Genomic DNA, 143,008 nt, shown 5'->3' with positions numbered 1-143,008 from the left:
GGCAGGGGTGCACTCTTCAGGATCCATTGGATCTTCATTGGATCCAGTGAGGCTGTGGGGTCCCAACTGGTCTCCATCCCTTTGTCCAGAAAGTGATGGTTTCTGGTGCCGCCTCCTCCCAGAGACAGTTTTGGTAGCACTGAGCTTTAACACAGAGTCCCCTGCCCAGGAGAGGTATCAGCTTGGTTTATGCTAATTAGCATTTCTGGGGTTACATGAAATGGGAGAGAAGGATACAAAACATAGGCTTATCAGCTGAAATTAGTGTTTTCTGAAGAAGTCTCCGCACTTCCCCATGACTGCATCTGGAATTACAGGGGAGCTGGCTGCTGTGACAAAGCTGCTCCTGGCACGGTGCCTCAAAGAGAAGGATGGATTTACTGGGACTTGGGTGACATTAATAATAGATAGTTGTCCTGAAATAGCAGTTTTGTCTCTATCTCCAAGCTCCATACAAAGAGAGCTCTCATTTCCCAGGGCAGCATGTAACCCTGTGTGTCCATAATAGAGCTGGGAATAGCATACCCCATCCTGTGCACCAGCTCTGGGTCCTGTTCATGGTGGCTTTGCCACACACACATACTGCTGTGGGTCTCCCACTGTCTCGCCTGAACCTCCAACCACACCCCATATCCAGGGGATAATTAATAACACATGCTTTCCTTTGTCCCACTCTCATCTGCATTGTAAACTGATAACCCACAACAAGTGTCTCTTACATAGTGGAAACCCATCCTTCACCTGCTTCATTGGCCTTATCTGATACCTGCTGCCTTACCTTGGCTCAGCGGCAGGAGTTAAGAGCAGACCTCTTCAAGGAGATGGTTTCCTAGTTTTTGCTGATCTGGGTCACTCATAAATTTAAACATGAGTTAAAAGCTGTCAGCTGTTTTGCCTGATAATTACATGCACATGGGATTTGTTTCAGTTCAAGAGAAAGTAGCAATTTCTTTGACTAAAAGTTGTTTGGAAAAACTGTGGCTTATAGAAATTAGTCTTGCAACACTCCCAGCTCTGACTGCTCTGAGACCTGCTTTCTGCCTTAGTATCACATCCCTTTGTTATTCACCTAAGCACTCCATAGTTAATTGCAGAGCTCACACTTTTTCTTGGCTAGCTAGCTTCCTGCTGTTTCATGATTCATTACTTGTAAATGAGTCCCTGCGGTTCCCAGGCAAAGCTGATTCTCAGCTACACAAAAATCCTCAGATCTGTCCTTTGGCTGAGCTTTCACTGTTAACGCGTGCGCCTGCTACTGGGGAAACTGTCACTGAGTTACAGGTAGTAGCTGCGATTTGAAGAATTGTTTCATCTTCTTGAAAAAGAGACTTTTTTTTTGGAAGTCCCAAAATTTCTATTGACTTTGGGACTGTGAAGTGAGTTCCCCGCTCTGTGCAACAGCTCCAGGGCAGGGTCACAAGTCATGTCTGTATGGGGGCCATGGGAATAAGACCTATAGATAGACAGGGCAATTGCACTTCACCACGATCTCCACAGCAGCCCATTCATGTCCAGTGTAGATCCTGTCCCAGAACCGTTCCCCTTGACCAAAACACCACCAGTGCCCAGGGACATCCTGATCATGTCTCTGGGAACAGTCATTTAAGATCGCTACGTAAGCATCACCTCAGAACTAGAGCAATGATTTGTTATCACCTGAGATGGACAGAGAATAACCATCCCAGACTGGAAAAATTAATTTTGTTGCAGTTTGCAATGAAACCCCCTAATTTCAGAGTGTTTCTCCTGGAACAGATGAAGCACCTGCTCCAGGACTGTGGGTATGGGAAGCTCCTGCCACCCAGGACAGCAGAGCAGGCTGCATCAGGGCAAGCCACCAAGAATTGGCTTCTTCTGACTGGTCACCACATTCTGAGTGGGAAAAGCCTCTCCAGGATTTGTGTGACTCATCCATGGCAGGACAGGCACAGCCTATTCCATGTGCCCCAAACTCCTGTCCTGGGAGCCCATGTGGCTGTGGGCAGGTCCCAGACCATTGCTGCTCCTGGTCTCTAGGGCTCAATCCCAGGACACAGTCCTCCCACCTGACACCCCTTTCTCTGCTCCCTGGGGAGGACATTGCTATGGCAAGAGCTGCAATCAGGATGAACCCCTCCAACTGTGACAGTGGCTGGTGTCCTGTTCCCTTCAAGTACCACTGTTTAATTTTCTGGAGAGCGAGGCAGTTAGAATAAGGAGCACACACTCCCTACAGCAATTTTTAATACTGCAGAGAGATCATGCACAAGACACAAACCAGCACAAAGCAGGACTCCTTGGATCAGCTTCCCTGGGCTCTTCGCAGTCTTCACAGAGGTGAAGTTTGAGGCATAAATGCAGAGCAAATCACCTCATGGAAGGTCCTCACAAGCAAATGGATCCTACAGAAAGTGTGAGCATGGGGCATCTCCAGCACTGGCAGGGCACCACCTGCGCCAGTCAGGCACTGGGAGTGTGAAGACAGGATGGTACCTGCCCTGGGAGGGTGAGAATTGAGCCATGCAAGCATTTAGGAAACAGTCAGATCCTTCCAGAAGAGCATTTGACATTTCAGGGCAGGTGTTCAGCAAGTGTGTTGTGTGTCTACAGCCTTCACAGTCAGGACAACATTGCCCACGGTGTTAGCCCACGTGTCAACCCACAGTCAGGAGTCACTCGAGCTAATGGCTGTACATGTAGAGACTCACATGCTCCCAGGTTTGGTACCTGCATTTTTGCTAAAACTTGCCCAAATTGACTGTTTTCTGGTTCCAGACAGAGGCTCTCAGCTGCACCAATACAACGGTCATAACTGCCAACCTGCAAGACAGAATCCATCATGCCAGGATGTCAACAGTGTGCCTCATGTGTGTACCATCATGGCTGGCTGCCATGGATATGACTGTAGGGACATCAGCTGGGACCCACAGTCCCCTCTGAGGACTCCTGGAAAGAAAATGAGGAGGAATGTGTGTTTTCACTAGACAGCATTGTAAGGTAGGAGTAACCTTCTCCCAGCCATTGGGTTAGGACTAATTCACTGCCTCCCAGCAACAAGTGAAGATTAAGGATCAGTCAGCAGTTTGCAACCCAACTTGGGCAGTCATTTGGAGGATCTTCCCTCTTCTTGGGGGAACATTTTAAAACAACTTGCCTAGCAAATGGGTATGCACAGCTCTGATGGCAAACACCATGGGAATGGACCATTTAAGCAATCACTTCCCCAGGACTGACGTGGGTGACTCAGCCCTCTGCGCTCACAGCCGCTCCCTGTTTCTAGATGGATGTGGACAAACTGCTTCCCCCGCTGGAGCGGGTCCCAGGCAGCAGGCTGGCATGGCAGGAGTCTTCATCTCTGGAACAATGTCCTTCCCCTTTGTAGTCAGATAATGACAATGATTTCATTTTTGTTTCACTTTCTTCCTTGTCACCAACATTTCTTTTGTCCCTTTCTCCCTTTACAAATGTTAATTTCCGCCTTTGTCTCAGCTGTAGCTATTTCAGTGCATTGTCTTCTGCCAACTGAAATGAAATCCTCTTCGATAGACAGATCTTAGAAAATTAACATCATGCTGCAATTTGGAACAAGCACAGCTAAAGCAGCTGCTCAGCTGAAAAGAAAGAGAGACAAGAACAACAGGACCATTAGTTTGAAAAGCACCTCCAGCCCAGAAGAGCTTTGCAAACTTGGGGCCATACTTTGCCTGTATTAATCAGAATGGCATTACTTTATCATCTGAAGCCAGAAGAAATACCTAGGGACAGGCAGTTAGGCAGGGTTTTACATTCCTGTTGAATTAGTATCAGCTGGAGCAAGAAGAGGACTGGGAACTATGGGCCAGTCAGTCACATGTCAGTGCCTAGACGGGTCATGGAGCATGTCTTCTTGAGTCCTTATCCAAATCTGTGAAGCATGAGGAAGCAACCAGAAAGAGTCAGAATGGGTTTTACCAAGGGCAAATCATGCTCAGGCAAACTCATCGCCTTCTATGACAGTACAGGCTGGAAAAAACTACACTTCAGTGGTTGAAAACTGGCCAGACCAGTCATCAGCAACAGACTGACAGCTGGCTGGTGGGCAATAATGAGTGTGTGTCCCCAGGGTGATATTGGGGTTCACATCATTCAACATCTGGACAATGACAGAGAGCTCACCCTCAGCAAATGCACGATACAAAATCAGGGGGAGTGGCTGTTGTGTCAAATGAGACATCTATCCATAGGGACCTTCGAAACTGGATCTTGGGGTGGGTCAACAGAAACCTCATAAGTTCACTAACGAAAAGTGCAAAAGTCCTACAGATGGGGCAGAATAATCCCATGCATCGGTCCAGTCTGGACCCAACTGGCTGAGGGGCAGCCTGGCTGGGAAGGATCCAGGTGTTACAGTGGGCACGAGGTTCAGTGTGAGCCTGTAGAAGAGTCCTCTCATTGCAGATAAGGGAACCACTGTGCTACCCTGATGTCAAAATGGCCAACACATCAGATGGAGCCCAGTAACCATCCCCCTTCCTCAGCACTGCTGAAGCCACACCTGAAACACTGCATCTGGTGTTGGACTCCCACGTTGAGAGGGATGTGGGGAAACCAGAGAAGGGCCAGTAAAGGGACAGCAAAATGATCAGGGGTCTGGGGCACACGACCGACAAGGACAGGCCAAGGAGGCTGGGCTGCATTGGTCCAGCAGAGAGGGGAAGGGACAGTCTGATGTCAGTCTGGAGATACTCGAACTGCAACTACAAAAACAACAGAGCCAAAATCTTTTTGCTGGTGGCAGATGATGTTACAAGGGGCAACAGGAAAAACAGCAGGTGGTATCCAGCTAAAATTGCTGAGGATCCATAGCTACATGTTGGACTCTGCCTAACTCACATTGTTGTAGGAGCACCTGGTTTCTGAGACAGTGTGGCTCACTTTTGGATTCTCTAATGTCTTATATAGTACGATTGTGAAACTTTTACCATGGCTGGAGCATTCACAGTGTAAGCCTGGATTCTCTGGCATGCCACCACTTGTCTCACTTCCTTTCAGAGGAAATAATCCACTTAGTTTAACTTTTCAACTGAAGTGGTGAAAAAGTCATAGCTACCACAGAAAGCTAAATACTTTATTTAGACTTAGGACCTTCCTGAGCTATGAACTGTGGGAGGCTGGAGCATTCTGTGGTTATGTGTCTTTACACACTTTCCTGGGCATCTTCTGATCTTTGCTGTGGGAGAGAGGATCTTAAGATGAACTTTTGGTTAGACTCAGCACAACTCCATGGGTGTAACGAAGCATCTGCTCAGTCAGGGACCACAGGCAGAGAGCTCCTGTGTATCTCAGAGGCACCATAAATCCAGACTTGCTCACTGCTGGTTGGGCACATGACTGGGATCACTGGTCTCTTCCTTGGCCGTCCACTTTCTGTCACACACGGGCACCTGTGGACATTTTGTTCATCTTGTAGCTGACCATGCTCTGAGCAGGCGGTTGAACTAGAGACCTCCTGATAACATCTCCCAAGGTCATTGTTTCTGCTGACACATTCCCTTGACCCTCTTCTCTGTTCCTCTTGGAGGGGCTGTACCCCTCCCTACATGACTCAGGTAGGGACTATGTGTAATATTCCTGCCAGTAACAGCCTATGTTAATAGTAATGCACCGGGCACAGCTTTTCATCAAGGAATCCCCAAGTCTTTTACAGAGGTGCTGCTTAAAAAAACCCTATTTTGCCACTGGGAAAGACAGAGAAGGGAAATGACACAGGGTCATCTATCAAAATGGGACAGATCCAGGTGTTTTGACTTCTGGGCCAGTGGGACCCTTGTATCCAAATCTGCATGGTCAATAGCAATCTAGATCTGTGCCTCTGCTTGGAGTTGACCCTCCTAGGAATTTATTGGTACTTGGTATTTGCTGGAGAGTGGAAGGCACTTTTTGTCAACTGTGTGTGGAAAGATGGCTCTGTAAGAGTTTTCTTGCCAGCACCAGTTCTTTAATTTAAAAACACCACGTCAAGACTTGTTATTTATTTTCTAAAGATATAAGAATGGGCAAACCTTGAAAACTACACAATTTTTCTTTCTAACTGTCATTAAAATTGCTCTCAGAAAGCAGTATTTATCAACCTATCCACCAGTACATTGTGCACATATTAAATGCATTATAGATAACAAAACCAGCTCATTACAGTGTGAAATATTGAGGTGCCAGCTTCTCTGTTTCAGTAGGTTCATAGCTGCTCTTGAGCCTTAAAACCTGACAGAGCAGATCTGGTCTGTCTGGTCCCATTTGCCCCTGTCTTGGCTCTCTTGACATGAAATAACAGAAACATGGAAGAGAACAGTCCAGAAGCTGTTGTAGGTTGTTGTGATGGGACATCCTTGATAAGGATAATCTGATTGTTTATTATTTGGCAAGATAAAAGTTATGATGCCCACAATTGCTATCTTAAGTGACTGGGCTTGTCAAACAAAGTCACATACAGTTCTGTTACTTTTGCTCTGCTTCTACAATACTGTTAGTCCAGTTTTCTTGGGAGATCAGGCTTGTGAAAGAGCTGCAACAGATTGGTCTGACAAGTTTCTCCAGTTTAAGTACAGAATAGTAAGGAAATACTACTTCTGTTGGATCTGAACCTGCCATAATTCAATGGGATTTTTCTTACTTGGTGTATCACAAGGGACAATGGATGGTCATTCCCTACTCATCTTCTCCAGGTGGCTCATCAGTTTAGAGATCTCACTTATCCTCTTCAATACTTCTTTTCAAGGAGGATGGGTGCTGGTCTGCTCCGGGCTCCTCAGATGGAAGACACTTCAGACCTTTTATCATTTTTGTTGCACTTCTCTGCACCTTTTCTAGCTCTGGGGTATTTTTCCTTGTTATTATCTGGCCACCCATGAATGCACTGATAACCAGGGACCTGGTTGTGTGCCACACCTTGAAAAATTGGTGACATCTAGGCACTTGGGGAGGAAGAGCTGCACTGAGGAGTAAGAACATAGTGATGTTCACATACATTTCCATGGGGTGAAGCCAGATGAGGTAAGCTTAATGCACAGCAGAAATGATGCAGACCTGTAGGGAGGGAAGACAGCAACCAGTGAACATGAGAAGAGTTTGTGCCAGCAATGCCCCCTGCCTCGTTCAGCTCCACGAGCCCAGTCCAACAGCCCATTTTCTACCACAGCCACTCCATCACTCGGTACAAGAAGACACCTCCTATCTCCCACAGCTCTTGCAGATGTCCCTGCCCTCCAGAAGCAGAGTGCAGGAAGAACTTTACAGCTCAGCACAGAGCTTCTCTTGAGAACCCACAATCCTGGTTTCAAATCTTTGTTTCAAACCTTTGGATCACTGCAAATATATGTAAGAAGTTAGACATATTTGTTCCTTGTAAATAGATTAACTGTGTGGCCTTGTTTTATGGACTACACTTTTCATAAAGTCCAGTACTTTCCTCAGGTGGCCAGAAAACTTTTCATTTGTATTTATGGGGAAAAGCCCAAAATCTGGGTGTCAGAGCAAAGGTCCTGCGTGGCAAAGCTGGAAATTACAGAGGATAAAGCCTTAGAGCAAAGGACCCAGCAGCTTATGTGCAGGGTCTGCCCTGAAAGTATTGGGAGTGAGCTGTGGAGAGAGCAGACTCTTGGAGCAGAGGGATGTGTAGTGATGCTTTTATGTTTTCAGAGCAACAAGTACATGTTACAACACGGTTACAAATACATTGATGTTAGTTGTAAGTGAAGAAATGAAAGAAAATATTGACAGTGAGAGTTAACCTGAAATGTCTTTCTCTCATGAAATTCAGCCATGTAGAAGGCTTGGGGCACTGTCTTTCTGCAAACCTGTCATCTCACCCTGTATTTGCTGAGGATAACTTTCCTCATGTATGATTCCCTTTTGGAGAATTTCCTTCTTGAACTCCTTCAGGGACTCCATTCAGATTCACTGTCTGTCCATCAAGGCTCCATCTCTGATTTGTGTAGTTTTGATCTTTTTCCACTAAATTATGGAGTATCGCACCACACTGGAGATAGACTGCACGCCTCTTGGGTGATCCACCCTAGTATACCACTGGCATGCCCCTTGAGAAGAGAAACAGCCCATCAAGTGAGTGCCCACATTTCAGGAGGAAAGAGACATAATTCAAGACATCTCATATTTAGATTGACTTGTAAATTGGCAAACACATCTGATACAACAAGGTGACTGAGATTATAAGTGCAGCTCTATACTGAGATCAGACACAATGGTATCTCTGTGATGATGTGTCTCAGATGACTGATCTCATGCTTATATTCAGGAGGTAACTACTGCTGGAAGGCTGACACAATGACTCTGTTGATGGGCTTAGTAGCAGGCACATACTTCCCTGGTGTATGGTTTTGCCAGCCAAGAGTTGTAGAAAACCAGGGCACCCTGCCAGTGGTGAGAGAAGTAAAGTAATATGGCAACCCACAAAGCAGGATGGAGGGATACTCCAATATATGGGAGGTGAAAAGGACAAAGTATGTGGATTTGGTCTAGTCAACAGCTCAGAAAGAGCTGGGAGATAGCTGGGTTGAAATCCTTCAGAACCACATTGTTGGCTGACCATCAAACACAAATAAGCAGTCCTTATATCACAGCTAATCAAGCTTATCTTCTTGTCAAGTACAGGTGAGACTGGCACACATCTCTCTGGGCATCACATTTCCCATCCTGAGGTTGCCTTTCTGCTTATGATCCCCACTTCCTGGACACCCCACTGCAGAGAACGTGAGCCAGCACATCCCCTCCCTCACCATCAGGGAGGACAGCTGGGTGTGTGATACTGTACACTGGGACCAAACCTCAAGGACCACTGCAAGAACAGGAAAACAAGCTCCCTGCTCCCTGTCTCCCTTTGTAGACCACCTTTGGAAAGGCAGAAATAGAGCAAAAACTTTGTAGTACCAAGATGTATGTGGAACCATGGGAGTAGCCCAGTAAAGCCTATTGAAGGGGATGACTGTCAGTCCCAATTGGTCTGATGAGAAATTTCTATAGATTTTGTCAGAGATCTAGAGGTCTCAGAGATCCGAAGTTTGTGTAAATACAAAAGCCAACAGCTGGCTAGAACACAAGCATCCCATCTTGAAGACTTTGCATTCTGCTGGGCAGCAGCCAGCAGGTCAACCAACACACACGTCCTGGCCAGTCCGCTGTCACACGTGTAGCCTTTGGACAGCCACAGCACAAGCCCACTGACCTACTCGGCAGGTGAACTACGCTATGTGAGGAGTGGTCGTAGCACAGTGTGAGGGCTCAAGGGCCTAGGATGGGACATGGTGGTCCTACAGTGGTACAGGAGACGGGGCAGGGAGCTGAGGGAATTGTGTTTGGGCACCCAGAGGGACAGGAGCACTGGTGGCATGGTCTGAGTTCATGGGAAGGGCCGGCTGGTATGCAGTGCCAGCTCCACATGGTCATGGAGGAAAGGGGGTGTTATTTCAATAAAATGGAGTCAGGGCCATAGCACAGAAAACTGGAAGAATCAGGCTTTTCAGTTCCTGTAATCCTGAAAGATCCTGATTTGTCTTGAGATGGGGAGACAGAAAAAGCAGTATTGTGATTAAGCTCCAGTGATGCTTAGGGGCATCATGCAATCTCAGGTTCCCATCACTCAGGGACTGTGCCAACATGCACAACAGTGCATTTGTCTCCACAATAGTGGAGACAAAGATGCAGAGCCTCAGCTTTGAGACTTGGTGAGAAGTTTGGTCTCACTCTCGGTGGCTAAAAGCCAAGTCCTATGTCACTCTGTTAGAAATCATCAAGGCCAAAACCTGAGCTGAGGCTCACAGCAAGAGCCCACAAACATTCTTCTGAGGTTTTAATTTATCACTTTCTGGGAGACAAAATGGTTATGGATCATTCAAATTCATATAGCTGGGGATGGTGTCTGAACCCATGGCAAGAGAAGCAAGACCTTCATGCAGCTAGAAGGACAACACAGCTTTAGGTACGAAAAGCCTGTTAGCAACCTGAATAATGTACTATCTACATGGACATGGTTTTTTTTGTTAATGCTAACAAAACACCCATGGTGTCAGCTTGTAGAAATCTTCATCTTAAACAGGCAGATTACCATGGCAGAGACCTGGTAAGTTCCAAGTGCCTGCTCCTTGTTTCAGGTTCCTTGAAGTAGACTACTTGTAATTCAGGGATGAGGAAAGAAAAGGAAAACAAAGATTTTAAAATTGCTTTGAACACAATTCTGCAGTTGGCTACAAAAGTCTTATAAAGGGAAGAAAGTGCAGACTTGCTTCAGCCCCCTTGTCCCATGATTATCCCATTACCTTATTCCCATTCACACCAATTTGGTAAGACCAGAATGAGCCCCTAAAGTTTAGAGATAATTCCTTCAAGTTTTTGGTTTCAGATGTTATAGTTCAGGAACTCAAATTTAATCAAAGTGCAGTCATTACCTTGCAGCTGTATTACGTATTACAGCTACAATTTGCACAAATGTACTGAATGAAGATAGAAACCTCTGTGGGTATTGTATCATTTTGTGTACAAAAGCTAAACATCTTCCTGGGATGCTAAGACAAAAGCCAGAATCAGATCTAATAAACAGCACAATTGGCTGCGGCTGCAGCTGCAGAACTAGTACATGAAGGGAAAAAACACTTTTCAGCAGTTCTCCTTCTGAAGTGAACTTTCTCCCTTGAGCTGCAGGCAACACAACACAATTCAGCCATTAGGCAAGCACTGTGAGACTAAAAGAGCACTCAAAGGCCTGCAAAAAGGATACTGATCTCTGAAGTTTCCAGAAGCTACCACTCCAGGGATTTTGGAGGAGGTTGATGGTATTTAGTTGTTTACGGGACTGAGGCCAAACGGACTGGAAAGCTCTGACTCTGGGAAGCTGACTGATTATGTTGTGGTAACCAGCAGAATGCCTCAATTAATTCCTCAATTAAACCCTCAATTAACTTATCAGATGTAGGACAGGCTGAGCTGGACAAGGCAGTTGATGCCTCAGCAGAATCCTTTGCCAGGCTGGAAGGAATGTGGAAATCATTCAGGATTAAAATTCCTCTGGACCATCCAGATTGCCCCTCTGCAAACACAGCAGGACTGCAGCCCTGGGGTGACGGCAGGGACAAAAGCCTGCTCTCTGATCTGCTATTGTGGCACATCTCCTTCTCACTACTGGACTTTTAAGACCATGCTCAGACTTATGCTAGAGAGATCAAGAGGGAGAGATCAAATAAAAATGCCAACTGTTTCACCGTGGGATGAATATTGCTGAGTTTACACTCCCGATGCTCCCACCACCTGGTTGGGCCATTTGCAGGACCGCTTGCTGTTCCATTTCTCCTAAAACAAAGGCCATGAATAGCACTCATTTATATCTGAAAACAACCCAGGTGTGCTTGCACAGAGCTTTCCTCTGTTCCTGACCCAGTTTCTTCTACTCCTCCTGACTGAAACAAATAAATCTTGTTACCCCTACATACTCAGCCAGTATATCACAGGTTGTATAGCTCGCAGCTGTTCTCGCAGTATCCATGCCGAGGTGTGGGTAGCTCAGCATGCAGGTGTTACCTGTCTTTTCACACCTTCATTCCCTTTGAGCTCTTTATTCTTTCATGTCTTTCATAATGTTGGTCTCTTCTCAGCAAGGATTCGAGTTTATAACCTGCTCCTTCTTAACAACCTGTCTTATCTGCAGGCATGGAGTGGAGTTTGCAGGAATGTTTAACAAAATGAGCTGGAAGCATTAGCTTGACTGCAGCTCAGCAGGAAAGTGCACCAAAATCCTTTAACTGCACTTGAGGTTTTCTTCTATAATGACTCACTTTGTGCAGGGATATGTTATAAATTTAGGCAGAAATTAGTAGCACAAGTGTGTGAATATATCTTCATTGACAGTTAAGCAAAAACAGTATAAAAATTAGCTGTGAGGTGGCCTCTAAATGAAAAACCCATTATGGCTACATCAGCCTGGTAGAAATAGAGCGCAAATGGGTTTGTTTCAAGAATGCAAATGGTTTTATTTCGGGAGTTTTGATTGAATTAAATGGAAGTTCATATTATCCTGCAATTGAATTAACCGAAAGTCACTGTATTTCTCACACATTTCATAAAGATGAATAATCCAATCACATAAGATTTTAAAGAGTACTTAGAGCAGGGTTTTGCTGCCTTTAAGACTGTATGAACTATAAGTGATCTGCCCTTTTCCATGCAGTCCATTCTGAGACATCCCACACTGTTTATGTGATACACTCATTACCAACCAACAAAGCTAGCACGTATGCATTCAGAAAGCAATTGAAATCCCCCAACTTTTTTGCCTCTTCAAAATCAGACACTAAATGGCAGAGAAGGAGGAAGAGGCCACCTGCAGAGTCAGGTTCAAAGTGTAGGAGTCCAAAAAAATCAGTGTAAGAGAGTGAAAGGCATTTCAGACTGGCAGGTGTTCCTTAAATGACTGCATTGTGGAGCTGTTATCATCCTTCAGGGTGGGTACAGGGATGTCACTGAGGGTGATAAGCTTTTCATAGGAGCTTCTGCTCAGTCATAATGCATGTTGTACTATACCTGCTATTCACACAACCAAATGTTTAGCAGAGACTCAGGATTTTATTAAGAGGGTGTTAGATCTGGTGGCTCAAAGACCATCCAGCTCTTGAAACAACCACACCAGTTCTGCTGATATCCTAGTTCTGTTACCTGCTGCAGCCAGAGAGGCTGGTTGTTAGAGGCAAAGCCTTTTGATGGATTTCTTTGACTTTGGGCACTAACCAAAAATACCCCACCTGACACTGACCCCACGGATGTGCTCACGGAGCGGCCATCTCTCAGTGTGGGACAGCAGACCCGCACGTGATTTGGGCAGAACATGAACTCAGCTGCCTCTGTGAGGCTTCCTTGCCAGCTCAGCTTCACCTCTGCAGAAGTCCCTCCAAGAATCCCCCACAGGCCAGTCTTCCTTTCTCAGAGGTCATTGTCAACCTGAATTTCCTTCATTCTCTCTCTGGAGCCTTTATGCCTCTCCTCTCCTCTCCTGGCTTGCCAGGAAGACTCACAAGAGTGTCACTGTGGGACCTGGCCTTTCTCAGCCAGCCTCACTGGCCTGAAAACTCTTCTGTCTGGACATTTGCTTATCTGATTTCTCACACTCTCAGCTCATGCTGGTGTCTTCTCACACCAGTTCCTCTGTTTGCTTTGCACTTTGTCAGTGGAGCTCCTTCTGCATGTGCTTTGCTGTGCTTCGCTGTCCTCCAGCCAAGGTCAGGTCCCCACGGCTCATGCACATTGTTGTGCTAGTAGTACACTCTCCTGCTGATGATCACATATGCTCTGCTCCTAAAATGGAAGGAGGACGCTACCTTTTTTACAGGGAAAAGAACCTGAGGGAAAGTGACACCTGGGTGAGAGTCTGTGTCATCTGTTCTCTGCATGAGAGAGAGATCTTGTCAGATTTATGTTGTAAAGTGAAACATGGCGATCTGATCACACTCCTTAACTCTGCCAGAAATCTTATGTGACCTTCAGCAAAACACCGAGTGCCTTCATCCCTAGATCGCCGTCTTCAAAGACACACCTACAAACTTGCCGGAGAACCCAACTTTCTCCCAGAGCTGCCTGGCTGATGCTAGTCCCTAAAAGGTATTTCTTGCACCTCAGCACCTGTTTGCAGCTCTAAACCTTCCTCTGCACTGTTGGGAAAAAGTGGTTCCATTTTGCCTTGGATAGAGCTGAATCCTGGACTGAGGTGAGACCATTCCCAGAGGAATGGGAAGGCTCAATGTTATCCAGTTATCCAGAAATCACCTTTGCTACCAGGCAAATGTTGAGGTGAAAGCAGAGTTCAATCATTACAATGCAAATACTGTCAGTATAGGTTTAAAGACAGGTACAGAAATAATGAAGCATGTTAACAGAGCTTTAAATTAGCTCCAGATAGGTTGTTTTCTGTGGTCAGTGAGTTGTTGGGACACTTAAACAGTGATGTGGTGGAGAACCAGTGTTTAAATAAAATTCCAGTCTTTGCCACATCCACAAAAGTATCCTGAATTAGGGACAAGTTTAACTTCACATCCCCAAGCCTCCTCTGGGATTCTGGTGTTTCCTCACAGTGGTTTCCTGTTACACACAAGTCTCCTATGGACTGGTCCCACCTAATTTAATAGCAGTGATGTTAAATTAGCAGTGTGTGTGTGGCATTCTGGTCCTGACCAGATGGTGTCAGGACAGGGCTCAGCCTCTGGCCTTGACTTTGTCATACACTACTCAATATACTGTGTACAAACACACACATGGAAAAACATGATTTCTACAAGCATATCCCTGAAAATGTCCCTCTTGGATCAAGGTTTAGACATGACGGTAGCCAAAAAGCTGCTGGGGGAAAAAATGAGCCTGTTGTATATTTTAATTCAAGGAAAAATGTTACAGAGAATCACACTTATTCTTTTCTCTGACTTTTCTGTTGAGGATATGAATTGTTTGGGAGAGAGGTGACTCAGTGTGTGCCTGTGCAGTGCCTCACATCTTCCCCTGGGCCTTGGCACACCTGGCTAGCACAAACAGCAGACGTTAAAACAAACCTTTGTCACACTCTGTTTATGTATTGTACATTGCAAATAATAAGACCCAAACCTATTTTGCCTCTTGGCACCTCGCTGCTTTGCCTAGTGTTCCTGCCCTGCTCCGCAGAGGTCATGCTTCAGGTTTTCTAAATCTGACCCTTCACTGAGCAATTGCATTATCTTGTACAGCACCGAGCCCCCCTATTCTGCGGCTGGCAATGACCTTTTCATTCCCATGCAGAAGGTCCCAACACAGCAAATTCTGCCCATTTATCGAACACCTGGCCAGATGAGCTTTCCTGTACTTCATCACAATGGCAAGACATACATGACTGACAAATGCACAAGTAGCAGGGATGGCTTGTGTTTGCTTGTGGAACCTGCTAGCACACCCTGGCATCCCAGGGTGAAGTCGCCTCCACAAATGTTCCTGCAGATCTTTCACCTAGCCCTTTCACTTCTTTGTTCCAAGCCTCTTCTTCAAAACTTTTTTCATTACCATACCATATCTGATGAGCAGCTCTGTAAGATAATTTTACAATGGCTACCTGTTGCTACTAGGAGGAAAGGGAACAATTAGTCTCCTTAGTCAATAAGAACAGAAGGTGTTACCTGACAGCAGATAAAATTTAAGTCTTGAAAGTACAAAACCAACAGTCAGTGCATGAGGATTTGGATGCTGGCCTGAGAGGCACCAGAGAAATCCCCGCAATGGCCAAGCTCAAAACATTAAAGAGGCAGATGTAAATGACTCTACGGAAATATGACAGGCTAAAACCATGAAAGGCAGATGATTCAGGGCAAAAATCCAACCGGCATGTTGCCTGGGGGTAGCAAGTCTCTTTCACCTATACCATTCTTTTTCTTGAATGACTCACTACAAAGTCCTTGCACTGGCTTTCCCTGGTCACTACTAGAGGCAACTTACTGGGCTAGAGGACTAGCAGACCTGTTGCAGCACTGCAGATTATTAGGAAACCTAAATTGCATGGTTCATGTAGAAGGACCAGCCAGTTCTCCTGGGAGCAGACGTAATTAAATTTGGCTCAGTCATGCAGGTAGAGAAGAAGTTCTTGATAATCTTGCCTCTTGTCCTTGCACGCCTCCGTAACAGACTGCATGGCAGCTGGCCTTGCCTCTCTAGAATGCACGAGCTGGAAACCCAGAATGCTTGAGGAGCTGAGTAACCCTTAAGCTTTGGATGGTCTGCCTGGTTTCTCTCCTCAGAAAGGTGGTGTCCAGCAAAGCTCACACCAGCACAGCACCCCTCAGAGATGGAAACTTCATTTTTTTCAAAGGAAAATGCCTTACTCTGGGTCTGCAATTTCTCCATGGATAAAATCTGCACGCGTCTTGCTGCAAACATGAGACCCTGCAGACTCCACCCTCACCAGACTGGCCAAACAGTGACCAGCAGCTCAATCGGCATCTCTCACCCCTTGAACAGCAGCTGGCTTTGGCAGATCTCAGTTTGCTTTACATAGGAGATGCAACCCTAATGGAAATGAGGGAAACAAGACAGCACAGGTTCAGGTCCCCTGGCTGGTCAGTCTTATGAGTGGAGCTAAAGCGTCATCTCTTTGTGAATCCAGGTAGGGAGGACACAGGCTTACAAGCCACCAGCAGAGTCAGTAATGAAAACACAGAGCTCTAATGCCCTTTTCATTGTAGATATCAAAAGACTGTCCCAAAAGGGTCAGACTCCTTAGCTCCACCTTACAGAGGAGAAACTGAGGCACAGGACTGTGACATGACCTCCCAGGAGTGAGGACGGAAAGCTGGTCTCAGTCCAGCACTCTGTCCAAAGGCAGCACAGGCTTCATCATACAGAGCCGAGAGCTTTAATCCCCAGTACATGCTACCTTCTGCATTTGTAAAACTTCTTCCCACCCACCCCTCTTTCTGGTAACGTGCTGCCCTGATCTCAGCCAGCTCTGCTCGCTGCCATATTCCTATTAGGTCACAGTCCTCTGAGCAAAATGTTTCCTTCCTAGCATGGATGAGCTCCGCAGCACCTCAGTGTGTTCACTCCTTGCCTCCTAGGAAAGAGGCGCTTCTTCTTCATGGAGAAAAAGAAGTAGATAGGAAGGGGCCTGAAGGTGAAAAAACCTGCCTGAAAGAAGCAAGATCTCCCAGGAGGGATCACAATTCCTCAGTCCCGGTGGGAGAAACTACAGCTAGTTTGAGACTGACCCAGACGGGCACTGCCAGATGCCATCTAATCTGCAGGGCGCATGTGGTGCCCCAGTATTTGGTCCCAGAGCAGCTCTGAGGTCCCCACGTGTGTCACCACTGTCTGGCCGCGTCCCTTTGTTACTTCAGAAACTCTTCTTTTACTGTTCAATTCCACCATCTAGTGGACATTTATTTCTAGCGAAGACACAGGGCAGCCATCCGCTGGGCAAGAGGGGAGGACAAGAGCTAGAACAGAACTTAAAGTACACTATGCACCTTCTTCAAACAGCTGTTATTCCTGCATTATCTTGCATCTTCTGTAAGATCTGCCCAAACCTCTTTGTTACTCAGGGTAACAGATGCGTTCACTTTGCATTTTGGGGAAAACCTGATCAAGTTCAGAGCAAAAGTGTAGGCTCAGTAAAGGATTTGAACACTACACAAATCCTGTATTAATCCTGCACATGGAAACCTAAAGGAGCCATACAGAAGACCCAACGGGAACATCGTGCTATGTGAAAGTGGTGATGACCCCACTTGTAAAAGGAGATTTTTCTTCCCAAATCGAACTCTGTACAGTCTGCTTGACACTTGCCAATGACGCCACATCACCCCTGTTAAGTAAGTTTATCGCAATGAAACATCAGATGAAATCCAGTGGTCAGCACAGCCTGAATACCAAACACAGAAGAGCTTCTCCAGCATGTTCCAAGGCCTGGGTGACCACTGCAGTGGCTTTGATCCACATTTTGACAGGAATGGGTCAGGAGAAATTAAAAACCTGGGATTTCTACAGTCTTCTCTACAGAAGAAAGAGCAGTGTCATACCTCAGGTAGTACATGCCTCCATTACTAAGAGAGAACTGCCACTGCCACCACTGAAGAAGCCTTTTAGTAGATGTTTGGATCACAGTAGGAACTATATCATCACTGTTTCAGCAGCCACAGTAAGAACTGAGGGTGACTCTGGAGAACGGCAGATGACAGTCACTCTTATGTCTTGATTTTTAGCTGCCTGCAACATTCTGCATTAAAAACAGCCAACGATGGTTTCCACAGGTACTCAGAGGCAGTCCAGGGCACTTCAGCAGCATGTGAGATGATAGAATAGAATAGACTACTTCAGCTGGAAGGGACCTACAATGATCACCTAGTCCAACGACCTCACCAGTTCAGGGCTGTCCAAAAGCTAAAGCATGTTATTAAGGGCATTGTCCAAGCTGAGAGGTTTGGGGCATTGACCACCTCTCTAGGAAGCCTGTTCCAGTGTTTAACCACTCTCTCGGTAAAGAAATGTTTCCTAACGTCCATTCTAAACCTTCCCTGGTGCAGCTTTGAACCATTCCCAAGCATCCTGTCACTGGATCCCAGGGAGAAGAGATCAGCACTGCCCTCTCCACATCCCCTCCTTGGGAAGTTGTAGGGAGCAATGAGGTCACCCCTCAGCCTCCTTCTCTCCAAACTAGACAAACGCAGAGTCCTTAGCTGCTCCTCACAGGACATGCCTTCCAGCCCTCCACTAGCTTTGTTGCCCTCCTCTGGACACACTGAAGGACCTTCACATCCTTCTTAAATGGTGGGTCCCAGAACTGCACACAGTGCTCAAGGTGAGGCCGCACCAATGCTGAATACAGCAGGATAATCACCTCTTTTGACCGGCTGGTTCTACTGTCTTTGATGTACCCCAGGATGTGGTTTGCCCTCTTGGCTGCCAGGGCACACTGCTGGCTCCTATTGAGCTGACAGCAGGCTCCAGACGAGTCAGCAGTGTGCCCTGGCAGCCTGGAGATGCTCCATCTTGTCAACGGGAGGCTTTGTGAACTCCTCCCACTGAAGGGTAGCATTCGGACACATCCTCTGCACAGCATTTCAGGTTGCTTCTCACGGTTTGTAGTATATAGTGGTGTAAGTGCCACACAAACCAGCCGGATCTGCATGAATTACTGCTTTCTGCAGGTGTTTCTTCGGTGTGCCCTGCACTGCATAGAGGAGAGCAGAGGGGTGGAGTAGCTGCACCTCCCATACGTCTGCTAGTGCTGTGTAAATGTTGGTGCACGGCTGGGTGGTGCCAAAGCCTTCCTGTCTGGGAGGGTGCATCGGGGTAAATGTTTTGCAGTTTTCTGTGAAGTTCTCAAGCTGCACAGCACAGTCAAAAAAAAAAAAAAAAAGACAAATAAGAAGACTGAAAACTTTCATGAACAGCAATAAGGGCAAGCGGTAGGGTTTTAAGCAAAACAAAAGGGCATTTGATTTCACAAGGCTTGGAGGGTTTGGCTCACCGCAGATACTATATCAAGCTCTTAGGGGCAGATCAGAGCTGGCAATGGGCTCAGGCAGAGCAGGTGACAGAGCACTGGGGTGACAGCCAGCTGATTCAGCTTAAACTAGAAAGGACAGGGAGTGAGTGTCCAGCCTGCCCTTGCTGATTCCAGCCTTCTCCTGCAAAGACTTCTGCTGCCATCAAGAGATAGGTCAGGGTGGATGGGGATGGTGTCAGGGATGTCCTCACCCACACTGTTGGCATTTGGGGCATGTGGAGGGCATTTGGAGTAGGCAAAGAGTATGGAAGAGTATGAGCTGAAACCCACCCAACATGATACGACTGAGACAGGTGCTAAATGTAAATACCAGACATGTATGGTGATACGCAATACCAATAACAACAAAGACAAAATGTTTTCTCTGCAGTGCTGCCCAGTGGTGGGGTGGCAGTGAGCCCACATAGCTGCCAGACTCTCTCCACAGGGTCTCAGCCAAGCTCCTGGATATCCCATCACTGTCAGAAACACCGTAGTGCAGGGCCATCTTTAGCTGCTTCTTTCACCGGTCATAGAGCAGAAGAGTTACTGGGCTGAACTGATAACTCATTCTCAAAATCTTGTTGCAATAGGTCACATTTTCATCTTCAGGAGTGACCATGCTAAGAGGAGGCCGCAAAAGTCCTGACTGCGATAACTGTGTTCATCCTTACTAGAGAAGCAGATGCTTCTTGGATGTCAGCCATCCCTTCTCAGGGCAGCATCTCCGAGAGGTGCAAGCCTCTCCACTGTCTGTAAGAGGAGTATAAACAACTAGCTTAGGGGAACACATCTATGCTGTAGGCACTGAATACCACATCAGCCAAGTCAGGCACTTGTAATTCCATCTGTGCTTGCTTGTTCTTTTGAAACTCAGGCTTGTTTCAATACTTACAAACACAGCCCTGCTTATCACACACCACCCAGGGAACTGCTGCACGGTACCGCCTAGGCAGAGGGGGCTTCCTGCTTATCGAGTGGAACTAGAGCCAAGAAATATGGCAAAGTTCACAGTTGAAACTCTGTTTTGGCAGCAAGATCTCAGAATATGGGGCAACAGTGTGATTCAGGTTAGTGGACAACTGGCTTACACCTGAAGGCTTAAGATAATTGGTTCTGCATGGGCCTTAAATGGTGATCCTGATTAGCGAATGCAGAAATAGAGGCTACAAAGGCATAGCCCCAGTAGGAAAGCAGAACACTCCCATCACCTCCAGCACTGTGGAGACAGCCCTTTGAAATGGCAGGGAGAAAGAACATCATGAGGTGCACACATAGTGGCCTTATGGACACCACCATCTCGCATCAATCCCCTCAACACATCTGCCAAGGTACCTGTAGCACACCCCGTCTCACACCACACGAAGCTGACTTCACTGTCGATGCACCAAAGGAGGGCACACATCACCAATGTGCGACATTTTGCACTGACATGGCAAATAAAGTTCCATCACCTGCTTAAAAATGTTTGTGCACATTTCTCTTCTTCATCTGATAATTCTCCCTGGTACTCTTCGGATGGATTTATGAGGGCCTGCAGAAGCAGGTTCAGCAGGCCTCCTTTTGTTTGTAGATCAGGACTTGCATCTTGCAGATATTATAATTAGGCAAAATCAACTTTTCTGTGGACTTTTAAGGCAATCAAAGAAAAAAATACAAACCCAATGATGAACAAAGTGAACTTGTTAAGAAAAGCCCTCACTTGAAAAAAAAAAAGTTAAATGTACCTTTCAGAGAAAATACGAATCCCAATACCTATAATTGGGATTATAATACAATATAATGACAAACAATATCTTAATATATCAAAATACTAATATAATAATTTATTATTATTCTCATAATAATTAATATTATATACATATAATATGATAATAAGCATTTCCCTGCATCAATAGGCACCTAAACAATAAGGAAGTTCAAGTGAGTGTTTGAGGATTCCAGTATATTCTTTCCTTGCATAATCCCTGTAACACATTAATATTCACCAGAACTATGCCAGTCCTCTGAGCAATGCTTTGCAGTTAATTTGTTCTGCTGTGAATCAAATCCTGTTAAATAAACAGAATGGATCCATTTCATCTCGTTCACATTTCTGAAAGGAAAATATTCACAATCTGTATTCTACTGAGAGCTGAGAACAAGACATTATAAGGGCAAAACTTATTAAGGGCAAAACTAAGGGTGAAACAACACCACCACTCTTCCCCACTTCTCCAGAATTTTGCATAACTTGAGATATTTTTGATTGACTTTTCTGGGTCATTTATTCCACACCATTTAATGTTCACAATAGCTCCCACTGAGTGTAGTTATCTCTTAAGCACCACTGGATATCCGACCTCTGAGGCCTTAATTAGGCACTGAGGGAATGATTTATGTGTGTAAAAGGAGATGCTCACATTTTTGTTATGTACACCTCTGAAAGTAAGGACCTGCCTTCAGTCACAAAGCAGTTGCCACAGGCAGATATCTTACGCTCCACTCATGAAATGGGAAAACCTGGGACGCCTAGACCCAGCCCTGGAACAGCTCAGCCTCCCTGTGTCTCACTGGGATGTGCCACTGCATACTCACAGCCAGCTCACACAGACAGTGCACATACAACCCCCCACCCCCTTTCCTGCATTTGTGTCACCCCTTCATCAGACCCATCACCACTCCTTCCTTAAAAAAGGTGTTGGAAAATTATGTTCTTCTCAATTATGAGCTACTTGTGTAACAGAAGAAAGCAAGAGGAGCCCTTCATGGAGAAAAAAACCAGCACTGCCAGGCAATTTGAAAGCAAATGCTTTCTCAGAAGGCACCAGACACTGTGCACTACTCCTGTGCACAGTCACTGCACACCAGCAGCAAGGGGAAACCTCCTGCCTCTGGGGAAAGCAAGAGGCAGCTTTGCTCCTACAACTGATCAACACACAGAAGAACATGTCCACGGAGAAATATTCCGGCAGGCCAGATGAACACTGGAAGAGAAGATGACCGACAGTGACAGAATCCACCGTCACACACACATCCACAGCACAGGCAACAGACAGGTAACTGCCTGCAAGGAGGGCCTGGAACAGCATCCCCCCCACCACCCCCAATCCCCGGCACAGCCACCTGGGGACATGGCAATGTGTCTAAACCCACCTCACAGGCTGATAGGGCCTGCTCTGTGCTGGCCTCCACAAATGCCAGGTGACCTGGAATAGAATCACAGAATCATTTAGGTTGGAAAAGACCCTTAAAATCATCAAGTCCAACCTCAACCTGGGCTCACCTCGGTCCCCAGGCAGGACAATATATGCTTGCGAAATCAGTGCATGCCTCACTGTAGTGGGTTGACCCTGGCTGGACACCAGGTGCCCACCAGAGCTGCTCTATCACTCCCGCCTCAGCTGGACAGGGGAGAGAAAATATAACAAAAAGCTCGTGGGCTGAGACAAGGACAGGGAGAGATCGTTCGCCAATTACCATCACAGGCAAAACAGACTCAACTTGGGGAAATCAGTTTAATTTATTACCAATCAAATCAGAGCAGGATAATGAGAAATAATCCCAAATCTTAAAACCCCTTCCCCCTACCCCTCCCTCCTCCCTGGGTACAGCTTCACTCCCAGATTCTCTGCCTACCCCCCAGCGGCACAGGGGCACGGGGAATGGGGGTTGGGGTCAGTTCATCACACATCGTCTCTGCCGCTCCTTCCTCCTCAGGGGCAGGACTCATCACACTCTTTCCCTGCTGCAGCATGGGGTCCCTCCCATGGGAGACAGTCCTCCATGAACTTCTCCAGCGTGAGTCCTTCCCATGGACTGCAGTTCTTCATGAACTGCTCCAGCATGGGTCCCTTCCACAGGCTGCAGTCCTTCAGGCACAGACTGCTCTGGCGTGGGTCCCTTCCACAGGCTCACAAGTCCTGCCAGAAAACCTGCTCCAGCGTGGGCTCCATTCTCCATGGGGCCACAGGTCCTGCCAGGAGCCTGCTCCAGCACAGGCTCCCCACAGGGTCACAGCCTCCTTCGGGCACCCACCTGCTCCGGCGTGGGGTCCTCCATGGGCTGCAGGTGGATATCTGCTCCCCCGTGGACCTCCCTGGGCTGCAGGGGGACAGCCTGCCTCACCATGGTCTTCCCCACGGGCTGCAGGGGAATCTCTGCTCCGGCGCCTGGAGCACCTCCTCCCCCTCCTTCTGCACTGACCTGGGGGTCTCCAGGGTTTTTTCTCTTACATGTTCTCACTCCTCTCTCTGGCTGCAATTACTGCTGTGCAGGTGTTTTTTTCATCTTCTTAAATCTCTTATCCCAGAGGTACTAGAACCGTCGCTGATGGGCTCAGCCTTGGCCAGCGGTGGGTCTGTCTTGGAGCTGGCTGGCATTGCCTCTGCCAGACATAGGGGAAGCTTCTAGCATCTTTCCACAGAAGCCACCCCTGTAGCCCCCCCGCTACCAAAACCTTGCCACGTAAACCCAATATACTCACCCACACCAAATACTACTGCATCCGCTCACTCCACAGCAGAGAGGGTGCTCACACTTCCCATGCTGGACAGGAACCCCCAGGCAAAAACCTCAACTGCGGAGGGACTGGGGATCCCACACACCCCAGGGGTACTCGTGCTGTAACCTTCCCCAGGCCAGGAATGCCTAGTGTAATGAGGCATTGTGATTTGGTGGACAGGGGGGAAGTAACTTGGGCATATTAGCTGCAATCAACAGCAATGCATTTCACCCATAACCCATTCGGTGTGAATACACACAGGCTGCTTTTCCGATGTGCACACCACCCACCAAAATGTCGATAAGCTCTTCAGAGGAAAAACCCTCCAAGCATTTGGGTCAGGGAGCAGTATTTTTAATTTCTTAAATCATTGGAATATGCCTTTTGTATAGCCAGACAACTCCTCTTGCTGCGAAAGTTGTCACATCACCTGCACAGAAAGGGTAATACTTCTAACTAAGATTAAAGAGCATGAAATGTGGAAGAAGAACAGCTGGAAAGGCTGCAGCGCTGAGGAGGAGGAGCACAGCAACGGTCACGAAAGCGAGAAGCAATGCTTTTCAAACTGCAGGGACCTAACTGCAAGGAAGATGCATGACAAAGAAAGGAAGGTAGGAGAAAATAGAAGGCGATAAACAGCTTAAGGCAACTTAAGTAATATCACAAAACCAAGAGACTGAGTGATTTATTTCTTAAGACTGTACTTCCATGCAAGCAATCTCATTTGTCATAGACAAGCAGGGTGATTAAGACACACACAGATCAACTTACTGCTCCACAGCTAAAAATCTGTGAGAACATTTTGGATAACTTACAACCAGGTGAAACTGAGCAAAGGGAAAGAGGAACATGTGTGTGGCGCATCAGGAGCCCAACAGTGAAATGGGTTGGTCTGTCCAACAGCCAAGAGAAATCCCTTCCTATGAGATGCCACTCAACATGCTGAAGGTGAAACACTGGCCTACTGAAGGCCAAGGCAAAAATTCTGGACCTAACAGGGCCAGGGTTTCCCTCGATCCTCCCCTCCATTTGCTCAGGTGTATTCCTTTGCCTGCAGGAACCGGCTGCCTGGGTCCCACTCACCAGCTGGTTGGAAAAGAGCACAAAAGTGATTGTAAAGGAACTTTTCTCTGATGCTTCGAGTTCCTTTCAGCTGCTTCCCTAGCACACAAAGAGCAGCTGTTAGCACCCAGTCTGAAGGGAGGCCGAATCCCGCCCCCCTCCTCCTGACAGGGCCAAGCCTCCCCAGGCTCCCCTCTGTTCTTGGACCGCCCTCGGGAGCCACCGCAAGGTCTCCTGGCCCAAGACCGACGTTTCCGGAGCTGCAAATCACCCACCCAGCTTTCCGCGGAGCTGCTGCCCTCCCACCCCGCGGCGCTGGAGCCCCCCCCGGCCCTCGGGGATGGACAGGGTGACAGGCCCCAGCAGCTGGACGGGAGACCTGCCAAGTCCGGGACCCGCTGGCACGGCACTCGGCCCGCTGCCGGCACGGAGCCCGCCGCCCGCAGAGGCGCTGGGCGCGGGGAGGGGCGCGGGGAGGGCGGGGCGGGGCGGGGCGGGGGGCGGCCGTTACCAGGGCCGCGCCCCGCCCCGCCCCGCCCGCTCTGCAGCGCGGTAGCCTCCCCTCTTCCCCCTACTGCGCAGGCGCCGAGGGAGAGCTGCGCGTGCGCTCCGCCGCGCGCCGGCCTCATGAGCTTCCCCGCCGAGCCGGCCGGCAGCAGCGCGGCGCGCGCTCCGTCCCTCACCCCGTCCGCCACGCACTCTCCGCGCGCCGCCCCGGGGGCCCGGCGGGCACAGGTGAGGGGCGGGGGGCGGCAGCGGACGGGACCATGTGGGCAGGCGCGGGGGGAGGGCGGGCGGGACCACCGGACCCCCGCGGAGGGGGGCGGCACAGGAGTGGCGGGCGCTGATGGCTCAGCGGGGGTCGCGACTCCGGCGGGATCTTCTGGCGGGGGCGAGGGGGGAGCGGCTCTCACCGACAGGCGGGAATGGCGGGAGGGGGCCGCTGACAGGTGGGGGAACTTGAGGGGTCGCTGACAGGGAGGGAATGGCGGGGGCTGGTCGCAGACAGGGGGGAATGGAGGTTTGGTGGCTGACAGGAACGGCGGGGGCCCGGGGCTCCTCCAGGCAGCGGGTCTGTCCCCGCCTGCCCGGGGCAGAGCCCTCGCTCAGGCGGTGTCGGTGTCGGGCAGCGAGGCAGATGAAGTACATCCTGGTCACGGGTGGGGTGATCTCGGGCATCGGCAAGGGGATCATCGCCAGCAGCATCGGCACCATCCTCAAGTCCTGCGGGCTGCATGTCACCTCCATCAAGATCGACCCCTACATCAACATTGATGCTGGCACCTTCTCCCCATACGAGCACGGTGAGTGGCCTCGTGGGGCCGGGGCCGAGCTGTCAGCAGGCAGCCGGCCCTGAGCTGGGCACTGGGGTCTTCCAGGTGGGTCCTGGGGCTGGCTTTGCCTGGAAGGAACCATCTCCTTTGCATGGTGGAAGAGGTTGCATCTGGTCCTGTGTGCGGGACCTGCAGGCTGAGCCTGTCAGTAGCTCCGGACTGACTGGTGGGGCTGATTGTGCCACCAGCAAGCAGCAGGGATGAGCTCTCTGGTCTTTTATCATTGCTTCCTGGTCAAGGGATTCAGTCCTCTTTGTTATATAAGGCTTTTAGTTTTATTAGCCACTCCTAAACTTGCTGCAGCATTCAAAGAAGGTGTTTCCTTACATTGAATTCTTCCAGCTGTCACAGGCAATACCAACAAATTGCTTATGTGGGCCATTTCACCTTGACATGTGCGCTTGTGCCTTTTTCTGTGTGCTACAGGGGAGGTGTTTGTGCTAGATGATGGAGGGGAAGTGGACCTGGACCTTGGTAACTATGAGCGCTTCCTCGATATCCGACTCACCAAAGACAACAATCTGACTACTGGGAAGATCTACCAATATGTCATCAACAAGGAGAGGAAGGGAGACTATCTTGGCAAAACTGTCCAAGGTGATGTGAAGCTTCACTTCTGATGCTTAGTAATATGTTCTGTATTTCTGTCCTGGTTGGATGCTTCTGCATTTGTTAGGTGCTGTCCTTGTGATTTTTTTTTGTTTGTTTGTTTTTTTTAAGAGGGGAAGTAGAAGACGTGCCAGTGCAGGTGTAGTGGTGCGTGCCACACTGAATCAGGTTACCTGTAAGCCCCTCAAAACTTTCCAGTGCTCAGCAATATATGGCCTATTGTTTGGACTGTATGCTGGACTTGGGTCTGACTGTCTAACGTAGCCAATAGTAAATGCAAACAGACTTCAGACTAATACACCTGTGGATTATTTGTTAGCTGGTTAAAATGGTTATTGCTTTTGATAACTGTTGCATTATTAGAAAACCCAGAGGCTCTTTGAGGATCAGATCAGTCCCTTCCCTTTCTGAGCATCCTCCACAGCTGGTTTGGATAAGGACTTTTACAGACAGTTTAAAACAGAGTAACTCACTCTGCTTAGAGCAAAGAACTGTTTGTACTTGAATCTTGCAGCTTAAAGGAAACATTGCTTACATGTGTTTAAATTGAGGCAGGATTACATTTCCTGCCAAGACACTTCTCTTGAAAATCACAGCCAAGAATAATCACTTCAAAAATGCATACTTCTTTAAAGTCACAAATCAGTGCTGAAGTGTTATGGGAAGCACTGGCTAGTTATTTTCAATAATTTGCTCTGTAATTAGTTAGAGGGGAAAAAAGTGCATGGGTTGTGGCTTTAACCCTTGCCTGGTTTTCTTTTTCAGTTGTTCCCCACATCACAGATGCTATACAAGAATGGGTAATGAGGCAGGCACGAATTCCTGTAGATGAAGATGGCATTGAACCCCAAGTTTGTGTGATTGAGGTTTGTAGCTCTCAAAAAAAAAAAAAACCAAAAAAAAAAAAAACAAAACCAAAAAAAACCAACCACAAAAAACAACCCACCAAAAAAACCAAACCAAAACCCTACAGTTTTGCTTCTTGTATGGAGTAAACTGAACTGTATTTGGCATAGTAAAATTTTTTTACAGTAGTGTTCAACTTTGCGTGTTTTTGAGTTGGTTAAAAATCCCCCTTGTTAGCATCACTTATTCAGTCTAATCTTTTGAATGCTCTGTGTCTGAATCTGCATGTAGAAGGACTGAGGTCTTGGACACTTACATTTTTGAGATGTTTCGCTCTCTAGTGTACTGTGAATTAGTCTACAGAATTAATTTTAGCTCTTGTAACTTTATATGCCAAAGTTGATGAGTTAATCACGCTGTGCCCATTTCTCCCTTGGTGGATAGAGGGAGGGTAGGTAAATCCCCTGGAAACAGTTGTCTTTCCTCCTTAGTGGTAAAGGAAGCCTTAGAGTGACTAGTTCAAGCATAGACCTAGAAAAGGGAATGGCACAAGTTAGTGGTGACAAACCCCGTGCAGTTTCCTGTGCATCGTATGGGACATCCTGCTGCCAGAGGAGACAGAGTAGGGCAAAGGCTCTGAGACTGCTGAATTGGCTGATGGGGTATGCTAATACAGTAAGAGGGAGCTTGTCAGAGTGCCCGGGTCATAGTGACATAAGACTCTCCCTGCAGCTTGAGTGTCAATTTCTGTTCCAGGATTTACAAGCCTGGATCCTGGAGCTCCTAGGAGGCACTATCTGACAACGCACAGGAGGTTGTCAGTGCTCCAAAGAATGCCTTGTCTCTGTTCCTGCATGTGTCCAAAACTACTCTATATTGTTATTAAAACTTAACAGAAATTTTGCTTCTCAGTTCCACCTAATGTTCATAAATGATAATTGTAACATCTAAATCTTTTCCCTGAAGAGAGAATAGAGGTAAAGCTAATGTCCCTGGAGAGGTGCTGCCCATATGAGAAGCTGTTTTTCTTGTGGCTTTTTGATTTTGGGGGAAATCATGAAGGTAAAATAATAGTTGGGGTAGATTGGAGGCTGTAGAAGTAGTACATACAACTGGCAAATCCTGGTCCTTTTCATATTGGGTGTTGATGCTCCTTTAGGGAATCGGAGGGAGGTGATGGGGAGATGTTTTAGTGTTCTTTTATGTATGTTTTAGTATGCTTTAGTGTACAAATTCAGTAGGTGATGTTTTGGTACTAACTTTAATTCTAAATGTCTTTGTCTTTTTTAGCTTGGTGGGACAGTAGGCGATATTGAAAGCATGCCTTTTATTGAAGCTTTCCGCCAGTTCCAGTTCAAAGCCAAAAGAGAGAATTTTTGTAACATTCATGTCAGTCTAGTTCCCCAGGTAAGGACCCAAAATGTTTTGGTGGTCAGAGGCTTCCCCAATCCGACACTTGCTTCCTAAATATGTGTTTCTGAAATGCTATACCTATAGGCACTGTTATATTTGTATTTCTATATATAGAAACTTCTGGAAGACATGCAGAGAATATATGGTTATATATTTAGAAAGGTTCGCAAAAAGTGAACAGAAACTTTTCAAAGTGTGTAAATGTGTAATAAATAGTTGGGAGTTGCAGCAAATGCAATTTTGCATCTTTAACTGCTGTTTTTCTCTATGAAATTATCTCCTAGCTTTTGCAGGTAAATTTGCTTTCTAGGGCTGAAAACTTCCAGTTTGCTTTCATTTGCATAGCCTTTCATTTCTGCAAAGCTAATATAAAAGTCAGTGAAATAGCCAGACTTCACAGCCATTTAGACTTACTAATAAGATCATATTCCAAGCTTTTCCTGGAGTTCTTTAATATTTGTTGCTCTGTGCTTTTTTTTTTTTCTTTTTTCCCCACGCAGATTTACATTAGCTGTAGTTCATGAAATAGGTCGGGTTACTTTTGTAATTTCAAAACATGATACTGTGTTTTGAAATGTAATCTGGTTTGGTTCCCCCCGCCGAGTCAATATTTTTAGTGTGTGTTTTGATCTTTAACAGTAATTTCATAGACTCTCACATCTGATGCTGTGTAAGCCATAACAATCTGAGTGGCAGTTGCCCTTGGTTCAGAGATTCAACTAAGAAAATGTATTATGAAGCAGTGCTATGATAAGAATCAGTTAATTAGGAATCACAAAGAAAAACAAAATATCCTTATGTGCCATGTAGATGGGGTGAACTCCAGTTAATATCAAAAGCATGTGAAGGTGTTTTATGCCATATAATGCATGATATAACCTCATCTGTATTATCTGCTCTGGTTTTGGAGACAATTTATGGTATTAACCAAACAAAAAAATCTCTACTGCAGGAGTCACTGCTGAAAAAATTCTTCCATGGTTATGTTAACAGTAGCAGAGAGTGTTCCTCGTCTTGAAACCGGATTTAACAGAGCAGCTTGGTAGTTACTGGAGTGCAGATCAATCTTTGTTCTCTTCTCCTCTCTCTCTATTCCTTTCCCCTTCTGTCCAGGCTAGGTGATTTACAGAGAAAAAATTAGAAGTATGAAATACTAGGTATTTGGAGGGAGCAGTAGATAAAATCCCTAGGAACTCTGCTCTCTCCTTCCCTACCATAATGCATACCTGCTCACTGTACAAACTTGAACTCTGCTTTCTGCCAGTTGCTTTCAGTCTTGGAGATTAAAATGATAGTGTACAGGGGTATTTAAGCTTCATGTGAATTGTCTAAGAACTGGGTCAAAGTTTTTACAAGATGAATGGGGGTGGAGAGTCCAAATTAGCCTGACAAATCACTGCTACATATCATCACAATTTGATATACTAATTTCTGCTCTTCTCTGACCAGCCAAGCTCTACAGGCGAGCAGAAGACTAAACCCACCCAAAACAGTGTTCGTGAACTCAGAGGTCTTGGTCTCTCACCAGATCTGGTAAGGTTTGCTGCGTGGCTTTGAATTTAAAAATGCAGTACTGGCATGTTGCAACAACATCCTAGTCTAATTAATGCTTAGGTTGAGAGCTCTTATATATTGGTAGTAAACAAGTAAGAGTAACTGAGTTGGGTTTTTTTCCCAAGCCGTGGAGACTGCAGAAGGGCAGCTTTTTAGAGGTTTATTATATGAATGTCTGAGTACTTCTGTTTTGCTTCACAACCTTGATGTTGCTGTTTTGTTAGATTGTTTGCAGGTGCTCCACTCCATTGGATACCTCAGTAAAAGAAAAGATTTCCATGTTCTGTCATGTTGAACCAGAACAGGTAAAGATTGCTGTCTGCACTTCTTTGCAATAAATATTCTAGCTGTTTGTCAAATGCTGAGTGGAGTTTTATCTGAGCGTAGTGTTTTTGTGTTCTAGCTGCGTCTCTTGTTAACTGCATAATTCATTTGCTGCTTTGTCTTACCTATGTTCCTTACACATGTAACGGCTGTAAAAATAGTCCTTTTTATGCCAGCACCCAGGCTTTCTTCCAAGGTAGTTAGCGTAGGCTTACAGAATTCGATGGAATCCAAGGTATTTTCTGAATAGCTGTTTTTGACCTTAGTTATCCTTCCACATTCCTTCTGTGAATACAGAAGAATGAGATTTTCCAGTATTTAGATGCCAAAGAGTAGTTGCCCCAAATCAGGTTTAGAGGATACACGAATGTATTTTGTACACTGCTCTTTTCATGGTATTATTCTTCTGCCCAAGATTTCATGAGGAGAGATTGCACAGAAAAGTTGAAATGGTATTTGAGAGAAGCATTGCTTCACTTGAATGTTACATGATATGCAAAAATTCCATGTTAGCATGATTCTTTTTATACTGAGACTACTCTGCATAGCATAGTCTGAGGTAGACCTTGAAAAATAATCAAATGGTCTGTAGGTTAAATATTAGCATCTTCCAGTCCAGCTGGAGCTTGAAAAATTTTGTCTTTTTGTGAAAGACTGTGTATCACTTTGCAATTCCAGTCCCTGTCAAGTAATTTTTATTAATTTTCTGTACAGCAAGATCAAACTGAGTCTTGCAGTTTCAAGTATTACATTCAGAATTAGCTGGCAATAATATTGATGTGTTAGCAGTACGATACCTACCTCTTGTTGGCCAGGAGTTGAAAGTAAGTTGGCTCTTGTCAGTCCCTTTCCAGGAAGTTTAGTGCAATTTTACATGGCTGTTTCTCTGACTGCAGTTGCACTTGAATCAAGAAGTAAATGCTATTGACTGTAAAGGAGGAAAATTTGCAGCCTAAGGGGTTTACTGGTGCAGTGTTGAACTCTGCTTTCAATTTGAGTCCGGAGAAATGAGGATTTAAAAATAGTTGTGCCAGTATATTTTTGATCCCTAAAGTACAGTCTCATTCTTGATAGATAGGTGACAGTTGTCCAGAGCCATCTTTCCTTTTCTGAGGAAGCCCATTTCAGTGAACTAGAACTGTTGATGTAGATATTCCTCATTGACCTAAGAATTCTTTGCTCGTAGTTGTTTAATCTGAAGTTTGATGAAGGACGCCCTGTAAAAGTTATTGCTATATTGAGATCGCGGATTTCCCTGGGCTTTAATCAAACTGGGAGCCCTGGTTAAGAGCAACAATGGTGGGAAATGGGGAAGCTGGGCCTGTGGGCAGTTTAGCTGTAGTTTCAACTAAGATTGCCAAGAAGGCTGTATCATAGGAGAAGTCTCTTTGAAGTGTTCTTTGAACTTTGCTATGCGCTCGCATAACTTGCGTAGCAGCTGACTTTCTTACTGCTAGGTTATCATGTTACGGCCCTTCCCAAGGAGTTCCAGTGAGCAGTAATACCTGGGAAGTGTTGAAGGGTGACCTTTTCAAGCATGTGGAAACTGGTATTAAGCTATTCATATGTTGTTCAACAGATAAAATTTCCTGGAAGTTTAGGTAGTCATATGATTGTCTGCTAGAGACAGAAGCTCTCTGAATATCTGTCTTAAAATAATTGCACAGGCACTTAGATCTGTTTTAATGACATTCATTTTGTATGAACAGGTCATCTGTGTTCATGATGTCTCTTCTATCTATCGGGTTCCTCTGTTGTTAGAGGAGCAGGGAGTTGTTGACTACTTCAGACACAGGCTTGACCTTCCCATTGAGAGGCAGCCCAGGAGGATGCTCATGAAGTGGAAGGAAATGGCTGACAGGTGAGCTGCACCACTGGGCGTAGTTTGAGTTAAGGCTCCAGATTAGTTTCTCTTCTTGGTCATTGGTTATTAGGTGATGAGTGTTACTTCATGTTCCTCAAGTGTTCTTATGCGCTCAAATTCTGCCTGCCCCTCCCCGCCAATGTATTTTCTTCCTAGATGTTTAACTGTTTGAAAAAAAACTTCTTCAACATGAGAATCATAGAATCACAGAATGGTTTGGTTTGGAAGGGACCTTTAACAGTCATCTAGTCCAACCCCCCTGCCATGAGCAGGGACATCTTCAACTAGATCAAGTTGCTCAGAGCCCCGTCCAACCTGACCTTGAATCAGGGATGGCGCATCGACCACCTCTCTGGGCAACCTGTGCCAGTGTTTCACCACCCTCATTGTGAAAGATCTCTTCCTTATATCTAGTCTAAATCTACTCCCTTTTAGTTTAAAACCATTACCCGTTGTCCTATCGCTACAGGCCCTACTAAAAAGTTTGTCCCCATCTTTCTTATAAGCCCCCTTTAAGTATTGAAAGGCCTCAAGAAGGTCTCCCCAGAGCCTTCTCTTCTCCAGGGCTGAACAACCCCAACTCTCTCAGCCTTTCTTCACAAAATCCTGTAAGATAATGTTACCGAGTTCCATATCTTGTGTTGGTAGTTTACTGTCTATGTCAAAATCAGTTTGAAGTAATCAAAACGTGGACAGCTCTGCCCTCCCTTTTTATACAAAAAACCCCAGTGACATTACAAAGTGTTGAAATCCTTTATGTACGCATATGTAGGAGTCATCAGGAGTGTCAATAAAAACATACCTTTTGAGTATGCTTTCAAGCAAGTGAAATGACTGTTTTGTAACTGTTCTGAGACTCCTAGGACACAGTGGTTTTTTTCTTGTGGGGAATAGACTCCATGTTCATGGGGAAATAGTGAATTGAGTCTTCTCAGTCAGCATTCTGGCCCTTTCTGAAGCCTTAAATATGTTTGTCCTTTGTCCTGCTTTTGGCTGGGATAGAGTTAACTTTCTTTCTAGTAGCTGGTATAGTGTTAGTTTTGGATTCAGTATGACAAGAATGTTGATAACACTGATGTTTTCAGTTGTTTCTAAGTAATGTTTAGTCTAAAGTCAAGGATTTTTCAGCTTCTCATGCCCAGCCAGCAAGAAGACTGGAGGGGCACAAGAAGCTGGGAGGGGACACTCACAGCAGCTGACCCAAACTGGGGGGAGTTGGCCCTGGGGAGGTGTGGATCACTCCTCAGGAGCTAACTGGGCATTGGTCGGTAAGTGGTGAGCAATTGCATTGTGCATCACTTGTTTTGTATATTCCAAGTCTTTTATTATTGTTAATATTATAATTATTATTTTCTTCCTTTCTGTTCTATTAAACTCTTCTTATCTCAACCCTTGAGTTTTAGGATTTTTTTTCTGATTCTCTCCCCTATCCCACTGGGTGGGGGGGAAGTGAGTGAGCGGCTTCATGGTGCTTAGCTGCTGGTTGGGGTTAAACCATTACATCCTTACACGAAATTAATTTTCAAGATCTAGGTATTTTCTTTTATATGCCGGACACAAGCCACCACTGTCAATAACATTTTCTTTGGATGGGGAAAGCCCTCCGTAACCATGTTGGTTGAAGGTACTTAGCAATTGTGAAATAAACTTCAACAATCTCTTAGCTGTAGCCAAGAATGCTGCATAAATCCTGTGCTGTCAGGTGCTGAGCATTGAAAGTGTAGGCAGTACAGCCTTAGGACTCTAGAAGTCTGTGCTGGTTTTGGCTGGGATAGAGTTAATTTTCTTCATAGTAGCTAGTGCGTGGCTATGTTTTGGATTTGTGCTGAAAACAGTGTTGATTATATAGAGAGATATTTTCATTACTGCTGAGCAGTGCTTACACAGAGTCAAGGCCTTTTCTGCTTCTTACCCCACCCCACCAGCAAGTAGGCTGGGGGGGCACAAGAAGTCGGGAGGCGACACAGCCGGGACAGCTGACCCCAGCTGACCCAAGGGATATTCCATAGCATATGACATCATGCTCAGTATATAAAGCTGGGGGAAGAAGGAAGGGGGGGACGTTTGGAGTGATGGTGTTTGTCTTCCCAAGTAACCGTTATGCGTGATGGAGCCCTGCTTTCCTGGAGATGGCTGAATACCTGCCTGCTGATGGGCAGTGGTGAATGAATTCCTTGTTTTGCTTTGCTTGGGTGCGTGGCTTTTGCTTTACCAATTAAACTGTCCTTATCTCAACCCATGGGTTTTCTCACTTTTACCCTTCTGATTCTCTCCCCCATCTCACTGTGAGGGGAGGTAAGTGAGCGGCTGTGTTGTGCTTAGTTGCCAGCTGGGGTTAAACCACGACAAAAGTCCTTTCTGTATTTCTAGCTGTGGAAGTGAACTCAGTCAGAAGCAGCGTGGGAAGATGCTGTACAGTATAAACATATGCAGAGTTGTGCTTTGATCCTCTCTTCTAATAGTTTACTGCAGACTTTGAATCTAATACAGCTTCCTGAAAAGACAGTTTGGATCTATTCAAGATGGCTTTTCAGCATAAGGAGAGATGAGTTAATTTATACATGACTTTCTGCAACTGTTTTTCTCTGTCATTGTTTTTTTTCTTCTTTCTTTTAATCTTGCTTTGATGGTTTTAAGTCATAATTACTATAAAAGGTCATCTCTTCCAAAGTCGTCATCTTTCTAGTTGGACGGACTTTCAAGAGCTCAACTGTTGATGTTACTTGAAAAGCTGAATAGAATGTGATTCTTGCCCCCATTTTCCTGTGAAATAACTGTTGTGTTTTGATTTTATGTAGATATGACCGTCTCCTTGAAACATGTTCCATTGCGCTTGTTGGCAAATACACCAAGTTTTCAGATTCCTACGCATCTGTCATTAAAGCACTGGAGCATTCTGCACTGGCTATCAACCACAAACTTGACATTAAGGTAGGGGTGGGTGCCTGTGTGTTAAAATTTCTCCTCCATCCTCCTTCCATATATAGTGCTACCCATCTTAATTAAGTTTTTCACAAACCCATAGACAGTGAGGGGGAGTTGATTCAGCCAGTGAACTTTAAAATTGTCCTTGGATTACAGCATGAAAACATCTGTTGTCAGGCATAAAACGGCTTCAAAGGAAACCAGCCTTTCATCCTGTAAGATATACAACGTGTCCATGTAATTGATGGGAACTCTTCAGTGCTCAGTGTTGCGTGCTGAACTGTGATAGAGTGGTAGATGTATTTGAGGAGGGCACTGTTTGCTTTAATTTCTCTGACAGTTGTTGAAAGTGATCCTCTTTTTAGGGTTGTTGATGTTAGCCTTGTGGTACTCACGGGTTTTATGATGCTTCTGCCTCATGCTTTATTAAGGTTTTAATGCTGGTTTGGCTGCACAGGTGCTTCTAAGGGTCTTGGTTGTAGCTATATGCTCTGAAGAGGTGGAATATGTATCTGTTGTCAGAAATTTTACTTTAATTTAAATATATTTTTTAAATGTCCAGCCGTTTCATGATGACAGTGAGTCATGGGAATAGGTGCTTGCTTTATAACAGCACTGTTCTATGTTTGGGTTACCTTTCAACTTACAAAATCAGTAGAGGAGAAAAGAAAAACAAGTAAGACTGGTGAAGGGTAAACCCTGCCCATGCATCCATGGGTACTTCCTGACACAGCTGTATTTGTATAGTTCAGAAGGGGAATGGGTTCTGTAAGCCCCATGCATGGAGATCTTATGTTGGGTTAAAAGAACTGTTTAGCAGTATTCCAACCTTTAAAAAAAAAAAAAAAACAAAGAACAAAAATGGTTGTTCAAAAGGGTTAGCAGACTGCCAGAACATTCAGAAGTTCAGAGATACTGGAATACTGGAGATGAGAAACTGGAAAACTTGCAGGTTTTTTCCATATGGAGCATTGGTCATAACGTCCTTTAATTACAACAGCCTGTGTTTCACCATATCCTATTCCGTTCTTCAGCCCCTCTTGAAGATTAAATGATGTATATTTGAAGAGGTAGTGATTCAATTTTTTCCTGCTGTGTGGTTGTTTCTGCCTGCATAGCTGTGTGTTCCCATCTTGCTCTGCTCCATTAAGGCTTCACATTTAATGAGTCTGGGTCTCATGGACTTCATGTATGTCACAGCAGAGCTGCAGAGAGGGGAAGACAGAAAAAACATGGTGTCTCTTTGTGCATCAGTAGTAGGATGGTGGGGGAAAGGAGTTTTGTTGACTAGCAGACAGGAAATCAGCCCAGAAAAAATATAAGCAGGTAGGTATCCAGTAGGAAACAATTCTAGACCTATCCAGGAAGAATGATGACATCTTAATTTAATGAGAATTAAGGAGACCCTGTATGCTCTTGTGGCAGTATTTCATCATCCTTTTTTGGATTTCTTCCCAGTATATTGACTCTGCTGACTTGGAGCCAGATACTCTGCAGGAAGAACCTGTCCGATACCATGAAGCTTGGCAGAAGCTGTGTGGTGCTGAGTAAGACCAATACTTGCTATTTCTTTGGAGCATGTCTAATAAACTTGCTGCTATTGACAGTTTTGGAATTAAGAGCCTCACTGGAGACTATTTTCTTAGGCACGGTACCAGCACACTCTGACATTGCCCCAAATACCTCTCAGTGAAATTTAGGATAAGATGTAAAATGGAGAATTGTTAAATAAGTGAGGGAGTTTGTGAAAGGCAGCAGTAGGGGAGATGATCATGCAGATGAGGCTTAGTGGGGAAACAGGGTGAAAGGAAATGAAGGGAAAGGATAGGTGCTGGCAAAGGCTATTAAAGCCAGAGAGAGAGGACAGAAGGTGTAAACATGGTATAAAGTTCTTTAGGAAGAAAGTGTGAGAACGGACAAAGTGTTAGGATGCAGAAGAATGCCACGAGTTAGCCCAGAAAACAAGAACAAGTAGGGCTTGGTAGCCCTCAGGGAGGCAGGCTTTGAGTGCTACCAGGAGAACAAAGAACCTCCTGCAGAATTTGGTGTCCTTGTGCCTGTGGTTAGGACAACTTGATACTGCAGCCAGCAGCTTCTGCAGCATGAGCCTGACTGGATGATATGTTTGCAAACATGTTTGGTGCAGAGCATGTGAGTCGTGCAACATGAACCATTCTAGTATTGTAACCTGCATTGTATTTGAGATTTCTTGGAAAGGTAAAATTTGCATTTCTAAAATGTTTCCCTGAAAATTCTGTGACGTTTTATATGATGGCTCCTGTGAAGTCATATGGAAACCGTGCTGCAGACAGGCTTTGCCACACAGGGCACTTTAAAGCCCTTTTCAGGAGCAAGGTCTTGCAAGTCCAAGATTTTACAGGAGAGGGGTAGTATGTGGTTGGGGGGAACTACGCTGGTGAGCCCCATGTGAATAGAATCTTTTCATTTTCATACAGCGGAGTTCTGGTTCCTGGTGGATTTGGTGTTCGAGGGACAGAAGGCAAAATTCAAGCTATTTCCTGGGCAAGAAAACAGAAAAAACCCTTCTTAGGTGAGAAGCATGTTTCATCCATAAGAAGGAGGACGTTGAATAACAGCCTAACTGGTCTGCAGCAAGAGCTTTACTGATTTTCATTAGTATCTAGAATGTACAATTCTGAAGATAATTGGCAGAGGAAGGCCAACCGGGTAATATAGCCATCATCTGTAGTTAGCTCTGAAGTGGTTGGAGTTGGCTGGGATGTGATGACAAGGAATCTCTATAATGAGGGGGTAGGAGTCTCCAAGGAAGTTTCAGAGGAGGCTGTGGTGATCTTGGCACAAAGAAATATGTGGCTACATTTAAGCAAAATGAATACAATGAGAGACTGGAAATGTGTGAGCAGTGGATAGGGAAGGGAGGGGTGGAGTAAAACTTGTCAGAACTACTTGGTACAGAGTGAGCAGACCCCTAAATCCAAGTCAAAGGTCTGTCTCATCCATGTTTTCCTCTGACTCACGTCTGCTCTGTGAAGGTGTGTGTGCTTTGCAATATGGGCTCAGCAGTCCTTGTCTTGACTTGATCTGTGTTCTGCCTTGCCTTCTGCAGGAGTTTGTTTGGGAATGCAGTTAGCAGTTGTGGAGTTTGCGCGCAGTGTTCTTGGTTGGCAAGGTAATTGCATAAAAGCCTTCCTGGGTTTTTGTCATTTCTTTGACTGCTTGAGTAATACCTGTAATTTTTTTTAATACCTGTAACTTCTAATTTTTCATTGCTAGGTAGATTTAAATTTTTTTTCTAGGCCTGTAAAATTCCCCATCTCCTTTGCTAATTCAAAGGAAAAAGAACAGTTTCCGTATCCTATTCAGATAAAAATCATAGAATCATTTAGGTTGGAAAAGACCTTCAAGATCATTGAGTCCAACCATCAACCATGCCCACTAAATCAATGGAGTAAGGCATGCTTATGACAGAAAACTTTCTGTTGCTTAGAGTGAGGTTCAGCTCCTGAATAAAACACCTCAGTGGAGTTGTGCTTGTGTATGCTGGACATCCTAAATTCCCGTTGTAGCCAGTGGGAATGAAGACCAAAAAGCAATTCAGCTGACCAGGCAGTTGCACCTACTGCACCAAGTTGAATTGCTTTCTGGGCTCCACTGCTTGGATTGACTAAGTCCCTCTTGTCAAAACTCCCTTTACGGAGTGCTAAATTTAGTTTCTCAGCCTGATTCTGAGTCTCACTAGTAGTGAAGATAGGGGAAAATGTGTTTCTCGGAGTACTTCTGCTCCCTTCTTGCTCCCTGGCTTTATTTAAAATATTCTAAGATGTTGAATATGTGCTTTTCCTGAATGACCCTTGCTATCATCACCAAGAGCACTAAACTGGTTGCCCTAAGATTGTAACCTCCAGGCAGTCTCAGAAATTCATGTCAAACAGTGCTGACAGAGTTCTGTTTCTGTTGTCTGGAGCTGAGCTGGCGGCTCTGTGCAGGTGAGTGGCTCAGCACAGTTAAGGTCGCCACTTGCCAGAAGTGTGGGGATAAGCTGCAGCTGTACATGGGGGAGGTCCTGCACGTGCATGTCACGGTGTGAGGGACTTCATGTTTCTAATCGATGAACGTTACATTGCAGATGCTAACTCGACAGAATTTGACCCCAGAACTGCTCATCCAGTGGTGAGTTTAGGATGACTTGCTTGTAAGACCCTTTCTGTGCTAGACTTCGCTGCACATACCTGTTGGTACAGTTAAGAGCTTGGATTATTATTTCTTTTGGCTTTTAAGTCTGTCTTCCATCATTTACTAATCTGAAAAAATGTCTTTGCCTAGTTAACTGTATGGCAGTTGCTGCTTCATAGAAGATTGCAGTGGTTATTCTAGGTGAAACATTGGTATTTTTTATTTTATTTTTATTTTTAATTGCACTTTTTCATAAAACAAGGTGTTTTCTAGGAGGTAAAAGGTTCGTAAAGGGCAGTTTGAAAGGTAACTGATTTCACAGGTAAATGTTAAAGATTTGGTGATATCCAGATTCCACTGCATAACTGTTTAATTTTGATCTCAGAAATTAACATAGACAGACATAAATTCCTTGGAACATTTCTGGACAGATTTGTGAACCTGCCTTTCTAAGACTGCAGGCTCTACGTGCCTTGTCCAGGTCCACCATAATGATTTGCTTCTGCTATAATTTAAAATGCTACTGAAAAGGAAGTTTAAAAAAAAAACAACAAACAGCTTATGAAGTTATTTATCAAAGTATAAGGGATTCTGATTTGGGGGTTTTGTTTCTGTAAATTTGTTTTTGGTTTTTTTTTAACATTTGGTTCAGTAAATAGCACAGTATTTATTAGTGCATGTGATCTGTGTAGGCTTTGACTGAGACCATTTCCTATGCTAAAGGTTCCTGAAAACCTGCAAACCTTCTGTATGTTCTGCACAGCCTTTACTAGGATAACTCAGCTAACTAATCTAGTTCTGTTGGTCTACCTTGTCAAGACAGTGTTGCTTGGGTTAGTTTGCCTGTTTTCTGTATGGATGTTGTTTTTTTTTCCCCCTCGTTAATGTTTTAGAGTCTGCCTGGGACTGTTACCCTCCCTCAGTCTCACCTTCCTCTCTGAATGCTTTTTGCAGGTCATAGACATGCCAGAACATAATCCTGGGCAAATGGGTGGGACCATGAGGCTTGGCAAGAGACGGACACTCTTCCAAACCAAGAATTCAGTCATGAGTAAGGCATTTCTTACCTCTTTTGGAAGTGTTTCCTGGGAATGATGTGCATGTGTGGTGGGCATGGGGAAGTGAGACCTGGGAGTGTTAAAGCATCCTCGAATGGTGGGTGTTTGCAGATTTTGTTCTGGTAGTGAAATGGACATCAATGAATTTGGTCCCTTCTAGAAGTGGCAGATTCTGGTGATGCTATTCATATGAACTTCTTAAAACTTGGCATCGTGCGAACTGTTCAGCATTTGCTCTAAGAAATGTCTTCCTTTTGGTGTAGGGAAGCTATATGGAGATCATGATTTCTTGGAAGAGAGACATAGACACAGATTTGAGGTAAAATTGATGTTGTAGGTATTGAGCTTTTCTGTGTAATCCAAACACAAGAGATCATGGGTTTTCTTGCTTCTGGTCTTCTAGGTCAATCCAGAATTGAAGAAGTGTTTCGAAGAGCAAGGTTTGAAGTTTGTAGGCCAGGATGAGGAGGGAGAGCGAATGGAAGTAGTTGAGTTGGAAGGTGGGTACTTAAGTAGTTAGTTTGTGGGTGTTTGTATTTACAAGGGAAAATGTTTGGAGGGTAATTGAGCAGGTTTTTGAGCGGGACACTAAAAGAAGAATCCCATGTGCCTGTCCATTTAGGGACAAAAGGCAGAAAAGAAATGACACTTCTTCCCCATCATCAGGGCTTCAGTGTGATCAGCACTTTGAACTGCAGTTCAGCCACAGGCTTAAGTGAATTGACATTAATATTTTCTGTTTCTTTCTCTTAGACCATCCTTTCTTTGTTGGTGTTCAGTACCACCCTGAATTCCTCTCTAGACCAATTAAGCCATCTCCCCCATACTTCGGCCTCCTCCTGGCATGTGCAGGAAGACTCACACATTATCTACAAAAGGGCTGCAGGCTCTCACCCAGGTAGGTTGAAGGAAGACACCAGTCAGACCTTTCACAGGGCAGTGCTTCTTCCTACAGGATAAACCAGAGAATCCTCTTGGCACAAAGTTACTGTGCAGTAACTAGGGGGTATTTGCAACACCTCTTCTTTCCACTCTTTCTTTGAAACCTCTTGTCTTGCATTTTAAGATTGACTGTAGTGCCATAGAGCTGTCCCACAGTGAGGTCCTGACTTCAGGGAGAGTAACTCTGCAGTCTTGTGTTTGGGGAAACTGCAGCTGGGCCTGCTCTTCTAGATGATTGGAGACCTTGTGGGGTTTTCCCAGTGTTCCTTGTACAAGTTCTAGGTACAGGTTGGTCCTTAAGAAACTTGTTCCTGTTGCTGGTTTAAAGAATGGGCCCTGGTGGTAGCAGCTTCTTTTTTTTTTTTTTTTTTTTTTTTTTTTTTTTCCCCTGCTGACTTAAGCTGTCTTTTTTCTCAGTTTGCAAAGCAACTAATGTTTTGGGTAGACTTAATGGTGCATTTACTTTCTTCTGCTACTCCCTAATGCCTTGCAGTTTTGCTCGGCAGTTGTGGCAATATGCAACAAATAAATGTCACTTTGGTAGTGACCCATTTTCCTCCTTATGGAGGAGAACACAGAGGATTTGCTTGTGTAGCTGGAGTGCTAACATGCACTAAACAAAAACCCCCAAACTAAATGCAAAAGAGAAATAGCGCTGAATGTATTAAACTAAAGCAATGCAAAAAGGAAAGTATTGGCCTTTCTGGGTTGAGCTGCAATGCAGCTGCCACCACAGGAGTTCCTGAGTCAGTGTCTGGAGAATGGCTGTCAGTTGTGCTCTGACTGATCTGCTCTGAAGAGAGTTTCTCTGTGAAGGTGCCTCATTTCCATGCTTCCAAGGGTTGAGGGATATTTTAATTTCCTGCTTTTGCACATTTGAGTTTGAATTTACTTCTCACAGCAGAGGAGCTGAAGTTTCCTCTGTACTGCAGCATCCTAAGTTAGTTTTATCTGCTCTTGGAGTCTTTTGTGATTGTGGTCACAAATTGTTTCATGGTTAGCATATTATCTAAAAATATTGGTGACCGTTATAGACCAGCCTGTACTCCCCATTATTCCTGTGCTTTTGTAACTCTTGTCAAGTTTTCAGGTAAGTCTCGATCATTGCATTCTAATGAGGTTTGCATGTGACACCAAACTTGGGGGAACAGACTATACACTTGAGGATGGGGCCGCTCTTCCGAGGGACCTGGGCTGGAGGAGTGGGCCAACAGGAACCTCATGAGGCTTAACAAGGACAAATGCAGAGTCCTGCACCTAGGAACCCCTTGCAGTCACACAGGCTGGGGACTGAGCTGGGCAGCAGCTCTGCTGACGAGGTCTTGGCGAACAGCAAACTGAACATGAACCAGCAGTGTGTGCTGGCAGCGAAGGAAGGATGAGCAGCATCCTGGGCTGTATGAGTAAAAGCACAGCCAGTAGATGGAGAGAAGTGATTATGTCTCTTCACTTGGCATTTGTTAGACCACATCTAGAATATTCTGTGCAGTTTGGGGTTGCCCAGTAAAAGTAAAACATCGATAAATTGGAGAGAGGTTAGTGGAGGGCTACTGAGAAGGCCAGGAGGTTGGAGTACTTGCCTAGTGAGTAGAGGGCAAAGGAGCTGGGCTTGTTCAGCCTGGAGAAGGGAAGACTTTATGGGGCACCTAGGAGCAGCCTGCCAACACCTACAAAAATGTTATCAAGAAGATGAAAACAGGATCTTTACAGAAGTGCATGGTGGGAGGATGAGACACAATGGACATAAATGGAAATAAGAGGTCCGACTGGATATAAGGAAGATCTCTTTCACCATTAGATCAGTTGTGCATTGGTGCAAGTTGCCCAGAAAGGCTGCGCAGTCTCCATCCTTGGAGAATTTCAGAATGTGACTGGATAAAGCTTTGAGCAGTCGTGTCTGAGCTGATAGCTGTCCCTGTGGTGTAACTTTCCTGAGGTCCCTTCTGATCTGAATTATTTTGTGATTCTGAAAAAGCTGTTTAATGGATTAAAGGCAATCAGCTGTTACTGGGAAGCTGAAATAGAATGGCTTATGGGTGGTTAACCAGTCTCCTATTTCCTTTTTAATGAATTTCATTTAGAATAACTTTGCCTTATAAAATACCTATTATATGTATAATGATTTTAATTCACAAACCTTAAAATTGATGATGACTCAGCCCTATTTCCAAAGGGACAGCTACACTAGGAATTTTGTGTGCTCTGCTTTTCAACCTCAGCTAGGAGTACTTACTACCAAACCCCACTAACTGCTGATGCAAATCTAGGTCTATAAAGCACTTGTGCTCCGTAAAACAAGATCTTTCTGAATTCTGCAGAGACACCTACAGTGACAGAAGTGGCAGCAGCTCGCCTGACTTGGAGATAACAGAGCTGAAGTTTCCATCAGTAAATCATGACTGATTCCTGGTAACTTCTAATGACCTCAACCTCCTTTACTTAAGGAAAAAATTCCTTGCTCAGTCTTTCCTCCTGGCTTCTGAATGTTTCATATCAGTAGAAAACTAGCACACCATGAGAAGTGCTGGTGCTCACACACGTGTTCCAGCTGTGCTGCAGGGTGCATAATACCTAGTGTCTGTGTAACAGATGTGGGTGGGTATTTCCTTAGCAAATTGACACAAAGTATAAAAATACATGTGGGAGTTTGAGACTAAATTCAAATAAAGAAACAAAGCACAAATACAGCACACATTCCTGAAAATGGAGGCAAAGCTGAGCAAGGGGTTACTGGATTTAGAAAGTTTAGTATTTTGGGAGCAATCTCTCACCTTTGCTAAAGAACTTTTTTGAAATTGCCATTCTCCCCCATCTCTTGAGACAGCAAGTTTCTCTGTCAAACTAGTGCGCTTGAGCTCTGAATTGTAATAGCTGCTGCAGATGTTAGGTGGATGTGAAAATCGGATGTATATAATCCAGTCTTGGGGGGGGGGGGGGGGGCACTAAAACCTAGCATTCAGACTTCACCAGCAAAAAAAGGTAGACTTAATTTTTAGATGAGTTCTCCCTTTGTGCAGTAGGTGATCGTGGATGTAACTTTTTTTTTTTCCCACTGCTCTAGCTGGTTTTATGTGGTGGTTTTGGAGAAGTTAAGCAGCATTTGTGCACACTCATGTCAAGTGAGAGCAGGGGTTTATTGCTGAATGCCAGGGGACCAAGGATGTCCAACTCTTCCCTCCTCCCCCTTTCCTTCATATAACAGATGCTTCCAAAGTTAACTGCAGAGTGAAAACGAGGGTTAGCCTGAGTCTAGTGCAGAATTACTTCCCCATCCATGGTCATGGGACTGGGCCTTTGCGGTGCTGAGGATAGCTGACATTGCTTGGTGTTGGGTTCTTCCAATCTGGCACAGTAGCAAATTAAAAAGTTGAAGAATCCTCTCTGTAAATTTTTATCCTCCTTGAAGATATTCTGAACCTTTGGCTTGCTGACAGTATACAGTGTGCTCCCTAATGTGACCAGTCTGGGTGCTGCATTGATACCCGACTGCTTGGAGGCCATCCCCAAATGAAGAAATTGTAGGGAAAATGACATTGCATGTGTGGCGTGTCCCCTGTCTGGCTGACTGGCCTGCTGGTACACGTCTCAGCTCGACTCTCTCTTAATACTATATCATAATGAAGCTTTTCCTTTGGTACTGGCCATGGGCAGAGCTGGGAAGGGCAGGAAGTTAATTCTTAGCTTAACAGTGCTCACTCCCTACAATTTATTTAAACGTTGACTTCGAGAAGGAGCTTGCTTTCTTAGGGGTGTAATACACTGGTCTTAATGTTGCTGTAGTGCCCCTCTAAAACTAATAGACATCTCTTGTCCTGGGAGGAAAAGTGTTGTCAGGTCCCATGCATTAACGTTTGTCTGGGATGACGTACATAAGACTCGGACTTCAGTGTGCTGGGCAGTTCCAGCCTGTTGCTCTTTGCTGTCAGTAATTTCCTGCTCCTTTTTTTTCTCTCTTTCTCCAGATGTGTCTTCACTGAAGAGAAGAGTCTTCATTAGATTTTCCAGGCATTCTTATAGCAATAGCTTGAACACTGTCAGCTTTGGGCTTTCTTAAGTTATGGTTTTATAATTTTTGTTATGAAATCATGTCCCTTTTATTTCCTCAACTCTTCTGTCCTTCGTTTATCTTCTGTGTAGATTGTTTATTTCTGGAGGAGAGCTCATCACAGCACATGCACCTCTAGACTTTCTTCAGTTAGCACCATCTTGGAGATAAAAAGCAAATTTGGGTTTGGGATTTGATGTGTTGGGGAGAATCCAGCTGCACACTTCCTTCCTAATGCATGGTAACGCTGGCATGAGTTTATATCTTGGACACTGACAGTTCAGTTGCTTTCTCCAGCCTCTCTGCTCCCTCAGCAGTCTTTGTTACTTACTGGTGAAATTGTGTGGATGAGACTAGATTTTGGGGGCTTGCTCAGTTCTTTGAGCTGTGCTGTGCTGCGCTGCAGAGGATGGGTCTGTTCAGCTTTATGCAGTCTTTTTTTTTTTTGGGGGGGGGGAGATATTTTGTTCTCTTTTGGGTTGTTGTTGGTTTTTTTTTTTTCCACTAGTATTTAAAAACATTTGGCACTGGTGGTCTTGCTGCATTCATTGCCGGCAATGAACTTTTAACCAGGAAAATCTTCCTGGAATAGAGTTAATCTGGAACATGATCAGCTCTAACTGTGATACGTCACTCTGCAGGGATGCAATTAACTTGGATCGTGTGGGGAAAAAAAAAGGAGGAAAAAAAAAAAAAAAGCAAAACTGTCAGGAAAGCCCATTGTTGCCTGAAATGAGGCGTAACTGTTAGCCCTTCCTATGCCAGTGTTTGCTGGTGCTGCTTCTTGGGCTGGGAACTTTCAACTCCTTGCATCAAGGGGGAGGTACAGAAAAGAAAGTGAACTACTTTCAGATGCTGCCTTTAACAGCTCCCGTGCGATTTGCCTTGGACTGAACAGTTCATGGTGCTTTTTTTCATTGATTGGAAGTGGAGCCTTCCGTTGCCTTTTTTTTTATACGGCGGAGCCGCGTGTCCCGCACTCGATGCAATACAGAAGTGCTGTTTCCTGAGGGAGGGGCTTTGCCATTTGCCTGCAGTGTTACTCCGGTTCAGTTTGTAGCGTGCTGTCCTGCGATGACGAGCTCAGCTTTGCAGTTCTGGGGTGGGAAATGCACTTGTTCCCTGCCCCGCCCCCCCCCCGCTGCAGTGTAAGCAACACAGTTTTTGGTCTTTGGTAATTTAGAAGAAAGGAAGAAAGTGTCTCAGTTGTCTGAAGTGTCATATGTTCAGATCTCTTCATTAAAGTTTGGAGAAAGCTGAACGTCTTGAGCCTGGCTGAGTACTAACTCCTGTGTTGTCTGATGCCAAACTTGATTAAACACTGTCCTGTCTCATCTTAAGTGATCTTTTCCACAGCCCCTCTTGCTTTGTTCCTCAATTATTTTAAACACACGCCGTAAAGCTGCTTTTAGCCTGGAAAGCTTTGAGCATTCTTCGTGTGTGCCAGTTACAACAGTTCTGCAAAAATGAGTAACCGAGTCGAGATGCTCTCTGTACTGAACAAACACCAGCTGTGAAGTGGCTGGTTCTCCAGCAGTGTGAGACCATTCCTTATCTGTAGCACAACTTTGTTTTCTTTCTTCTGAAATGTTTTTGTTTTGGCCAAAACTGTGCAACTGACTCGGTCATTAAATGCTTATTTGTAATAAAATGAGTAACTAGCCAAGAGCTTGCTATATTACTTCCATAGCTCAGAGGGATGAAAAGGACTAAAGTATAATACTGTCTAATTTTGAATCAAACCACTGTAAGCTAGAAAAAGTTTGTTAGCCGTACTTCAGTGGGTTTTAGACATGTATTTCCAAAGTCTGGCTGAAATTACGAGGCTTCCCCCCAGCAGTGGAGAGAAATCTGGGGAACCTGGACTGAGCCTACAGCCTCCGCAGGGTAGAAAAATTGAGTTTTTAATTGATTTATGCTGCAAGCTGCCTGTTGGGTGGTTTGCTGCCTCTTCCTCCACAGTGGGGAGGGCTGCATGCCTGGTGCCCAGTGAGGGCTGGTGGGAACACGGGGATGGCCAGAGCCGCATGGGCCCGTCGCTGCTGCGCTCACCGCCCCAGGAGCAGTGTGACCCTCGCCTTGGCTGCAGGTGAAATCACCAGCTCCCCCCTGCCCAAAGCTGCCCTGGGGACAAGTGTCCCGGGGCCACCCTTGCCTGGGTTCGGGGCCCGGGGCACCCTGCGGGTGCTGACCGCTGCCCCGGGGTCAGGCAGGGAGCAGGGAAGCACTTTCTCCCCTCACTCCTCATCTTGCTTCGCGCTGGCTGAGCACGGTGGCCGAGCACGGTGGCCAAGTGCTGTGGCCGGGCTCTCCCTACCCTCCCCCAGCTGTGTCCTGCCTGCAGCCTGCGGGGAACCTGGGTGCTCCGCTCCCAGGAGGGATGGCTGTGTGTTTTCCTCAGTCGCTGTTAATTATCATGGTCATCAAGAACGGGCTGATTGCCCTGAGCTGTGGCTGCTCCCTGGGAGCTGCTCAGTGGGGAGGAGGGCTTGGCTCCCCCTGGGGACAAACCCCGCGGCCCTCCCTGGGCACCGGGTGCCAGCCCACCTCTCTTCTCTTGCCCTAAGGGAGGACGTGGCTGTCTCCACAGCCCGACTCGTGGCTGTGTTGGTAAAGCCCCCCTGAGCTGGGCTCCTGGCTCCTGCTGTGGTGGGACAGGGAGGAGGCAGACCCCGGCTGTCCTGTATGCCCTGGCAGGTCTGGGGCAGGCGCCCCAGGGTGGCAGCTGTTCTCCGCTTTGACGCCCACCCTTAGCTGCTGCATTCTACCTCCCGGGCTGGGGCCGCAACAGAAAGGAGCATTTAAAAGAAGGATGATGTAGTGAAATTTTACAAATAAAATGGGCCTCCTTGGGGCTCAGCGTGGGGGTGTGGGAGTGTGGTCGCTGTGGGACCTGGCTCAGGCACCACCGTGCCTCAACAGCTCAGCCCCTTCCAGCCCAAAAGGTGGAGGGATGCGGCCGCCACCCAGGCTCTGCGGGGCTGGGGGCAGAGACACCCTCACTCCCGCGGCTGCCGTGGGAGGAGATGCTGGCTGTGGGGGGGCAGGGCTGGCACGGCGGAGCCCCAGGTCCCCGTCAGCCGGGGCTGGGAGCACCATGCTGCTGACAAACGGTCTGAGGGGCAGGTTTGGGCCAGAGGCACCTGAACAGAGGTCATGCGGTGCTCAGCATGCCTCAAGGCAGCAGAGCCAAGGCTGCAGGAGAGACCTGGGGTGCTTCTCGCACCTCACGTGGTGCTGGACCTCCAGGACCAGCCAAGACCCCTTCTCCCCAGCAGCACCCACCTCACTGCCCTCCCTGGGGCTGGGTGCCTCTCACCTGCCTTCTCCAACCACCAGTGTCTTCACCACCAGCCCCTGAGCAGATGTCACAAGGTGCTCCAGGTGCATCTTGAGCCAGGACACAAACCCCAGGCTCACGGCACATGAAGGTGAGATCCACCTTGGCTTCGTCCCCACCTTGTCGTGGTGCTGCTGGAGGGCCAGCCCTGCTCAACCCAGGGACATGCGCAGAGCACCCCGAGGTGTGCTGTGGGTGCAGGTGCCCTTAGCATGGTGTGGGGCCTGGCTGAGCCCCCTTGGTCTCTGGCCCCTCTGCGTTGCCCAGCCCATGCCACCAGCCCCCTCCCTGTGGGATGGCGCGGCCCCGACAGCTCACAGGGGCTCCTGGCTGACCTGCAGCCACCCAGGTGTGGGGTCCATGGCAATGGTCTGTGTTGGCGAGCAACATGGGGGGCTCAGCTGTCCCCCCCCCATCCCCCAGCCTTGTGCCCACCGTCTGGCTGTGGGTGGTGTTTGCCCACCTGCTGTTACCTGCCCCAGGGCACCGTTGCAGGGCAGATGTGCAGATTTGAGGTGTGTTTGCACAGTAATGGGTTCAGGGACTGCAGCTGGGGGCTGCTCCCTGCCCCAACACCCCCCACGAGCTCCAGGCGGGAACAAAGAATTGCGAAACTCTCTGCCTGCACCACTGCCAATCCCGCACATCCCTGAGAGCAGCCGCGCTCCTGGACCAGGAACTGGCGATGCCGGAGGGCTCCGAGCCAGCACTGGAAAGGTGGCCGTGTTTGTGTAGCGACGGAGCCCCTCCAGGAGCCCCTCCACCGTGTGTGTGATGCAGTGCAGGGCCCTGCAGTGGGGATGCTCCTGGGGAAAAACATCCTGGGGAGCAGCGAACAGCTGCTTTGGGCAGGACCAAGCAACGCTGGAGGCTTTTGAGAGGCAGAGCTGCAAAGAGCAGGAGCCTGGGGGGGCGGTGTCAGAGGGGCTGAGCAGAGATCTGGCAGAAGCCAATGCACCTTGCTGTTGTCACTAACGAATCTGCGTTCATTGCATCACCAGTTTGCTTGTGTTATTTTGCTTTTCTCAGCCCAGGTCTGGCCCAGCTCCCCCACAAACAGCACCAGAGGAGCAGGGCAGGAGCAGCCAGGGGTTTGTCCTGAAGCAACACCCCACGCCCTGTCCCCGTGCTCCCCAGGGTCCCCCATGGCAGGCGCCTGCAGGGAGACACTGCCAGGGGCCCAGCCAAGCACTTCCATCAGTGCACACACAACCAGCAGGGAGGAACTTGGTTATCCTTTTATTTATAAACAAATCAACGTAAAATAAGTGCAGAGGAAAGCACTGGCTGACCCCGCACGGGGACCTGTCTGTAGTGGGCCAGCAGGATCAGCATCAGGTAAAAACGAGGGCCATCCTGGGGCTGATGCTGTGAGCGACGGGGCTCTGCGAGTGGCCAGAGCCCCACCTCCCTGCAACCACACCAGGGCAGCAGCAGGGACCGCAGCAGGGACTGCAGCACAGACTTTGCTGTACAACAAAAAGCCTTTTTATTACTTTGGGGTTTGGGTTTTGGTTTTTTTTTTTTGTTTTTTTGCAACTTTTCCCCTTAGGGGTAAACCTGACCCAGTGCAAGAGACTGGAGGGTTGTTCACCGGGATGCCTGTTCTGCTGCTGGCCAGGGCCCTCGAGGCTGGCGGGAAGAGGGTGTGAGACGTTGCTCTGGATGCACAGAGGGTGAGCTAAAGGCAGGAGAAAAAAGAAGTGCTTGCGGTGGAGATCTCCGTCCCAGCCCTTTGGTCACTGCAGAAAGGAAGCGTGTGTGGGAGCGTGCTGTGGGTGCATGCGTGGCCACACGCCTGGGACAGCCCTCGCCTCCGCTGCGCCTCTCCCCGTCAGCCCTTCCCCAGCTCCTCCCAGGCCGGGGCAGGCGATGCTCCAGGGGACCACACAGCCCCTGTCCCCCCAGGCAGCCCCGAGCCTGGCAGCTGCTGCCCAGGGGACAGGGCGGCACGGCTGGGCGGCCTCCGCTCCGATACTCCTCTTGCAGCTGCAGTAACATGCGTGGGACAGCGGGTTACTGCTCAAGTGCCATCAAAAATAAATACATTATACTGTCTGAAACAAACAGGTGCCCCCGGGTAAGGCAAAGCCCTCGCAGGAAGAGCAACACAAGGGCAGGTCACCACACCGGGATCCTCTGACTTGCCAGACCCAACACCCTCTCGCACACGCTGAGCTGGGACGGACCGAAACACCAGAGGACCAGGAGGGCCCCTGGGAAGATGAACCTTTGCATCTCTGGCTAAAAATCGCCAAGAGCTGCAAGTTCAGCAACAGGTAGAAAAATCATTTCATCATTTTAAACAGACAACTCCTTATAAAAAAAAAAAAAAAATCCCCCCAAAAGAAAAAAAATACTCAAAAAAAAAAAGGAGAGAAGGATCAGTCGAGTCCTGCAGCATCCAGCCAGTCTCTGATGCCAACCCAGGCCCGTCCTTGCCATGGGTATGCCAGACCCAGCCACGCTTCTCAGCTCTCCCAAAGCTCACTCCACGCTCCTGGACAGCGCCGTGTGCCGCCCCACAGCCTCCCCAATCAGAAATAAATACAAAGGCCTCCATTCCCGGCCCGGCGTCCCCAGCTGGAGGAAGGCTGGGAGCTGAGGGGCAGGCAGAGCTCGGGAGGTGAGCGGCCCCCGGGACAGGCGGACGGGCTCCCCCAAGGTGTGGAAGACGGGCATGGGGGCAGTCGTTGCTCTGAGCTCGGCGCGGTGCTACAGGGGTTGAGCGTGGGTCAGGGGCACCGTCCCCCTCGCAGCCGGGCTGCCCGGTGAAGCGCAAAGCGTCCAGCCCCCCTGGCCCACCGCCCCTCCGAGGGGATGGGAGCCGAGGGCTGCCCCGAGCAGGCGAAACCGGGAGCGTACGAACGACAGCAAGAGGGAGAGGAGCCGGCGCGAGTGCCCTGTCCCCACGGGCTCTGCCCGGAGCTGCTGCTCCATCCCAGGGAAGCAGGACCAGGAGCCTGCGGAGAAGCGCCGGCTGGGCAGCAGGGAGAGACCCTCCGCTTCCAACAGGATGCCCATGACTCGAGTCCAGTGCGAAGGCCCGGGGCCAACTGTGTGCCAGCCTCCTCCCGAGCGCCCACTGGGGCCTGGCTGCTGGCACAGGGACGGGCAGGCAGCTGGACCCCTGCAGCGGGGCCGGGGTGTCGGCGAGGTGTCCGTCTGCGGCGTAAATGGGTGTGTGTGCATGCGTACCTGTCAGCAGGCGAGCGCGGGTATGGATGGCCAGGAGCGGAGCTTCCAGGATCCGTCCTGCCAAGCGTCCTCTCAGAACTTGCCTTGCTTTAGCTTGTCGATGTGGTAAGTGAGCTTCAGGGCTGGCCCCAGCTTCAGCCCCATGTACTTCATCATCATGTCACTCCGCAGCAAGAGAAGGGCTTTCCCGTCGATCTCCTGCAAGGAGGGGGAAACAACAGCACTGGTGACTACACCTGTAAGCCCTAATCCTGGCTGCTGAGCCAGGCCGTGCCCAAAATGACGAGGGCTGAAGCAGCACGGCTGGGTGTGAGAGCACCGCTCAACCGTGGAGGTGGGTTGCACATAACTGAAGCATCCCAGCACAGGCATCCCGCCCCGCCTGCAGCACAGGGGTTCAGCCCCGGACCCCTGTGTGGCAGTGGGAAATCTGCTGGGTGATAAACACCCAGGAGCCATGTCCAGCTGGTCAGCAAATCCTGAAGGGAGGCATGGAGGAAGGAAAAGAGGGGGGTTTCCCTGACAGGGGAACGGTTGAGGCAGTGGCAGTGCAAGGAGCAGTCTCACTCAAGAGCATCATCATCGAGCTGCAGGAGAGATCTCCCAGCACAGGATGCGTTGACCCTGACAGCAGTCCTGCCATGACACACGCAGCCCTGAAGTCAAGGTTGAAGAAGGAGGCAAGGGACCAAACCTCGTAAACCCAAAAAGACTGCCACTGTGTGCAAAGCAAATTTCTGGAGTTCCTAAGTCCCAGCAGCTGGCAGAGCAAGGGTGCAGCATCTCATCTCCAGCTGGGCTGATTTCAACATCACAGCTTTCAAAAGTATCTGATGCTTTACAGCTGAGCCAGATGAGTCCCTCACTGAGGCTCAGGAGGGCAGGGATCACAAAGCTCAAAATAAACAGACAGCAGCTTTGCACTTAGCATCTGTGAGTGGAAGATTTCAGTCCCTTGCAGCACTCCTTTCCTTGACCTGGTCCAGGCTTGGCCCAGAGTTTTGCAGTGGACAGTTTTCCATGAAGAAAACATTAATGGACTTACAAATGAAAAATAAAAGTCACAACCTTGAACAACAGAAAATCCTGTCCTATGTCGATGCTCAGTTAGGTCTCACACTTGGTAAGATCTCCAGTACCAGGTTCGTTCTGCTTTTCCCTTCTTCAGATGAAAGCGAAGTTCTTCCTCAGGATTGCAAATACAGAGGACTTTCATCCCTTAGCAGAGCTGAGCACTCTCTTGCATAATTAAAACAAAACATTTTTCAATTACTGGTGGTTCTAAAATAGAACTAATTAAAAAAAAAAAAAGAGAGTGTTGTCTCAGCCCAGCACAGATTAAGAAGCATCCCATCTGCCTCTCCTGCCTGGGGAAGGCAGGTATTTTCTCCTACTGCTCTTCTGACTTCACGAGCACCACCAGGTATAACATGGAATTAATCAAAAGGCAGAGGGAAGACGAACTGTCTGGCAGGAATCAGGACATGGAGCTGCCAAAATTTTTGTAGCTTTAATTGTACAAACTCCATGCTGTATGTCTGCAGCTATTTTACACTTAAAGACATGCACAAGAGCCAGAGCCTTAGGAGAATCCTCTTTATAGGAAACGGGGCGGGGGGGGGGAGGGGTGCGTTTAGCAGCAACGCACTCAGTGAATTCCACTTGGAACATGCTTCTTGCCAGGAGAAATTTGTTATGAGGTGAATATTAAGACTCCAGGATGAACAGGGTTTTGTGTTTTCAGTGCTAGGTTTCAAATCCAGCTACGAGCTGAGCTCTCCATATGCACAAAGGTGGCGGTGCTTGGAGCATTAGGTGGGCTGCGATGTCTTCCCCTCGACGATTTCTAAGTAAGAGGATCCCAAGCCTCAACACGATACAAGCAGGATTTATGAGGACGTTTTTCTTAGCACAAAACTCCAGCTGGTACAAAGTGCTGCCGTTCTTCTGACTCTCCTAGATTTTCCTTGTGTGATGATCTGCCCCCTCCCATATATAATATACACATGTATATACACACACACATACGTATATATACACATACAGACATACTTACATGTTTTCGAAAGAGGTCAGCGTGGGGTCCCAGCTGTGGATCCGATTCCCGTATGAACTGCATCACCTCCTCAACTGTCCAGGACGAGGGGTCGCGGCTGCTCAGCCTCGAGACGTCTCGAGATCCAAGGTATCTATCTGAGCCTGGGGGGGAATTGTGAGAAAGCAGCCATTACTCCAAGTATCCCCACAGCATCGCTCCAGCAGTTATTTACCCTTGATCTACCACTCAGTCTCCTCTCTCAAAGCAATGGCAGAGACAACGCAAAGGGCACATTCCAACTGTGCCCCAGAGATTCCTGCGGCACACGTCTAGCACCAAAGCCTTATTATTCTCTTTCCTTAGGCCTTACTTTTTGAGGCAGCCTTCTAAACTGAGCCCTTCTGCTCACTCTAAACCCCAATTTCCCCTTGCCCCCCCTCAGCTGAGTTTGGCCCCCCTGTTCCCATTCTTCGTTGCCCATCTGCTGATGGTTCCCACCGTTGCAGAAAACAATCCTCCATTCCCACTTCTCTCCCCAGGCACCGTTTCTCCCCTTGCTCCCCAGCTCCGAACACCACCTTTAGCAAATTTAACATAGCAAAGCTGTTTTATGTTCTCATCGGCTGTGTTTTCTGATGGACTGAGCCCATGTGTGAAATTCTGTTGTCTTGAAGCACTGCCCGAGCTAACAGAAGTCCTGCTCCCAACGTGCCAGCATCGGCATAGCCCGTTGTGTCAGCTCTCTCTGCCTGCATACACAGATGTGGGGGGAGGCAGATGGACCAAGGCATCAGCAGCCTGACCTTTTTAGAGGCTTTTATTGATGCCGTGCACCTAAAATTACAACTTTTTTTTGCAAGCACCTAGATTTGACATGTGCTGATTTACTGCAGTGAACAGATCTCCTGCCCCTGTTCCTCCAGACAGACAAGTGCTGTTCGCACATCCGCCCATTGTCCTGGCCACCCGCTCCAGCTCCCAGCCTCATCAGGCAGTTTTCGATTCCCTGGCCATTCCCAATCCATCCTCATGGACTCGGACGCCCATTTATCGCTTTGACAGCCCGCTGCCCATCCTTGCAAGTTCAGCTCCTGTCTACTGCTTCCTCTCCACTGACCTCCAGGTCCACCTAGTCACCACGCCAAACGAGTGACCCTGCAAGCATCACCTCTCCGTGTTTCCACCCGCCCATCTGCCATGTCTCTAGAGCTACCGTTAAACCTAACAGACTACCTGTTTAACAGTGTAGAGGCCAGTCTCTGGTACTTGCTGAAGTTAGAAAGGTGTAACTGGAGTTAGAAAAGCCCTTTATTGCCAAATTTACAATCGGAGGGCTGGCTTCTTAACTCTCTTACCCCCAGAGCTAAGCCTACGCAAGGCAGAGGTACTGCCCTGGGTGAGGCTAGAGGGTTGGTGCAGGTGCCTGTATCCTTGCAGGCGATAGTCTCTGGAGCTCCTGCTGTGGCTGGATGAATTGACAGAGTTCAAGGCTGAGTCCATGGGGTCCAGGCGAGGCTCCAAGGGCCCTGGGAGGCCATCTCCCAGAACAAAGGTTTCACCTAGAACGCACCAAGCTGCAGTCAGTGCACCCGAACGCCACGCAGCCCGAAGTTACCGCTCGGCGGCAGAAAGCAGAACCACAGCAAAGGCAGCGCTTGCACACGGCTGCGGGAGCAGGGCTGAACCACCGCATTGGCGGTCTCCTCCAAAGCACAGAAATTAAAACAGGCACTGCTAAAGAGCTGCAGCCTGGTGTTTGCCTGGCAAACGGCAGTCCATCCAGTTAGCATTAGTGATAATGGTTGGTAGCCATACTGGAGCAACAGCTCCTCTGTTAATGCCACCACCAGCTCCGGCTGCAGTCCCATGTCCTTACTGCTTCCAGAGGCCTTTCTGTGGCAGCGGGGCACCGTGGTGGTAGGCCGTGGAGGGCTGCCTGTTCTGGATGCCAACGGACACAGGACTCACACAACAGCCCTGACTGGGGACAGGAGGCTCCCCAAGGGGTCAAACGCCGCTCATCACCCACATTAGTGTGCAAGGTAACGGACCAGGCATTTGGGGTTGTGGGGCATATTTAGTAAGAGTCATGCTGTAGCCTGGATAGCAGCACACATGCAGAGCAGGACGGAGCAGCAGGCTCCTCTGAGCAGCTCAGCTGCACTGTCATGGCCTTGCAACACCCTCACACCGTGCTGATCCTCCAGCCCCAAAAGCAAGGTGCCAGTGACCAGCTGCTCACCCCTCCTGACCTCCTGCTGGGCCCTTTTTCATTGCCTAACCAAGATGGTGACCAACACCCTTTGCTGGGACATGTGCAGAGGGCTCTCCCTGAGCAGGGGTCCCAGTGTGAGACTGGCTTCCTCAACTTCTCTTCCAGAAACATTTAGTTTTCAGCTGTCGATGGCAGTATTAGGATGGAGAGGCTGAGGAAACTATCTGGGGTGATATATTGTATTGGCTGAGCCAGCAAGATCTCCCTTTGCTGTTACGCTGTGACAGCTTCATCCTAGGACCACGTGTTTGTAGATTTTACTATGGCATGCATAACCTAGTCTGAGTCCAGGTGGACCTGATGCCTCATGAGTCAGCCTCAAATACCTGTGTTATTTATTACAAAATACCTGGCAAGTTCATACAGCCAAAGAGGAAAGCAGCTCCTACAACAAGGGGTACTGCCTGTGCACTCTAGTCTGGGCCGCTGCATCTGGCTGCGAGCTGGAGCTCCTCTATCAGCGTCCCTAGAGGAGACCCTGAGGGCAGCTCACAGTCCTGAGCTGCTGTCACTCAAACACCGTGGTAGGTGAAAAGGATGAAGAAACCTGAGCAACTGCCCCAGCCAGGCCCTGGGTTTCTTCCCTGGGACTTCCCAGACCACAGCAGCAGCAGGTGAGAAGGCAGCACAGTGACATAGTGCTGACCTGGGATGGTGGTGAGAGTGCAGAGTCGATACTGCAGCCTGTGAGACCCAAAAGCTGTTGAAATCTTCCCAAACTTTCCTGCTAAGCTGATGCTGCCATGTTCCAGTGAAGGGAGATGCAGCTTGCCAGAGCCTGAAGTGGTACCTGAGCACTGCAGAGGTGAGACCCCACCAACTGGGGCAACCTCTCTTGTAGGCACATTATTTTCCTCTGGTTTCTATGAACTACAGGACTGTTCTGTGAACTGGGATCCTCTGGTTTCAGTGCTTCTGCTGTCTGTGTTTGAGCAGAGATCCCAGAGGCGACTTCAGCTGGAGGAAGCCAGCCCATACCTTCCCTGGCTTCATCTCATAAGGCTACAGAATGGAAACATCCCTCTTGACTAGCTGTTTGGCAATTCAGTGCAGCAGATATGAGGTTATCATCTGCATAACTGCAACCCTCTATCTCTATCTATCACGGGCTTTGTTACTCTGCACTTCAGGCATTTCTGCCTTTCTTTGCTTTTAGGTCTCTGGGATGCTCTCAGAAGCCAGCAGCACATCCTTAAAATCTCATGTAGAAACAGTACTGGTGTGAAGACTGTTATGTGACCTGTGCTGTGTGCTGGCCCACACGTCACTAGCTTCCCGTGTGGGTAGATGTGTTTTCACCTGTTCTCTATGCATAAACGAAGGCTTTCTGACTCATGACTATTCCTGAATAACTTTGGACCCCTCCTTCACTCTTGCACCACTTTCCCACCATCCCATTTCAGCACAAGACCAGATGCAAACCCAGCACTGAGGTGGCTGCTCTGGCCCAGGGGTGCATAGAGATTCCATGGCCCAGGCCCAGACAGACTGACACAGTGGATGCAACTTATACCAGTGGCACTCCATAGGAGCTTGTTCGCATTTGGTCTCCTCTCCAACAGGACAGTTTTGCTTAAAACCCAAACCACTTCCCGTTAAAGATCTGTGCAAAAGGGTGATGTCTGACTCGCAGGAAAGTGCAGAGGCATGAGAGGGGTCAGTGGGCACAGCCCTTTGCACCGGTCTGGATGCTCTGTAACAGGACGGTGGCTATGAGCATGGGAACAGGTCTGTGCTGCAATCTCCATCCTCCAAGGAAACCCAGCACCCCCTACGAGGTGACGTACAGCTTCAACTTGCCAGGAAGTCCCGGGACACTCACCCCAGATTTGCTGGGTCAGGCAAACGTGCGCGTCTAACTGCTCGTGAAGACCCCAAAAGCTCACACAGAGGGGGTTTGTATCAGCAGAAGGAATTTCTGGGCTCAGCTAGAAAAGACTACAGCTTGGAACGCTGGGATACCATGTGCACAGGTTCATGTCAGTGCAATGCTAAGGATCCAAAACTCACTCTCAGAAAATATTTATCTCGACAATTAACACACTGTCGTTATTCTGATGTGAATGCACTGTGATGCATTCTTCAAATATGTGATCATGTTCTCACACGTGCTTATGATCATACATCCAAAGAAGAGGATGAGGCCATGCAACTGGGGAGCACTACTTTGTTTTGCACAAGTGGTAGAATTGAAGCTGCATGTTCATCCTTGGGTTACCTATCTCTGGACTGGTGAGTGCTTGGTTGTGCTGTAAATATTGCAGCAGAGCTGGAGGCTCCTTGGCAGAGTCAATGCAAGAGAGATTTAGGATTTTCTTAAAAATACAAACACGCAGAGAACCGCTCAGATGAATCATACCTCCAGAAAGAGGAGAGGGAAACAAGGCAAGAGGGGAATGATTTACTAGCCCTGTGAATCATCTGTAGCAGAAGACAACACGCTTCTGCAAGTGGCAGGGCATAGACTGTGTTCAGGCATATACACTATCCAGAATCCTTTCGCTCTTGGTAACTAGCTTCAGAGCAAGGAGGAGGTGGCTAATTCTTAGGCAGATTTCCTTATACAAACTGCTAGTTTTAAATAAAGGCTTGCATTTAGAGCATTGTAAGAAAACATGCCACGATTAGTGGCAGAGAGGCAGGGAGCAGATAATTAAAGTTTAATTAAACAAATAGTGCTATAGATTCAAAAGTGTTGTTTTACTGCTAAAACATGGAGTTTGGCCACAAGCATAAATCTGATTTGCGCAACTACTAAACACCCACTGTTTCCAACAAATGATAGTCTTTGAAAAGCAGGTCCCCACTGTGCTGGAACTGCAGCTTTTTAGCAGAAAGCTACATAAATGCCACTGGATGCAAGAGGAAAAACAATGTAAGAAGTGAGATCCCCTCCTCGTCTTTCTGACTTCTTGCCAAAGGCTCGATGAACGAAGACTTCCCACTGCTACTTGCTGCCTTCCATTTGGCAAACTGGAAACCGTTCAGGTACTGTTGTCTGTCACACTGCTGAAGCCAGAATGCGCTCTGCTGGGGGAGTTCATCACCATAAGATGTACCTCCTTGCTTGAGAAATATTCAATATCTGGGTATTTCAGGCTCATATTCTTAAAATATATCCTCTGAAATGCCAATATTCCTGCCTGTACTTAAATTTCATGGTGGAGGAGGATGAATAGGCTTTTAGCTGTGGGATAAAAATTAATTTCTAGACAGAATTTGGAACTGCACCTCATTTCCCCCTGCCCTGTACTGTATTTTGCCCTGCTTGGACCAAGAACAGAACAAGACCAAGTTGCTGTAGGAAGTTCACACACCAACAGGATCATCACCCTCACATGAAGGCACGCCTTCTGCCCACTTGTCTCTACTTTTACAGAAGAGGCTGGAGTATTCTGGGCATCCAGATGGCATAACCCATTCAAAGGCCAAGAGATAATTGAATAGACTTTGAAGTAGACTAAGAATCAATCTTGTAGACAACCTAACATAGGTTCCTCCTTGGAATTAGCCATTACAGAAGCCTTCTCTCTTCACTGGCAATACAGAGAGTGTACAATATTCACCACCCAACCAAGGCACCTTAACCTTTAGAGCACACCACTGCACTTCAAGAACAGGCCAAACACTGCATGTTCCACCTGCTGATAGAGGAGGAGCAGACAGGCTTTGCTAATGGTTACCTAAGTGCAGCAGTTGATGTATTAAAGGAGAATGTCAAGGAGACCAGCAAGGACGTGTATCTAGAGGTGAGAAGCAGACTGGGCCTCAGGGAACAATTTTTGACTTGTCAATATGCTGGAATAGATGAGACAGTCCCACACGTCACCCTGTTCTTTGCTTCAGCTATGTGACAAACCTACAATTTTAATCAATGCAGATACTAAGGCCACTAGAAACTGTCCATCATAGGGTGCAAGTTCAGATCAGCTGTGCTTAGATACGGGGTCAGTAACCCTGAAGAGCACAGGGCACAGTGATGGATGCAGACTAAAATTACACTACAGCGCTGGGAGGCTGTGCACTTTCAAATCTGGGATCAACAACCCAAGCCCAGCAAACTCAGCAAGAACCAGGGAAATGGTGATTCTAAAGGGACAGCAACAGAGCACAAACCCACTGAACTATAAGCGCAGCCAAGAGTCTCCAGCAATTTTTCAGGGACATATTACAAAGAATTGAGACTAACACCTTGGCAGATTTCACCATTAATTAATTAAAAGGCTTCAGTAAGGTTAAATCTCCAGTCTGCGTTATGGAGTGTTTGCAGTTCAAAACAAAAGGGAAGGTGGAAGTGTATTTATTGAAGGCTCCTGCTCAGGCAGTCCTCCAGCTACCTGGACCCCCTGGAAATCTCCCACCTGCACATGCAAGGGACACCTGTGGACCACATACCAAAGAGGACATTTCTGCAACTGCTTTTGAGAATGTGGCACAGCACATCTGTACCAGCATTACCCAATGGACACTGCAGGAAGCAGCAGCACTGTGGGATGTGATCTGATCTGGTTCAGCTGGTGGAGCACACACTAGTGAGACCCTTCCTGCTATTTAGGGAGGATTGTGAGGAACAAGATGGGATCCTGGGAAAGGGCAGCATGTTCCTGGCCGTACAGCTGCCCATCAGCATCTGTACAATACACTGCAGCAAACCATCATGGAAAAATTCGGGGGAAGATTGACTGAAGCAACTGGGCAGTTTTATGACTGTTAATACCATGCAGAGCAATGGAAGCTAAAATATGGGTAATTAAATCCCAGATTATATGGTATTAGATGATGACTATCAGGGTTAGAAGGAATTCTCCCTGCGTTCCACACGCCTTACACAACTGCTTGGGGAACCTGCCTTGGCATAGAATGGTTTCTTCACTTCTCTCTGAAACACCAAGCACCGATCCATGCCACAGAGAAAGCAAAACAGACTTCCTAAACCCACGGCTCAATTTGGCACGGCAAATCTAATCCTGCTGTATCCATTACAAGTTGCTATAAACAGCCTGCTTTGGGAAGAGACGCAGTGCTCACCTTCCAAAGGGTGACGGTCATTCTTTGGTAACTTGGGGGAGAGAGGAGCACTGTATGGAGGGGAATCTTGGGAATATCGCTTTGTACCCCGGCCTGGTCCCTGCAGAGTGCCGTCTAACGAACTGCTTCTGTCTAGGAAAAGAGAACAAGCCCTATTTAGGAGTGGAGACTTTCTGGGAAATTCAGTCTTGCCAGAGTCAATTCAGACTCGCATGCATTGCCAGCCTGGTAACAGCCTGTTAAAACTGCAATCCAGCACATCTGTCAGTGCTTAACGTTTTATATTTTGCTTTGCAAGTTTTGTCAGAGAAAAAGGGTGGTGAGAAACCTAATGAAGAACTGTAGCCACGTTCTGCCATATTTCACCCCAAATATCACCTGTGATTGACTTAATTCCATTTCTCCTCATTCTACCCCTTGGCTCATCCCACATGATTCCTGCTCCTCCCCACTCTTCACCTTTCAGACGCACATAACCCTTGGACGATTTGCAAACACTCTGTGCCATACACAGTGCTTGATTAAACCGTACTCAAATTTTCATTCTTTCCCCAAATGGATCCCTCAAGTGCCCCAGCTGTTGCTGCTGCTCTTCTCCAAATGCTTCCCAACGACGGGGTTCTCTGTATTGTACATGGCAGATGAGACGTCAGGCTGGGCTGCGAGACGTCTCTTTGCAGACGGCTAAAGGCTGCACACAACGTGTCAGGGGGTGGATGAACACAGAGAATGGAATGGCAACAGCAGCCAGGCAAGCGATACAGTGGGTGGCAGACCATGCCCCATCTGGACAAGGCATGGTCAATTGAGAAGCAATGAAGAGGTTACCCGCCAGCCGCTGCCTGCCCACGTGGGCCACTGGTGCTCCCGGCTGGCCCCTTCCAGCTGCCCCGAGCACGGGCAACATGTGTGAGCCTGCAGCGTTCGAGGTGCGTGGGGAGAGACAGGTGAAATGCTCATAGACAAATGTCGGGAGCTGGACAACACCACGGAGCCACCCCAGCTGCTGGTGCAGGGCAGGAATGGGTGCTGAAGGGATGACAGAAATACGGTGGGGAGCGATTGGGACCGGACACCAAGGGAGATGCATCATGCCAAACAAAGAAACGAAGGTACAGATGGCTGGGAAGCATCAGACAGTCACAATTTAGTTGACTAAAGAGAAATACAAAGGTAGAGAAAAGTATCTGTTCTATCAAAATCCTTTGGGGAAACGAAAGATAATCTGCTTATACTGAGGTCCTAGGGCTCCATACAAGTATGATCCAAAATCACTGTAACATTATTAGAAAAGACAAATACTGTCCTCAGGACAAGTCCCTGTAAGAAACATTCATTGCCCAGACAGAGATGAGAAACAAATGCTCTTAGTCATGTCTCTGGGTACCTCTAAATGTAAAACTGCATGACTTTCTTCACCAAACAGTCACAGAATCACAACAAAAGGGGATGCTTTTTAAAGGTTTCATGAGGTTTTGTTTTGGGTTATTTTTTTTTAAATTGGTTGATTTTAAAAGTAATGCAAACCCAGAAGGTCAGGTCGTAGAAGATAACCCAGAGAATCAGAAGTTAGGTCAGTGTAAATTAATGGAAGGATAAACCAAAAGTAGGTCTGTAGTTAGGGTGTCCGATTTTAAAGGACTAATTTTAAGAAAATAAAGAAATGGAATTATATATAGAGCTGCGCTCAGCACTCACATTGCGGATCATCAAGAAAAAAAGAAAATACCTTCAGTTCAAAAGATGCCATAAAATTCATGAATGTGTATCATCAGTGAGGAAATAATCTGGGAGGAAAGGACCCCAAATCTAAGCGGATAAGTGTTCACTTTGAGAATGATGCTGAGAACAAGCAGATCATTTACTGGACATGAAAAGGACCTGCTCAGCATATAGTTTTATACCTCAGAGGATGGCGAGTACAGGGACAAAGTGAACTTTTTAACTGATTCTGTCTTTTGACACAGTGCAAAGGAAAAGACAGGACCGCATTTTCAGCTACAGAAGTAACACGCGCATGGGAACGGAGCGAGAGGATACTGTGCAGAAAGGTAAGGATTGAGAAAAAGGACAAAAAGGTTGTCCTTGCCTGCAAATGATGGGACAGCTTTGAGGGATATTTCACCTCACCTGCCTTGGGAGGTTGGTGGGGAGGAAGAGAAGCACATCTGCCCATGCCTGGGTTTGTGCTGTTGGCCATCCCAAGGCAGTCCAGACAGATGCCTTTACAGTCAGTGAGAGTCTGCTCACCTCATCTCATCAAGTCAAAGTCAAGGCTCCTACTTTAGGATGCTGTAACTTGCACTGATTGCACCGGTACCTTCTCCTCAACTGCAGAGCGTGCCTACACAACTAGCTCAGGTGTTGATGCCTCTGTGACATCCACCTGTGTTCAGTAAAACAAATCCCACCCTTCAGTTCCAGTTGCAGCCATGCTGAACACCAGGGCAAGGCTCAAGGGATAAAAGAAACAGGACAGGAACAAAAATATACACCGTTGACTAAGAAGTGGAAGTCAAATAACTGAATGTACTCAAACCGGGGCCATGAGGGTGCACAGGAAGCCAAAATGTAACTTAAGAAAGAAGGCGCACATGAAACCCCAGGTCTGCTGCAGCAAATTGTAACAAAACTCAGTGACGCACTGCTCAGAGTGACTGGAAACATGGTGCTAACATTTAGAAAAGAAGGTGAAAAAATGATTTTGGCAACAAAATGCTCATGTCTGACCTCAGCAGTACTGCAAGGGTTGTAAGAGGTTCTGAAGGAAAGGGTAGGGAAAATATTGCAATTACACATGGCACATACTGCGGTAGGCGTTCATCAAAGGAGACTAACCCAATAGCTTCCTTATCATGGGAAAATAAAATCTAATAAAATCTATCAGACAAAGGAAGAGCGGTCAATCTCATTTACCTGGAATTCAGCAAGGCGTTTGATATGGCGAACCACTAGCTGAGACAGAGAACGTGAGGATTACCAGAAGCCTTGTTATATGCACAAACATCTGATTTGAGGGAAAAATCAGTCAGCAGAGCACTAAGCCACAACATGAGGCTGGAAAGCAATTGCTAATAAATTTTCTTGAGGATCACTCTTGAGCCCAGTGTCATTTAATATTTTTATTAATAACTTTGGCACAAATTTTAGAGGTTCATCAATGAAATCTGCTCATGTCTTCCCACGTCAGGCCAGATAAAGTAGCATTTGAAATTATGCAGAAAAAATATATAGAGAACAGAGTAACAGAAAGGAGGTAAATCCAGCAGCAAAACACAGATGTGCACTTGAAACGTTGTCCCATGAGCTGGGAACCTGCAGTTGAAAATAATGGATGAGAAGAACAGAGTATGCAACCAGGACGGGTTGATCATCACCTGCTACAAGGATACAGTGACGAAAAGAGGCTTCCAGAGACATTTCTTGTGAACATGGTGGTGCCAGTGCTGTGGCACCAGGTCCCCATGAGCTCTTCCCCAGAGTGCTGGGTGGCACTCTGGTCACCTCATGAAGTTTAATTCAAACCAACACTAGATGAGGAGAGCACAGAGCCTTTCTTACCAGAGCAGCCAAAAGGTGAGCTCCCCTGAAGGATACAACTGCTCTCTAACTACTTCCAGAAGAAGGAGAACTGAGTTAAACTAAAAGACAATGTTGAGACAAGGAGACATGGATACCAAGCTGCCCAAGAACAAATCCGGGCTAGAAACTACAACATAGTTTCTAAAAATTCAGCAAAAAACCTTGGAGCAGGCTCCAGCAGAAAAGCAAATTCCCCAAATCCAGAGTTAGTTAAAGCAACACTGTATGCTGTGGTGCCCGTAATAACAGGGCCCGAGGCTCAATGGTCCAGAAGGTCCCTCCAGTCCTATGTTTTCAGATGGCTTCAGATCAGATCTACCTGTTCACAACATTTCACAGTCCATCCCTCTTCCTATTAACAGCAATTAACTTCCCATTTTCTTGCAACTTTACTGTTTCCTGATGTACAACTTGATCTATTTCCCCTTATTTCCAGGATTATGCCTTACTTAGCAAGAGAAAATGCTAGGATGCAGCTGACCTAAGGCCTGCTGCAGACGTTCCTTCTTCTGCCCCAAGCACACACACGAATTCTCCACGGCATCCACACTGGTGCTCCTGTAAAGCGAGTTTGTTCTGGGAATTGAGACCAGCTCCCAGTCCTAACCAGTGATAGTTTTTTCTAAGAACCAGCCCCATTCAGGCACACAAGCACCTGTACTGTAGAGGAAACAAGGTGGGACACACAGAGCTGAAGGTGAGAGAACAGGGCAGCCTTGACACTTGGTGTGATTTAAGCTGATGTACAACTGCATCCTCATTCTTCCATGACCAGCCCTAACCTCTCAAAATCGCCGGTACTGTTTCTTTGCCCTCACCAAAAGCCACTGTAATGCATAGATAACAATGTTTATTATCTTCTTTAAGGTGCTTGAGAAAGGTGTTAGATGACCAGATGCCCAACAATCCCTGAGATATCAGTATAGACTACAGGACTAGGTGTTATCACTTCTCTTGACTGTTGTTAATCTTTCTTTAATCCCTGCAAACACCCTAAAGAAGAGTTCAGGATGGGCAAGTCTCAGCATCATGTCATATCTGGTGCTCTGCCTGAGATCCCTGAATTCTGACTTTGCTCTTTATACTTTTCCCCTCTGCCAGGCAACCCAGCTCTCAGCACAGACACCACTGACATCTCATGGCGGCTTGAAACCATGTGTGTGAGCTACAGGACCCTCTCCATCCAAGCCTGCTACCATGCCCAGACCCTGGGTCCTCTTCCTCCCGTTCTGGTTTTGCTCTCTCTCATGACAACAGGGTACTTCCACACTGAAACATGGGGATTTCTTCTAATTGAGGGTTCCCTAGAGGGGTAACCTCTAGTCCCAGTACCTAGACATGCTGCTCCTTTACTTGCCACAGCAGCCAACCCACTTCCTACAGCTCCTCTTCCTACAGCACAGCATGGCTCCCTGCTCCTGGCATTGCTGGCTCCAGCATGGCTCTGCACAGCCCCAGCCTGCAGGCAGCTGATCAGCCATGGAGGAAGCAGGGGACAGTCACTCCAAGATCCTCACGCTCTTTAGACTCTTGCTAATCCCTTCCCCTGAGTACTGGTGCTTTGTGAGATGCAATGAAGCACTGTGGCATTATGCTGCTGCCCCTAAGCTTCATGCTTAGCAACTTTTTCTTAAACAGTTCTTCCTAAGTGCTTATCCTTTTACATTAGAAATTCTTGCTTTTCTCGTCAGAGCCATAATTATCCAAAGGATTAACTTTGGAAAGACCTCAAACAGTACAACAGCTATTTGCTGACTCGGGGGGCAGAAAGATAGTGGACGAAATAAGACAGGAGAGCAGATCAGCACAAGACACTTGTCAACTACCTAAAGAGGGTGAAGATAGCTTTTATCTTCTCCACGACTGGCATTCCTACAGCAGTAGTTCCCCCAGAGGCTCACGGCCAGCATGGGGAGGCAGCTATCACCCCAGGGGTTTCTGCCACTACACAGCACTGCGGGGAAAACTACTGGTCTTCTTGTTTTCCACCACTTTCACTTAAGAGCAACTTTGCAGCTTGACAATTTGCATTGTGGCATGAACTATCTTGCCAGGGGTGTGTTGCTTCAACGCAGAGGAGCATTAGCCATGCCAAGAAAAACAAAGCCACCTATGCCTCAGATAGCTGCAGCGTACATCATCCCTGAACAGGCTATGCTTTCACCAAGGGCTGGATGTGCTCTCTGCTGGCAGCAGATTCACGGCCAGCGTGTAAACCACTCTGCTAGGTTTTAATTCCATTTCTAATTACAGTTTACCTGCTGCACATTATCACTCTTCTACTTCTCATGCAGTCTTTCACCTTAATTCCTAACTGGATGAAGTCACTATAATCAGATTGCAGGAACTGGGAAGGACTGGGGGACAAGGAGAGGAGGGAAGACAAGGAGACAGAACGGATGAGCGGAAACCTACAGGCAGAGATGGAAATCAGACCGACAGGCAGAAAATACGGCAACTTGAATCCTGGCAAAAAGAGCCCTGCGGGCATGTGCATGACACTGGGTGTGATGCAATGAACCCTGCAGAGAGGGCTCTGAAACACACGCCTGCCTCCTGAGATAAAGACAAAATCTGGGTTAAGAGCACCTGGGGCACCTGGGGTCCCTACAATGCCACCCCCGCCCCAGCTCCTACCTGGTAGATACCTGTCGTGGTCGTACTCGTGTGAGCGCTGCATGTGGCTGTTCTGAGTGAAAGGCTGGTTCCCAAAGAGGTTGTCACTGCGAAGATTGTGGCAGAGCTTCTCCAGGAAGCGGAGGACGTAGGTGATACTGTTTACTGCTGGCAGGTTCAGAGTGTGCTGTTCCCGATCAAACACAGCTGGAGACAGAAACAAACAGAGCCCAACACGTAAACCCCCAGCAAAGGCAGGAGCCTACGCCCAGGGCTGCACAGCCAGCTTCTGTATCTCAGCATCACTGGTCTAGACTAGAGCAAACAAAAGCCACTGCCTTCCGCTGGCTGAGCGCTGGCGAGCTTGCTTCCCTGGGACAGGCTAAAACCAGTCTGCTGCACCCAGCATCAGGTATGGGGCTGCAGCGCCTGAGAAGCTGCGTTTGAGGGAATGGAAAGGCATTCAAGGAGGGGCCTGCACTCCCAGCATCCGGGTAAACATGGACTTAAAAGCAAAATTAAAAACCGGGGTGTTTCTTGTCTTTCTGTCAGGAGTTCAGAAAATCCCACCCGATCTGCCTCCTCCTGGGGGCTCGGGCAGTGCTGGGGGATGATAGGTGAAGCATAACGCTGCCCAGGCTGATACCAGGGCTGCATGCTGCCTTCTCCAGCAGCTGTGCCTGGAGGCCACACTAACTGCTCTGCTCTGAATCAGCTGCTAGCTGTTGCTTCACTGACACAGATGTTTGGCAAGAAAGAGAAGACAGAAATCTTCTGTCTGCCCCTGGCCCATGACTGCACCAAGCTTCAGGAGAGACATCTTCCAACGAGCGAATTCTTGCAATGACATCTCTGAAGGCCAAGTGCTGTGGGCCAGTTCTCACCTGAGATGACCTCTCCCCCGTGGCCTTGTTTTAAGAAGGAGAAGACTGTTTTCTGATGATAAGCGCAATCAATGCAGGCCTGTACTGCTTGCTGCAGGACAACAGAAGCTCGAGCTGGTCCAAAATGGTCCGGCAGCTGCTGAACCTTCTTCTTGTCTAGGTGGGGCCCAGTGCTGCCATTCTTGTTCAAGTAAATGCAAACTGCCAAGATGAGAAATGTGTTTGCCATTAACCCACTCAAGAAAGCAAGAAACAGATGCCTAAAAGCCAACCTGAGAGATGCTGAGATTTTAAGACTGTCAAGTCACTCACAAAGGGGAATCCACCGTGACTGCCTGTCTGCGTCCTAACAGCAGAGCCACTTATAGAGGGGAATCACCTCCAAAACCTTCCTGCCTCACACTCACCTTCCAAGCTGCTGCTGTTTCTCCTATGCTTTCCCCAGCACTCAGGCTCCCAAAGGCAGGCTACAAAGTGGTTCCCATGCCTGCCAGGTAAGGTGGCCACGATGTTCAAAGAAGATGAAGGCACACAGCCTCCACTTTTTAGGGAAACTGGGTTCTTTAGGTTCCTCTGAAAACAGGCCAATTATGTTCTGGGAAAACAGAGGGCTTGGACCATATCCAGTGCTTGACTGAACATATAAAAAGCAGTTTTGCATTAGACTTTCCCGCCCAGATTCATCTTCAGCTACATCTCACAGCTGTAGCAGAGCATATAGTCTGCACTGTTGCTCCTACTACTTCCCTTGCTCCCTCTTGTCCCTGTTTGCCTTGACATCCTGGCTGAAGCTGAACAGATCATTGCCACTGTCATTCAGCAGTTGTTCTGCATCTTGCTGTAGCTTCAGCAGCTGTGCCTGGCATGGTTTGGGAGAGCTCGCACTCTGGACTCACGAGAGGTGCTGCACACCATACTGCCTCCGGGCATGATGGGCCACGAGAAATGCCCTTCGAGAGCTGTGGAGTCACTAGCATGCACGTGGTAACTCAGGGAAAGGGGTGCCTGCACTGAACAGATGGACTTGCAATCTTCCTATGACTTCATTATTTCCAAAATGGACAGAGAGATAAATGAACAGCTGTCCTGAACTCATGTGCCTCTCTTTTCCTCCCGACACACTCTCTATTAGGCCAGCCTTTCTGGAATTGTAACGTTTGCTGGTTTACAGGTTTAGGAAGAAATGGGAGTATCTTGGTGTGTCACTTTCTGACTGATGCAGCTCCTAACTGTGCAATCTTGTCAAGAATGTGGTTCGAGACCCTTACCTGTGGGAGCCTGCATGGCAGAGCTGGGGATTGTAGCAGCATCCTGGGGCACAGTGCTTGTGTCTGGTTCTGGGGTACTGGTTGTTGGAGAGGTGGGTGCTGGGTTCAGCAATGTCCTAGGTTTCCTCTGCAGAAAAAGAGGAGATATTTCTCCTTTTATCCCTGCTCTCCTTTACAACCCATGATCACTACACTCTCTCCTCTGCATCCAACAGACAAGGCACTGTGGAACATGACACACTTCTGATGGTGATGACGGGGAGTCTCAAGAACCTAGTAATCAATATGTGTGTATTTTATAAACCACAATCCTGAAAAAATAACAAGCCTGAGATCTGCCACCTCTGCTTGACTTAGACTAGCTACGCACGATGGACGAAAGAGCTTATTCCACCGTTTGGCCATCCTGTCATGATCACAGCATCTGCCATGCTACTTCACAGCTAATGAAGCTTTGCAGCTCCGAAGACACAGTTTCTTGATGGAAATGATCTTTAGGACACAGACATTCTCTACAGCTCTGGGGCTGGACTCTGAGGGATATTCCCAGCCCACAAACCCCTTTTGTCTCCTACTTGCTGCAGTCATACAGCCAGAGGTTGAGACAAACGTGCACAACACACGCATGCACCATCCCATGGCAGAACTTGCAGCACCTGCTTTTCACCCGCCTGCATCAGCATCAGCTTTTACCTTACTGCCAGGCTTGGGGCCTCTCTTTCTGGGGAATTTCAAAGGCTCCACTGACTTGGAGGGTGTAGGCATGGGGTGATGGATTAGCGCTTTGGTCGTTCGACCACGCTTCTTCCCTGTTTTGCGACGCCTTTGCCCTTGTTGATGCCCCAAAACAGTCTTTGTGCTACTGTGCATGCTAGGTTTCTCCGAGTTTACTTCGGAGGCAGGTAAAGGGCTCTTTGGAATCACAACTGAAATAAAAAGAGAAAAAGCAAATATAATTAAATCAGGCGAGAATCAAAACAAGACCAGCCTCCATCTTCATACAGTGTCACATGGAAAAACCTGAAGTATTCAGAGCCCCCTGAATGGAGGCTACTGCTCTCCATGCCAGAATAAAAACCAAATGCACTGATCCTTGGTTCAGCACTGGAGCTGTGGGACACTGTGGCTTAGCCTGGATGGGCTGAACTCCAGAAGGATCACACTTTCAGCCATACCTTCCTTCCTGAAAATAAATGGCACCTACACCTCTTCCTTCTGCGAGTGGTGACCTGCCAGCAATCATGTAAAATGCACTCAAAAGCATTCCTAGGGGAAGGATCAGTCAAGACCTGCCTGATTGTCACAGAGCCAGTGCTGTGCTGGAAATCCCCTCTTTCAAGGCAGAAGGCAAATTTGCTCTGTCCCTAAATTACCAGTAAACTGCAGTGGAAGGTACCAGCTCCATCCTTGATGCCTGCAAGGACTATTGCTCCTGGCCCTGAGTAAAAGCTCATCTCAGTTGGATCAGCTGACCTGCTCCTATCACATACTGCCAGAGGTAAGCAAAGTGCCAGCACACAGTCCATTCCTTCTTATCTTCTCATGCTTTCCATAACAAAAGCAGGTTTCTGGTGTTATTTGCCCACGAAACCCCTGAATTTGGTCATTCATCTTTCCCAAGTCCTGCTAAAGGCTAAAGATGAGCTGGCCCAGCTCAGCAGACCAGTATTTCCTTTAGATTTAAACTTCTGCTAAAAAGAAACAGAACAAAACCCTCCTAGATTTTGAAAAATGCACAGTGACCTTTAGGATGTCTTGTTTCTCAGACCTGGAAACCTCACTCTGTATTCAACATGGGAGCTCTGAATTTGAAAAAAACCCCCCACTTTTGAAGTGAGGGGCTTTATAGCTAAGGAGAAAATCTTGGCCAAGGAAACAGAATGCAATAAAAGATTGATACCAGGATGGCACGCAGCCCTAACAGTGGCAAAACTGTGGGTATATAAAGAGATTTTTAAGGTTTTTCTAATGGGCGTTTTATGAGCAGTTACTGTGAGCAAGGACTCATTCCCTTGGCACAAACACACCATTTCCTGCCGACAGCTCAGAAGCAGCGAACTGAGCCGGGTCCAACTTTCTAGGGGTCTGGAGAAGATCAGTGGGCTGCGAGGTGACAGCAGCAAGCCCGGAGTCAGGAGATACTCCAGGGATGGGGCAGTGAGCCGACGGCTGTTAACTACTTCACTGCTAACCAAAGCACAGACCAAGCAAATGGCATAGAATCATAAAATTGTTTAGGTTGGAAAAGACCTTTAAGATCATCGAGTCCAACCATAAACTAGCATTGCCAAGTCTGCCACTAAACCATGTCCCTGAGCACCACATCTACACATCTTTGAAATACCTCCAGGGATGGTGACTCAACCACTTCCCTAGGCAGCCTGTTCCAGTGCTTGACAGCCCTTTCAGTGAAGGAGTTTTTCCTAATACCCAATGTAAACCTCCCCTGGTGCAACTTGAGGCCATTTCCTCTCGTCCTATTGCTTGTTACTTTGAAAAAGAGACCAACACCCACCTCCCTACAACCTACTTTCAGGTAGTTGTAGAGAGCGATAAGGTCTCCCCTCAGCCTCCTTTTCTCCAGGCTAAACAACCCCAGCTCCCTCAGCCGCTCCTTGTAAGACTTGTGCTCTAGACCCTTCACCAGCTTCATTGCTCTTCTTTGGACACACGCCAGCACCTCAACGTCTTTCTTGTAGTGAAGGACCCAAAACTGAGCACAGTATTCGAGGTGCGGCCTCAGCAGTGCCGAGTACAGGGGGATGATCACTTCCCTAGTCCTGCTGGCCACACTATTTCTGACAGAAGCCAGGATGCTACTGGCCTTCTTGGCCACCTGGGCACACTGCTGGCTCATATTCAGCCGGCTGTTGACCAACAACCCCAGGTCTTTTTCTGCCGGGCAGCTTTCCAGCCACTCTTCCCCAAGGCTGTAGTGTTGCATGGGGTTGTTGTGACCCAAGTGCAGGACCTGGCACTGAGCCTTGTTGAACCTCCTACAACTGGCCTGGGCCCATTGATCCAGCCTCTCCAGATCCCTCTGTAGAGCCTTCCTACCCTCAAGCAGATCAACCCTCCTGCCCAGCTTGGTGTCATCTGCAAACTTACTGAGGGTGCACTCGATCCCCTCGTCCAGATCACTGATAAAGACATTAAACAGAACTGGCCCCAATACTGAGCCCTGGGGAACACCACTGGTGACTGGCCACCAACTGGACTTAACTCCATTCTCCACCACTCTTTGGCCCTGGCCATCCAGCCAGTTTTTTACCCAGTGAAGAGTATGCCTGCCCAAGCCATGAGCAGCCAGTTTCTCCAGGACAATGCTGTAGGAAATGGTGTCAAAGACTTTACTAAAGCCTAGGTAGACAACATCCACAGCCTCCCCCTCATCCACTAAGTGGGTCACCTTGTCATAGAAGGACATCAGGTTGGTCAAGCAGGACCTGCCTTTCACAAACCCATGCCGACTGGGTCTGATCATCTGGTTGTCCTGTATGTGCCATGCGATGGCACTCAGGATGATCTGCTCCATAACCTTCCCCGGCACCGAGGTCAGGCTGACAGGCCTGCAGCTCCCCGGATCCTCCTTCCGGCCCTTCTTGTAGATGGGTGTCACATTTGCTAACCTCCAGTCAACCGGGACCTCCCTGGTTAGTCAGGACTGCTGATAAATGATGGAGAGTGGATCGGTGAGCTCTTCTGCCAGCTCCCTCAGTACTCTTGGATGGATCCCATCCGGCCCCAGAGACCTCTGTGTGTGTCTAAGTGGTGTAGCAGATCACTAACCAATTCCCCTTGGATTACAGGGGCTTCATTCTGCTCCCCGTCCCTGTTTTCCAGTGCAGGGGGCTGGGTACCCTGAGAACAACTGGTAAACCCATGGCGACTGGGCCTCATCACCTGGTATGGCTGGTATGAGAAGATGTGTATAAGGTCCCATCGGTGGCAGATCATTTTGGTCTTAAGTGAACAAGCCACTGGAGGTGAAGGATCCATTCACCAGCTTTAACTCTGGGCTACCCTGTGCTCTCCACAGGGAGACTGGGCGTGAATGAACCTGGCTGCCAGGTCCAAGAAAATCTGAGCAAATAGTTCGTTCAGGCAGCTCGAAACCAGGACTGGTGTTATCTCACAGCAGGACTAGACGACTTCACATGGGCAGATGCATCAGCCAGGCACTCCTCCAGGTCTAAGCAGCCACCAGGACTCCCAGCCTCCAGCCATGCGGGCATCTCTGTCTCGTGGCAGTGCCAAAGACGGCCGTGTAGGGGGCAGGAGGGCAGACAGAGCTGACCCCCAGCTGCCAGCTCAGTGTCACAGAGAGGCTGCCTAGCCAGGGCACATTTAGGATGCAGAAGTCAGCAAGTACCACAGAGATGGGCCAGGAACACCAGGCGGTACTCCTCCTGCTGCCGGCAACAACTGCTGCCACTGGCAAACCTTGCGTATGCTTCCACTCGCTGCTGTGAGATGATGAACTCTGTCTCTGCCCTATCGCACTGAGCTCCTGGGTGCTGCTGCGAGTAACCTGCACAAAAAGTGAAGTGCAGAACATCCTGCAGTTGTCTTCAGGTGGTTTACACCCACCCTAACCTCACTTTGCACTGGCACAAATAACACAGTGCATGGTGCATCCAGGAACTGGCCCCATTCTGCTTGTCACATAGGCAGGGTAAGATTTCTGGTGCCCTCAATTTTTTTGTTTAGTTTTAATTTTATTTCCTTGCTTTTGTGCATTAGCATTCTGTTTCAAATGCTGGGGAGAAGTACGCTGTCATCCAGACATCTATCTAACTTCCCAAGTAATGTCTTTTGTGTCAGGCAGATACAGGGAATCGCGGTAGAAGTAGGGTTTTACTAGTCCTTGTTTGAGATGTTAATATTAACGGCAAGGGTACTTTGCTGGCAAGAAAAGGAATATGATAGCTCAAATGCTTCTTACAGTTGATGGTTTTCGAGGACAGTGTCACCTGCTACAGGTGACATCTGGAAGCGAGCAGTGCTAGCAGAGAGGAATGGCACAGATAGGACAGGCACTGATCACTGAATTGCTGTGCCTCCTGCCTTACGTGTGCATGGCTGATCTCAGTGGAGAAATATTTGTATTAAAGGATTTACTACAATCCCACAAGTTGATAGAACAAGGATAAACACAGGTAAAATGCTCTGTACTTCAAAGAAACTCATCAAAGGAATGTGTAAACCAATGTGGGGGGCATTCTGTTTGCGATCTGCATCAATGCTAAGTGTCTAAACCAAGCTGTGCTGCAATAAGGTTTCTCTAACCTGGAAGAGAAATTGAGGATTCTACAGACAAGCTGTGAACCAAACACACAATCTCAGTTTTACTAGTGAAAAACCCACAGAAATGGTGCATTTGGAAGTTGGGATGCAGCAGGCAGAGCAGCTGAACTGCACTCTTGGCTCCCAGGCTGGAATCATGTCGCACAGAAATCCCAGTGCCAGGGAAAAAGAGACTGATGTCAGGTGAACTCCTAGTGTGCAAGCTTTCACTGTATAATTTTATAATAAAAAATGGTTTCATCTTTTGGTGCAATAAATGCTAGGAAGATCTATTGTCCACTTCAGCCGTAAAGATATTACAGGTAACACTAATTTGCCAAGCTTAAGGAATCGGGTTTAGTTTTAGAGCAGTGAAAGCTTGTAACTCGGTGCAGACAGACCACACAATAGGAAACCTCATTTCATTCAGCCACACCAGAGGAATTTCCACTGTGCCTGCAGCCCCTGGCAGCACGTCCCTGCCACAGCCACAGCTCCCGCAGGGATGGAGAAGCTGCTACACCTCAGAAGACTGTTCAAAGAAACAGGCTAAGTTACATCTAAATGTGCAGCCAGCCCAGGGCCATAAATACACAGAAAATGACATAGATTGTTACTTTGTGCCTAATAGTATTGCTGAATATATTGCTGAATATGCACTAATATTTTTTCCTGTGGCTGCTTCAATGAGACTGATACAATGCATAGATATTTTCCTGACCTAGAGTGATTTAATGAAATGAGGTCTTATAATCCCACGATCTAACACCATTCAGCAGACTTGCCTGGCTTTTTGTTTGATTTTAAGCAGGATCTGAGAAAACACCAGCCAGTCCTAACTCATTTCTCTTGCCCCTGCCAGATGTACTTAGCTGCACGCAATCAGCGTGACGAGGAGACACCAACCACTTCAGAGCAGAGTCGTCCCACTGGCTGCACCTCCACAGCAACGGCACAGCCCCAAAAACACAGAGGTACGGCTGGCCACGCTGCTGTCTTGTCACCAAGGCATTCATAACCACTTCCAGTGACTAGATGCTTCCTAAAGAAGCCTAAAGTTTTTGCCAGCTGCCTGTTAATTTTCCTTCAGGATTTCAGCCCCTGATGTTATAAGGACATGGTTAAGCAGCACGGGATTGCTGCAGCAAGGAGCAGTGCAGAGCGCTCAGCCCTGCTTGCACCCACCGAGCTCCAGCAGTGGTAACAGCTGTGCCCAGCAGGCAGGCTCATCTCACAGCTGCAAACCATTGCCCACATATCCTTTGACTGCCAAAAGCTTCAATTTATTGCGTCTTATTCAGCTGTTGATGGTGCCAGCCCAACAGTGAGCATCTGCCAGGGACATCACCACCTTTTTCTTCCTTGTACCACTGACTTCACCCCATGGTGAGCCACCGAGAGGAGCCAAATTTTCAGAAAACCAAGTGAGGCCCTCTTACTTAAAAGAATCAACAATTTGCTGTAGCTGAGAAAAGCAATGTCTCTCTGCCCCACAGCTTTGGTGCTCCCATGAGCTCTGAGCAATTTAACGCAACTCCAAAGCTGGCCTTACTTTAGGCAAGGCGCTGGGCCATCCAACCTCCAGAGATCCCTTCCGACCTGAATTATTCTGTGATCCGAACTCATGGTTAATCATTTCAGCTCATTAATGGAACAGAAAACGAAATGAATGAAGGTTTTCTGCTGGCTGAACTGTCTTGTTTTGGGTCATACAGGCATCCTGCATGAGTGTGGATATGGAGGAATAGGCCAGCTCCTTGTTGGGCTGTCTGGCATCAGATTAGTTTGGCTGCAGTGAGAAACATCACCCTAAGGAGGCAGGATCAAACATTGCTGAACTCAAAGCCAAAGAAAAGACAGGCACCACTGACTGGGCTATTAATCACTGAAGGATTATTTTAAACAAGAGTTCTGAGCTTCCTGCAGAAACAAAGAGACTTGACAGAGAAATCAAGACTTTAGGGTCTATTTCCTAATGCCAAAATATCCCTTGCCAGTTGATACACGGCACTTGCAGCACCTGCAGCTGCCCACCGCACTGTGACTCAAACTATTATTTACAGAAGACTCTCTAAAGTTGCCGTCCACACTTTGAGGGTTAGCCAATACTAGAAAGCAGCATTTGTCACTCATCAGCTTATCTCAGGCTTCTCACAGCTTGAAGATGACAAAATTATGTCCTTGGCATAAGAATAACAAAGCCAAAACATGTAGGAAAATAAGGAATAGAAGAGTTGAAGATGGAGAACAGTTTCCTACCTTTCTCTCCAATATACCAGCTATTTAAGTCTGCATTTACTAACAGCTGCTGGACCACAAAACCCAAAATCTCCATTTTACCTGCTAAGGGCTACTGTACTCTCAGATGCAGCTGTAGCTCACACCCCTTCTCTCTAGAGATATCAGTAATGACCATTACAGTGTCCTGAAACACAGGGGGTGGTTTCTGGGAAGACTGAACACGCCATTCATACCCATTTTAAAGCATCTACGAAGAATGCCCTGTAGGCCACCTGTCCAGTGGTTCTTTGGTACTCCAGCTGCCCCTTGTCCCATCTTCAGCAGTTCACGGTCAGAAGCATGACTCAAAGAGGTAGATTAGAGACACATTTAAGATAAGCACATTTGCTAGAGAACAGAAATCTTGTTGAGATCTGGCTAAATCCTTCCCTGGATGCAGCAGTTCAAACCTAGACATCTTGCAGGCTGGAGCTGGACACGAAACAGAGCTCAGTGGCCATCTGAGAGTAAGATGTGAAAGCTTCAAACCTCTGTGATTCTTCCCAAAGCAGAGACCATCATCACTGGCCACCACGAGCATGACTGGGACATAAATGTGGGCTCTGGGAAGGCTCAAGACTTGGTATGACCTGAGCTCTCAGCAGGCTAGGCAGACAGAACACAGGAGAAAAGATCAGAGCATGGGTGGGAGACACGAACTCCTTGCAAAGATGGGGATTAAGGACAATCCTTCAAATCCTGGAATTTGAAAGTCAGAATGCAATTATTCTGATAATTCAGTATTTCCTGCAGGGATTCCTCCTCTCCAGCCTAAAACATCTGCTTGAGCTAAGGCTGAGAGACCAGAGGATACATCTAATACAATAATACAGCAAGAGGACCCAAGCGCTGTATGGTTCAGCATGTTCTAGATGTTCTCATGATCAGTTATCTTAACTCCCAAAGATGCATCTTCTTTTTACAAAAGATTTGTCTAGTTTCAGCTTTCGACTACTGAGACTTGATGTTGCCTTTGCTGGAAGCCATGAGGTGTTTTATTCACTGATCCCCTCCCACACCTCACTGGCCAGTGGTTACACAGCAGCACACACAAAAATGCAAACCCACAGTCCCTCAAACTGTCTCATCCTGCCTATCCTGACGATCGTGTTGCATTTTAATGTCCGGTTTTGGGCTGGACATCCATAGGCACATGAGGAAGAGAGGTTACTTAAAACTAAAGCAATGCCTTATGCATTTGTTGAACCTGAGAAAGGCTCTGAACATTCACCATGAGTGTCTCATTTCTTAAAGGCTTAGAAATCTGCACAGTCTGCAGCAGCAATTTTCTTACTTTAATTGTTTGCATGTGCTTGGATGAGCTCTGTGCACTGCAGATGCCACTGTACATCCCACTGGCACAAGCTGTAGCATTTTTATGGTTGTTTTATTTACAAAAATAAGTCTCAAGAGTCACAGTGATACCAGCAACTGCTATTTGCTTTTTGCACAAGTCTTACATTTACAGCTCTCAAGGCAGCATTCCTGTGTGCCCTAAACCATATTGGTAATTACACTCAGCACTTTCCGAAGGCAGTGCAGCCAGGGATCTTAAAAACCTTCCCAGGCATTCACTGCACCTTGCAACACACCTCAGAGATGCTGGGCAGCCCACTGACAGCTGGAGGTTTAGTGACTTGCCTGAAGTGCCAGACCAATAACAGCATTGCAAAACGTCCCAAGTGTCCTACCTCTAATTATAACCACATACAGATATGTGAAAAAGAACAACTGAAGACTGCAGTCCGTGCTACTGCAGCTGAAGACGAGAAGAACCCTATTCTGGACCTGCGGGGTCTGCTTACATGGATCAAACAACAGAACTCGCAACCCAAAGAGACCTCTCCATCACCAAGGCTGCACTTCTGCGCATCTCCGTCTGCCCCATTCACCCAGTCATTTGCTAAATCCAAGTAGCTAATTTTACACAAGCACAAAGTGCATCTGGCTAAAACATTTTCCAAAACAAAACTGAGGCTTTATCCATTAACATGGCCCCAAAGAGGAATCTGACCTATTTGGGCAGTGCCAATACAGCTTCTATAACAGAAACCCAGTCTTGTGAACCCGGAAGGGTCTGGACTGGTCAGTGACCACGTGGACGGACATGACACAGCCCACCTGCCTTTCCACAAAGTCTCTGAGAACCTCACCAAAGGCTTTTATAAAAACTAAAGAGCCACGGGGTAAGAGGAAGGCTTCTATAAGGATAAATCAAGGGTTAGAAGAGGTAGGGGTAAACAGTCATTCTTGTGGAGGAGAGAGATCTATGTGGAGGACACAGGGATCTGCACTGCTCAGCGTATTCATGAGTGACCTGGGGAGGCGATAAGCGCAGTTTTCTAATGATCCACACTTCCCAGGGCAGACGGGATGATGGCAGCCCATGAGCAGTTCCAGACTGAAGCTAGGAGACTGAGTTTCAGGGCAAGAAAACAGCAGGTGACCATCACGCTGATAAATATAAAGCAATGAGTGTGGAGAAAACAAATCCTACCTTCAGATGCAAAATGATGGGCTCTGAGCTGCCTGGTGCTCCTTCAGGAGGGAGAACTTGGGCTGTAATGTTCACTGCACAAGAACATCAGCTCAAAGCACAGCAGTGGCCAGAAAGAGCCAGGGAAAAAGATTCCACTTTGGAAAAATGAGAGATCAGGACATTGGACGTCACGGTAGAAACCAACTGAAAAGAAAGCCTCATTACGCTAGTTAAAAATCAAGCAAAAAGCCCCCAAACCTGCAGCCGATCCCTGGATTCTCGTTTTCACAGAGTTCCAGCCTTTCCGGGGATATCTTCAGCCAGGGCTAAGCTCTGCCTTGCCCCGCTGCATGCCGAGAGCCACTCCGAGTCTGCCCTTCACTGATCCTATTAAGAAAACTCTTTGATCAGATTGAGCATTTTTAAGAGTTCCTTCACATTGCTTTGGCTCTTCTGCTTAGCATACAATGTAAAATATCTTTTAATGTTTTTAGCCGGTTTCCAGCATCATTTCAGAGACAGTAACTCTTATTATTACTTAGCAGTTATTGACGCCTTTTAGAGTATAAACATACATGTGCAGATATTACCCAATGCAGGGGGAAAGTGCTCTGAGACCCACCACAACAAGTGTTATGGATGTGCAACACAATAGACTTATTCATCAAAATGCCCTGGGGGTCAGCACAGTCCCCATTCTGCTGATGGCAAAATAAACAGAGATAAGTGACTGGCTCATGATCAGAGACAAAGACAGTGACAGTGCTGTGGAGAGCAAGGATGCCCAAACCGTTGTCCTCAGCAAAAGTCATTTTCAGTTTAGCGCTGAGCATGCAGATTTACCTAGTCCCCAAACCCAGGTCTTAATTTCTCCCCCATACAGGAAAGAAATTAACTGCTTTCTATCCACTGGGTAGCATTATAAAATGAATGGGTAAACTGAGTTATGCATCTTTTTTATAAAATACTGCAAAGGCTAGCATTTGGGTAAGGGAAAATGGCATCATGCCTGCCACCACTGGAGCAGTCAAGCAAGCTTCTCCCTGAATAGCAGCTCACAAGCCCCTCATCTCTCAGCATCTTTGCTGTAGAACATCTGCACAACCAGCCATAAACATCTCACATTCCTGCTTCTTCAGCCCCTCTTTTCCCTGCCATCCTCTCTTCCAGCTCCCAGAAGGCAAAGCAAAGGAGCAGTAAGACCGTGCTGGGAATGGACCCGGCACAGGCATTTACACTGTAGAGAAAAATGGCAGTTTTGGATGGTGGGGCTGGTTTAGTGTGAAGGGATTTAGTGTGAAGATCAGGATTGCACAGGAAGCCCTGAACAGAATTACAGCCCATACTGCAACAGCGCTATTATTTATTCTATGCAGAGTATCCTCATCACCCTTAGAGAAATACTTGCTTGTATGAGCCAGTGTCCAGCAATCTTTGCAGCCCATTTTTACGAAAGTGGTGGCCTTGGCTTGCACTCTTTGTGCCAGCATCATTTTTTATTTCTTCAGTGATCAGACAACTTAACTCTGGGTCCAGTTCTGCAAGGTCAGTTAGATACTCCTTTGCAGGTGCAGCCAAGAGAATGGGTGCTACCAGCTCCCCCAGCCTGTCTGAAGCGCAGCTACCAGGTCGGACAACAAGGAGCTGCAATGAACCTACAGGGGCATATGGTTCAAATGCAGAAGACAAGCGAATGCCAAATTTGTCTATAATCACCCTCTTCACATCCCCAACCAGCAGTTTTCCTCCTGTCCCCATTCCTCTACCTCTTACTCCAAACAAACTGGCTGCAACACAACCTGTGCTCTTGCTTGTGATCCCCTTATTAGCCTCATCTTCTCCAGTCCACTGCAAAAATAAAGCTGTTGTAACAATGTGTTGTTTTAATCAGCTGTGAAGCAGCTATGGAATTAAACCAGAGAAATTCTGAACTACAAAAAGGAGATGAGAACTGAGCTGGGCAGCTCCAGCATGAGAAACGCATCAGCAGAGTTGAAACTCAAACCCCTGACTGAAGGGATGCGCTAGCAGGTGAAAGAACACATACAGGGGCAATCAGGGAGCGCCAAGAGAAATGGCAATGCCAATATTTATTGGCAAAGTCATAACAAAATCAAGTAAAAATCTGAACTTCAATACTCAAGCTTAATCTGATTACCCCAAAGCCAGGCTGATATTGTCTCCTGCATGACAGTGCCCATGGACACATGGTGAGTACTCCAGCAGCAACTGCAAGAGCCCACCTATGAGGCCCCGGAGTTGTTCAGTAGATGGTACATGAGCAGAACTGGTACTTTTGGTCTTGACACAGACATCAACAACGTAAATAAACTTGTTTCCACACCTCAGGAAAACCATCGTACTGCAGCTCTTCCAGGCTTAGTGCTTCAGGAGAGGCCATCAGCAGCGCGTGTACTCATAGAGGGCTGCCAAAAGCACCAGGGATGACTGACACATGTCTGGTCCACATAGCAGTCCTCAAGAAAATCCCAGAGCCATGGTCTTAGGAAGCAAGCAACCTGCAGACTAGGTAAGACTTTAGCTTGTGCAAGCATGCCCAAGCCAACCTGAACTACACCTGCAGCAGGACAGAGGTCACTAGTTTCTTCACAGATTTACAGCCTGTGGGAAGTTTGCAACGGCATGGCTATACTGCTATTTATATCCAGCTAGCTCAAGGACATACATTCCATGAGAATATGTGGCATGAGCAGCCACCACAGTCTATCTACTGACTGATCACGTCTTCTGCCCCGGGAGTTAATTACCAGTGGGTTTCCAAAACCCCATGTTGAGAATGGTTCTGTACTCTTGCCATATTCAGGCTATTCAAGACCGTTCCTGGGGTTTCTGCTTGTTCTGATCTTCTCTGAAGCTCTTTTTTTAGCTTTGGCTTCCTGGTTAAATATTAGCAGAACACCTTCAACATATCAGTGCAGAAAGAACAAGGAGACTGCTAGGTGGGTGCAGTTTATTCCACCTTTTGTTCTTTTTTAAAGCTGTTCAGAAGCTATAAAAACACCAAAGATCAAGAGGAGAACCATGACAAGCCACAAAAGGTCCGATCTTTATAACAAGTGGGGCTGTATGTTCAGTACAAAGTTCCTAGATTCAATAAAAATGCACGCCGCGGCAACATGTACCTGTTTGCCAAAGCCAGGGTCAGAGCTGGGCTCAACAGCATTTACTTCCCCTCTCCAAAAAATGGGGAGGAAACAAGAAAATGAAGAAACTACCCAGTAGGTCACAAGAAGAGGATGTAATGTTCTTGCTCCCATAGAATCACTGCGAAAAATCCCACCCAAATGGGTCCATTTCTCCCATATGTGCATACACTGCTCTGATCACAACCATCCCATTAACCGTGCACAGCCTTTACAGACCTTTGTGAGAAGAGTCTGGTCGATCATTTTGGTTGCTCTGGCACTTACCCGCATCAGAAGCGGCATCCCTCCAAGGGACCAAGCTCCTGTCACCAAGAGCTGGCATATGTGTGCTGGTGACAGGCTGAAACAAGGTGTGGAGCCCTAAATCCTTGATGCGAAGCTTCTTAAGTGTTTAAAACACTTCATCTAGATCGGAAACTGTGCTCTCCCTGTGGCTCTCCTAAAGTTATACAAACTGTTACACTGGGCATACTTTAAGCTTATTTAACTCTGCTTCCAAACCTGGCAGCAGAAGATGGTTAGGCAGAAACACCAGCCCTTCTTGTAACCAGCAACTCAGGACATCCCGAGTCAGACACTTTTAGACCCCCAGAAATAAAAGCCCCGGACAGCTGCTCTTCCTTGAGTTTGTCCAATTCTACCTTGAAAGCACTCAGACCTTCGGCCTACACAAGCACAGCCCTGTACCATGTCCCATCAGCAGAAGCATTGTTACTGGTCAGAGATCTTGCAGAAATGGAGCAGTGACCCCCGCGCTATTCACCCAAAGAGAGGAAGGTTTCAACAGTGAGGCTCCTGTTGAAACGTCCTGCCAAGACTCAGTAATGCCCTGAGATTTTGAAACCCTGTTTTGGGCCAGGAAGTAGGATAGAAAAGGGAAGGAAACATCCTGAATACAACCCAGGCTCTCTGGGTTATGAAGCATCTTAGATAAAACACACGAGGAAAAGTCAAGTTGGGAGGAAGGCCTAGACACTGATATTAAGGACAGGCTGGGGGATAGCAGAAACTCTACCTTTCCCAGGACAGCTCCTCTTCTCAGAGGCTCTTGCCAGCCCCAAGACATCACACAGTAATATCAGGTTTCTGAAACGCCAGATCCACCATTCCCGCTGAGCCACAGATTTGCTGTTTGTTGAGCCGCAGGCACCATCAGCATCCAAAGAGGGTTGGGGGAGCAGCACACCCTCCTGCAGCGCTGGGCTGCTCTTGTCCGAGCCCCCAGAACTCCAAAGCCATAGTGTATTCCAGAACACACATTTGAGCCAAGCCAGGATTACTGCTAAGTGCCTTGGCTCTGTGCTCTGAACAGCTCAAGAGTTTTTTCGTGGGATCTTCCGATAGCAGTCACGAAGGCAGCAACACCCAAGTACCATGACTGCACATGCATTAGACTCGCGCATAAAAGAGAAAATGCTGAACTACTTTGCGTAACCTTCTGTCAGTACATAAGCTCTGCCTGTGTGGTCCCAAATCCAGCCACCCCAACACAAACAAGTGTCACCCAGCTTGATGTATGAGCTCCAAATCCCAGCTCAGTCCTGAAGTGACAGTAATTAATATTTTTCCATTTCCTCCAAGCAGGAAAGCACAGAAGCTCACCTGAGTGTTACCCTGCCAGCTACCCCTGATGAGGCTCCTCCACCCACCACTGTGTTCTCGCCCCAAAGGAGAAGAGAAACCAAGCAACATCAAAAATAAAGAAAAGCCATAAAATACACATTACCTTTGCCCATGGGCAGAAAATCTAGCATCTGATCATCCTCTCCATTTGAAGACACCAAGCAGTTAACCAATAAATCACACGGCAGCAACAGCTGCGAGAGATGAAGAACTTCATGAACTTTCTACCCAGGGTCAGCATTTTCTGCCTCTCTTACCTCCTGGAGTTATCGCTCCTGGCGCAGCACCCACGCAAGGGCAGCCCAGGCCCTACCGGCACGCTCCGGTCTCTCCGGCAGGCCATGTAACGCATGCAACAGATGGCGAGTCCAGGAGTGGATGTGAGCTCCACTTCAACACATCCCCATGGTAACTATCTAAAACTATTAACTTTTGCTTGCTTTGCAAGCAGAGGGAAATGCTTTCAAGGCAGCCAAGCCCAGAGAGAGGGAGCAGTGTGCTGACAGCTCATAGCAGACCCGGGAGAAGGCAGTCAAGGCAAGTGCCTGCTGTTTAACCGCTCCAAGCACCAGGGTTTCCACTGCCCTCACTGCAGCTCCCCATCAGCCTTGGCACAGCAGCCAGAAGGACATGCTCTGCATTAGCTCTCCCTGACCCAGCTGAGTGTGGGGCCTCTCCGCCAGCTAGGCTAGTGCCAAGGCAGCAACTCCACTCCTCCAAATTCCAGCGCTGGAGCTGCTTCCAGCTCTGCCCGCCCAGCCTTAACGCTTTCACTGCTGCCCCTCTCCCACGCCCAGCACGGCGTCACCCCTCTCTCTGTTATGGAGCATCCAGAAGGGTGGAAAAGGATGTTAACAAACCCACCAGGGAACTCCAGAGGAACTTGGCATCAGCCAGAGGCATAGCCCAAATGGAAGAATGGCGCAGGGACCTTCTGAGTTACAGACTTTAATGGCTATACTTGTGACTGTGGGCAGGCTGGTGCAGGCTGCATGTGTCCCTGCATCTTTGTTTTTAAGGTTACAGTATTTCCCTGCCCTCCAGCAGTGATGTACAAAACATGGTGGAGCAGACTTAAGGGATGCTATTACAGTGGAAGAGGTGTGTGTATGCATGTGTGTGGGGGGAAGGTCCTTGTGCAGGTATGGACTAAATCTGGATTTCTCAGGACCTGGAAAATGAGCTGCTTTTCAAGAGGCCAGAAAAGACTGTCCCTACCACAGCATCTTCCAGCAGCAGTACTGTTGGGATCATGCACGGAGCCACCAGCGCTCAGCTCTAAGAAGGGCTCCTGTAAACGTCTCACAATTTTTGAGGCAAATCACTGATAAAGTAGCATAAACACAAGAAAAATGCATGTGTTTCTTTGAAATTTAAAGCTAATGTATAAATAAGAGTTCTACAAGCTTTCTTGTGTAAAGACCCAGACCTTGCAGAAAATCTCAGATTCCTGTGCCCACAATCAGCACACATAGGCAGAAAGCCCTGATCCCATCTGCTCAGTCTCTTTTTCCCAACTGGTGTCCTTTTGCTGGTGTAGATAGACTCTTCAGTGCATCACCTCGTTGGGTGAAGAGCTCAGAGCTGGAAGTTGCCTTGCAGGAGTACCTGAGAAGACCCCGGTTTGGTTTCTCTTCCCCCAGGGGCTCACAGCTCTCCACCCCAAAAACCACTTCAGAAAGGAAAATAACTGCTCATGGAACCTCTTCCAATGTGTTTCCCTGACTACAAAGGACTGAACTTTACTCTAGCCTGTGATCAGTTGTGAAACCCCAAATTTCCCATGGATAACAGAAGCAGACACATCTCTCTACAAGACCATGCCTTGGCTGATGGGGGATTTCCCTCAGCCCCCCTCCCTGCTGAGGTTTCCAGGGCAGGTGGCCCTGGAAACTACAATCATTAACCAGCTTCTTACTTCCTCTTTTCTTCTCAGTGATTTTTATCCCAGTCTCATATTTCCCTCTTCAATCCGTTTTGCCCTGAACCTTAGCAGCAGCACCTTCATTTGTGTGTGCATCTGTTGCTCTTTCTCCCCAGACATGATTTAAAGTAACTAAGCAACAATCCTCATTCTTTAGGTTGATCCTAAATATTTTCTGTACTGCTTACAATGGAGAGGGACTCTCCAAAGCAGCTTTCCAAATCTGCACTCCACTTATGTCAGTGACCTGAAAGCAGGATTGTTTCTGTCCCATTTAAGAGCCATGAAAGCTTGAGTTGCCTCCAGACTCCCCAAGGAGCAGGAAGTTTAGAAAAAGTAAAATGCATGCAAAGTTTTTCAAAAGTACTCTACTGGTTTTGGCTGTGCTAGAGTTAACTTTCTTTAGTAATAGCTAGTACGGTGGTGTGTTTTGGATTTGTGGCCAAAACAGCGTTGATAACACACCCATGGTTTAGCTATTGCTGAGCTGGGCTTGCGCAGTGTCAAGGTCTTCTCTGTTTCTCACAGCGAGCAGGCTGGGGGTGCACAAGATGCTGGGAGGGGGCACAGCCGTGACAACTGACCAAAGGGATATTCCACACCATGTGACACCGTGCTCATCAAGAGAAGCTGGGGGAAAGAAGGAGGAAGGGGGGGATGATCGAAGCGATGGCATTTGTCTTCCCAAGTCACCATTACACGTGATGGAGCCCTGCTTTCCTGGAGATGGCTGAACACCTGCCTGTCGATGGGAATGAACGCCTGGCTTTGCCTTGCATGTACAGCTTTTGCTTTACTTATTAAGCTGTCTGTATCTCAACCCACGAGTTTTCACACCTTGACCCTTCTGATTCTCTGCGCCATCCCACTGCAGGGGTGAGCGAGTGGCAGAGGGGGGCTCAGCTGCCTACCAGGGCTAACCCACAAGAGCTGACCCACGTATTTTACCCCTTCAATCTCTGCTTTCCTTCCAATTTACACTTCTACCTAACATTGCCACAGTGCACAGACTTGTACACTCCTTGTATGCATCACAACTTAATCTAGACCTTGAAGCTCTCAGCTTGAGAAATATCAGCTACCTCCTGCACTGTATCTACTACAATGTCAGTTGAGTCACTACATAACTCATACAGAAAAGCATGCAGGCCTGGCAGATGGAGATAATTCCTTCCCTACCCAACACACCTTCAGGGTCTTCTGTTGAAAAAAATCAACGTTGTTAGTAATGTGCACGCAGTGTATTTTGGCCTCGCTTCTGTGTGCTGCAATATCTAAATATGGGGAAAACACCATTCTCCTCTGTTTGCCCTAATTCTGAAACTCTGACCCCATCATGCAACAGGAAAGTTCAAAACCTTTGCAGTATGTTTGGGTTCAATGCCCCACACAACCTTAATTCAGCTGTTTTATGTATATGGTCTGTGATAGATAAGTATTTCTCAATCAATATTTCTCTAGGATGACTGCTTGACTCTGAACGGATCTGCAAACAGCTCTTTTGGAAACAGTCAAAAAAAGCTAATTTCTAAAACTCTGAAGTGAACCCACAAGTCACGAGCACCTCGTGTACAAGGTAACTGCAGAAACTATCATTAACACAGTCTGCCCTTTGAGCAGAGCTCAAAGCTGCAATCCAGCGCTTAGTTTAATAGGAAGTCCACCTCACCTTATATTCTTAAAAGCCCAGGATATGCATTTAAGGGTAAAAAAGCACGTGTGTAAGAGGCATGAGAAGACATGTAAGAAGCTGTACACTACATGTGAAGAGTGGAGTGGGGATTCCTGGCCAAGAGACAACCCTGGGAGTGCCCCGCTGGCATGGGTGGGAAGCTGGAGGAAGCCTGCTGCACACCCATAGAAACCCCCCTCCCTTTGGGATGGTCACGGGGACCTGCCTTCCCCTACTGCTGCCAAGCTGGTGTGAAGAAGCTGAGGATGCACAGGATGAGCTCAGGATGCACAGGCATTTCGCCTTGCTCTGTAAGCCCAGCAGAGCTGACCTCCAACACCAGCCTGCAGGCTTACATGGGGCAGAGAGGATCAGGACCAACCACATGTGTAGGCATCCCTGGAGCTACATTTCCCCCATGGTGTGTGTTTATTTGAACCCCCCAGCTCCAAGCTGTGCTGCATCAAGAGAGGAGCTCCAGGAGACGCCCAGGGAGCCTGCAGCCATCTGGCCACCAGCCGCAGCGGAGCTCTCCCAGCAGGCCACCGCACAGACGGCACATCCTGAGAGCGATATAATTACCAACCTGGTGTGCAGAGAGCCGTTCCTCCTCGCTGTTTGACCTCCCTTTCCTCCCTTCACACACATGTGCCCTTCTGAAAGCTCCCTTCGGCGTGGCTGGCCTGGCCCAAGCTCCACCAGCACCCTGCCCAGCTGCCCCAGCTAAGCAAACACTGGTGGGAGTGGGAGGCCCCAGAGCTGGAGAGGGGATGTGCCTGGGAGAAGCCCTGCACTCCTCCACCTCTGCTGGCAACCAGCAGAAGGGACAGATTAGAGCTGAATTAAGTTACCAGCATTAAACAAACATGCCTGGCCTCTTTGAAGTTCTGCTTCCCTTGAACGTGAACTCATTTTGCAAGGCCTCTTTTCGCTCAGCCCCAGGAAGCCACCAGTCTCGATGGAGTTAACTCTTCACAGGACTTCTCAGCTCTCCCTGCTGGTACCCATCAGCTCAGGGGAAGGCGGTCAGTCTGGTATGTGAGCAGAGCCCGGTATAACCACGGTTAGCACTGACCTCCTGCATGTCTCCCTGGGTCTCCCTGATTTAAGGGGAATTCCCACCAGGAAAGGGAACCTGCCCAACTCCACCGTGTGGTCCTGCAGGCTCCAGGCTGGCACACAGGGAAGCTTTATCAGAGCTGACGGAAAGGGGGATCCCTCTGTGGTGAAGGCAGCACTCTCAGATCCTGGGAGGACTGTGCTCAACCCTCCTCCAAAGCAGGGCTGAGGAGTAAAGGAACAAGGGAGGAATTTAATTACAGATGAGGAAAGTTCCCAGTGCTCCTTTCTTTTGGTTTAATCCCACAAAGTGGAAACTGGAAAGACTGGGGCAGGAAAGGGAGGGGGTAGCCACAGAGAGGAAAGTAAAATACCACAAAGACAAGGCTGATCCCGACTCCACAGCATTTTTACATGGCTCATGCAACCTCTGCCAATCCCTGCTCTTGCCCCAGTACTTGAATAACGCAGCAAAGAGAGCAGAAATCTGCCCGAGAGCAAGGGCTGCCTCTGCCTGGGAGTGGGGAGATGTGACTTTCAGGGTTCACTATTTTTGTACATAAGCGGGAACTGCAGAGTTGCTGCCGATGGAGCCAATGCGAGAGGGAGAGCCTGTCACTGCTGCCTGCCAAAGGGGGAAGCAAATGCTTCTCAAGACAGCTCCAAGTTACCACGGTGTTGCCCCCATGATGGGGTGTTATTTCTGGATTCTCTGCTTGCTCCTGGCTTCAGCCCCTGGCACAGGGAGGCTGGAGAGGAACAGAGCTGCCTGCGCTGCATGCTGCGAGTCAGAGGGAGGTTCCCACTTCTCCTGGGAAGGCAGCTTCCACCTTGCTCCTGAAACCTTCCACCCCCGGTTTACTGCCAGGAAATCTCCCACCCAACACAAATATGTCTTTAGCCACTCATGCAGTACCTGAGAAGCACCTTGGAGATGCTGGGCAAGAGCCCCTGACTCCAGGGTACCACTGGAGAGGTCAGCCACCGGCTGGGAGGTCCCCAGCAGCTCTGCGGAGCCTGCAGGGCAGCAGCAGGCAGGACACAAACAAACAGCAGGAAGCAAGGGAGAGGCTGGGAACATCAAGGCCAAATGCATAAATCCAAGATAAACAGCGAGAGTGCCTTTCAGTTCCCAACCATGACAGAAATCATCTCTGCCCAAGGGGAGCCCGCAGCTTGGCTTGCACACAGGCCATGCGAGACGACCTAAGGCAATCCACCCCGACACCAGACTTGCAGCACAGAGGACAGAACTACCTCACATCAAGGGACAGCAGGAAAGCACAGCCTGACAGGTTAGCACAAGCTGACCCTGGATTTTCAAGAGGAACAGTCTTATCGCAAAAATGCCTTTCCTAAGTAATCCTTCAGCTCCAGTAGAGAGGTTGCTTTCCTGCTTCTCATTTCATTGACAGGCATGCATCAGACTTGCCAGCCAGCAAATGCCAGAGGCATGTGCATGGGGACAATGACAGCTCCCCTGGTTCTAAACACAACTGCAATGCTAGCAAGCTAGAGACACATCTGAAAATCTCAACAGTCAATGCTCGGACCTTTGCAAGGCAGCAGGTTCCCCAATACCATTCCTAACCAACAATCATGGTTCTAGGATCAAGGCAAGTACAACCTCATTCAGACCTGCTTTTTCCATGTTCACAGTAGAGATCACAGCATAAGGCAGAGCAAGATAACTGTCAGAAGTACAGGCAGGTGCAGTCCTGCAACTTAGTTCTCATTATTCCCTTATATTCACAAATAGCCCAGTCCCCCTGTGAAAAAGTCCCTAGGAATGTGTGTTCCAAAGACGCAGGAAAGACTCCAAGGAAATTCCTGAAGAGGAGCAGACCTCAGCAATGTTGTACAGCACCACTATCCCTCCAGAGAGCCATCATCCTGCCCATCTTTATGGATGGCTGTTCCTTAGCACCTTGACACCAGGCTGTTACACTGCTAATAGGTATGATCATCTGTACCTTTACCACGCATGAAGCAACATAAGAAAGCCAGACAGGGCACCCAGATGTCCTTGCTACTAGCCTCTGCCTGTTTTTCTGCTCTTTGAGAGCTGAGTGGAGGAGGAAGACAGCTAAGCAACAACGTGGGCCTTACCTTTTGTCCCAGGGGGCTGCAGATTATCTCCAGTCAGCGAGCACCAGCCTACGGGAAAGATGTCCCGGGAATCATATCGGCACCAGTAATCGAAGGCACCTCTCCAGCCATCAAATGTTATGAGGACCTCAGAACCTCTCACCTCCCCAATGGTGGCCGGGCAGATGAAGTGAGGGTTCTTCCTGTCCACTGCCTCCAGCTTCATACCTGTCTTGAAGAAGTTTTGGGATGGAGATGGTGGTTCCTACAAGGAGAAGTTGAAAACGTGCTCAAAGAGGATATGCCAGTGCCTCCCCAGACCAGGGCTCTCCCCTCCATCAGCAAAATCACCTCCACAAGCAGGTGAAGAAGGGAGCTAGTGAGCTGGACTTGAACCTCAATTAGGTGTTCACATGCTAGCCTATCTATGCAACCACATGCCCCTTAAGTCAAGAGGCAACAAAGTCCACTACCAACTGCTCTGCCATCACCTGGCTGCTGGACCAAATCCAGACAGTGCTGTGTTAACACTACACCCTGTGACAACTGTCACACAACACAGGCAGAAAATAGAGGTCCAAAGAAAAGAGCCTCTGTAGGATACTCTCACCTTGTTATCTCAGAGCAGGAAAACCTGAGATATGACAGTCTCTCTCTCTCATTCTTCCCCCACCTTCAGCTTTGCTAGACATGTGAGAGATCCACCATCCATCCTTATCTGGGGCTTGCTCTTCCTAGTGTTTTATACCTGAGATACACTAAAGCCACACCAACCATCCCATACCATAGCACACAGCTCTAGACTGGCTTCTGTCTCTCTCTTACTTCACTAGGGGTGTGAGAATAGTGTTGCCTCACAGCAATATTTGCACTCCTTACAAGCTCTGGTACACTAAAAAGTTTCAGAGAGGTGCTTTCACATATTGCATTCCTGACTTTTGAGTAGCACCTGCAGCCCAAGTGAAAAACAAGCACATCTCTCAAGCCCAAGTGTTGAAGCCCAGGACACTTTCTTAGCAGACCTCTATCTGCATCCTGACACTGCTACAACACAGCCGCAGAGGGTCTGGGTCTCTACTAGAGAAGCAGCACTCTGGCAAAGCTGGGCAATGTTCATCTCCTCTGGGATCAGCAGATCTCATGTGAGATGCCAGCTGTGATTTTGGTGCTTTGCAGTAAAGGGGACATGCCAGAAGGATGTCTTCACAAACAGTACGGTAAAATACCTTGTGAAAAATCCGGACAGGAGCCATCTCTGCTCCATTCAGAGTCTTCAGAAGGAACATGGGCCAAGAGGAGGCATTCAGCCGAAAGCCTGCAGAGAAGGAAGCAGAGATGGAGTCTTTAAGGCTGTGGGGGCCACTGGATCTGGCAGCACATGCCTGCTCTGATGGGAACTTTGCAGCGGGCACATACTGTGATCGCACACCACCCTCCTCCTCAGGCTGGACAGTCAGGTTTGACCTTTTCCAGGTACTCTGAACACAAAACATTATGTTGTTGAAAAGAAACATCTGGAAATGGATTTTTGACTGCAATATTTGCTTATCGTAACAAAAGTCTGTACATTGACCATACAGGCAGAGCACTTTGTGCAGCACTAGTGCTGGCAGCACTATCCTACTACAGGGGAGACATGAATCAGCAAGTGCACACTCAGGCTATAAAATTTCTTCCTCAATAGGGAATCTCAGTTTCTGGGTGGCCTCCTCCACCTTTTAGAGTGAGCTGCAGGCAAGCTAACCTGAAGAAATAAAGAGGCTGTGACTTGGCTGGGAAACAGATTTAACCATTACAGGAAAGGATAGCAGGTTTTGGCTCGACACCTTCTGTGAAAAGAAGTAGAGAAATAACAGGAAGGGGTTTATGGGAAGAAAAAAGCAAATTCACATGCTGTGAGTCTATGGCACTGAATATGACTGCACAACTGACAAAAGTCTCCAGATACCACAAAACACCATCGTTGCTGAATGTGCATCTTCCTGTACAGGCAATTTCTGCTGCTCAGCTGAACAAGGCATTGCACTTTCTGTATTTACTGTGTTTTGACGATAACCCTGGGACTGCACCTAGATGGAAAGCATCCCATTGTCCTGGTTTCAGCTGGGATAGAGTTAATTTGCTGGCTGGGGTTAAACCACAACAGTGCATGATGATTAACATGGCAAAGTTTTGCCAGGGTTGAAATGCCAGAACACAGCCAGCTCATTACAGGCCACCCTGCCAGCCCTGCAACTCTGTCAGAGCAGCTTGGAAACCAAACAAGCTAGCCACAAACCTCAGGGGATGGGAAAGCTAAGCTCCCTGAGGGGCAAAGATAATCTTTTATATGAATTATCTACATAAAGAAGGGGAGCAGCAGTGGATGTGTACACATGGAAAATACTACAAGGAACACAGAAAATCCTTGCTGGGTCTTCTGGGCCCTTGCACTCTGCAGGCAGAAAGGACAACTGCAAAACTAGCTATTTGTTACCTGTCTTTATGCTGCGTGCAACAGAACCACTCTTGTCTGGCCCACGGTTAAGCAGGCAATACAGATCAGAGCTGGGCACACAGGCTTCTTCCAGCGTATGAACCCTCTCCTTTGGCACAGTCGGAAATGAGTTTTGCTCTCAACTCTATTACACTTATTGCCATCTGCTGGCAAAACCCAGACAAGGCACAGGAGGAACCCATCACTGCCAGCTAGGACAGGTACCCATGCCTGCTGCGCAGGCCGCACCAGAGCTGTGAGCTGCACCCTAGGACCAAGGTTTCAAAGAGATGTCTGCAAATGGACAGCGGCATGCATGAAAGTAATATACAAAATGGCAGCTTTAATGTTAATAGCTGCAGCAGGTTTTGTCTGTAGCAATTAGGAAGGGAAAGAGTGTAATTATACTTGCATATACACAGCTTCATGTGGTGTGATGTGCCAAAACATGCACCTGCTGATGTTTCTTCCTTCTTCAGAATGGTCAGTCCCAAGTGTCCCATTGCAATTTAGACTGTACTTCCACCAAAGCTCACAAATGGTGCTCCAGGAAAAAACATGAATAAAAATATTCCTAACTCAAGGTATGCTATTGAAGGTTTCTTGCATCACTATAGATCAGCTTGATATTATTTGGGGATTTGCTAATTGAGAGACAGATTTATGAAGACACTTCAAAAATAATGGGCAGCAGAATGCAAAAGCAGATTAATCTTGCTGCTTAATCAGGAAAGAACCAGCAAATCAGCTCATCATTTGGCCAGTGTCAAAAAAAAAAAAAAAAAAAAAGTGTGTTTAACTGAAGACAAGACTGGAAGAAGTGTTCGACTGTCCAGGTTATTTATAAAGGTATAGCCAAGCAAAATTAAATAAACAAACAGATGAAATATCGCAAATGTCCCTTCACATGAGACAGTACTTAAATCACTGGGAATCTTTTCAGACATTATGTTTCCCCATCAGATGGTCTCCAGTGAACCTGCTATTGCCCCAAAGACACTTGGACACAAATACACTTAGACAGCATGAATAAAAATTTAAATGCTTTTGAAATCACAGTGTCAGGATTAGCAGTGATACAGCAGATGCCTCAGCCCTAATTGCCCTCTTGGTTATTCTCTACATCAAGTTTTACAGATGCCCAGCAAAGCACCTCCACCCAGACACCAGTACTGTGCTCAGCTCAAAGGGGGAGTGCAGGGGAAAGCACTGATGGATGGCAGCCATTTCACGTCAAGCACACCTTTGAGATGACAGTGCTTGCAAGCAGGATCAGAAGCCTAAAGTAATGGGCAATGGCCAGAGATTGAGCCATTGCTACAGCTATGTGCCAGCACTGCCTGTGTGACTGTGTGGTGTCTCCCAGCAAAAAAGAACCTGTATTCATTCTGTCCTCATACAGGCAATCACCCAGCAAAGGCCATCACAGTTGTTCTGCCTTCAGCGCTACTGCCCACACCCTGGTCACCAGGACTTTGGGGTGCCCCTTGATTACTTGTGTGTCCTCTGGGAAATGGCGTGGCTCTGGCATCCTTTCACACAAATGCATGGAAAATGTGTTCTCCCTTTGAGGTACACAGGGAGAATTTCAGAAGGCTTAAGAGCATGGTCAGCATGTGCTAATCCTGAGCTTGAGCTGCAAAGAGTGCAAGCAGCTCACTTAGGTGCAAAGAGCTCTTTCATCTACACTCTAAAGCATCTCCCTATCCATGCCACGGTGTCCATGTGGAAATACAGACCTGGTGTGGGATACATCTGTTTAACAGTCCAAGCTAACAGGGCTGGTCTACAACACAGTGGTAGGCAGGGGCAGTCCATGGGTCTCTGTCCCAAGCACAGAAATATAAAAAACCCTAGGGTTTTCCCCACAGATAATGTAGGCGCTTGCTGGACAGTTGAACTTCAGCTCACCCAGTGGAGGCTGCAGCATCCCTCCATTCTTCTCACAGTTTCCTATAGGCTGGATTTCAGCTGAGTCCACCAGCCGCCAGAAGTCATTCTTGTTATCGCTGCCATCAAGGCGCAGGCGGAGGCGTGCACCTGTCAGACCCACCACTGTGGCAATGCAAGTGGAGGTAGTGTTCCTGGGGTCCTGGGCTTCTAGTTTCATGCTGATCTTGAATTCATTTGCAGGTGGAGTGTATGACTGCAAAGAGAAAAACAGGGACGCAGTTAGAGCTAGGATTTCCAATATATGCACCACCTCAGTCATAAAGCTTAAGCCGTAAGAGCATCAAAACTGATTCTACCAAAGACTGACAGCATCCTCCAAGCACAGCATGGGAGCAGACACCACAGAGCAGCAAAGAAAGTTTGTCAAGCCCTGGCAGATCTGTAACCCAGACAATCATCTTTTGGTACTGCATCATCTAGACAACTAGACCTACATTTTCCTCTTAGCCCTCTTCCCAGGAGAATCACCCAGCCAACCTAAGACCCAAACAGATACTCCTTTCTGCTGCTGCCCCTCCATCTGGACCCAGGTGTACCATGCTGATTCACTCCTGTAACCCCTGTACTCAACATGACCACGTCTGTGCTCAAATACCTGATGACCAGTGGGCTGCTATTCCATTCACAAAGATCAGGTGAATTCTGCAGAAAATCTCCATGCTGGGCAGGATCCACCAAAAGCTGGGTCACAGCCTACTCAGAACATTTTCTCCAAGGGCCAGTGCTTGGCAGAGTAAAAACATTGTTGTGTTCCTATCCATGCACAGCTGACAGTAAAATCTTCTGTGCTACTCTAACATTTGCAGTGCCTAAATGTATCTTTTTTATTTTTGCTTCAGCACAGTTGGATTTCTATTAAGTCTCTGATATCCTTAAGCATTTTCCTTGACAAGAAGGGGCCTATCCCAGGCACAGAACTCCTGGGTCACCAATGCACCATCACCCTTGACCTTTCTTGTTTTCACCCTCTTACCTGCTTGAAGCAATGGGCAGGAGCTGGGATGGCACATGTCTCCTTCAGGTATTTCTCCCAGGTGAAGTGACCTGAGAAAACAAAAGGATTCAAATAGGAACTGATGAGCAAAAAGCTCAGAAAAAGAGATGGCTGGACTCCTAACGCCAGCAGTTCTCCACTTCTCACAGAGGAGGTGCTCACAGGCAACATGTTTTCATCAAGATCCTCTGATGTTTGTGACCACAGAAGATTTACAACTGCAGCTGACAGGCAGAACAAAGCATGGCGTTGCCTACGGCATCTTACTGCCTCTGCACTGCCAAGAAGGGTCTGCAAAAAGTGAAGATAACAACTTACAACTTAGTATAAAATACCTAGCACAGATAGGAATCCGTGGAGTCTTCCAGAGAACTGCCCCTTAAAAATCATTTGTTAAACACATTGCTCAGTCTGGGGACTAAGAACAGTCACTGTGGGCTAAAAGCAGCCCAAATCGACAGGAAACTGCACTGTGCTGTATATGGCCCAGCATGCACACAGCCTGCCCCACGAGCCAGCAGCTCAAAGCAGGTATCAGCCCATCCCCAGCAACTAGTGTACAGGTCAGTAATTAATTTCCTGAAGCGGACACGGGGCCCATAGCTTAGGCAGGATGGAAGCAGGAATCCTCCAAATGGGGATTTACTGAACACAACGGCTCACATGCAACACCAAAGCCCCTTCCACTGAGTGCTGCTGCTGGAGGAAGTGCATTTTATCCTTGCCTGCACCTTTCCCATGTACAGCAGGAAGGGTAAAAGCAATATGCCATCCAGGGAAACCTGTTATTAAATTAGGAATTAAAAGCTCCTGTGATCCAAGCAAATCATGACTTTTGCCATTTAAGCTGAGCAGCTGGGAGAGGATCCTTCCAGCATGACATTAGCTTGTATTCATCTGAATGGCTCCCAGGAGACCACTGTTTTCAAGTCATTTCAAGAGCATTGGTGGCAGCACAATTAAAGAGTCAGCTACTGCTTCCCCTATTCACGTCAAGTTTTTAATCAGTCTATTTTCAAAACAAAAGCTACATTAAGAGCCATTTTAGCTACTGCAGTGCACACCACACCTCTAAATATTCGGGCATTAAGGTCAGCACACGTTACTTTATTTCTGCCTCACGTGCACAGAGAAGCCTTAAGGGCTTGATAATCTACTAGCTTCAAATAAATAAAAGAAACGCTGCTTTCTTGCCCTCCCATGCAGACGACTAGCATGCTGGTAAATACAGTGGAAATGAACAGAAAAAAAATAGTTTCGTTGCCACACTGGCTGAATATAATTCTGTTTACAGACTCTGACAGCAGCTCTCCATTCCTCAGAGTACGCATTTCCATCCATTGGCACGTATTTTCTTTTCAGCCAATGGTCTCACACCAGGACGAATGAAGAAATTCAGTGATTTACTGCAATGATGCTCTCACAAAAACAAATTTCTTTTGCTTTAATTGAAGATATGATTTTACACTCTGTTACGTCAATGAAACTCTTTGTATGAATAATGTGTAATAAATACCCAGGGAAAGCAAACCCAGGCACTCCTGGCATGGAAGTGCCTTATGCTTCCCACCCCTTTACTCTGGTTGCTGATCTGGGCTCATCTCAGACTGTGGTGGCCCTTCAGAGGCCCTTGTCCATGAAGCACAGAGGATGGCCATGGTAACAGCACCAGGACAAGGAGTGCAAGCCTCAGCCCCAGGGCCTGAGCAAGTATCTTGAAAAGGATCAGCTGCGCTTGACAATTTTATTTTAAAAAGGAAACCTACCCTCCCCTCAGCTGGTTTCAATCCCTCGCTATTAAAAGTAGTCATGGTTTTAATCCTTCCACTTTTCACTCACTCTGCACCAAGTGAGGCCGTTCTGCTCCCTGCAGCAGCTCACGCTGCTGTTGAGATTGACGCTGCACAATCCCAGCAGGAGCAGCAAATTTCTGAGGCAGCTGCGTGCCTCTAAAAATAGTGTTTGGACATGGAACTTATTGGAGATTAATTCTAGAGCCTGTTGGGACCCAACCACCATACAAAGACACACACAACACTAGAACTGCAGCTACTTACGACTCATAGTTCTGGTGACTTATTTTGCAAAGAAAAATAGGAGCAGCAGAAAGACTTCTCTAAACTCTAAGAAAAGACAGAGCAGATATAACAGAGTTAAGCCTTCCTTCCTCCTCTGTTCACTGTTGGCCATTTCTTTACATAAAGATGGCATGACAAGCACAATTAAAGACTGCACTTCTTTTTCAGGATTACTCTCAAACCAGGACAGAAACTGCGTATTGAAATTGAAGGCTGCCACCATTGCCTTAGTGTGAGAGGAAGCCTTGCACAGAATGTAGGGAATAGTTTTAAATGAATTATTAGTTAATTAGTTCACAACACAATGTTTTTCAAGCACGAATTTCAAAGTACACTTAAACTTAACCAAATACGATCAGCTTCAACCTAAGAACTGCTGGAAGAATCAGAAGAAAATGGCATAACACAGAAGTTGGGGGTTTCTTTTTACAACAAAGGGAGAGCTGCCAATAAAACAGAAAAAAGCAGCAGGCGCTTAAGGCTTTTTTAATCAGGGAGCAGAGAACAAACCCTGAGCTCTGTACTTGAGCAAGAGCGCATATACTTGAAGATGGACACATCACACTTGGCCCTCTCAACCTTAACTCCTCTGGACCATACCCAAATCCTGCTCGCCATACTGATCCCCACTCAATTCCAACACTCAGCTCCAAATGGATCTATTCTGGAGCTTCCACGCCAGGCATGCTGTTGGCCAGGACACCAAAGCTGCTGGCTGATGCCATTTTACAGGCGCCCTGTGTATGGAGGTTGTAAGACCAGAGGGAAACATTGAGAATATCTTGCTTGGCTTTCTTGTTAGTACAGACCAACTATCTTGTATTTTATATTCTCTCAATATTCTTATTCATATTAATAAATTGGATGCCTTACTGTAGCGGGATAGGACATTTTAGTCTGCAAGATGATTGTTTCTTATCTGGCCTGGGCAGGTAACAAAGGAGAATGTTTTCTGAGTGTTGGTCAAAAAACCCTGGTGACTTTTCTCCAATTGCCAGTGAATTACTTCGCTTCACGAAAAACCAGCACTTCAGCCAGTCCTAAAGTGTCCCTTTTACTAGTAATGGAGCAGGAGTGTCCAAGGACAGAGCTGACTATAGGGACTGAAATCCTCTCTCGCCCTGAAAAGCAAAGGGGAACACTTGCTCCGCTGCTGCTGCTGGCTTCCAGTACAATATGCAAAATGTCCTACCAGCCCTAAAATCACTGTCTCTTGCCTGGTCTCTGCCTTCCCTTTCATGTTCTCTCCCCCACCTTGCAAAGCACACCATATTCCCACAGACTTGAAGGATCACTGTTTGAATGGACTGGGTTCCTCTGTATAACATGCACCAGATCTTTACAGGAAGAAACGAGAGAACAACACTTAATGAGAAACACCACAGTTTTGTAATTACATCTGTGAGCTAAACAAAAGCCAAGGATTGTAAACCTATATGACTCCCTGTAACTTGGCTGTGAAAATGCCTGCTAAGGGTGACTGTCTATCACTTTTGCTTGCCTTTGGAAAGCTCCTTACTGTGCGCTTGTGCCAAAGGGAGATATTACTTGCAGGCAGAGTGTCAGATTTGGACTCTGATGTCTTAACCTTCAAAAATATTTACTACAAACAAAACACTCCACACACCCAAGGGGTCAAACTACAGTAGTTGTGAACAATGCAACTCTGCACTCTTGTGTTTGGATTCTCATCATGTTGCATTTAACATTGATCTTTTGCCCAGAATTTAAATGAAGACGGAGTTTCTGTTTATATCTTTAACTGAAGTCTGGTTTGGGCTCCATTAGCATTTCGGCTCCCAAGGGGTCATCAATCCAACTGAAACGATACATGTGCGTTTCAGGTCACATCTGTGAAGGAGAACGTGCCCTACGCAGATCAAGGCATCCCATTAAAGTCTGCAGCCCATATGTGTGTCTGCTAACGAGCATCAAGGCAACACATGAAAGCAGCACAGTTTGAGCCAACTCAGTATGAAAATTAGCAGAGTATTGTCTCTGCTCGCAGATCCAAAGGCAACGGCGGCGTTCCACTATGTCTGGCTGCAGCTTCTCAAGGGGTCAGCTCTCCCACCATGATGGCAGAGCTCCTGCATGTCCTACCTGTTATAACTTCCAGGCACTTTGCTCAGCCATCAAACCGGCTGCACATTCTCCACTGGTAACAGCTACAACCGATAACATGATCCCACTTACTCACTGTCTTGCTCAGAAGAAACTCGAGAATGTGTGAGCCAAAACTAATAGGTTTCAAACACCAGGATGCCGTCTGCTTTGCTTCTTCTCAGTTGTGTCCCAATTCAGTATTAGCTTTGAGCAGAAATCCTTTCAGCCTGGATTACAGGATGCTCCGTGCCAGAAAGCTGCTGCAGTTTCACCCCCCTCACTGTGTACCCAAGCTTCGGGCGGTGATGAGCTGCTCAGTTTCTTGCAGGGAGACAATCCCTGAACCTCGCTGCTACACCATGTGCTTGTCAAGCAGACACATGCACATCGGCCTATCTGCAGTGTTTCCTCCCTAGGCCAGCAAGCCCTGCGATGAAGTGAGGCGTGGAGGTTGGTGTACTGGGTTACCATGAGCGCTGATGGGAAAGCATGCCTCTGAATTTCACAGAAAGCTCCATTTCAGGTTGGCATTGCCATTGAACAACAGCCAGTCCTCTGACATCTGCAAACAGTGCAGCACATGGAGCAGAGGGGAAACTGCAATGGAGCCCCCAACACCCCAAAGGCATGGCCTACACAGGCCATGTGAGCTGTGATGGTGCCCCATAATATCATGTGGAGCTCAGCACAGGGTGACAGAGGACCCAGGACTTTATCGGAGGTGCTAATAAACTTCCTCCTCTTGGAGAAGGTCCTTCCCAAACTGTGATCCGTATTAGTTCAGTGTAAGGGCAGACAAGGACAGACAAGATGGCCCGAGAGAGAACGGTGAGGGCTGATGGTGGCCCACAGTGCAACATGCCCGAGAACCACCAGCCTGAGTCTCACCTCAGGGCCCAGGATAACCGAGCCCTTGAGGCACAGCAGCCACCTCAACTCTCCCAGGGGCTCTAAGACAGGAGAGCCTTTCACAAAGGCAAACAAGTTTCCTGTTAGAAATGGCTTAACTCAGGCAATCATTTAGTTTATTGTTGCTCTGTACTTGGTGGGAAGTATGGACATCACCTTCTTAATATAAGGACATGGAGAATATAAGGACATAAGGACATCACCTTCTTATATTCTGTAAGTAAAATACAGGCCCTAAAATCTTTTACTAAATTATACAAGCCTTACATAAACCTCCTAAAGTCAGAAGTCACCTGCATATCCCCCCTGAGAGATAGCAGGAGCTACCAGTTTTATGAACTCAACCTGCAGGCGTTGTGCACAGCCCACCCTGCCTGTGCACGGGACACCTCATCTCCAAAGAGAGCAAGAAGTGACCAATTCCTGTGCTGCTACTGCCAGCCTTCACCCAGCGCTCCACTGAGCCAGCCAGCATTGCCTCTATTGGGGTAAGGGCCAAATTCCTGCCACTGGGGAAGAAGGAGTGCAGGTCACACCATGACTCTGGTACAGTAACAATGACTGGGCTAGCCGCTGCTGTGAACGTGGAAGAGGACCTCGTGGAGGAGTAAGAGGCTCCTTATGCCCAGCACACATGTGAAAATGTGGGCAGAGTCACTCCTCGGCACTCACAGCTGGGCAGTAAAAAACATCTGCTCAATCCTGTCTGATTTAAAAATGAGCCGGCTCAGCTGTGTGCTTACCCTGGTGTCTTCTCAGCCATTTTTGACTGTGGTCAGAATTAAACACACGAGGACTGTCCAAAAGCAGTTTTTATCTGTAAACTAATTTGGCATGCTGCAGTTTCCCACATCAGGAGAAGGGAGGGAGCTCTCTTACCTTGGTACTGGGAGGGAGACTCTGATGGGCGGCCATACTTGTGCTTTTTACCATCTTTCCAGTCTATGGCTGAGACAAGAAATAAAGCATTTGTGTCAGTGAAAGAAGCCAGCTAATGCGCTCTGCAACATTATCTGCTCATGTCACTTGCTTTACAGGCACTTCAGAGGAGAGGAGTGACCACCCTGTCCTCCCTGTCATGACCCCAGGTAACATGGACAATTTACCTAAATCTGTGGGGTGTGCTCCCTTCCTCCACACAGCTCAAGAGAAGACCTGACATGAGGTATCTGCATTTGCATCTTAGTCTCTGCCTAGTCCTCACCAACTGGTGTTCTTCCACAATGGCAAGCAATAATGTAAAAAGCAGCAAACTGCTAGAGCTTCATAATTTCTAACTATGTGAAGAGGTGGCAAGGCTCGAGAGGAACAAATGCGAAAGCCACTAAAAACGGCTCATGTGGAACTTCTGTGCCAAGAATCGGAGCCTGAATTGCTCCTTGTTTATGAACTCCAGGTTACTGCAGCTAGCCTTACTCACACAAACAGCCTCAACCCTCTCTGGTGATGGGGAGGGGACTTCTCTGAAAGTCTGCACAACTGCCCTTTCCACATGCAACACTGGGTTACCATCACCTGTCCTGCACAGCTCACAGAAGAGCACAGCAAAGTAGCACCAGCTCTGAAGAGCATCTCATCTGAGTTATCTTTGCTCACAACAGCTTTGGGCCTCAGAGCAACAAAAAGATAAAGTTCCCAAGACAGCTCTGGAAAAAATGACAGAGCAAGAAGCAGGGGATGCCCATCCCTGCTTCTAGCAGCCTCCAGCCCAACAGAGGAATGCCAGATCAGCGTGCCATGGAAGAGCTTTCCCTAAGCGAGCTCCTTCACCCGCTGCTGCCTGACTGATGCACCCTGGGAGCGCTGCTGCAGTCCAGCTCATTTTAAAAAGCATTTTTAGGGCTATTATAAAAAACAATTTGGTAGTGCTCTACAAAACGCGCCTTGGCCCCACGAAAAGCAGTTCCTTGTGAAAGGAAGAAAAAAGAAAACAGGAAAAGTTTTGAAATCTCCTGACAAGCAGCTGAAAGAGGCAGGCCATGAGCTGCTGCTAGAGTGGCCTGGTGGGTCTTAAGATGCCTGAAATTGCTTTTGCATCATTATTTTTGCAATCTTCTCTTCCTGACATTCTTTTTAATACAATGGACAGGAGGACGGCATGTAGGTTTTATCCCTTAAATGAACGTGAGGGACATATGGAGCATGGCCACAGCATCCAGACACGGACCAGACAAAGAGCCTCCTTGGAGAGGCACAAATGAATGAAAAGGATGGAAGGACACCTTTCCTATAAATGTATTCCTATGAAGGACAGTATTCTGCCAGCTCCTTAAGAAAGCAAGAATAAAGGACACAAAGTATTTAAGTCAGAAGCAAAAAAGCCCCCCAGGATGGGTAATGCTCCTCTCAAGTGTTGCAGGATAGCTCTCTAATAGCATCTGTGCACTCAAAGTAGCCCTTCGCCATACTCTGCAGGTGAAGTTACATTTTCTCTTAACCTTTAACATGCAAAAATCCTCATTAAGCATGCTGCAAAAGCAGCAGAGAGGGAAAGAAACAAGAATTTCTGCAGGCAAATAAAGAAAAAGGAAAAGTTCAATGCATTATTAAAAAAACAGGTAAGTAGGACAGAAACCCATGTGTGCACGATGCAGGTGTTGCTTCTGCAACCTATGGCATGGTATTCACAGCACAGGTCACACAGCTACGCTGGCTGGAGGCACCCTGCTCTACGAGGCAGAGAGGACAAGCTGTGTGCAAGGCTAAATTCAGCCAGCCCGGTCCATGGCCACACTGCTGACTAATCAACCTGCCTCTTTTATTACCAAGCCCTCCAGCTGCCTCGCAGCAGGCTCTCCCCATTCCCTGCTTTCCTTCATTTATTTTCACTTCATTAAAGGACAAGCAGTGTTAGGAAGAGGATAATGCTTCTGTAAGATGAACCACCAGAGAAGCAAAGGAGACGTTTAAAAAAAATAAAGGAAGGAGAGAAATTGAGCATAGAAATCTCCTGCAATAAACCTTGTGAGCGTGTAGCAGATGTGAACAAAGAACTGCGGAGGATGCTCCATCCTCTACGCTCCTCCCTTCCCCCATCCTCTGAAGCGCATGTGATGAGATCACTCCAGTCAAACACACATGCATGGCACAACACTAAAGGAAATCAATATTTTTGTTAAGCACATGAAGTCTGAGCAGCCCAGCTACAGGCAGCCTGCTTGACTTCACCCTTTTTGTTGGGGCAAGCAGGACACAGGTAGCATGCGCGCGGCCACCCTGAGCTGTGCAGCTGCCACTGCGTGTAACAGGATGAGACACTCGGGTGGCGAGAGGTAAGCGTCCGTAACAGATTTCATCTCCACAAGGTAGGCTGGTCTTTGGTTTCACGCCTCATTAGAAGGGGGAGGCTTGTGCCAGCGGAGAAGCAGTTTGCCTCACGCTGGGAGCACTAGCAGATGGTGCGTGCTGCAGGCTCCGCAGAGCACCCTCGCCGCCTGACACTGTGCCCCACAAGCTGCAGGGGTGCACCTGGCAAGGGACTCTTCCTCCACCCGTCTCGGGGGTGGATTGATGAAGTGTTCTTTGCATGCTGCCGGAGAAACAAGCGGCTCCGTTTCAAGCTTACAAGCACATGTCCCCCATGCTCCCACCCCATTGCTGGCCTCCCGATGTGCTCGGTCGTTCGGTCCGCACCAGCTCGCTACCGGGCCTTTGGCTGTGCCAAGCATCACTGCTTACCTTTTTGAGGGCCTGGTTTCCGCATTATATCACCTGCTGCTGTCCTTATTCTGGAACTGACTTGCTTTTAGACAACTGAAGATGTCTAGGACAAAAGAAACAAACATGAGAAAATTCCCCATTCTGGAGCACACAGTCATCTGCAACATTAAGTAATCACGCAGTGGGGAGAAAATAAATGCTCTTTCACCCTGGGTTGCACAAAACATCTACTGAACACACACAATTCATTTCAACCCCCCGGAAACTACAAGTCTTTCTCCAATATGTGGACAACTTCAAATTTATGGCAGCGGGAGTGGCATAAATAAGTGAGAGGAGCATATGCCAGTCTCCGTGCTAACTCTACAGCGAGTCCCAAGTGTGCGCATGGAAGGGGGGGCTGCTCTTGCTCACTAACAAAGGGAGATAGAGATGAAATTTATGAAAGAAAACACATGGAAACATAACATTAACTCTGGCAAAGCAGCACCACAATCCCCAGCTCGCCACTTGCAATTCAAATTGCTCACAGCAGTTCTGGGTAATAAGGATGAGAAATTGGACAATGACCCAGGAAATATTTTTGCTGTTAGTACTGCAACGAGTGTCCAAGTTGCGCTGCATTTTTTTCTTCCTGGTTGGAGGAAAACTGTCTGGATAGTTCCCAACAAGAAAAAGCATTTGCCTTCTTGTTATAAGCAAATGTTACTGAAAATCAGAGCTCTTGGGAGATGTGTGCTGGACACATAGACAGAGACCAGTGCTCCTGCACAGCCGGTCTCACAGGGCAGTGCCTACTGCATACGCCGAGCCTTGCCAAGCCCTGACAGAAAATATCTAAATGAATGGCTGAGCTGCAAACAAGCCCTTAGGAAAGCTAGTAAAAGCATGTTTTGACACTACACTAACTAATGAAAGATTAATTGTGTCAATATAACTCCATTTTGTTCACAGTGGGGCAGTCAGGCAGGAGGATGTAAGAGGAAGCTGTCTCAGGACGCAATGCTGCGTTTCTGCTTAAAGGGTTATTTACAGATCCAACTTGGCAAGAAGTTTTGATTTTGAAAACCAGCCTTTTTCCAAACCTAAGAGAAATAAAGAGTTTAATTTTTTTATAAAAGCACTACAAACTTCAGCCTTTACATGCAGTGCTTGCAACATTGAGCAATACTCTGAGAAGGAAAATACTAAAGGAATATTAAATACTAAAGGAAAAAAAAAAGCCTAGTTGTTTTTTAATCCAAATCAAAAGGTATATAGTAGTTTCTTATTGCCTCTCTCATAAATAGCATGTTTGTACATACTTGTGAAAGGAGTAAAGTTTCTTTTCCTTTCAACAGCGGAAGGTAATCTACATGTGAAAGCTTATTTACAACTTTTAATGCTTCTTTTCATAATATTCTTCAGTCATTTTTATTAAAAGCTAGCAGTCATGGTAGGAAAAGTCCCCCAGCCATAAAACCCAGGGTGAAAGGTGTTACATAAAGGCACCAGACAAGCATTGACCATCCCTGGCTCTGCACCTCTGCTGTCTGCTTGGCTCCCCCAGACGTGGGACTTTCTGAAGTACCTGAACACTAATCATAAATCTCATGCGTTTGGCACAGGACGGGTGCTCCTGTGCCGCTCGGCTTTTGAAAAGCTGCTTCAGCCTGAGCACTTTGAGCCTTACCCGGCAGGGATGTGTAACCCTTCTCTGTGTAAGTATTTGGAGGAAAAATTTGTGGCCACTTATGAGATGCTCAGATACAATTTGTGGAAGGCTGCATCTCGGGAGGAGAGGTGAAACTCCTGCACCCGCTGTCCTTGTGCAGACGGCAATGGGAGTAACCATAACTACTTGTAAAGCACACAGATGACTGCTGGTGTCCCTCAGCCAACACTGTAGTGGGCTCCCAGCAAGATCTCATGTGGTGGAAGAGAATGACACATTGTAAATGTTGCTCCTATTAAAAAAAAAAAAAAAAAAAAAAAAAAAGGCGACTCTGCCCCAAAGGAGAAGACTTAGCCTCCATGGGGACTCCCACTCTGCTGAGAGCCACATGGGTGCCAGCCTGGGGACAGCATGCTCCAAAACCTGCTTCCAAGAAACTGTCCAAATGAGATGGCCCCATGACTCCTGCCACCCTTTGCGGTCCTCCACTGCAGCTTTGCACCATCCAGCTCCCCCGTACATTCTCATACCACAGGACAGAAACACATGGTTTCATCCTGCAAAATCATAACTCAAAAATGGAGGGGAAAAAAAAAAAAAAGCAAAATAATTAGTGTGTTTCAGGGCCTTGTAATGCCCAGAGAAGAGCCAGAGCCAAACTCCACAACGCGTGGCTTCAGCCTGCTTGCCCTGGTGGCAGCTAGCCCTGCGTTGCGCAGATGCCAGCCACCAGAGCCACCAGCCTCATCACATCCCAGGGACAGGGACTGGTCCCTGCCCATTCTTCTTTAGCCACAGAGACATAGCCCATGTACCCCAGCCCTCCTGAAACTGGTATAAGGTGGGCTTTACTAACACAGGGCTTGGGAATTGGTAATTCTCACTGGCTGTAATTTCATTCTATAGTTGCACAGAGAAGCTGTAAAATCTCCATCCTTGGAGATACTCCAAGTGTCACCAGCTACCATCCTGAGCAGCCTGATCTAACCTTGAAGTTGAGTCTGACCTCAAAGCCAGCCCAACTCTGCGTGCGGGGCTGGACCAGACAACCTCCAAAAGTTCCTTCCAACCTGAAATACTGTATGATTTTATTTCACTGACACCTGATTGGAAGGCAAGCAGAATTGCCCTATAAGCTTTAGCAAGCCTGAAACACCCCAGTGAAGAAGACAGACTTCAGTCTAGAGAGAAGAAAGGGAACAGCAGAACAGGCAACCTAACAGGCACTGCAGGACAGGGAGAAACGCAGTATGGATGTATGTGGTCTTTACACTGTTCAGGGATTGAAGACTAAAAAAAAATAATCTTAAAGTAATAAATAGTAGAAGCTACAGTTTGATATCCAGGGGGGAAAAATGGGCCATCCACACAGGTAGATCTTCCTGAATGACCTTAGACACAAACATGCCCCTAATGAGAACTTGTCGGCTGGGTCAGTGACACAAAGGAGACAATCTTACTTTTGCATCAGATTAAGCACTGGAGATTTACATAGCCCAGCACATGCTGCAACATTCCATCTCTAGAACCTGACACTTGTACAAAGCTGCATACCAGAGTTAAAACTCCCCTCTTTTTCAAAAGCTGTATTTCTCATGCTTGTGGATATCAAGATAATCTTGCAAGCACGGACCACAGTTTTACATGGTGTTGCTTTCCAGAATTTATACCCTGAAAGGACAGATCAACGTGCAAATTCATTTCAGCAGGATGCTACCTTAAAATCTAAAAAGGCCAACTGATTTGCTGCCTTTTTTACCAGATAAAGTGCCTTTCCCACAGTTTCAAACAACTTCCACTCACCGAGATATCAAAAGTGCCAACGGCTCCACTGAACTGTCATGGGCTCTAGTTCCCCATCATTCCTACAAGACAGCAAAGTCAGTACAAGTACTGCGGCATATCAAAACCTGAAAGCATAGAGACAAAATGAAAAAGCTTGCATTTAATTGCAGAAAGGCTAGGTTACCAGTTACATTATTCATGTTCATATTTAATTCATTTAAAACATCCAAATTTAAATTTAAAGACAGCTGCAACAAACATTCCCACTTGCCATACCAAAGCAGCACAGAACTTGACACAATTTAAGTTCAGCTTGCAATGAGTACACGGGACTGCAGCTGTTAAACACCTTTGATATGAGTAAGATCACATCAACTGAGTTGGTATAAACTAGTTCAGCTTTTGTAAAATGAAACTATCACACAAAGAAGGATTTAAAAGACTAGACCTGATTAGTAATAAAAAGGAGGGACGCCACAGGAGAGGCATATAAAATAATGAATAGCATGAAGGGAGTGAACTGTGGACTCCAAATTATCCCTTCCACAGTGCAGCAGGGCAAACCTATAATACTAAAAAAACCCAAGTATATACCAGGGAGAAAGAAATTTTGTTTATTGGAAACTGACAGACATGCAAATTCCTCATGGAGGATGTTATCAAGACAAGTAAACAAGTAGCACTAAAAAAGGACAAAGACATTCAAAAGCAAAACAGCATTTATAACTGTATCAAAGTATGAAATGCACAAGCCATTTGTACTCACACCTCAAGAAAAAGCTGACTGAAAGGTGAGGTGACCAGCCAAATCCTGCTCACCACATTACCACGTTAGCTGCTGCACTTTGCCAAAGAAAAGCCAAGCACTTCCCTTGCTGCCAGGCTGCCGGCACCGGGTTGCAACCAGAGGCAGGACACCAGCTTGAGACGCAGTTTTGTTAGCGCACCAGTGACTCCCTGCATTGATTTACACCAAGATTTACACCTCGGATGTATTTTCCTTTTTCTTGTTCAAAAAAATAAAGGCAGCACAGAGGCAGCCAGGGCTGGGAAGAGCATCCCAGGGCATCCCCAGCTCAGACTGCCGTTCTCTCCAGCGGCCACACTGCACAATCCTCAGCATAAACATCACCGAAATGCATCTTAATCTAATTACGTTCTCCCCCCCCCACTGCTCTTACCAACACGCTCTTCCAAAAGTTCATCCTCATCATCCCTAAGGGGAGAATGATTCAATTTACCTGTGCCAGATTGGAAAGGACCTTCAGGGTTATAGGGTAGCCTCTCTGCAATATTCTTCCACTAAACGTTGCAACGGCAATGTCAGTAAAACAAAAAGTGTGAAAATGTGGGTGGAAGATACTGTCACATCTATACAGACCTCATAAGATGCATGTAATCTCTTTATCTACAAAGCCTCCGCTCCTTCAGAGTGCATAATTATGAAAAGAGTTAAAGCTGAGGTTCTTAATGTCTCTTCTAGGCACTTCTTTATTCGACTAAAGGCACCACTCGCATCTGAATTATTTCCTGGGGTTGTTTGGACTTCCTATTATAAGAGGAAGATTATGGTGAACCTTGGGATGGAGGCCAAGTCAGTTCACAGTGCTACCATGTTTGATTGAAAGAGTAACTGAAGTTTTGTTGACAGCGTGCCAAGCTTCAAACCTCTTTGGACAATGCAGATGCCAGCAGGCAAAATGTTTTCAGAAAGAAGAGGAAGAAAACTACCAACAGTGAAGCTGAAAAATGGTTTTATTAGGTCAGATACATACCCCACAGATTAGGATCATGAAAAAAAAGAAAACTGCATATTGCCAGAGGACTGTGAGAATGATGCTTCTTGGAAATCCCATGGGACAGCAACAAGAGAATCCTGATGGTTTCTCATAATGCAAAATGCCTGCAGTCATTGATTTTTTTCCCCACAAAAGCATGGGTCTTGAGCACCATGACCAGTCCACCTAGTAAAAATCCCTTCCTCATAACCTCTGCTTCAACCTTCTGAGTTTTTTCTTCACAGGTATCTTTCCATCAAACACTATCAATGTTTCCAATAATGAAGAGCGACCCCTTACAAATTCCCTCAGGGAAATGTGAGGACAGCATTGTAAGTTCCTGCCTGTCAAGGGTGACGGTGGTGCTGCCATTCCAGCTTCCCCGCTGGAGGCTCAGGGCATGCTGGCTCCTGTTTCAGCACCGTTCTGGAAGCCCATACGCGCATCACAGGTTACATGGGAGCGTCCAGTTGCATCCTGACCAGATCAGAAAAGCAGGCACTGAGACATCATGAGCAGATGCATATAACCACCTCAGCCCACTCATTTAATATCTTTTTTTGCCATTTTTAATTTCTATGGTGGAGAAAGAAAGGCACTTGCAGCACACTTGAGAAATTAGAGGACTGCCAGCATGTGATTTGAAACACTTCTTACCTCTTTTGGTTTTCATACCAGGCTTAGCTCCTCAGATTTCTGCCTGACCTGCGGACACTGTAACTCTTGCTGGTCTAAAATCATGGTTTTCCCCCTCAAAGCAAGCTCTGATGAGGCAGCCAACTGACTCCTCTTCTGGGTAGAAACCAATGACCAGCAGACAGCTTCCAGCACCAGCCTGAACACCAACCTCCTCAGAGCCAGCCACAACCAACAAGGAGTACTGAAACAAAATGACAAACAAATGCTTACATGGGACCTGAAGGAAACTCTCAAGAGCAAGCAGCTGCAAAGTTTGAAGAGGCAAGTCAGAATTTGTCTTGACCAACAGGTTTATTTCCTTCCACCTCCCTGTTACTGTCTTCCTGGACAAGACCGGAGTTTTACTTCTTGTTTCACGATTTGGCAGCTCTGAACAAAGGCTGATGAAGCTACAGCTCCTCTGAAAGCATCTCCCCTCATTAGGTCTCGAAGGTCCCTACATTCATGCTAGGAAATTTTTCAAAGGAACACTGTAACAATGAATGTTCATATTTCCATCTGGAGTACTGATCCCCTTGTGTGATCTGAAATATCTGATGGCTGCAAACCATTACTCCTCTTTCTACCAGAAGGATTTTGTGTCCTTTCCAACATCTCTCTCTCTCTGGAACTAATTTTATCTTTCTACCATGTAAGAAGTTGACTGATAAACTCCAGACTTCATGACTGGCTCCTCAGAAACACATTCTTGTGAAAGATGTTAAGACACTGAGGTGTCTCAAAGATGTGATCATGAGCAACACACTTCCTTAGCCCCTGAGCCAAGTCTCAGGGGAGAACATGCTTTAAGAGAGACAAAAACATGTAAAAAACTTGGATAGACCATGTTTCTACAATGAAAATATCAACTTTATGACTTCCTTATGAACACCTTCAGGTTGGAGGGGAGAGGAGATGGGTCAACTTCCTAGCAAATGACATCCTAGCTGCATCATCAGACACTGCCGAGTCGAGCTCAAGGAAAAGCCAACGGCTCAGGATGAGGGTGAAAACCAAGGACCACTGGAAGGAATCACTCACCACCACGAGGGAGGCTGCAGCAGTTACCATGTCTCATACTGTGGAGAAAATGAAACAAAACCTTGCAGGATTCTAATAAAGGTTTCCTTCTCTCTCAAAAAACACCCCAACATGAGCCTTGGCTCAAAATAGAAACATCTTGCCACATATCACTGCAAGCAGACCTTGCTCTCCACGAAGATTCAAGAGGTTGCAATAAAAACTACGTTTGGCATGCTCCAGGAACAGGATACCCAGGCCGAGAGAAATGGAGAGAGGAAAGGGCTTAAAAAAAAAGCCAGGTGAGATAGCCTGGCTTGAGTCTGCTAAGAGGAAGCCCTTTAACATGTGGAATCTTCTCAGTACAGACTCTTCTACTGATGAGCTGAGAGTTAAAAGCCGGCCTGGTCCATCTACATCTGCCATTTCTGTAGTGATGGGAGTGAGCACTCTGGCCCTTCAAATCGTCTTTGACTGCTGTAAGAAATTCACACGTTGTTGAAAAATCAGAACTGCTTTTGTTTTAAGACCCGTGTTGCTTTGCTTCTTAGAAAAACCCCACACAAATGAAAAGAAAACAGTGCAAAACCTAAAGCCTCCCCATGCAGGGCAACATAGAATCACAGAATGGTTTGGGTTGGAAGGGACCTTAAAGATCATCTAGTTCCCACACCCCTGCCATGGGCAGGGATAAACATCAAGCAGACAATCCTGTGTTGCTCCTCCCCAAGGCAGTACTGCGTTGAAGGCTTGGAGCGAAGACCTGGGCTGCCTCCCATTGCCAGGGAGACAGGGAATGGCCCACCATGAAGACCGGCTGATGTGGCGTAGACTTAAGCTAATCATACAAAACCAATCCCCTGCCATTACAGTTGGGCTTAAGGAAGCTTCATTATGCTCTGTAATTATTTCAGAGGATCCCTTCCTTGCTGGTCCTGCTGCTGAACTGACTTTTAGGCTTTGCGTTGCCGTTGTTTCCCCTTGGGTGAGCAAAGTTGCTGGGTTAAACCACAACAGTGGTACACAGGCATTGCTGTGAATGAGGCCACCAAGACCACGGCTCACCATAAATGTTCTGAAGGAGCTTTGGGAAAAGCAGCAGGTCTCTGTTTCTGTGTGTTAGGCAGAAACGTTTCTGACCCGTACCACCACTGTACCTCCAGTTGAGCTCTCCCAAATGCACTGTAACAGAAACCAACACAGAAGACTGACTTTTGGGGCAGAAGAGGCATCTTTTACATGTAGAAAACCGACAGACTGATGGACTTACCAAGTGCTGTATGGGAAGGACATGCCAAAGCAAGGAATTGAATCTGTGTGCCCTAGGCTGATGTTTCTGCCACTGAACCACCTGCGTTATAACTATTCAGTGTCAGCAGGACTCACACAGTCAAAAGTTAATGTTTTCTCCCTTTAGAAGAGGAATGGCTTGGGCTACAGCAGTGGAAGCTATCTAGAGTGGCATGCCAGTGTACCCAACACCCAACCCACAGAGGTCACCTTGAAGCAAAGAGAAAATTTATCACACATGCAGCACTCTGTAGTCCTGACCCCCGCATATTCTGACCATACCCTGACAACCTGATGGCTGGGAGCCAGGCCACATGCCAGTTTTGCACATAGCTGGGTTTCCTTTCAAAGCAATCCCAGGAGTACGTAGAGGTGCAGACATGGTGCACCCCAGCACGCCTCTGCACTGCATCACACATCCCCCATCACCCAGGGAGAAGCTGGAGGGCACACACTGAGAGCAGGGTGTAATGCAGAGCACCCTCTCCCATGAGGGTGCACCCAGCCTGCAAAGGCTCAATGGGAAGGCCAAACTGATGCAGGTGGTAAAGAAAGTTTTGCAGAAATGTGGCTATTTTAATCTGCACTGAGCCACATGCCAAATCCAAAAGCTATTAACGAAAGCAGATGGCTTACAGAAGACCTTGAAATGGGATTCTGCCCATGACGGTTACAAAGTCACCCCATACAAAAGCACACAATAGGATGCTTCAAAGTCTTTAAATAAGAATTTAAACAGGAGTACAAAAAAAAAAACCCATGGTGCATGGTTTCCATATCATCACCAGGCTGTAAGAGAGGCACAACCTTCTCTCCCAGCTACATAACAGGCTAATACAGCACCCCTCCCACAGTAAATCATGACTGCTTTTCCAGACAGCAGTTACACACACGATGTATGTGACGCCAGAAATGTGCCCCAACGTGTAAACTCTTCACAGCTCTCTGTTCAACACCCAGTATATATATTCTACAAAAACCTGGTTAATCAACCTTGTATTTGTTCTCTGCTGGACTGTGTCATCTTAAAAATTAAGCTCTTTATGGGATGGGAGATATGGGAAAGAAGTATCAGGTGGATAAGTATATACATGATTTGTAATACTAATTGATGAAATGAATGTACCTTAACTCCTGGAAGATATTATATACCCATGTCTCTAGCAAGGGGAAACGAGGCAATCCACAAAGAAAAGTCTGACTTCCAGTTGTGTCTCTATTGGAAATATCATGACAGACTGTACAATGATGCTGCAACCTGGATGTGAGAATTCCTGAAAGAAGATTTTGCATTAACTATTTCTAGTAATGTAAGTTTGATAAAGTTTCAGCATAGCATTCTCAGGAGACCATAAGCAGGAAAAGGCAGCTTGAGGGGGAATAAAAAAACCAAAGGGATGGTAATTAGGGGACACAACAGAAATGTAAATGGAGAAAGCCTTGGAAAGAGAGGGGAAGGATATGATCTGATACCTTACATTACCATGTATCTTGCAAGCACTCCAGCACAAAGGAGGAGGATGCTCCCCAGGGACAGACACGCAGGGCAAGGTGTTTCCACTGAAACAGCAGAAAGGGAGATGAGAGCTCAGGGAATGGACAAGAGCAAACCAGCCCTGAAGAAAAGGTAAAGGACAAAATCACCACTCTCTAATGAGCTAAAATACTAGAGACGTGGGGTATGATGATGGTTACATACACCTAGAATTGCATTTTACTGTCTTCTGCTTTCCTTCTATAACTGATCCTAACAATTAAATTGAATGCTTAGCAATAACCCTTGGGAAAATATACAGGATGAAAACTTTCATCCTTAAGCCTCACATGGCATCAAAGCAATCGCTAAGCATGTTACTTAGAGCACTTAAGGTGCTCTCTTCCCACGCCCAGCACAAAGTAACGACCTTCTCTGGAGTTAGAGTATTTTTTAACTTCCTGGGGTCCAGCACCAAAACAGTCACATCCTTACTGGAAAGCAGCACTGGGGACACATGCGACTCAAGTCACACTCAGGGGTGAATTCTTCATAGATCCATATACAAAACCCTGTCCCTGTCTCAACACCCATACAGCCAACCTTCCCAGACCTGCCAAATACAACTCTCTCTGCCCTCCTGAACCTGTTTTCTCAGAGAAGACAAGGTAAGACCATCCCTTTAGTATATATATCCTTAGAGTGACAAAACTCAGGGTCTCCCCTCCCAAGCAGTACAGCCAGATTCAGAATCAAGCGCTTCCCTCCAACACTCCCAGCAGCTGATTCTTCTTGTGCAAATAGAGGACAGACAAGAAAAAGTTCCTACTGATCTGCCCCACCTGCGAAAGAAATGAAAAAAAAAATATCCGAACCCTCACAGTATGGAGCAGAGCCACACAAACCTGGATTTAGCCCTGCTAGAGCTGGAGAGGAGTTGGTCTCTGCTGCTTGGAGCATGGAGACAGAAATCCAGTCCCTGATAGGGGGAAAGAGTGATGTCCGGGTGGTCAAAGGGAGAGGCTGTGCCATTACTTCTGCTGCCTGGCCTCCTTGAGCCCAGCAGCAGCCTGCCAAGGCAACAGGGCTGCACGGGAGAAGAGAGCTCACAGAAACTCACTGTACCCCAAGGGAGTGGCGTGCCAGGGCAGGAAGCAAGCATCTTTGTTTTATTTTCTTGCTCATGTAGGGAGATAATAATTCATCTATTTCTTCAGAAAAGGAAAGGAAATTGCAGCAGTGCAACATGTCAAGAGAGAAGAGAAGAGCCAGGCTCACCGAGGATGGGTATTAATTACTGCTTTCTATTTTTATCCTGTGTATAACTCTGGTCTCGTCTGTGACTTAAGGAGCTAAAATCTCAGGAGTTGAAACTGTAAATCTATTGAAATAGGTGAAATATCCTCTATGGGCTGCAAAGTCTGGATACAAAGAAATTCTAACAAGTGCACATCAAAACATCTGTAAATTTTAATAAGAAAAGAGAGAGCAATCTAGCAGTACACAGAAATATTATCTCAAGAGAATTACTCCCAGAGAGGAAAAATCACTAGCCAGTTCCTGCAAGAAATGCTGAACAGATTGCTTTTAATTATGTAAAGAAAAAGTTGTTAGGCTGCTTTACATTCCTGAAGGGCCAAGAGTTTGGAAAACTAAAAAATATATTGTGAGGTCCTCTACTGTTGTCTGTACAAGACGCTACAAAATCTCTTATTTTGGCAACAACATGTACATATGGTAGACGCCAATGTAAAAAAAAAAAAACCAACCATGACCACAAGCAACCAAAAGTCCATCCTGCAGCTATGAAAGTATGTTCAGTGTCTGCCAAAGAGCTAATGAAAAAAACGCAGTCTTACAGAGTGTATCTGCTAGACATTAAACTACCTGCTGGACATTTTGTACAGCTTATAAAGCCATAAAGTATCACAGGGCATTTACAGATTTTCCAGCTGACAACAACATGAAATAACTGAACAGACCCAGAACAGACCGGGTCCTCTGGTCAGGCACAGTGGATAATGCTGAATATATACTGCCACATAGACAACTAGAAATTGTGCCAGCAATGCACAAGACAAGAGCAAAGCTCTTGATGGAAAATGAGCCAAGATAACAAAGCCATCCCTCACCCCCACTGTAATGCTGGACAGCAGTAGGACTGTCAGATTTACAGTGTAGGGGCTTGGATAATGCCCAAGTGGAATCGGTTCCTCCTGTCCTGTCTGGGGCACAGGCAATTCACCGTCAAGCAAGCTGCTACCTCCTGCCATGCTGGGGGACGTGTGGCATTGTACAGCCACCCAACAACCTCCATTTTGGGACTGCAGAAATGACAACATGGACTTCACCTCTGAAGACATGTGACAAGCCAGGAAGATCAGCCATCTGTCACAGTTTATTACCCCTGTGGTAAGAGCCAAGGGCTCCAGGCAAGCAGCAAGGTGGTGGCCTCGCAGGTCAGAGATGATACCTGTTGCCAATCAGTCACCAATATCTTCTGGATGATGTTATGTCAACTGTACATAACATGAGGTACAGCAGATATTCTGCTACGGGGAAGAAAAATATTTTACTGAGTAATCTGCACACAAGGAGAGAAATACTAATAGCACCAAAACCTGAAAGATGTAAACTTCCACCACCTAGGGAACAATGTGGGAACCCTGCGTTACACTGTTACTGAACTAGTAAGAACTACTAACAGAGATGTAAATTAACAACAATCCCAACATTTGGTGGCTGATAGCACATGACTACACTAGCAGAGTTTTCAATCTTCCATTCACAGCTGATACTCTAATGGAGACCCCCACCTGAAAACTTTTTTTTAATGATGCTGCACTACCACAAAGAGTTATTTTCTTTAAGAGTCTGACTAACAACTCAGATGCAAGCTGATGACAAGGGTGTCTCCACAGTCTTTTTGAAGGCAGGCGCAAGCTTGCCAGACACCAGAAACTCTGAGCTGGAACTGTGCAATTGCAATCAGTACACCGTTGCCCAGCCCAAACGCAGCATCATGCAGCTACAAGGCTCCCAGTTCAGGGCTGCCTTGCACTGGGCTTGGTACCAGCAAAAAGCGGGGAGTATTGCTTTCCACCTGCCAGGTACCTTTCAACAGTCTTGCAGGTCTGGAGAGCTAGCATAGGCACACACAGAAAGGGCATTTCTTACCAGGCTGTAGAGACATCCAGCCACCAGAAGTGTTCAAACAACTGCCTGACAACATGAATGTGCTCTACGTACACATGACAGTGAAAAGTTTCACCAAGGAACTTCTGCAGAAGCAAAATGGAAATAAAATTATGAGGTTTAATACATAATGAGACTAAAGACTAAAGTGGCAATGATTTCCAGGAGCTGGGCAGATAGGAGGGCAGGAGCACCATAAAGGCATTGTGCACATTTGCACATTGCTGCAGTCTCTCCTTGCAGGGCTGCAGGAACAGTCAAAAACAGGAACAACAGTACAAAAACACAATCCAGGAAAACATATGAGCCCCAGAGATAACAATTAGCAGATAATAGTGGCTAGAAAATACAGTACAGAAGTAGGATAACTGTGTTACAGAAATATTCATGCAACACAGAGGTCTTCAATATTGTTACTGCTTTACGGCTAGGAGTCCACCCCAGCCCATCCGGGCACTGCGAGGCAGTAACTCTCATCCCAGGAATAATTTGAGAGTGCCTCATCCCTTTTCTTAAAAAAAAAAAAAAACAAATCACAGCCTATTTCAACCGTAGATCCCTCCCTGAAATGCATCGTAACAATTTTATCAATGATTGAAATGAAGAAATGTTCTAACACCTTGAAGTTATTAGAAAGACCCATCGTAGTATGGAAAGATATGGGAAATCAGCTGCAGATTGTGAAGTTCCACAGCAAATGCACATTTCATAAAATGTTCAACCACAGGCAAAGGAGACAAAACCCCACCCCGTGACAGAAAACAATATTGTGCTCCTTCCTACCCAGCAACAGTTTTATCAGCAGCATCTCTATATGACGTTTTGAAGTAATGTAACTTTTAATGTCATATTATTGATTTTTATAAAATGTATTACTAACCAAAAACTCTGTAAGATGTTTGAGATGTGCATTTTGTTATAGAAGTATGAGACAGCCATGGAATTTGTGATATACTATTTTAATAAAACACACATCACTTCAAGTACCATGCTTCCACTGACATCAGTTACGGCCAATACAGCACGAAGAGTCGGGACTAGGGCTTCCCGGCTGCCACGCACATGTAATTAAATATACGGCAGTGCACGAGGGCCAGCAGATGCTCTCTGAACACAGAAGGGAAAGGTAGAAAGGAAGATCAAACTCTACACAAATGATTGTTTTTACATTTACAGAATTTTTCATCTCTTTGGTAGCCTGCCAGAGAGAAGGTTAAATGTCAAAATGATGGGGGTTAAAGTACAGCAATACCAGCCTGAAATCAAGCAAAGCTCCTTAATCATCTGAATAGTCAGGCACTGGAGTAGATTGCCAAGGAAAGTCTGAATCACCATCATTGGAAATCTTTAAGAACAGCTTAGACAAACCTCTAGGAAACAGTACGTGTAGGTAATCTTTCAAGGTCACTTCTAGAAATACTGAAACAACCAAGACTCTCTTCATAAGCATATATGTGATCACACAACTACTGCAGTATTTCAATGGACTGTAGCACACTTTTTTAAAATTTGCTGGAACAAGACAAGAAAAAAAAAAAAAAAAAGGCAAACAAACTCAGAATACACAGAGAGCGGCAGCCTCCAGGCTGCGGGAACATTCGCTTGACTTATTTTTAGAAAGTGGAATTGGTGCAACTTCCTCCTCGGTCCACATCAGACTTCATCAGCTCTTCTGCCTGCTCATTGCACCTTCACTTAAATAATGCTCCATGTGTGTAGAGCAGAAATTTCTCCTACCTTACGTGTGCCACTTGGGCAGGAAAGGCCACACTCTGGCGAAAGAGGGGAGCGGGGAGGGGAGGGCCTCTTTGCAGCAGCGACAGCAGGGAGGGGAGCGCCTGCTAGGAGATGCCCAAACACGCTGTGGAGCCCACCCAGCGCGTTCAACCCGAGCTTGGGGAGCCAGCCTCACCCTAACGCCGTCACCTCTGCAGACCGGCCAGTTTCAGGAACATAAAGCAGCACGGTGTGGACGGCATTTCGTGTCGCTGGGAGCCAGAGCCAAGCCCGCGTTCTTGCCTCGGAGAAGTGCTGCTCGTCCCCGTCCCCCCACGACGTGCGTGCAGCCCAGCCCGGCTTCCTAAGGACTCTGCTCGCGGGCTGCTGGCCTCCCCTGCGGGCTGCAGGCAGCAGCAGGCTGCAGGCAGCAGGGGACACGGGGAGGGCAGGCAGCCTCTGGCAAGCGGCCCAGGGAGGCTCTCCGACCGCCAACAGCCAGGAGGTAGTGGAGAGGGAACACAAGCCGCCCCCCCACCCTGCTCGCTGGAGACGCAGCTGGACACGCAGCTGGACACACGTCCCACTGCTTCAAACGCAGGCGGAGAGGGCTTAGTGTGGTGGGAGGAGGCAGGGGCTTGCTCGAAATGGGGAAGGGAAAGAGAGGCCCAGGAGCAGGAGATAAGGTGCAGCCGTCGCACAGGGGGAGGTCAGGGCAGATAAAAACTGGCACTGGGTGCTGGCTCCTGGGAGGCATTGCAGCACTGCTTCTTCCAGGCGGGCAGCGGGCAAGGCGATTGCAAATGGCATCCGAAAGGACCGTGGCTCACTCGGTGCAAACCAGCTGCGGGCCGAAGCAACACTGGGCTTTTCACCCTGTGCAGCGCTCTGCCAATGCCAAACTGAAAGAAACAGCACAAGCATCCTCCAGCTCCCCCCGAGACGCAAATTCCTTGCTGGAAAGCAACCACTTTTGCCAGCAGGACCCTTCCCTGGAGCCAAACATCAGCAGTACCCTGGAGGAGCTCAGAAGGGTGAGCCTACCCCCCACAAACCCAAGCAAACCGCAGCAGATGTAGCTCCAGCAATGTGTGAACCAAATTTGTCCCCTTGCCACGATAGCCAGGAGAAGGGACCTGACAGAGTGTCCGGTGCAATGCTGGAAGGGCCAGGAGAGGGGAGGAATTGCATGTTTCTCAATGGGCAAAGATGGAGCTTCACAAATTTCCACTGGCATCTACTCCTACGCTTTCCATTGTTAAAAACAAAACCGAGCCACAGGGAGGTTTCTGGACTGTTCACACTGTGTCAGTCTGGAAAACATAAGAGCTAACTGAAGTTGGGTAACTTGGAGCACATTGGCTGGGAGAAGGTACCTCCAAAAGGAGGTAGGCTTCTGACTAGTGCTAATACCATTCGATTTATAACACATACAAAAAAACTTCTGAGCAAGAAATGGACAGGGGTGTATGTAATTCAGAAGCACAAGCTTGTCCCAGGGGAAAAAAAAAAAAAAACAAAAAACCAAACAGTCCTGCGCTGAGCTCTCATGTCAGCTCCCTTGTGTTGGTAATGCCCATATTGACTTATCTCTCCTCTCGTTTCCTTATCTCCAATGACCAGTTACCAACCAGACAGAGGAGCTGCAAGGGTGGCTTACTGCTGCTGCTGAAGTCAGATCTCAGGAAGACAAGTGCTGGTAGACTCCTCTACAGCAGCTTAAGACATCACCCCGTCCATCTGGCCTGTTGGACAAGGCTGCCGTGCAAACAGTGGAGGCAGCAAAACGGACGTTCATCTTTTCCTTCAGTTCACAGCCAAATTCTTGAACTTTTGCTCAGGATGAGTCTGCATAAAACCGTGAGACTGTGCACAGCAAGAGCAGAGGCACAGACACAAACTCTGCTTAAATCCCTGCTACAGTGGCAGAAACATTTGGTAGGTGTCTGAGTGAACCCAGCAGATTACAATACTGTATATCACAGCATCTAAATCTGCTAGAGGTTGTCTGCCAGAAACCTTTGTAAAAGAGCTAAGTATTATTCTGTTTTTTTAAGGAAATTTAACGCAGATGGAGATCTCTGGGAATTAAAGTTTTCAGCACCAGCCAGGCTGCAGCGATGCCCCTGCACCGAACTCTCCTTCTGCTTGGTGAGAGCTCACAACTGAAGCTACCTCTAAATTTTCTATTAACAGAGACTGCTATGCAGGACAAGCAGCAATGCAGCTTCGCAAACAAGAAGCAGTGGTGATCTCCAGTGCTCATGTGCCCCCACCAGATACTGTTTTGACACCACCAGCTCAGGCCACTAGACATGGACAAGTCCTGTTTGCTCCAAGCCCAAGCCCAGCAAGACCTGGTGACACAGATGGAAGATTTCATGTGTTTCCTGCTACTTTCAGGCTTGCATTATCACTTTAAACATTGAGCAAGCATTTATAAAAGTCTCCCCTGTTAGATTATTTAAGCTTGGTAAGAAAGGAATTCTTTACAAATATATTTTTTAAAAAAAAGCATTTTCCTTTAGGACTAGACCCTGTCAACCTGCAAATAAAGTGGGATGAAACGTTGTTCATGTCACACAGCTTAGAGTGCATGTGCTACACCAGGGCATACCACTGAGGCAAAGGAAAGGGTCAGAGTTACAGTTCCACTACACTAAGAATTTAACCGTGGGGATGATTTTTACCTCATCATGTTTCTGAATTATATAAAATAGACACATACGCAGGAGATTAACCACCTTGCAAAAGAAACTGGCAGCCAGAGCTGCTGCTCTGTCCTCAATGCATTTTGCTTCATTTCTCATGGACCCCTCCTGGCCATCTTGTTAGGAAACTTTTCAAACATATATGGACAAGTAAACAACTCAAAATCTGCTTGTCTCATCACAAACTGCATTTCAGTCGCAGCCAAGAAAAAAAAGGAAAAAAGACAGGGGGCTAGATGCAAACATTATGGCTTTAAGAGACCCAAACATGCCAAGCTTTAACTTACACCAGCTCCAAGCCCACACCGCTAGAACGCTACTCCAGGTTTTGCAAACATGAGTTCACCAAGCCACTCCAAGTCCTTTGCCACAAACGCACAGTTCAACATGCAAATACACAGATGTCTGATCTGCATTCTTTTTTCACATAACAGTACTTAGACATACCCAAAATGGGGTCATTTGGGCCCACTTATTACAACCGCTCCACAGAAGCTCAACTAACACAGTCCTACCAAGCCCAGCGTGACCACAGCGCTTTAAGGAAAGTGTGGATTGACAGCAGAGTCCAGAGAGGGGCAGAGATCAGCTGTGCAGGCAACAAGCCCATGTGAAAAGAGCAGAGAAACAGAGCTTGTTCAGCTTAGGAAGAGAAAAAAAAGTCTTCAAATACTTCAAATTTAGATGCAGAGATGTAGGGAGTGTTGTCCACGTGCCCTGGAGATCAGAGAAGAAGGAACAGACTTAAAGTGCAAGACAAAGATTTAGATTAAACACCACAAAAATATCTCTAATGGTGAGGAGGCCCGAGTCTCGGCGTACATCATCTGCACAGGATGTGAACTGCCAGCAGGAAGAGCCTTAAAAGAAGAAACATTACTCAGGGAGGGTTTAGCTGTGTACCTGACCTTACGCCCGGGTTGGGAAACAATGATGACATCTCTGGAGGTCCTCTCTAGATACACTGTGCCTGAGGCTATGAAACAAAGTCTCAGATATTTAATATCTAATTTAAAGGTAAATTAGATACACCACAAGGACACAAGCCCCAGACCACCCACATCCTAGTCTGAAACACAGCTACTTGATGAATAACATCAACATTTTATACTCTAACAGCATCTTTCGTTTAAAGACACCAAACTGTGCTGCAAAATTCATGAGAAGTGACTCAAGAGTTAAACATTATTAAAATTTTAGACACAGGAAAACCAGGGGGCACAGGCTCATAACTTGCAGGGGATGCCACTTGTGCTCCTGTTCTAAACTGTGCATTTGCTTTCTTTTAATTAGCTAATGACCTGGTTTATTTAATACCAAATATTTGACTATAAAGCAGATTATCAAGATGTAGATTTATCATTTCCTAAGATGTAAAATACTGAAACAGGAGGACCAAGAGTCAACGTATCTCTCCCAAATAAAACACACTTTAACCCTTAATAAAATAAATGCTTTAAACAACACAGAAATACCTGTATTTCCCTCTTGCCCATTGTAAAGGACTCCCCTATTTTTGTCTGCATTTTCATACCATCTACTGGGCAGATCCTGAACTACCCAACGACACAGCACAGGCCCTGCAAGGCTGCATCCCATGGCAGTTCATCCCCAGCTGAGCCCCCCCACGAGCCAAGTTTTATTCCCCGCATTAGCAGCAAGCCACAAGCCAGTGCTTGCTATGAAGCACAAGGGAGGTATGAAACCACCATCCCATACTCCAAATATTTCCAGCGAGCACATGGGGACACTGCAACCCAGCCAGAAAAAGCGTGAGGGGAAGAGAAGAGGAAGGCAGAGAGGAGGAGGAGAGGCAGCCGTCCCTCTGCCAGCAGCCTCAGTACAACCCGCCGCATGCCGTCGCTCAGGCAGTTGAACCGAGGTGGGAGAATATTTTTCCCCAATATTACTGGCTGCTGAAGAGGAGCTACCACATGGCTGTTCTCAGCCACTCAGTGCACAGTGTTTACTATAAACAACAACAGTAAACAGAAACAGAGCCAAAAATCAAAGCTGGGTACCCCGGAGCTGAGTCTCCACATCCTGACTTCACCCATGGAAACAGTTTAGTATTCAGCTGCTGAACCTAAAACATCCAAGGCCAACGAGAGGCAAGTTGCTCAGCACATCCGAAACTTAGGCTGCCTGTTTAGATTTGCTATTTCTACCTGTAGTAGTCAAGACTCCAAACTGCTGCCATGGTTTTATACGGGAGCTTCAAAGAGCCTGTGGATTAAACCTGAACGGCGTGCGGCAGGAGCCAGCCTGACACGGTATGTATTTTTAACCACCTCACTGTGCACGAAAAGCTCAAACCTTGTCTTACCCCCAGCTCTGTTCAAGCGCTCGACTCGGGGGGGCTGTGAAGGAGGCACAGACGTTTCCCCAGGGAGGGTGGTTATGGGATTTCTCCGTCCGGTTCCCAGGACCACCCTCGACACCTCCAGCGGCAGGGACCTGGCGGCAGGTCCTGCTCAGAGCATCGCCGTCCGTCTCCACAACACACCGCGGTGACAGGAGGGTTTCACCGATGTCCTAAAGGGCTCGGGGGGGAGGGAAGGGCACAGACCTTCCCCGGGCACAACCCGCAGGCAGGGGCCACCTCCTGCAAATCCTCCACCAGCTCGGTCTTGCATCCCTTTTCATGCAAGGAGTGTCCGGCTGATAATAAACGGCGCCGGGGAGCAGGGCAGGCTCAGGCGGTCCGCAAAAACCGCTCTGAGGCCTTCGGGTGAACATGATAACCGTGGCCCGGTGCTGCTGGAAGAGCTGCTGTGCCCCGTCCCCCCGCGCTGGCAGGGCCGTCCCGGTCGAGCCCTGCCCGGGGACACCGGGAAGAACAACAAAGCCCCTCGAAGGTGCTTCACCGGGAGCTACAGCCCGCCCGGGAAGAGGCGGGCGGCCGCCGGGCAGGCGGGGGAGGCCGGCGCAGACACCCCCCCGGGCCTCTGCCCCGCCGCCGGCGGGAGTCGCGGCGCCGCCGGGGAGGCCCCGGGGGGGGGGGGGCGGGGCGGGCCCTGACGGGCACCAACAGGTGTCGGCGGTGACAGGCCGCCTCCGGCCCCCGGCCCCCGCGGCCCGGCCCCGCGGGTGAGGCGGCGGCCGGGCCGCGCTGACAGGCGGGATCCGCGGCCGGGCCGGGCCTGCCACGCTGCCGCCGCGGGGCCTACGCGCCCGACCCCCGGCCGGCCTCCGGCAGCGCCTCGCCGGGCCGGGCCGGGCCGGGCCGGGCCGCAGCGCACGGTGCCGCCCCCGCCGCCCCCCTCACCTGCGCGGCCGCCGAGCGCTGGGGCTGCTCAGTCCCTCGCCGCCGCCATGTTTCCGATGCGCAGTGAAGGCGGGGAGCGGGGGAGGGAGCGCGGACAGACCCGGCCCGGCCCGGCCCGGCCCCGCGCCGCCCCCTGCCGCCCGGGACGGCGCCGCCACGCGACGCTGGGGGGCAGTTCGTGAGGGCCGGGCTGGGCTCGGCTCGGCTCGGCTCGGTTCGGTTCGGTTCGGCCCGGCCCTACGAACTCCCCCCGGGCGTTGCTGAGCACTGTGGGCGGCCCCACGCCGTGTCCACTCGGGACTGGTCCTCACGCAGGGGTAGACCCCCGTCCTCACCCCACACTCTGGGCACGGGGCAGACCCTCACCGTGTTCCCCACGCCTGCGGAGGAACCCGCCTGTACCCACCCGGGACCCTCTGGGCACAGGGCAGACCCCCACCATGATCTCCAGCCTGGGTATGGAGCCCGCCATGCCCACCCAGGACCTTCTGGGATCAGGGTAGACCCCCGCTGTGAGCCCCAGCCAGGAGATGGACCCCCAGCGACCACTAGAGACCCTCTGGGTACCGGAGAGTGATGTCCATTCATGTCTGGGTCCCCACTGGGGACAGCCCTGTGCCTGCCCCAGGCCCCACTGGAGACACCCGGGACCGGGTTGGACCCCATGCAGCACAGCCAGGCCCTGGGGACAGACAACCCCCAGATATTCCCTTTCCTCCCACCCTGAGCAGGACCTCGCCCTGCACGCAGCCCTGCAGCACCCTTCCAGCTAGAGATACCACAGATGTACCTCAGTGCCCCAAATCCCCCCCAGACAGAGTAAGACCCCTTTGACTCCTGGCTAAAAGGATACCTCATGCTGCTGTTGTATCTCATTACCTTCACGGCACCATCCCCAGCTTGCATCCAGTGAGACCCCTGTGCAAGCCAACCCCATGAGCACCCATGAACCTCGGTGACCTCTCCTGGCCTGAGACGGACCTCCCTGTAGACCTCCTCTGTCCTGTAGAGCAACCAGAGCCTACACTTGGTACCCCAAAAACATCCCCTAGCACCTCTTAGCTAGGGAACCCCCTATGTGACACATGGCTACTGCAAGGGCCACCTTTGCCCCCACAACCCCCCATCAGTGATGTCTTCCCCCACATCCCTTTGAGCCCCTTGCACCGACACACCCACAGCGCCTCACCAACACATCTATCTGTAGCAGAGCCCACCATCTGTTCGCCCCAAGCCCTCCACCCTCTGTCCATTGTAGCCACCTCCCATCCTTGCAGGTCAGGACACAGTGTTCCTGGAGCCAGGTTCCCAGCTGAGAATGCCATTTCCCATTTGCTCTATGCAAATATTCTGGCTGCTGGGTTTGCCATGCTGAAGACCCTACTATCACAACTAAAGAAAGCCATTCATCTTAAATAGCAAGCAGGTCACGCTGCAGCTGGATACAGAGTATGAGATCATGTCCTCTCTCTGCTAGCTGGATTGCCAGGAGAAAAAAAATTAAGAAATTATCGGGTTCTGGAGGTCCAGTTCTCATCTTCTAAGCTGCTTATGTGAATGGTCAGTGGACCTAAAGGACCCCTGCTAGGTAACAGCGACTTCTCATGACCCAGATATTTCACTGGGCCAATGGAGACATCACTTTGGAGTGACTCACAGACATATGTGACAAGTCTTCTCAGGGAGAAAGCACCTGAACACTTTCCAAAGTATGTGTACTGACATGGCCAACATCTGAGTCTCTCCCTGAATGATTTCTTGTTCTGGGGGATTACATGGAAACTTGTGTGTTTTAGGTTAAAGCTGAAGCAAAAGATCAGAAGGAAGCATCCCTGGTGCAGACAGGGCTTGGTGGAGTTTGGAAAGGCTGTGCATGAGAAAGCTCTGCCAAATCCAGGGCTTCCTACAGTAAGTAGCTTTGTTATATGCGATGGAGGGAAGGTAAAGCCATGATTCATCTGTTTACTGCCCGCTGCCAAATCTGCGATACCTCCCGTTCCTGGCCAGGAGCCCACGCTGATGCTGAGCAGAGAGGCACACAGCGAGCAAGGGCGCTGGTGGTGCAGTGAGAGGGGGGAACCTTCCCACTGCTGCCCATGGGGCAACCCATCAGGGAGGTCTGAAACCACCTCAGCCCATTCCTGTGCTCTTGCCTTTTCCTTCAGGGAAGTTAATGCCATCTCCTGTGTTGGGCAGAAGGCTGCAGGAGGGTTCCCAAAGAACAGAAATGGATGGCTGGCCTCTGTCTACTGAAGACAAGAGGCAACACAATGTAGGTGCTAACGCTGTCCTGGTTCAGATGCTGGACTTGGTCCAGCCTATGCAAGGCTTAAGATCCTGCCCAAGGCCAAATGAGCTTCTGCCTGGCCAGTAGCTAACCTCCGGGGTCCAGCAACTAGTCCACAGCTCTTCAATCCCTTTCTCAGGAAAAGAAAAGGGATCAGCACTCTCAGAGCAAAATACAACCTGTATTTGCCTGTTTCTCCCCCTGAAAAATTAAATAAAGACCTATACTTCATCTAATGGGATGGGATTTCTAAAGCCTGTGAAGAAAACTCTCAAAGAGTGAGCTGTTCCAGAACTGCTGTTTGGAGGTTTCTCATGTCTTTTTCTGAACAGCAGTACTGACCACTGCTGAAGACGAGCACTGGCCTGGAAAACCTCTTGTTCCTAAAATATTCACATTGAAGGGATGGACAGTTGGAAATGCTGGTGAGGACTTTTTTTTTTTAATATGTGGAGTACTCAGTTATGGTAGGACACAGAGGTGTGTTTACTTCCATATCAGGGCTTCACGATGCTGCCTATCAACCTGGCATCTGAGCACCTTCCCTATAAATTCAGAAGTATTATCAATGCTCCTCATGGGTTTCATCAACTCTGGTATTTCCTCATTTCCACAGTAATCAGGATTTCATGAATGGAATAAATGCGCACAAGCTAAGAGCTGCAAGATGCAGACAGGAGAGAAATTTCCCCATTGACTTCAATTTGGAGTTAGCAGCAGCTGACTTCAGAAGGATTTACATATGACATCCATATGAGCACCACAGGAATTCAGTTTGATTAATATTACAATGGAAACGAGCCGCAGAAATGGTTTGCCATTTATTATGAAGTGTTGCCAAAAAAGCTCAAACACATTTGCAGTCTGCTTTGGGCCAGCTCTTGGAGAGTGCCAGCACAATAAATGACTGGGAGCTAACCACTACAGAAGGGCACCAATACCCTGATGCATGTGGTTTCAGACACACCAGAGCAGGACCTTCAGAAGGAGAGGATGGAGGTGAATATAAGGCAATGTGACTGGGAAGAAAACCTCCTGCTGTCTGTACTTCTCCCCTCTGTCTTCCTCCCTTGTTAGTGCCTTTCAGCAATCCGGGACCAGACTTCCTCCTAGGCTGGTTCCCACTATTTGCAATTTTCCCATTATATCATTGACTTTGTTTTCTGCCAGAAATTGATCCTGAATCTGGCATGGATGGTATAAATATAGACCATGTTCTGCTAGAAAAGAAGCCTAACATCCCATGATCCATGACCTTCTTATCCTGAATCTGATATTTAATAAAAAGGTGAATAATAGGGCACAGGGATGGATGCAGAGGAGGATGATCTAAAGGAACATGTGCACACAGTAATCCTGGCTCTCTCATCGATATGTTTTTTGACCTGACATCTCCCTTGGAGAGAGAAGGTGGGAATCTCCTCCCCATGCCTTTAAAAGGCAGGAGGAAAGGTTATTTACAGAGTTGAGAGCCCCGACAAGCAGCAGATCACCTTGCAAGACCTTCTGTACATTCCCTTTCCCAAAGCAGTCTCATATTGAGACCAGCTGTTGAATTGACCTGGGATATGTCTTCCCAAAAGGGTTCATTTTTGTTCTGAAGATTTCATGGGCTGTAAAATCACCTTGTATTCACAAGTAAGCTCTTTTGGTAGTGAGAAATCATCTGGCTTCATGTCCCAAATATTTGCAGGCAGGTCTGCCTTTCCCTGCCAGATTGCAGAGTGATCCTCTACAGGAAGGCTGCATGCTGCAAACCCATGCAAACCCACTCCCCTTTCAATCTCCTTGTGAGGCAAAAGAACAAATTTTCTCACTATAACACATTTCTCTTTCTCCTATTTCTGATAGCTCTTTTCAACTATTTCTATCTATGTGGAAAACCACATCCACTGTGGACACCAAGCTTGGGTGCAAAGCACCAAGGTGTTACCGTACCATATTCAGAGCTCACCCATCCCTGTTCATCATACCCACTCCTCTCCAGTATATGCACCCAAATTTAAGCTAAACCCCCTGTGTTACAGGGTCACTCCTGCAGTACAGGTCTGCTTATCTCACCCCTAACTTCTTCCCAGAATTGCTGCTTTCTTGAGCACAATTGCCTATCCCATCCACCACGGTTTTGTTGCTCAGCACCCCACCAAGCTTGGGTACATATATATCATCTTTCTGTTATTCTATATCAAACTAGCCAGCCCATAATTATCTGATTTCAGGCTCTTGCAATAGCTCAATACCAGCACCCTTCCTGTCTCAGCAGTTGTTTGGTATTTCAAAAGCCCACTATATACTTCCGTCAACTCTTCAAGGATGCTTCTGTTTGGGTTATCCAGGCCTAAGTGTAAAAAAATAAGTTTATTTTGAGTGTATGTTATTTAAATTTCTTGGCTAATAGCAGTCTTGCAAGTGCCTCATCAGCCTTATGTATTACAAGAAAAATGATCCAGTTTCTCTGCAAAAGCAGAACTTAGGAAGTTGTTGAACACCTGATTTGTTACCGCTGTTAATAAATTCCCTATGTCTGTTAATAGATTCATATGGGTTTGAATTTTCTTTGTTCCTAGATTATTCTAAACATTTCCTACTGTTGCTCTTTAATCCCGCCAGCCACGAAGACTTTCCCTAACAGCTTGTTTCTTCTATTCGTACCCTTCACAAATTACTGCACATCCTAATCCAAGCCGACCTCTCATCTTCCCGTAGGGATTCACGACTCAAGAGTCCTCTTTGATCCACCTATGGGAAAGAAACGCCGTTCCCCAGGACGTAACAAGCTGCTGCAGATGGGTCAATAGCGCTGCCACTGCTGGCTCACAGGCTGCCAGCCAGGCGGCATGGGGTGAGTCAATCCCTCGGTCTGCAGGGAAGGGGCAGGGGCTGTGGGACTGAGCAGCAGGGACACGGAAGAGCCGAGGCACGCTCGCTTACTGCTCAGTGGCCTGTGTCAAGAGAGCAGAGGGATCCTTCCTGATGCTTGCAGGCGCAGCTGGATGTGGGAGAATATAAATCACGTCCGTAAGTCCTGTCCTCCGATGCCCGGCACACAGGGGTAACACTAAGCAGGTCAGAGCTGGATGAAAATTTTCATCAGTTTTCTCTTGCACAAAAAAAAGAAAAAAAAAACCAAACCCCAACCTTCCTCTTCCCGTCCCGTCTGACCTTTGAAACCAATTGTTTGAGGTATTTAATTTAGTAGGGAAAGTTCTCATGTTCAGTCCTCCTCTTGCACTTTCTCCCTTCTTTCCTTTTTGCCATTTTTCCCAACACAACACCTGCTTTGCTTTTCAAATTATTGTAAAAAATTTCAAGCAAAATATTTTTCTTTTCAGAATCATAATAGACTATTGGAATGAGGAAACAGCTCAGGTTATTGATTCAATTTGATTCATCTTTTCTTAACTGCCTGGTGCATTTCTGGCATTGCTCAGATTCAGGGTCATCTTGGACTCATTGAACTTGGATGATATAAAATGTTATTATTTATATGTCTTGCTATTTGTTTGCCCTTACTGCTCTTTGACTCATATGTATCAATTTGTGATGATCAGTTTACCGTTTTTTCCCCTCCTTTTCCAGTGAAACAGGACAGGATTCCTGTTGCTCTCCTCCCAATGTTGTGACCATTTTGAGTATCTGAAAAAGTTTCTCCAGGAAGTCCTCACCTTCGTTCAATTTTTCTGACCAAATTTTACCTCCCCCAAAATCTGGCCAATAGCTTGCAGCTCCTTCAAAGCAACAGACTCATAGACTGCTGGCTGGGATCACCCTCCCAGTGAGCATGGCACCTTTCTAGTCTCTTCAGAACAGAATATCCCTTTAGAATACAAAAAAAAATTATTATATTATTTCATGCTAATTTAAGGACTACATAATCAACAAACCAGAATGCAGAGTCCACAAGTGACAGAAGGTTGTATGTGTCTTTTTGGGTAGCTTTTCTTTGTGAATCTGGTATGAGTTCATCTAAGTACTGCTCCAGCTTGGCTGGTTGTCCTTGGAAAATCTGTCATTTTGGATCGAGGAGGGTGCAAGCTCAATGACACTGGATATTTTCAAGTTGACACTCTGGAAAACCTAAACCCAGGACTCACAACGGAGTTAGCTGGGAAGCTGTCTGATTTATGAATGGTGAGATTTAGCAAGCCTTGAAAACTTGGAAAATCCCAAGGGACTGGGGGATTACAAAATTGTCATGATGGTTTGAGAAAGGAAGCCACGAACCCAGATCAAATGGTGGGAAGGATAATTGAGTTTCTACAGCTAAGCGTTGGCTAAACAATGTAATTAATGGCTTTTGGCATGGAAAGCAGGTCTTGCCAGACAAATTTATGGTCTTTGCTGTGGAGATTGGAGCTGGTGAAAACATCCACGCTGGTCCAGGCCATGTCCGAGCAGTTTTAAGCAGGCACCTTGGCAGCACCATGAGATAGGGAGACTGAATACAAGTCAGCGTGGAAATGGTACCACCAAGGAAATCATTAAATGCTCTAAACTAGGAATGTTAAATGTTACCTGCCTCTGGCTTCATGACGGATGTCCCTACCAACACCAGCACCTTGAGCTGAAGGAGAGATGCTGTTCCTACTGGGACTAGAAATTAGAAAGACAGAGCTATGGATTCATTTTATTAAAGATGTAGATGACAATCATAAAATCTACAGTAACATTTGCAGATGAAAAAAAGACTGAGCAGAACAGGTTACTGCTGCAAAACCATCAGGATCATGAAATAGTCCCAGTCCAGCTGCTGTGTTTGAAGAGCCATCCACAAAACCACACCCAAGAGCCAGGAAAACACGTTCCCCAGGATGAGAGACTCTGTCTCACAAAGCATCATTCAGGGTGGCTTCAGAGTCATTCTGTGCATCTGCCTGACATTGGGTTTATAAAAGAATAGCAAGAAGTCAGGAGTGACCTAGATCTTTCACACAGCATTGGAAAAGCTATTACAGGAACACCGCGGCAGCTCTGCTGCCAGCTTCCAATGAGGCCTGTAGGAGCACAAAAGAGAGTTGGAAGAAAAGCTACAAAAGTCTTCAGGGGGCTGGAACACATCCTTGACTTCAGGTCAAGGAGCTCTTCACACTTGGCACAGAAAGCTGAAAGATCTTCGCCGTGGCGTGCCCCTCTTGTGGGGAAGTGGCTGGATGGTGCAATGGGATGGAGGGGCTGGGAATGGAAACGTGGGTGATGCAGAGTGGGAAGAGCTGCCAGTGTTGGGGGTGGCCTGACCAGGGCCAGGGAAACTGAGCACCTCCAGCCAGGCAGTGCTCCGAGTCACGTTTTTGGGCTTTACCCTTCATTGCTGACCCTGGTGGAACAGGGTAATTCCTGCACTGAAGCAGTGATTATATTTAAATACCACACACTGAGCTTCTGTTTTTATCTGCAGAAAGACTTGTCGTGCCTTTCTGGGTTTTCCTTTCTCCAAATTACTGCAGATCCATCCCACCTGGAGATGGAGTGTGGTGGACCCTGCTTTCACCTATGATGGAAAGTCTCCACTGGCCCTGACCGATGTCTTTTAACCAAGCACAAACCCTGGGAGGAATCTGCTCCGTGGGCTGGCAGAGACCTGAGGGGTTTCCATCTCACTGAAAGCACGTGGTTTGCCATGTTCACCTGTGCGGGTGTCATGGTGGATCCCACCTGATGCAGTGGTCCTCCTGGTCCCTTTCTGCTGGCAGCTGGGTCTTACAGGATTGAAATAGTTAGCCTCACTACAGTCTTTGGGCTCAGTAGAGAGTATTTGGGTGAGACTGTGATGTAGGACAGATAAAGTAAGTGCAGTAAGTAATTGTTACTTTTGGCTTTAATTCTTGCAGCCCCTCTGTGGGTAGAAATAGCTGCTCAGCCCATTCATCTCTTCCAAATTAAATAAAATTATTTGCTGTTTGCATGTGAAGAGCCTCTTGCAGGTCAACAGATCTCAGCCGCTTTCACTCACCCTGTGCCTGGCTGCCGTGGTGCCATGGCCCGGCGGGGGTAAATCCTGTAGCTAGTGATAGTGGGAAAGCGGGGCCAGCCCTCGGTCCTTCCCACGGAGCTGGCAGTGCTCCGAACTCCCCTGCTTCAGGCAAGCCCTCGCTGCAAGCTCCTTGCTCCGGCAGCATCAGCCGCGGTGCCGCACAGCCGCGCACCGTGCTGCTGCGGGCGATGCTCCCCGCTGAGCTCGCCTGCTCGCTGGATCGACAGTTGGCAACCATTTCTAGTCTGCATTTGCCTTTTTCTCGTCACTACTTGCAGGAGATCCTTGGATGCTTGCTCTGCTCAAAGCCGGTTGGAAAAATCATTTTGGCGAATTAATTTGAGCGAGTTGTTCATTCTGATTATTGACGGGTGACCGGGCGCTGCGGGGGTGCAGCTCCCAGCACAGGCGGGTGCTGGTGGCCATGGGGAGCCCTGGGGCTGGGCTTGTAAAAGCGATTTCCAGGGCATCACTTTGTTTTCCTACAGATATGTCGCTTCCTTATTTATTGCCCATCTAGACATACAAGAATGCAGAGACTGAGGTAAAGAAAGGGGGAGGCGTTCCCGTGCAGTCCTGCTGGTAAATGGCTTACAGGGCTATTTCAGGACATGAACTTGGAAATCAGGCTGTTCAATATGGAAATGGAGCTGTCTCTGTTTTCAAAAGTACTTTTCCTACATAAAGTCTTAGCTCTCCTCGGGACGTTGCTTTCAACCCCTGCCAGCGTGCTGAGGAGACTTGCATGAGAATTTTTTTTTTTACTTTCCAGGGGTAACGCAGGGTTTGCAGCCGCCCAAACCAGGCACCAGCCGATCCCCTCCTGCCCAGGGCGGGCCGTGCTGCGCGGGGGGGTTCGGCAGGCGGCTGTTCCCTATCGCCCCCGCTCCGGCTTCACGTCTTCAGCCCCCGGAGCTCACCCTCGGCTCCAGGGTCTCCGGGCTCAACGCTGGGTTCCCGGGACAAAGCGCTGCCACCGCAAGGGCTCGAACTGGGGGGGGGAAACCCCGCCCGGGGCGGGGCCGCTGAGGGCAGCGACGGGGCCGCAGCGGGGCGCTGAGCCGGGCGCGGAGGGGCGGGCGGGGGGAGCCGAGGCCGCCGCTGTGCCCCGACGGCCTCACACCGGGGGGCGGCACCGCGCCCGCTGACCCCCGCCCCCTCCCCTCCCGGCTCAGCGCCCCCGCCGCGCCGGGCACGGACGGCAGGGGGCGCCGCAGCACCGGGCACTGCCCGCGGCCCCGGGCCCTGCCGGCACCTGCCCTGCCCGCGGCACCCTGTGCCACCTCCGCCGCGCACTGCCTGCCTTGCGCGCCGCTCTGCACCCGCGCTGCCCGCTGCCCGCACCTCCCGTGCCCCGTGCTGCCGGCAGTGCCCGGCACTGCCTCTGCTGTGCGTTGCCCGCAGCGCTCGGCTCTCTCTGTAGCGCCAGTCGGTGCCTGCAGCGCCACGCACTGCCAGCCCTGTGCACCGCCTGCACCATTGCACCGTCACGCTGCCCGCTGCCCCATGCGAGCGCCTGCACCCTGCGCTGCCTGTGCTCTGTACCCCCTGCAGCACCACGCGCGCCTCCAGTGCTGTGCATCGACTGGTGCCCTGGGCACTGCCTGCAGTGCTGGGCGCTGCCCACAGCACCGCGCACCACCTGCCCGCGCCGCCTGTAGCTCTGTGTGGTACGTTGCGTTGCCCGCTGCCTGCGCCGTCCATTGCCGGCAGCAACGGCCTCTGCTCCGCACCGCGCACCCCCTTGCAGTGCTACAAACTGCCCTGCCCTGGAGTGCGGCACTTGCAGAGCCCAGAGCTTGGGCCACGCTCCCTCGCCGCAGGGGAGCTGCAGGCTGCAGTGAGACTGGTAGCATTACTCAGCTATCCCGAGGCATGCTGCGTAGCTGAGCACAGGTAGGTGCAGCAGGGTGGGGAGAAGGTGTGAGCAGTGCACTGCAGCGTGCGGGAGGCTGGGAGCCACATGCAGGTTTGGAAGAAGGGGCGAGGGGGTGTTTGGCAATGGGCTCACTGGGATTGCTCAGTGTGTTAAGGAGCTTGGCCATTGTCGTGGTTTAACCCCAGCCAGCAACTAAGCACCACGCAGCCGCTCACTCACTTCCCCCCCCACCACACAGTGGCATAGGGGAGAGAATTGGGGAAAAAAAAGTAAAACTTGAGGACTGAGATAAGAACAGTTTAATAGAACAGAAAGGAAGAAACTAATAATGATAATAACAATAATAAAATTACAATAATAATACTAAAAGGATTGGAATATACAAGTGATGCACAATGCAAATTGCTCACTACTCTCTGACTGATGTCCAGTTACTTCCGGAGCAGTGATCTGCACTGCCCCCATCCCAGCCAACCCCCCCCAGTTTGTGTACTGGGCATGGTGTCACATGGTGTGGAATACCCCTTTGGCCAGTTTGGGTCAGCTGCCCTGGCTGTGTCCCCTCCCAACTTCTTGTGCCCCTCCAGCCTTCTTGCTGGCTGGGCACGAGAAGCTGAAAAATCTTTCACTTTAGAGTAAACATTACTTAGCAATGACTGAAAACATCAGTGTGTTATCAACATTCTTCTCATACGAACTCAGAACATAGAACTATACCAGCTACTAGGCAGACAATTAACTCTATCCCAGCTGAAACCAGGACAGTCATCCATGTGTACCCAAAACATGGCCAGGCTGTCATGGTGCTGTGACAGCTGCCCTGAGCTGCTGTGTGCATTGCACCCTGCAGCACTGCATGGAGCAGCAGCTTTTGCCTCCCTCTGCAACGTGTGTCCCACTGTTTGGGTGATCTGGCCTCCCTGTGCTGTGGGTGACTCTCTGCGGGGAGTTGGGATCTCTTTTGTCATCTGAGTCTGTGACCAAGTTTGGAAATGCTGCCAGAGAGCATGAGAAAGCCTATGGGCTGTATCGCAGCCTGGCAGCTCTGTAGGACCAAAAGGACTTTGCCAAATGCCATGTTGTGTTTTCTGAGGACTGGGCAGGAGCCTGTCATGTTGCTGGTGTGGGGAGGCAGCAACACGGAGCCCCAGCCCTGCTTTTCCTCCGTGCTTGCACCCAACGCAGGGGGTCCATTTGATCACGGCCAGCTTGGGCATCTCTGCCGTCACCTGGGCCATTTAGGACAGCAAATGCCAGATGTGTCACAATGGGGAATTGCTGCTGCAGCATGCCTGCTCCTGCTCTCTTTCCACCTGAGTACATCAATGCCCAGGACAACATCACAGCTTTCCTTACATTTGATGTCTCAGACCTTCTGCAAAGTTGCATATCCTGAAGATTATCAGTAAGCTGCCTTGCAGGAGAGAAAAACTTCAGCAGCACCAGCCTGGTGGGCGGGCGAGCTGTGAGTCCTGGGAGAGCTGGGAAAGGTCCTGTGCGCCTGGAAGCACCTGCTGCATGGGGTGTGCCTGCTGATGCCAGCCCCAACGCCAGGGGAAGGGGCTGCAAAACAAACCCCCTGGTAGAAGAGCAAGGCCTGGAAGATCCCTGGGTCAGTGACGCAGTGCTATGAGCAGCCGGTGCTTGCACAGGCTTGGGAGGGCGATGTGCACAAGTGCAGACCCACCAACACTGCAGTGCTGTCAGGGCCTGATGGCACATTTGCAAAGCTGACTTTTTGCTTAAAAAAGGCTGAAACAGAAGTAGGATTTCCTCTAAGGCACTTTATGTCCATCGTGGTATGCTGTACCTCATGAGAACGGACCTCCAGAGAAGAATTCGGCCATGCACTGAGGGACACTCCAACCCATGGCCTGCAGGGACATTTTGGCACAAGCACAGGCTAAAAAGAAAAAACTTTTTCTGTATCTTGATTTGCAAGTGGTCGTTTCGCTCATTAGAAGTGAAGGGCTTTGCCTTTCTCCTGAAATAGCAGCATCTGTAAGAAAACATTTGATAGCAGTCTTTCCCTGTTACACTCCATGGTGGAGTAAGTGTTGCAAAATGTCTGGGCTCATCTTGGAGCCATCGTGATAATTAAGCAGCTGGTTTTAATGCTGGTGCCTAAAATGATCTGTGCAGCTCCTGGGAGAAGCCTTGGGGTGGGCTTCAGGGAGCCGACCTGGTGCTACTGGAGGAGTGGAGAAGGATGTCCCAGCAGTGCAGTTTTCTGGAAGTCCTTCTCCGTGTGGCTGGGTTGGCGTGGGCAGCACGGGCAGTGCAGGCAGCACGGTCAGCGTGGTGACACAACCACACTGGGTGATCCACCAGGCTCAAGTAGCCTCAAACCTGAGCCTGTCTGGGCTACTTGGAGTGGAAGAAAATGCTGTTTGCCCCCACCTTCCCCCTTCCTCCAGGCTTGACCTCACGGACCACCAAATCAGGATTGTTTTGGGCACTTCTGGGAATTTGTGGACAGATTTGGGGGTCTATTCCCTTGTCCTGGCTTGCAGTGGGATGCTCCAGCACTGCATGCCTGAGCAATGACAACAAGCACTTCGGCTCCAGCCAGCCTGTCTTGCCCCAGGCTGGCAGGCAGTGTCGGATGTGGCTGTACCTGGGAATCCGGACGGCAGCTGGGAAATGGGATGTGCGGATGAGCCACTTTGCTCTCGCCAGCCAGCAGTCATGCATGAGTTGCGATGCTTCTCCAGCAGCTTGCTCTGCGCCAGGGCTGTAATGCTGCAGCCCACAGGTCTTGTGTGGGCTGTTCCCAGCATCTCCCTGGCTGTGGTCATGGTGGAAGAGCTGGGTCCTGCTCCCATGAAGCTCTGCAGGCTCCTGGAGGAAATGTGTCCCTGCTCTAAGGCAACGCAGCATCCTGCCATGGTGGCTTTCAGTTGTTCTCCCAGCTCTGCTTGTGCTGCTTCGGCTGCAGACTCAGGGAAACAGGGACGCCAGTGGGAAAAATGGTCCATAAGATTGGTATTAGGTTCCTTCCTTTCTCCCGGCATTCGTTACCAGGTTGGTTGTTTCTGAAACGCTGAGGGACACGAGTTCCTTGGTGCTGGCAAGTGTCAGCTGAGCAAAATGGGACCAGAAGACTCCTCTTTGCCACGGGGCCCTGGTTGTCTTTTAAGACCAGCTCCCTTATTATGCTCTTCAATTGCAGCATCCTACTGCTTCTGTGAGCATAAAATCCAATGGCCACACGCACAACTGAGTAACATCATCTGATTTGAATCATATTTTAAAATCTATAGAGGCCAAACACAATGCACTCAATAGCAAGCAGATTTACAGATGAATTGTCACGCTGCACCCACTACCAGTTTCAGGAGGAGTTAAGTGCTGTTATGTGATACAAAGAGTGTTTCAAGGCACGCCTGAAGTCTCCCCCTGGTTATTTAGGGAATCTCTGTGTGTTTGGGGTCTTGTCTTGATCCGCTCTGAGCCACTGAGAAAGGCCGTGCAAGATTTTCCCCCTTTGTGGGAACTTGCTTTGCTGAGAACGGAGGGTCCTGGGGATGCTAATTTGCCTCTCCCAGAACATTAATTGAATTGCAGATATAAACTGATATTAGAGTATTCTGGAAATAAGATATAAAAAGATTTCCTGGCATGGTGCTGCAGATTTTTCTTCATTAACATTTTGCAGAGAACAAAATATGACTCACAAATACCTGCTATTAGTTTCACTGTTTATTACGGTGTCACCAACCGTAAAACAGGCATGAGATTTGTAGGATGGAACCTCAGAGCTTGTGGTGGCCTCCAGGAGACGAGAGGATGGGCATTGCCAGTGCCTTGAGTTCCTGATCCTGCTTTCCAATAATTAGGTAAAATAAGGAGATGAATAGGAGGTGAGGAGTGCTCCTGATGTGAAGGAAGCAAAAACTCCAGCGGTCCTTGGCAGATCAGGGAAGGATAGGTCCCTTCTTGACCCAAATCTTGTGAAGGGGAAGACAACGTAGTAGTGGTCACGCAATGGTTGAAAATTACAAAATTGCTCTTTTTTAAGAGCTCTGCCTCCTCCTTAGGGAGCATTCCTTATTTTAGGAGCAAAATAGTGCTGAGCTAAGCTTGAGGCTGCTTGTGGCATCGTCGAGCATGGCCGACAGTTATTTCCCACTGATGACCCTGAAGGGCACAACATGTCTGCGTGGCAAGGGCAGTGCGAGACAGGCTCCAGGAGGGGCTCAAAGGAGATCAAACATTTTCCGAGAAACTATGTCTGTAAGTGGCCGTGGCAATTTAAGCATGGGAAGAGATTCAAGAGTGTGCCTGAGCACTGAGGAGGAAAAAACCTTGGGGAATTTTAGCAAGGGAGAAGCAACAAGCCCATTAAAAAAATCCTAGAAAAAGTGATCTGCAGATGTGTAAGTTCATATCAGGATACTGATGGTATACAGGAAAAATGTCTAAAGAGGAAGAGCCAAAGTACAGCAATGCATGGGACAACTCCAGCGGGACTTATGAGTCTGAAAGATGAAAGAAACACATGATACTCATGAGAAAGAGAGAGAAAAACAGATAGGAGATGAAAGCCTCACAGGTACCATGGTTCTCCATCTGCTTTCATAGGTAGGAGACACGCTGGTGGTGCTGAGCAGCCTTGAAGCACAGCTGCTCAGAGTTATGTTTCCCTTGCAACAGTGCCTTTTGTTAAATAAGAAAAAGCAAGCCTGGATAAGCTTATTTTTTACATTTCCATTTTGACAAAATTGGAAATGAAGAAAAGACAGTTTTGGGATCTTGCTTTCATCCTTTCTAGTATACAGTGTTTCAGTGGCAAGGCACAGGTTGAAGAAAAGGGGGGAGAAAACACTTAGAAGAGAAAAGGCAAACAACATATGAAACATAGGGTAGGAAAAAACATATTGTTTGAAACTGATGAAATTAGTGATATCAAGGTTTTAAAAAGAATTGCTATTTTCCCTTCCAGCTAAAGCAATCTTCAAAGGCCTGGACTTGACTCTCCTCTTAGTCCCAGAGAAGGAAATAAGTAGGTGAAGCTGTGAAAAACAGACTGACAGTACTGAAGGGGATGTGAGAGAGATGAGGGTACAGTAAAAAAGCAAGCGCTGCTCCTGCATGCCCTTACGGTTGGCTGTGACCCACCTTGTGCGCAGCTCTCCGGGGGCTTATGAGATGGTCCAAGGCAGTGCTTGATGCTCAAAGGTGTTGCATCCCCATCCAGACCTGATGCAGTGGTGTTGTGCAGTGCTGGCATCGGAGCTCTATTGCCTTCTGCAATGTGAAATGAGGCAGGTCGGGAAAGGAGAGGGTCCTGTGGGAGACTGGCTTTGATCTGAGGATGGTAAAATCTTGGTAAACCCTCCCTGAAGCCTGGCAGTTTGAACAGCTTTTAGCAAGTCCAGGTCTAGCAAGTGTGGAGTGACAGCTGCTGCGGGAGGAGCAGGGTCTTGCTTTCTACCTTCATCCCTGTGCCTGTTGGCATGGGCTGTGGTTACCCAACCAAGTCCCTGTGGGGAAGCCATCCTTAGAGGAAAAGGAGTTAAACCAAATCCACTTCCAGCATTAATTCATCCCCATCCCCGATCTCCCCTGTGTTTGAGACAGCAGAGCCCTTGCACACAGAGCTCTTCACGTGCTCTGTCCCAGCATGTGGGTGACCCATGTTGGGCTGCATGGTGGAGAGAGCACCGGCTCGGGGTCTCCTGGTGGGTCTCTTCGTGGTGGCACCCAGGGATGTGGCCCTGTGGTGGGCGCTGCTGCCCAGCTGAGCCCCACGCAGACAGGCTCCTGTGGTGCCTGGGCAGCAGTGGGACCAGCTGGGGCTGCATGTGGACACCCACAAGCCAGGAGAGGCTTTAGGGTGCCATGGTCATCCACAAGCCTCCGTTGGGAAACCAGATAGCTCTGCTCGTGCTGCTGCATTGGGGTCAGAGGAGCTTTATGTTCCTCAGCTCCTCTGTGCCAGATTATAAGGTAGAGGCTGAGGCAGCTCCTTCTTGGGCTCACCTGGCACCCAGGGCAGCAGAGAGATGATCCTTCTGCAAAGCCAGAGAGGTCTTTGCTTCTTGGAGCTGGACTGAGATGAAGCACTGTCGGAGTTGAGGGCATTTTTTTAGCCCAAGCAGAAAGAAAGAACAATTTTGAAGCTCTGGTAAAAGCAGCAAAGCTCTCGTGACCATCACTGCCATCCCCACCTCTAGCTCCTCCATCCGAGGAGAGGATGCTCTAACACACCCAGCTGGGGCTAACCCCGGCCAACAAGCTAAAGCCCAGTCCAATACTGACTCAGCACAGCTAGGAGATTTAAAACTTAACCACAGCAGGTTAATTTCTTTCCTGCCTCTAAAAGTTTCCCTGCCCAAGTTCCCTGCCGTGCTGCAGAGCTGGTGGCACAGGCGCTTTGCCAGGAGGGAGCAGGATGGAGGGGCGGGTGATACTACAGGGGACCCCAGCTGCTACGTTTCTTGGTACCTCGCCTGGGCTCGGGCTGTTCCTTTGCTTTTGGGGCCAGTCATGTTCGTTAGGTAATGGAAAGGCTCCCTCACTGCTCTGAATCACTGCTGGAGCACATTAGTGTGAGGCTTCAGCTCCCTAGTATTAATTAGAGCCAGCCGGATTTGCAGTGAGCTCATGACAGTAGTGACGTCAGCTGCAGATTTCTCAAGTCCCTCTGAAACCTGGAGCTGCTTTCGCACCGCCTGTGGCTGGGCAGAGCCCCGT

The 143,008-nt window shown here is 47.8% G+C and overlaps 2 protein-coding genes and 1 long non-coding RNA gene across 18 annotated transcripts; 2 read left to right on the top strand and 1 right to left on the bottom strand.

Annotated features, from left to right (window-relative positions):
- Positions 1-25,148: 25,148 nt before the first annotated feature.
- Positions 25,149-47,274, top strand: CTPS1 (CTP synthase 1). 2 transcript variants are annotated; one of them, XM_030039474.2, is made up of 19 exons: positions 25,149-25,286; positions 25,682-25,855; positions 26,312-26,482; positions 27,260-27,360; positions 28,631-28,747; positions 30,203-30,286; positions 30,532-30,612; positions 32,341-32,492; positions 35,294-35,426; positions 36,879-36,967; positions 37,877-37,971; positions 38,509-38,571; positions 39,529-39,572; positions 40,530-40,626; positions 40,897-40,952; positions 41,037-41,133; positions 41,387-41,531; positions 43,894-43,984; positions 45,538-47,274. In XM_030039474.2, exons 2-18 carry the CDS (start codon positions 25,690-25,692, stop codon positions 43,976-43,978), a joined length of 1,776 nt encoding a protein of 591 aa, XP_029895334.1. In that variant the 5' UTR covers positions 25,149-25,286; positions 25,682-25,689; the 3' UTR covers positions 43,979-43,984; positions 45,538-47,274. The 2 variants fall into 2 exon arrangements, with proteins under 2 accessions (XP_029895334.1, XP_040984921.1); XM_041128987.1 differs by lacking the exon at positions 25,149-25,286 and having other exon boundaries at positions 25,540-25,855.
- Positions 47,275-50,182: 2,908 nt separating this feature from the next.
- On the bottom strand, positions 50,183-126,295 carry SCMH1 (Scm polycomb group protein homolog 1). 15 transcript variants are annotated; one of them, XM_041128979.1, is made up of 17 exons: positions 111,478-116,466; positions 109,809-109,999; positions 109,061-109,122; positions 105,622-105,706; positions 102,823-102,891; positions 96,830-96,900; positions 95,815-96,049; positions 92,654-92,742; positions 91,449-91,692; positions 70,543-70,775; positions 69,850-69,976; positions 68,582-68,782; positions 67,719-67,904; positions 61,500-61,631; positions 55,552-55,755; positions 54,215-54,357; positions 50,183-52,356 (listed from the first exon to the last, which is right to left on the bottom strand). In XM_041128979.1, the coding sequence occupies exons 4-17, from the start codon at positions 105,644-105,646 to the stop codon at positions 52,231-52,233; spliced, it is 2,085 nt and encodes a 694-aa protein (XP_040984913.1). In that variant the 5' UTR covers positions 105,647-105,706; positions 109,061-109,122; positions 109,809-109,999; positions 111,478-116,466; the 3' UTR covers positions 50,183-52,230. The 15 variants fall into 15 exon arrangements, 14 of the variants coding, with proteins under 14 accessions (XP_040984913.1, XP_029895095.1, XP_029895098.1 ...); XM_030039235.2 differs by lacking the exons at positions 109,809-109,999; positions 111,478-116,466 and adding an exon at positions 126,173-126,295 and having other exon boundaries at positions 109,061-109,167; XM_030039238.2 differs by lacking the exons at positions 109,809-109,999; positions 111,478-116,466 and adding an exon at positions 126,173-126,285.
- LOC115351865 lies at positions 123,511-134,366 on the top strand. Its single transcript, XR_003926929.2, has 3 exons — positions 123,511-125,177; positions 131,166-131,301; positions 132,039-134,366. It is a non-coding gene; the product is annotated as an uncharacterized LOC115351865 (long non-coding RNA).
- Positions 134,367-143,008: the final 8,642 nt, after the last annotated feature.

This window comes from Aquila chrysaetos, chromosome 16 (assembly GCF_900496995.4).
Source record: "Aquila chrysaetos chrysaetos chromosome 16, bAquChr1.4, whole genome shotgun sequence".
Lineage (NCBI taxonomy): Eukaryota > Metazoa > Chordata > Aves > Accipitriformes > Accipitridae > Aquila > Aquila chrysaetos.
The sequence above is the reverse complement of the archived record's forward strand: the minus strand, read 5'-3'. Positions and strand labels throughout refer to the sequence as shown.

Bases quoted from the DNA above. Each gene is read 5' to 3' on its own strand.
- SCMH1 (XM_030039235.2), bottom strand. From the start codon at position 105,646: ATGCGGAAACCAGGCCCTCAAAAAG. The intron at 96,050-96,829 runs GTAAGAGGGTGA...TTCTCTTTGCAG, and splicing joins CTGCCCATTGCTTCAAGCAG to TCATACACTCCACCTGCAAA. The intron at 91,693-92,653 runs GTATTTTACCGT...TTCTCCTTGTAG, and splicing joins CTGTCCGGATTTTTCACAAG to GAACCACCATCTCCATCCCA.
- CTPS1 (XM_041128987.1), top strand. From the start codon at position 25,567: ATGGAGGTTTGGTGGCTGACAGGAACGGCGGGGGCCCGGGGCTCCTCC. The intron at 40,627-40,896 runs GTAAGGCATTTC...CTTTTGGTGTAG, and splicing joins AACCAAGAATTCAGTCATGA to GGAAGCTATATGGAGATCAT. The intron at 41,532-43,893 runs GTAGGTTGAAGG...TGAATTCTGCAG, and splicing joins GGCTGCAGGCTCTCACCCAG to AGACACCTACAGTGACAGAA.